This window comes from Hyaena hyaena, unplaced genomic scaffold, assembly GCF_003009895.1.
Source record: "Hyaena hyaena isolate Hyena2069 unplaced genomic scaffold, ASM300989v1 scaffold_46, whole genome shotgun sequence".
NCBI lineage: Eukaryota > Metazoa > Chordata > Mammalia > Carnivora > Hyaenidae > Hyaena > Hyaena hyaena.
Window position 1 is genome coordinate 3895259 of NW_024080678.1, and position 114020 is coordinate 4009278.

The 114020-nt window shown below is 38.9% G+C and overlaps 1 protein-coding gene across 5 annotated transcripts; it reads right to left on the reverse strand.

Annotated features, from left to right (window-relative positions):
- Positions 1-5771: 5771 nt before the first annotated feature.
- On the reverse strand, positions 5772-106305 carry RIC8B (RIC8 guanine nucleotide exchange factor B). 5 transcript variants are annotated; one of them, XR_005528146.1, is made up of 13 exons: positions 106125-106305; positions 97769-97816; positions 68108-68716; positions 57790-57884; positions 46670-46898; positions 45827-45922; positions 40244-40388; positions 29354-29498; positions 21179-21298; positions 17912-17995; positions 13659-13797; positions 12835-13011; positions 6836-6915 (listed from the first exon to the last, which is right to left on the reverse strand). XR_005528146.1 is itself a non-coding variant. In XM_039230452.1 (10 exons), the coding sequence occupies exons 1-10, from the start codon at positions 106206-106208 to the stop codon at positions 6804-6806; spliced, it is 1683 nt and encodes a 560-aa protein (XP_039086383.1). In that variant the 5' UTR covers positions 106209-106305; the 3' UTR covers positions 5772-6803. The 5 variants fall into 5 exon arrangements, 3 of the variants coding, with proteins under 3 accessions (XP_039086383.1, XP_039086384.1, XP_039086385.1); XR_005528147.1 differs by lacking the exon at positions 17912-17995; XM_039230452.1 differs by lacking the exons at positions 12835-13011; positions 13659-13797; positions 17912-17995 and having other exon boundaries at positions 5772-6915.
- Between the last annotated feature and the right edge of the window lie 7715 nt (positions 106306-114020).

The following is a 114020-nucleotide window of genomic DNA, read 5'->3' on the forward strand; positions in this document are numbered from 1 at the left end:
CAATGTGGGGCCTGAACTCAGGACCTTGAGACCAAGACCTGAGCGGAGATAAAGAGATGCTTAACCGACTGAGCCACTCAGAGATAGTGGTTTTTAAAGTTATCAACTTGTACAGAATTTTTCTTTCCTGAATTTGACTTTATTCCCAGTGAGCTTCTCTATCATAAGGTAGAGAAGGAAGGAGAAGGGAATTAGAATTGTTACAGCGGGAAAGAAAGAAATCGTGTTTAGGTGTTTTTTTTCTTCCCCCACTTTGAAGACAAAATAATAGGCTTAAAAGTCACTTAGCGTGAAAAAAGGATTTTATAAATTCCTCTCTCCTCCTCACTGTAACCAGACTCGGATTTCGGTTGTAACTGAGACCCCCATGACACCTCTGTTCTTTCCACAGCGTGGTGATTCACGCCCTCCCTCTTTTACAGCAAAATCCCCCAGTGTTCTTCCACCACTACGCTAGTTTATTTTGAGTTTCTGTTCCTTGTCGCTAAGAGGTCTAAGTCTTTCCAGTTTTGAAAAATTGTTTTAAAGCTTGAATTTTGTGGATCTCCATTCTACACGACAGCTGTTCATTATTAGCACTATCTCAACTGAGAAAATATAGCCAGTACAGGTGGATACAAGGATCTAATGAATTTAGTAATGTTTATGAGTGAACTTTTATTCAGCACATCAACATGTGTATGTACACTATCTGTAACATAGGAGTACCTGCCTGTCTAAGACCTGGTTTACTCAACATCTAGAGGATGCTTGGGGACCATACAAATTTGCAGATTCCTTGAAATTAAATAACTCGCAGCGCCACTCGCCTATTCCCAGACCCAAGGATGCTTTGTTCACCTGTTGGCAGCCACTGCCTTAGCAACCTTCTCCCCTAAGTCCTTCTCATTGGATTTGAAATGAGCTCTTTCTTGCCATACATACACTGGTATTTGTTCCAGCTTTTTTTTTTTTTTAATTAAAAAAATTTTTTTAATGTTTTATTTATTTTTGAGAGAGAGATAGAGACAGCGTGAGCAGGGGAGGGTCAGAGAGAGAGGGCGACACAGAATTGGAAATAGGCTCCAGGCTCTGAGCTGGCAGTCAGCACAGAGCCCGATGCGGGGCCTGAACCCACGAACCGCGAGATCACGACCTAAGCGAAAGTTGGACGCTTAACCGACGAAGCTACCCAGGTGCCCCATTATTCCAGCTTCTAAGTGCCTCCTGACTTCATCGCTCTTCTGCACCTACTGCTACTGCTCCGGTCCAGGCCCTCACAGGCACTGATGTGACCCCGATCTATCCAGTCTCTCTTCCTACTGTCTGTTCCTCTCCAGTCTGCCCTCTATACTGCAGACTTTTCTCACTGTGTCCTTTCCTTGCCTGAGATGCTGCTACGCCTGTGTCCCGTCGTGAGAGCTGGGATACCTTTGTTTTAGTCCCACTTAACTGCTGGTGTTCTGCAAACACGTCCTGTGCCTTTTGCCTATGAGCTTTTGTTTGAGCGAGTTCTTTTGGCTGGAACAGTCTTTCTCCCATACATGGCAAGCTCAGGCTCCACTCAGACGTCATCTGTGAGATCTTGTTAATCACCCCCACAATCCTCCTGGCCGGTGACAGCCCCGCTTCCCCTGGTGTCCTGTAAGCAAGCACTGGGATGCAGGCTTTGGTGACGGACTTCTCAGACAAGGAGGAAAGGAACAGTTAGCTACGTTTGTATATCCAAGTACCTGAGACAGTGCCTGGTACATAGTAGATTCCCACTAGATATTTACCGAACAAATTGATGTAGATTGGTATGGTTATGAGTACAGGTCTCTTGGAGACTAGCTCCTGAATAGGATTCAGTGTATTTTATTGTAGGGGCGCCTGGGTGGCTCAGTCCGTTAAGCGTCCGACTTCGGCTCAGGTCATCGTCTCACGGTTTGTGGGTTCGAGCCCCGCGTTGGGCTCTGTGCTGACAGCTCAGAACCTGGAGCCTGCTTCAGATTCTGTGTCTCCCTCTCTCTCTGACCTTCTTCTGCTCATTCTCTCTCTCTCTCAGAAATAAATAAAAAACATTAAATAAAAAGTTTTTTAAATGTATTTTATTGTAGAGCTATGGAAATGGAATGAGAAAAACATATTAAATTATTTTCCCATTTCTATTTTTTCCATTTAATTCTCTTTTGACACTTTTTCTCCCAAATAATAAGACTTCATTTCATCTTTCTGATTGTAAAAGCAACACATAACCTAGCATTTATATGGACATCAGACAGACTTGAGTTCAAGTTTTGCTACTTAATGACTGTGCGCTTGTTCACAGGTAATCGATCTGTTCACAGGTAATCGATCTCTTTATGCCTTGGTGCTCTCAACTGAGTGGCTATTACAATAGTTTTTTCATAAGATTGTTATGACAGTGAAGTTAGAAAGTGCATGTAAAGTGCTTAGCTCGGTATCTGGCATAGTGATTGCTCAGTACATAAATATACACAGCTGAAATCATGCTCCATGTAGAAAAGATAAAGGTCTGTGAGACCTGGAGTCTTTTGACCCTGATCTTCACTGCACTGTGTTAAAAGACAACATAAATCTGACTCCAGAAGCTTGGCTAATAATCTCTTTCAGTTAGACTTTCTCAGCCATGGTTCGCATGAACCACAGAACTCACAAAATGACCAGCATCTCTTTTCTCCCCTGAGAATGCTATATAACCAGCGCCATTCTAGATGTGTGAGAGAGTTGACTGACTGTGTGCAATGCTTGATTCAGGGCATTGAGGCTTAGTCCTCTCTCCACACCCTTCCCCTTTAAGAAAGGCTGCTCTGGTGCTTCTTGAAGATCTGGTGCAGGGCTCAGCATAGTGCTGCCTATCCTCCCTGGAAACTTCATTTTCTCCAGCCTTCTAAGGACGGCTGAAATCTCTCTCTCTTGCTCCTGTGATTTGTTCCTAGAACACCATTCACTTGTTCCTAATTCACATTGTGCTCAACACATACCCAGTAGTTGACAGGTGTCCCCTTTTCCTGAAAGAACAGCCCGTGTCCCCCATTCTTGTGCCCTCTCTCCTCTGGGACTGCTATGAAGAGTATCGCCAGGAAAATGCCTGTCCCTATCTGGGCTGTACAGCTCTCAACACTGACACTTCCCATGCAGACTTCTAAAAGCCATCTGGATACCTTGCTACTGCTAAATGCCTCTCCTTGACTGAAACCATAGAAGTCTCTGGGCACTTAATCTAAGCAGGTCATGGTTTGTGCCGCTGAGGCGTCTGCGGAGTTGGTGCTGTACGCTGGGGCACATCTGCTCTTGGAGCCATTCCTAGTTCCAGTTGCTCTTCAATGCTGCCTCCTAGGAAGGCACCAGTACCTTTTTCTTGGCGGGGGGGGCGGGGGGGGGTTTGGGAGAGGAGGGAAGGGCCATGACGTCTTCTGTGTTAGCAAGGAAGAATACTATTGGGTAGGCAATTAGCAGTGTCTACCACAGTTCATGGAATGGAATATTATCTAGTCATTACTTTTTGAAGAATATTTATTGACATGGGAAAATGCTCACAATATGTTAAAGAAGAAAATACAAATCTGCAAATACAGTATGAGCCCCATCTTGTAATAAAATAAGTTATATATGCATAGAAAAAAATACAGGACAGATACACACTGAAACATCAACAGGTGATTATCTCGGTGGTGGGATTTGGGTGAATTAACTTTAATTTTCCATATTTTCCAAACTTTAACCAGTGAACATCTATATTACCTTTATAATGGCGGGGGTGGGGTGGGGAGATGTCCATACAGGGGACACCTGACACCTAGTACTGGGAGGCGGCCAGACTGATGCGATGATAAGGGGGCACTCAGGACTTGCACTGCCTCAGGCAGTGTCCCCATTTATAAAGGAGGGAAAAGAACCCGCCTGCCCACCTCCCAGGACAGTGGGTGCAGGGAGGGGCCCTACGCGTCTGTGGTTTGCTACTCTAAAGCCGTGGCTTGAGTGCCTTACTTTAGGACGCAGGCTTCCATACTGTGTCGGAGGTCAGGAGGGCTGTGGGCACTCGGGCCGCAGAGTGCGGGTGGCCAGCGTGTTCCCCCCTCCCCGCTGCAGGCCACCGTGGCGAGCACCTGTCTGGGGAAAGCTAGCAGCCCACGTCTCTGACCCAAAGGATCCCAGGGCCTTGTTTGAAATCCAGTCCTGAGCAAGTTTCCCAGTCCCAGTTCATCTGCAGGTCCCCTCCGTGCTTAGCAAGTTCCTTAAACTGTTCTGGCTGAAATGGTTATTGCTTAAAGTGGCCTGAGAACGCCCCCTGTCCAGCATCCTAGGAGGCAGAGCGAGGGCCCGGGTGGTCAGGGTGGGAAGGGGCAGGAGGTGCTAGAAGTTGGGCTGACCAGCTTGGACTCCTACTTGCTGTGACCCCGGGAAACTGAGGCCTTCCCGAGATGGTCTCCCACATGAGATGTGGTGAGGTTACATAGACGTGGGAAGAGACACGAAAAGCCCAGCCCTTAGTAAGCACTCTGCAGATGTTAGCTCTCTTTCCGTGAGCAAAACGAGGTCCCTCGTCTCCCCCTGCAAGTTCTCTCTTCAAAAACAGAGCTTCGTGCCCGGTGTGGGGAACCTCAGAGGGAACCCAAACTCCTTGAAAGCACAGGAGCACAGCCACTTACACAGGTGCATTCGGACACTCTGCACACGCTGGCAAGATGCTCGTTCAGTAGACATGTCTTCAGGCCAAAGCTGTTTGATGGTGGAAATTATAAAAATACTCTAAAAATGCATTTGTAGAATGAAGTAACAAGAATACTTTTTTTAAAAAACCGTTTCCACATAATCTAGACTTATGAACTGCCAAGTTTCATTTCGTTTACTGTTAAAACATGGGTTACCCACCCCTTCTCTAACCATTGGGATGAAAATCGTGGAGTGTGTTTTATTCTTCCTAGCCTTATTCTGGAGTATTCTGGATTTACTCAGTTTTTAAAAGTAAACTCTGGGTCATCTCTGTGAGAATCTGTCTAGGGGCTGTAGTTTGTACAGATCTTTCCGGGTCAACCAGACTGTCCTTTGGGAAACAGACTGTCCCAGACTGCTGATGCCTGGAGTAGCGTTCTTCCTTCTCTCTGCCTTCCCGCCCAGTTTGCTATTGACCTTCAGTGGCTTTCGGTAGACCTGTCTTCCATCTATTGGCCTCCTTTGCCACTTTTTATGGGCTTGAAAGCCAGATAACTCAACTTGTTATAAGTGTATGCAAACTTCAGGAAATAGGTAAAAAGAGATTCTTGAGGCTCTCTCCTCTGAGTAAACTGCAAGAAACTCTAGTGACCTCTTTTGGCAGCTCAAAGGCCTTTTAAAGTTCCATCCCTGACCTGTTTTGCCAGAGCAGTGACTTCTGGATAAATGACATTTTTCATTAATAGTCCGTGTACTTTACCTAGGGATATTGTGGTGAGATAATGGGTGTGAAAGCACTTGAAAGAAGCACAAACTCTGAACTGTTGTCTACCCCCAGCCAGGTATCTATAAAGAAACACACACAAATGGCTACATTGAATCAACCCCAATGTTTTATTTAATTTAAAGTTTTAAAAGGCAGTGGTTAAGCACATCATCTATTTGTATATATGTATGTGTGTATTTTCTACATACATACATATATAAAAGGAAACCAACCCCTTTAGGCTTTAGCCACTGACTGACTAGGCCCACTGTCTACTGTAGGATTCATTTTCTACTTCCTCCTATGACCAATTCTAGAAGTAAAAATAAACAGCTTTAATCAGTTTAACAGTAACTATTTGTGTTTCTTTTTTTTTTTTTTTAATAAATAAAGTTACCATTAAACTGATCACATAGGGTAGAAAGGCTGAACACACACACAGGCGCGCACACACGGTCCCCAAGTTAAAACCTGTGACATATGAATGGCCTATATGTACAGACGGGTGCCGCTGACTCCCTCTACCCCCGGCAGAGGCCACACCGGAACCCCCCGTACTCGGGGAGTCCCCATCCTCGCCGCTGGATTGGAGGACGTGTGTTCCAGGCACCCGGGGTTAGACCTCAGAATGCACGCTCCCACGCGGTGCTACAGACGGGGGCTCAGTTCTGCGGTTCTAGTGTTAAGGTACATAAGGGAATAAATAGGCATTTGTAGCTGCCTCAGAACTAAACCATCATTTATAACCCTTTATGGGGAGAAATGTATTCTGAAGTTCTAGATAAGCGACATACAAACTTTCAGAATGTACTCAGTTTGCAAGTCTGGGGCTGTGTGCGCGCGTGTCTGTGTGTGCATTTCCACATTTTTATACAAAATTGAAATGAAGAGTGGGGCTAGGTTTATGGAGCAGCTGCTTGGCTGCCACGTAGTCAGTCCCGACCTAAGAAGTCACTTGCCTCAGCCCTTATGTAGCAGCTCGTTCTGCTTCTCACGTGCCTCCCTCCGACTGCTGGAGAGATTCCGGAGGGCGGCTTTCACAAGTGAGAGGAAGGACGCGACTAAATCTTCTAAGAACCTTGGCAAACAGAATGGCCAGATTCAACCAGGGCTGCTTTGCACAACGAAGTCCTTTCAGTCCCATCCTGATGAAATGGAATTCCTCTTTGTCTGTGTTTTTAGCCCCTGCGACTCCATCTAACTGCCGCTCTGTACGAATGCCTCGGTATCGCAAAAACACAGGATCACCTCTTAAATATGCTGGATTCTCAATGAGTAAACCAGTTAATGTGTTTCTAGCCAAAGCAAGGGCATAAATGTTTTAGAGAAAAGACTCCCCTGGAGCTACAGAGAAAAGATGCCGATAAAAGCAATATTGAGAGTTGGGCAGGTGACGCTTTTAGTCTGTGTCAGAGCTGGTCTCTTCGATGACCGAGTACTGGTTGAGTGCTTCCTCCAAAGGCGTTATTGTCCCGTCAGGTTTTAGTCCCATTGGTTTAAGCAACTCCTCTCTGGAAAAAGAGATAAAAGAGAGAAAAAAAAGTATTCACCAGCATCACACACACGCCCCCTCCCCCCGCCCAAATCCACATCCTTTTAAAAAGAAAAGTCTTTAAAAACCAAAGTATTTTTCCTCAAGCTCTCTGTGTGTTTGTAACAGGAAAGATGAAAGGGGCATGGAAAGAAAAAGAGGGAGATAAAAGACTTCATTCACACAGGCCAAACCTACTAAGCCAATTAAAAGTATGAAAAGTCAAGGTCTAAACGGGCTCAGGACAAGGAGCAGGTCTCTTCTGTTTTTAATAATTAACTTTTTTTTTTTTTCCCTTTTGTGGATTCGTTGTTTTAGTGAAGTTGAAGCTGCCAAAATTTCACGGGTCCCAGTGGGCCAGGCCTACAATCAAGTGGCTGATTTGATATGTATGAATTTCATTCAGTGGAATAAATCTGTCAGATTTGATTCTGCCTCTTCAATCTCTAGCAATACATAAGTACTTCTCGATTCAATCCAAGTCAACTGGCCTTCCCCAACTTTCTCCCTTCTCCCTCTCTTTTATTTCCTTCTCTTTCTCTTCGCCTTTTTTTTTTTAAACACCATTGCTTTTGTTTGTGGCAGTTTAATTATGGGATTGACAGCCATTTTAATCTCTTCAAAGCTCCCCAACTGCCTCTTTTCAGCTAATCCAATTATATCTACTCCACGAGTTACAGCCTCATCTAAAGATGATTAATTATTGATTAAGTCAATCAAAAAGCATTAGGAAAGATTTATTTAATCTTTTCATAGGCTCTTATTTATTACATGGAGATTATGGCAAATGTACCTGTTGAGTTGCTAACTCTAGCCCATCTCCCACCCCCAAAATGTCAGCAGTGGACTTTACAAGTAGCCTCGAAGAGGCACATGAGCTGCTTAAAATTTATTTCTCAAGGAAATGGGCATCACCCCCTGAAAACATGTATGTAACCAAGAACCCACATGGCAGCAGCTGTAATGTTGGTGGGATCTGGAGTAAAGGGAAACAGTAAAACCTGCTTTCCTTCTGCCTCCTTGCTGTTGGCCCTTAGACCAGCACAAAGAAGGGCTCTGCCTGGGGAGGGCCAGCTACACGGCAGGGGGAGGTGCTGGAGGTGCAGTGAAGCTCCTGGAGAGGGGGAAGAACAGGCCAGTGGTCCTTGGATAAGCCAACAGGAGCCTGAGCAAGCAGCTCTGGCTGGCACCCGAAGACTATTTGAGAGTCTGAAAGTCCGTCTGAGTAATGGGGACGGCTGCCTGGCTATGTTGAGGCTCCTGAGTTGAAAGGGAGGAAATGTGGTTCCTGGTTCAAGAAACGGGGTCAGAATCATAGAACTTAGAGTCGAAGGGGCCTCAGAGATCATTTAGTCCAACCCCCTTGTTTACTAAATGAGACTGAGTGACTTACCCAAGGTCACACACCTAGAGCCAAGCTGGACCTGGGACCTAGGGCTCCTGTGCAATTTGTGGGGCCCCACATCTGGATGAACTGCTCTAACTGCATCGCAGGAGCACACTGAGTTCAGCTTTTCCAGGTCTGTTTGACACCTACATGCCAGGACTTAGGTCATATACTAGGCAGGGAAAGGAAGACTGGGCACAACTGTCCTTGAGGAGGGGATAAAATGTCTATGAAAAATAAGTTAGGACGTAATGGGGTGAACGCTATCATAGAATCACGAACAAAGACCTGGCAGCTCCTAAGATGAAGCACAGATCACTCTGTCCGGGGAAGGGAGAGGCCAGTACAAATCAGGTACAGGTATCCAGTGCCGGGCAAGGAAGTCACAGGGCATTGGAGGCAAAGGAGACTGTGTACAGGGCTCAGTTTGGTTCCGTCTACTTGTGTGTTTTGTATACCTTTTTGGATTGTGTCAGTTTTTTCTCTGTGTGCTCTCATTGAAGCTACAGAAGGGCCCAGTGTTTTGGAAAGTGGTGAGGTTTGATGGAGTGGCCGGAGGTAAGGCTGCAAGGGCAGTTTGGGGTCTAGTTGTCAAGTGTCTTAAATGCTAAGGTAAGGAGGTCAGGTTTGGTCTATAAGAGATGTCAGCTATATTTTATAGGGCAGTGTCTCTGGCAGCAGTGTGGAAGGTGCACTGGACCAGGGGGAACTTGGTGGCAGAGAGGTCAGTCATTAGGATGTCACTGTACAGTGTATGTGACAGGAGACAGGACGCTGGACTTGGGCTGTGACCCACTGGAAGGGCTGAGGATTGATGAAGGAAAGACTAGGGAGTGGAGTGTCCCTGTGGCTTCCAGCTCAGATGACCAAGAGGATGGGGATACAATTCACCGGAGCAAGAACACCACAGATGAAGTAGATTTGGGGCGGGGGAGATGCTGACCTCTTTCAGGACATGAAGAGCTTGAAGCCCTTGCATGACAACCAGGTAGAAATGTCTAGTGAAAAGCAAGACAAACAATCTGCTTCACGAAAACTCTCTGGCACTAATATACACCACACACACATCTGCATTTTTACAACATAGCTTCCTAGTTCTAACTGATCGTGCTGAAGGATTTTGTGATACTGGACACTATTTACTGACAGCCTGCTGGGAATAAAACACTGAGGGATAAGAAAGTTCAAAGGTCTAAAGGGGCTGGTGGAAGAGGGTACAGTAAGTTGGGGTAGGGAGTGAAGGGTTGGGGTAGGCAGAAGCAGGACCCTGGATGGGCCTAGAGGAATTCTACAGAGATCGCAATGGGACGCTGGGTGGATACGCCCTTGCCCCAAACCACTACCAACGTGACTCCACTTCTGTGACAGCACGATGATGCTGGGCTAGCTACCAGCGTGTCCACACCTAGGAGGAATATTTTCAAATCAAGTTCATCTGTTTCATCCCTACTCCAATTTTATGATGGAAGTAATTAGGAACATTCCAAAAGTCTCATGGCCAAATTATAGGAACTTGTCTATGGGATATATAATATATATATAATTATAGGAACTTGTCAATTCTCACTTATGAACTATTATTCTCAAGCATTTATTTTTTGGGTCCTTTGTATCACCCTCCACTACATGAAGACTCCTCTGAGGGTTCCATGTGATGCTTGGACTTCTAGACACCTCTGTCAGAGAGGCATCAGTGATTAACTGGCCACAGAGTCCTGCATTTGTGCAAATGAATTAAGGCAGCGATGTGATACAGTGTAAAAAAAAAAAAAAAAAAAAAAAAAAAAAAAAATCTGGGGTCTGGAAAGTCTGTTTGAAGGCCTGGCTCTTCCACTTACCAGCTGTGTGATCTTGGGCAAGGCTGAGTCTCAGTATCCCCAACTGTGAAGTGGGGATAATGATAATACTAGTTCTACCTCCTTCCCAGTGATGATGTAAGAAGTAACTGTAATAGAACTAGTAGTGGTAGCAATAACAACAATGGTGTAGATCAAAGAGTCCTGTGAGCTGCAAAGATGTCCTCAATATTAGTTGTTATGATTATGGTACAGTGAAAGGCACATACAAGTTTTGAAGGTGGACAGATCTAGGTTCTAATCCTGAGTCTGCCAGTCACTACCAGTAAGACCTTGAGCTCTCTTCAATTTCCTTATCTGTAGAATTGGGATAGAAATACCTGCCTCACTGAGTTGTCACGAAGGCATATATTTTCACTATACGTAAATACTGTAGTGTAATGGCTTGGAATGTGGTTGGAACTGCAAGTTGATTTTCCTGTCTTTCTGTGCTTATTGGAGGCTTCCCCAAGCTTGTTAGGGCACTCTGGGAATAAGTGGGGGATGAATATGCAGAAGCAAATAAAAGACATGGTCCCTGTCCTCAAGAAGCTTTTAGTCAGTTCAGAAGATAAAACACACACACATTAAACAATATTAAAAGAATTACAGAACAGCAGATCAACAAGCTTGAGATGATTGACAGGCAGAGCCCTGCTTCCCCTAGCTTGACAGTCCGTCAATACACCCTTATTGTAACTGAAATGTGTTTAAAGGAAACTTCTTGTCCTGTTTGGGAGTGAAAGGAGAGAGGATCTCTCACAGACCTATGACCTTTTTTTCCCTGCTGGACCCCAGGCTTACTTCTCAAACTCCCATCTCACCATTTCTGATCTTCTTCTCTATCATACAACTAACACCTCGCAAATACCCAAATGAAATCTTTGATATAGAGACTTACTCCAAATAGGTCTGATGAATGACCTGGTTATATACTAGACTGTTTCATTTAATAAGAGGTTATATCTAGATCAGCAAGATGTAGATGGAGAATGGGAAGCATTAATGAATGCCACAGAAATGTTATTCCACCATCAACTGGGCTATGTACATGTGGGAAGGACACAGGGCGAGATAGGGATGCTGTCACAGGCTCCTTGCAGGAGGTGGACTCAGGGCCAGACTGTGATGGCAGTGATGGACATAGATTCATGAGGATAAAGGCATCCTAGGAGCAGAAGAATTAGTCAAGCAAAGGCACAGAAGCAAGAGTTAGTTGTGTGCAGAGATTGGCAAGCAGGCTGGTTTGGCTGAGGTAAAGGAAAAAGAAAGCTCAACAGATATGGGGTACAAAAGAGGATCTGAATGGAGACTGAAATCCTAGGCTGACAAGTCTGGATGATCGTACAGAGGTATTTTTGTCTTCTCTTTCAAGGGCCCTACATCTAAGAATATTTATTAAAAAAAATAATTCTCATTACAAAGTTTGAAAGCTATGGAATAGTATTGCCCTGACACTTAAAAAGAAAAATGTTCTATGCTTTAATTATTTAATTTTCATATCCCTATGTGTGTAGCACAGTGCCTTGCCAACAGCAGGTCCTCAGTAAGTGTTTATGTACTAAATTTGGTTGCAATTGATATCATCTTGTACTTTCACAGAAAGAAAAGGCATAGTGTTTTATGGGACTCCTAACAAAGGAACTGTGATAAAGAGAAAAGCTAGATCTTTGAGCAGAAGACTCACTCTCATCACCAACATTTACAGAGTTAGGAAGGCATTAGAATTCCACAGGAAGTTCTGCATAATGCTTTCCAGGGATTTCTTGTCTCTGCTAGATGGTGAGCAACTTGAGGGCAGAGTCCATGTCTTATCTGGCTCCGATTTGCAGTATCTAGTATAGGCTGGAGGTACACAGTAAGTGCTAAGTAAACGCTTATTAAAAGGATAGAATGCACGGGTCGTGGCATAAATAGAGAATAGTAGAGAACCATTTGTCAAGAATCCTTCTCATTATCTTAACTATTTTTATTATTTCCCTGCCTCAATGTCATTAGACATTACGACAGTACAGAAGTCAGGCCCTGTTTGTACCATACAGCCTGGAAACCAAACCACGAATTGTTGCAGACTCAGCTTCTATATGGGGGCAGCGAGAGGTCTAGATTCTAGTCTCAGATATTCCTCTAACTTGCTGCGTGTCCTTGGGCAAGTCATTTCCTTCTCTGGGCTTGAGTCTCCCCATCTATAAAATGAAGGGGTTGGACAAGATGATCCCCAAGATTCTATTCTAAGAGTCTCAATATTAGGCTACTAAATAATCTTGATGTATTTAAAAAGCTGCCAGGTTTTTAAGACACTAAAACTCAATACTGGTAAGCCTTTATTTCTAATCAAGATATTCTAAGCCTAAGAGTCAAACACAGCATCCTACCTATAATTGACCTATACCAAGAACAGAAATCCTTCCTGCCAAACCACTGGCAGATGATTAGAGTGATTACAAAAGTAAATCAAAGCAATGGCAAGTGTTAACAAGGGAGGATCTAAATTCAATCATGGCCCTCAATAAACAGGCCGTTTCATGAAGAGTTACTGACCCTAAATATGAAGGTCACATCTAAAAGGGATGGCTAGGGGTCAAATATATGTACATCATGGTTAAATGGAGATACTGTATATTGAAATGTGCATCAGGATTAAGTATTCACATAGCAACAACTCCTTCATACTTACCTTCAATGCTATACACAGGCCTTAACACAAGTTAAGACTGCCCTCGTTATCATCAAAAAGTACAGTGATGTCTACTGGATAAAGAGCCCATTCTAGGCACTGTGACAGTATCATGGCGGGCTTCTCATCTGATCAGGCATCTGGCCAGGGAAGAGATAAGCCTCCAAGAATGTTCAACTGGAACGAAACATCATTTAGAAATTTGATCTTACTAAACGATAAGGAACCATAGTCTATAAGGGCTTGGCCAGGCACAAGGACATAGATAAAGCACGTCCAAGAAAGGAAACCCTACTTTGCCCCAGCCTAACCCTTGAAACTGCTGATGGAAACCAAAAAATACTTTCTTAAAGATTTAGGGGTGGGAGATTATGGGATTTATACCATATTTAAAAATTTCTGGTCAATTTTTTTCCCCCAGATATATTTTAACAGTTTCCTGAGCCACCATTTCCCTGTAAGGATGGTCCTCTGGGATGCCTGGGCTTCCGTAACGTCTCAAAACCTTAGACAAGGTTCCACTTTTTAGGGCTTCTGGTTCCTATTTAAGACTTTCCCCCAGAAATGACAGTGCAAAATTGGGGCTCAGACACTAACATACCCAATCGCACATCACAGAATAGGCCAGATGTATATGTGTATAAAACACCTTACTTGACCTGGAAGCAAGAGAATACTCTTGCCCACAGCACATGTTTTTGTGCAATACAAACAAAGCATTCAATTCAAGTGTACTTGTTGAAAAACAGGACATAATTAAGCAGTTGGTAAAATGCATTCTTGTTTCCCACTTGCAGATCTCCCAAGAGTCCCTTCGAATTTACCTATACGAGTTTCAGCTTCCCGCTTGCCACTTAGCTTGATAACGACTCAAAAATCATTCCCTTGTTTTCAAGGGCTCTTCTTTCTTGTCTGCTCTGTGTACTACAGGGCAGTATTGACACATGGAATTAATGACAGGGTCTGTAATGAAACAACAGTCATGCAAACACCAGTCTGCTCTTTTGATAAAACAGCATGTTAGAGACCTATTCACCTCCCTCTAATTGAGTACTGCATAATAGTTCCGATCCTTTTATGTCATATATTTTGTTCTATGATTAGAAAAGAAGAAAAGGGGGAAACCTGTGAGGCACTGCTTCCTTCAGTCGTCCCTTGATTAATTCTCTGTTTCTAATGAGGGTAGCTGCTATTTGGGCAGGTTCTGTTACGTACTCGTTTTGTTGACTTCTGTACAATGTATAACAAAACCCAAGACAGGATAATTGGGAACCATTTCTTTGGCACAGGGATTCCTGCTCTTAATGTAAGGTTTGCTTGGAAAAAAGAACCCTGACATTTTGAATTAGCCATTTCATATTTAATTACTTTTCACATTTGAAAGATAGGGTGAGAAACTGGTAAAAACATAAAACATTTTTAATGAACACAGAGCTTTTCAAAAGATGCCTGCTAGCCAGGAGCATGTGCTAGCCCGGAGAAAGCAGCTCTGTGATCTCTGCTCTAATCCCAAGTCTGAGAGTGTATCTTATTTCAAGATTTCAGCATCACTGGTACAGTCCAAACTCCACCAAAGTACAACGGACTGCCTAGTAACGTGTTGATATGCTTACGGGTGTTTCTAACCCCTTTTTCTCATAGAAGAATACTATAACCTTGGCCATTGTTTAACATGTTCAGTTACATACTGGGAAAGAGTGTCCTTTGGGCTTGGACCCTGATCTTTCATCTAATGGCTTCCTAGTGCTGACTGGGTATACAGATCTTTCACTAAGCTGCTAAGCCTGGATATTTGGAGGGGTATGGTGGCTTTTCCACAGCAAATTCGAGATCTCCAGGCTGCATCTTTCAAAACAATTCTTGAGATCTTCCTTCAGATCTCACCATTGTGCTTTGGGACTGGGAACAATTAGAAAGGTGAATATGTAGCATAAAAAGTATCATTTCCATGACAAGTGGACATGGCATATGGTCTACTATTTTGGACTACATTCTATTTGTAAAGGTAATTGGGAACTGCTTAAACGGTCCCATTGGGAAGCCTTTAAAAATTAGATTTTCTTAATGTGATTGCATTAAATATAAGAATTTGTTAGAATACCTATAATCATTCTTTTTAAAATAATTAAAAGAACTTCTATTAAGAAAGAGTCCGAGCAATTTCACTGCTTTCCTTCATGTAAAGGTGTGTGTGTGTCTGATACAAACTATTTATTTTAGCACCTCACCTGATCTTTGAGAAGACTTCAACTACGGAATGAAAGAGCAGAAATGCGTGTCTTCCAAATCTCTTCTCAGGTAATTATGCTTACAATCTGTCTTTGTGCTTTGCATTTATTTAAAATTTAGGACATCTTATTTAAAATCAGATGGACACATTTTTGAGAGCTGTTGGTCATTTTTCCAAATAACATAAGGTCTGGAGTCTTAAGGCTGAGAACTGAGTCCTGGCTATGTCGTCAACCAGGTGCCTGATCTGGGGGTCAGTCTCCTAATCACTGGTCCTGTTGGCTCTTCAGACAAACACGACTTGCCCTCGTAATTCACAGGGCTGCTTTAAGGATCAGTGGATGTAGTATATATGCAAACACTTTTTAAACTTTAAAGCACTATGTAAATATTAGTCTTTTATTCTCATTTCTGTTAGAAAAATCACATGCAAAGCTTCTAAAAATTTGTTACCTACCTCACATTAAACAGCATGGTTAAAAAAATATGGAGAAAGAGGTTAGGGACAGTGCTGAAGAATCAAATTCAGTTTTATCCTTAAGTGAAGGCATTCTTATTTCTTGGTAATTTCTCTACAGGATTTTTCTATCCTGTTGTCCAAATTAGCAAAATAAATAAGAGGCCAGCAAGCCAACTGACACTGTTGAATACAGCAGCAGCTATACCAGAAATTCTTACATGCTGTCCCCAATCAGAAAGACTTAAAAGTTGAAGGGGGGTAACTAAGAGCACAATCAGCCAGAAGACATTATTCTTATTTGAGGTTTCTGTAATAGAAGGAAGCCATTTCAGCTAGTGCTTAAACTAAGAGTTCAAAGTAGTCATTCCTACTACAGAGGTTAAAAAACAATGACTACCAACAGGCAATACAAAGGGAGCATGGCAATCTACTCAGAGGCGTCTAGCCAGTGGAAGGCCCTCTATACCCTAACGATACACAATACCAACTTTCTCAAATTAATCCTCCCTTGCCACTTTAAGGGCATATTAATTTAACTGGATCTAAGTTCCCTTAATTGAACTTCCAGGCAACTTTACAGTGTACTTTAGTGATGTTAGAATAGTGCTGCCACATATAAATACAACATAAGCCATATATGGATTCTTAAATATTCTAGTAGCCACACTGAAAAGGATAGGTAAAACTGATTTTAATATATTTTGTTAACCCAGTAGATAAAAACATTACTTCAACATAAAATCTATATTAAACAATTGAGATATTTTATATTTCTTTTTTTATACTGAGTTTTTGAAAGTCTGAGTATTTAACGCTTATAGGATATCCCAATTCAGACTAACCACATTTCAAGTGCTCAGTAGTAAATGGCTAGTGGTTACCATATTGGACAGCACAGATCTAAAAGATCTTCCTATATAAACAATTAAGACCTTTATACTTTTGTACCTAAAATCTCAAGACACTTTAAAAACTGCATCATATTTCTGAAACATACCTGAAAAGCATGTCCTTGACTAACTTATCATAAAGGTGGATGTGAACACAGTTGTTGATATTTTTGTGAGCAGAGTAACTTGTTATTCATAAGGAATAAAGTTAGGTATTACTTTTCATTGATTGCTCATCCAGCTTTAGTAAGTCTAAAAAGAATCCCATATTTGGAACCTACATTTATTAAGAAAGCCATGTCCCCAAAACTACACAATGGCTGGGGAAAAAAATATGGAATAGATAAGAAATGGGAAAATAATTATTTAAATGTAAATTTTAGATCTGGATAGAATATATTAGCAAGAAGGCAATCAATGTACATTGTTAAATGCTGTTAAATATGTTGGGGGTAAGGGTGGAGTAGAAGATTAATCAGTGCCTGGTTCCAATTAAGGAACTAAAGGGGATTAGAAAAGTCAACACAAAACTGAAACTTGAAATATTATTTTCTTTGGCTCATTTAAGCTTCAGCCAAATCATCCTCCTTCTTCTGGGGGAGGCGGCAGTATTACACACGCGCTGTGTGCTGTAGCTAAGGTGGACGCAATTGTATTAGCTACAGTGGACTTGCGTATACACACACAGTCCCCATTCTAATCCCCCACTTAAGTTGCAGGGGCTTATTATCATTGTTTTTTCCAATTCAAAGAAGGAAAGAGCAGGTGGAGAGGAAGGCAAATTTTATTCCCTTTTTCATCTCTGCTCTCACATTATAGAAGGCTTCATTTGACATTTTTAATCTCCTGCCTCAGGCCTTAATGCTTATGTTTGCTGTATATTATGATTATTTTAAAGAAATTATGTGCCCCAATATTCAAATTAGCCATTATGTCTGGCCAAGAAATGGAACTGATAAAGGTAAAGTTTAAAGTCTTAAACTATATAGGGTACTTCATAGAGCCAAAAACTGCCCTGCAGATTTGGGGATCAGCTGTGTTCATTATTTCCTCATCACACACTAGGGAAACCACAGGGTACAAGGCACTGCACTAGCTAGACATGATGGGATTTACAGGGTTCAGATTATTTTCAAACTCTTAAGACCTCCAGGTCCATTGCCAATCCCCTTATCTACATCTGTCACAAATACAATCCTTACACACACACACACACACACACTCACTCACTCACTCACTCACTCACTAGGAATATTACTAAGTCAGCTGGTATTCAACGGGAAGAAAATGTCTGAACACGAATCTGTCCAGTGTCCTTGGAAATGTAGCTGTGATAAAGCTGCTAAGGTGGTGAGCTCCTTGTGGCAGTCACTATGTCCAGCACGGAGGCAAAATGGAAATGTAACTTTAATTTTTGCATTGGTGGTTTTACAGTTTTGGTAGTGGATGACATCTATACCCTACACCAGGCTCAGTAACAGTTCTTGGCATGACCAACCTTAATCATCACTTTGGTAAGTGCTTTGGCACGGGCCACTGTTGCTAACCACCATCCTGGTGCGGGTCCTTCACATCTGCTCTCCTATGGACGGAAAAAAGGAAGTGTCTAGTGTCCATTCCTTGGCCACGTCACCTCCAACCCTATCCTTTACTCACATGCCTTTCACTTCAGGCCCAGGAGAAAATGATTCATTTTTGAGAAGGAAAGTTAATTAGACAAAGCTACAGTACACTCTTAGCACAATGAAGACTTGGTGGGATGCAGAACATCCTCAGAGTGACAGTTGAGGGAACTGACCAGCAGCGCAATGCTGAAGAGGATGATTAGGAAGTATTTGGGCAAACACCGACTCTAACAGACAGACACAGTAGCACAGTGGACAGAGCAAAGGTCTTGAGTTCTGGAAAATGAAGTTCCTAGTCTCACTTTGTTATGAAGCTAGAAAGAGAATGTATATGAAAGTGTTTTGTAAACTGTTAAAGGAAATGGATTATCCTGTCATTAGCCTGGATGTATTCGGGGGTAATTTCTTTGAGCCTCACTTCCCCCCAATTATAAATCAGATAATAGATTTCTGATAATTAATCAAATAATGATAAAACAACCTGGGCCTTTTGGAAGAAAGATGTAGTATGTGAATACCAAAGGTTTATCTTATAAGAGTAAATTTCCCTCTACCTGGAATGAATGGTCATTTCTCCACTCATCTATTAAATACTTTTTAAACCTCAAGAGTCAGCACAAATGCTCTATCTTCTTGTGAAAACAGTTCCTGATTCATCCAAACAGAATGAACTGCTCCTTTTCCTGGGTGTTTACAGTTCAACATAGACCTTATTTTGTCATTATTTCCATCTACCTTGTACTTCAGAACGTTATAGCCATTTCCTTCACTAGAATGTGCGTTTTCCAAAGGCAGAGTCTGTCATGTTCTCTGAATCTCCCTCGTCTTCCTAGCACAGTGCCTTGCACAGAGTAGCTGCTTAATAAATGTTTTCTGAATTGTACTGAACTTAGTCTATTTTGGCTTTATGCCATGTCTTCTACCTCAAAAAAACCAAAACCCAAAAATCAACAGTGAAAAGAGAGCAGAAACTTAAGACAAACATGTAAGACGCATAAAGAATGGCTTCATTCTTTGCATTCCTGCTTTAGAATGCCCACTGCTGATCTCCATACGATTTTGTCACTGATTATTAGTAAGAGCAAATGTTAGGAAGCATATACACAAAGGCAGACAATGTAAAAAACCCACCACACGTCATGCAAAAAGTCTGGTTTAGAACTGTTTTTAAAGTTGCCTTTAACTTCAATTTTAATGGCAAAATCGGTACCATCAAAGCCAACACAAGACATATCTGCTCTGCTTTATACATGCAAAAAGGAGTATCACCTTCAGACTGAGTTGGGTATCTGCTGGGTGATTCTGGGTGAGTACAGATCTTCTTTGAGGCATAGTTTAAATCAAGTGGAAGAAGCTTGGCTATTTCAGACTTGACATAGCTTCAGGCTATTTATTTGTTGGCAGCTTCTAGAATATGTGGATTCCCCTGGTATTAAAAGGAGAAGGACCTAGCACCGTTTTCTGTCCCTCGTATAGGGATCCCTTATGAAATGGTCTTAGCTCTTTCAAATAAGTCAAATACCTGGATTCTACTGGAGCATTTTAGGCAGTCCTTTCCCTGTCTCCCACTCCTAGCTTGGAGTCTACTCATCGAGGGTATACAGGCCAGTTGAACAGTATCTGTGTTATTTTTCAAGAATTCACATCAGCAAAATTTATGAAACTTGTTTATTGCCCTAACACACTGATATGCTCCACATAGGTCCTTATTAACATTTTTCTCCCCAGCTTCTAATAGATGGACTCTGTTAGTTCTCATCCTAACTTATGTACTTAAGCCATGGTTTCATTAGCTACATTCGATCCTTCTGGAAGTAGCCAAGCACAAATTTATGCTTCTGTATTCATTCAAACCTTGTTATTCTGCTTCCTATAGGGTTTGCCTATAAGTGTCTTCTCTTTGATTATAATTCTTTCAGGAAAGGAACATGTCAATTCTATATAAAGGTATGGAGAATGTCATTTGCAAACAAAGGTCATTTGAAGATTATGAGCATAGTTAGTTAGCTGTAGATTCTAACCTCTTCAGGAAAGGATGAAAATTTAAAAGGACTAGCTGGAAGTCACTAAATTCTAGTCCTGTTAGCTTTGCAGATGATGAAGCTATTTCTATAGAACTTCTACCACATCACCAGCATCATCTGCAAAAAGCTCAGACTCTGCAGTGTCTACCCACACTTGTCACACTCCCCAAATCGATCAGCCTCCTGCTATGATTTTAGCCTCTACTTGTTTCTTTGTTACACCATTCCCTATAGTGGTTGGCTTTCTGGCTTTCTCATTCCAACTGTTACTTCTCTTGACTGAGGGATGCTAGCATTTACATAGCTGCTGTGAAAAGGAAAACGGTCAGGAGAAATACACCTTCAAGTGGTAGCTGCCACCAACACACAGAAGCACTCATTCAAGATGGCTTAAAGGAGACAGTGACTCAATGTATGACTAGAAAATAGAGCAATTCAGGCAAGTGTGAAAGGAATATTTCCTAATAACTCCTCCAAGATGACTAGTTGCTGATTAGTACATTTGACTTAATTATTCTCAAAACTGGCTATTTTTGCAAGGGAAGGTGGTGTGAAACAAGAAGGGAAGGGGAGATTGTCTTTAGAACCCCTAATTAATAAAAGCTTTCAGAAAACTCTTAATTTGAGCTATTCCTTTTCACTTTTTCCTGTTGGGTGCATGACATTTTAGAATTCTTGGTTTCAGGAGCGACCCAAAAAGACAGAATTGCCAGCTTGCACATCAAAAATGGGAAAAAAAAAAAAAAAAAAAGCATAATGATTTGGAACAAAAACCAAAACAGACTAAAACAAAAAATACAAGAAGCGGCAAAATCATTGAACCTAACTCACAGCATCTTTTTGAAGACAGGGAGGTTAGTTGGTTAAATACCACAGTGCTCTAGTAGTCCCTACCCTGGCTTTGAGAGTTTAAATGTTTAAGAATGCACATCCAGAAGCGGCACATGTAGAAAAACCATGGTAGCCGAGAGAGATCTGAGCTACTGCTGCCCGGGCCACCCTGTTCCAATTCACATGGATTTCCAGAGTTGCTGTTCCATGGTAACTCTCAGTAAGAGAGACAAAGAAATAGAACATTTTTAGAAACCAAGCAGAAAATGGATGGGAATACAATACCTGGAGAGTTTATCAAGCATGTTGACAAGTTTCATGGCTTCATATTCTTTTTGTTCTTCTGTCATTTCATCTATGGGGTTTGGCATTGGTTCCTCTAAATGACCAGTGATAAGATTAATGCTACAAAAAGAAAAAGAAGTTATGCTGTATGTTTTAGAATTATGCTCTTTCTATACTTTCTGGTCCAAGTTGTAAGTTATAATAAGAAAGAGTATAATAGCCAAAAATTGGCAATCATAGCAATTTTATAGTACGGAACTGCTATAGGAATTTTTAAAAATTTACTTTTTCTACTGATTTGCTTTGGGAAATGGGTCATAGTTTTACTTTTTTTTTTTTTAAAAAAAATAGCTAACTTGCCAACTTTTTTTTTTTTTTTTTTTTTAAAGGCCTGGCTGCTTTTTAAAAAATATGAAATTGGATTGGTGCCGTTAGGATAAATATCCTTGGATGCATAGTTTATTAATTTAAGGGACGATTTCAGAGTAGGAGAATCCATTTTGTGATACAGCATAAAACAAATATATGTCAAAAAAACTGGAAAAATGATGACAGGCTGAAATCTGAAAATGAAAGCATGCTGATTTATAATCTCAGGAAATTAGTCCATTAGTGAGACCACAGAAGGCAATGAATGTTTAAATAATAAAAGATAAAGCAGAAGAACAATTTAAATTAGATTTAGTCTGACCGAATTAAAATGAAGAAGAAATGAATTTGTTCCATAAACTTTGTACAAAGTTCTAATACCAAACAAGCTATCCTCTCGGATGAAAGCTGCACTTTTTTTTTTTTTTGAGATGAAAGAAAATTCTTTCAATGGCTGCTAAATATCTATAACCTAAACATGTTTCTGGAAAAGCAGACAAGAGGTTACAGCATTTTGTTTGAGCCAAGTACAGACAGTTTGCAGGGATATTTCATTTGATCATTAAAAACAAATGGCAAACTGCTAATAAATTGCTTTCTAGGGTCTATAAACACCAATAGTTTCGGTGGCCAGGTCTTCAGGATAAGTAAATGAGTGAACTGGTCAAGTATAAACAATGTGGAGTGTTGGGGACTGGGGTAAACTTGAGAAAAGTGCCTGTCTAACAGTGGCAGGAAGCAGAATCCTATGGGCCAAAACAGACTCGGATCAAGTAGGTCCTCTGGGGGCTAGCTTGCAAGCCCCGTGCTTCAGACTTTTGCTTGGGTAGTTTAACTTCTTTACTGATCAGGGATTTCTCATTTGGAGTAGTAAAAGGGCTAGTCACTAGGTACTACTATCATTACTAAAAGATTTCCTTCTCTTTTTCTACTTTCCTTGGAGGCTACATGATATTCAGATTCTTGTGAAAGGACTCAGTGCTCAGCAGCCTCATAAAACTGATCTAAAACCTGTTTTGTCATTCTTGCATAAGACCTAGCTCTGTAGCCATGATTTAAAAACTGTTTTGGGGGTACTTGAGTGGCTCAGTAGGTTGAGTATCCGACTTCAGCTCAGGTCAAGATATCACCGTTCGTGAGTTCGAGCCTCACGTTGGGCTCTGTACTGACAGCTCAGAGCCTCCTTCGGATTCTGTGTCTCCCTCTCTGCCCCTCTCCCACTCATGCTCTGTCTCTCTACATCTCTCAAAAATGAATAAACATTAAAAAAAAATTTTTAAAAACTTTTCATTCAAAGCAGTGGACCAACCACCAACCTCCCCCTGCCTTTTTTTAAACAAATGAAATCTACACAGAAAGCCCACATATAAAACAGACAAAGTGGAACTGCTCTGGCAAAGAGGGGATGGGTGGCCAAGCAGAGTGTAGGCCTAACGCCCCTGTTTGTCTGTACTTACTTGCTTCCTCTTAAGGTCACCCCTGAGGCACTTTTAGGAACTCTAAGGAAACAGTCTGAAAACTCTAGGCTTGTCAGTGATTCTTAGCTTTGGCTGCACGTTAGAATCACTTGGTAAACTTTAAAGAAAAGGCTTAGGCCTTACCTGAGGCCAACTAAATCTATGTATTTTATTTTCCTGGTGATTCTGATACATAATGAGGTTAAAGAACCACAGGGCTAGAATGCCTACTTAAGACATTCACTGTGTGCTATTCCTTTTTTTTTTCCCCTCTCCCCCAGGTGCTATAATAAAAGAGAAAAAGACCTCCAGTTAGCGGCCATTAATAAAAACATGAGTGAGGCCATCATAGTTACCAAAAGTTGAGAACAAAGGGGACCCGGACAAGGCCTCTAAGAACTACGGCATTTTTAAGATGTGTCCAGATGCATATTGAAAATGTAATTCTACCACCCATCTATTATTTCCCCTGGCATAACAACAGGACCTGTTTTTAGGGTTCCTTTTTTAACCACCTGCTAAATTAGAAAAACAACTAGTCTTATTAATAAATTAGTAAAGGTACTTATTAGAGGCACATACCCACTTCCCAAGCAGACAGAGGAAATCAGGCCTTAGAAAAAAGTACAAGGAAAGGTAGGTGTATTAACTATGTAGAATATGTTCGATTTGTCTCTTGAAAGAAGGCTCCTCTCCTCAAGCTCAATGGAGGGGTGATTTAAGAAATCAGATCCATAGACGGTTTTACAATATAATGACATTAGGACAAGCCATCATGTGCCTCAGGGGAAAAAGTGTCAGGAGGATACACTGGTAAGCTCTGTGGTATCCACACTATAAAGTTAGAATGTGAATTCCTGAATAGGGCACATTTGATTCTTTTCTTGGTTCTTTTAAGGTTTTAGTAGAAGTGATGTCTGCTTTCTATAAGCTGACCTCAAGTCCTTTGCTGCTAAAATGATTTAATGGCTTGCTCTGAAATTAGCTACTGAAGTCACAAAATCTTTGTTCACGGAGTATAAAAGCAGTAGGCAGACATTCACTCTTCTAGTCAGAATTTACCATCCTTTACTCATGTAATACCCTGCTCTCAATATGAAGAGGAATGTACACAGTGCCACAGCAAACACAAGTCGGGGCACTGAACTGTGCTACTGTCTTATGGGAAAAATGCCAGTGTGCTGGGGACACTGTCGCCCCTCCTGCTCCCCGCTTCAAACCAGTCTCCTGTGGTTTCCCTACCCAGAGAGGAAGAGAAAATAGTCACCATAACAACACTGATGTGAGGTTTCATAAAATGGATTGTTTTCAGTTGAACAATCACTTGCCACCTTTATAACCTCAAACAGTATAGTTTAAGACTTAACTTTCTAGGTTTTAGGATCTTAATACTGAAATTCTGAGGTTAGTTTTATCTTGCTCTAAGGCTGAATCTTAAGATGCTTTAAGTACACTAATTGTGACAGATACTGTGTTGGGTAATTTTATGGTATGATTTTGTTCCACCTTGTCTTTGTTCCCCTTCCCCATCTTCCCTGCCCTCCAATTCTATGACTGTATGTCTTTCAGTTAGGTGACAAGAATTATTTAAATATCTCTGTAGAGCATCACTGAGCGTTTCATATTATATAAGGCCATTATGTGAACTGACTGCAGTTATGGACCTGGAGATGAAGGGATTAAGACATAAAAAGGTATGAGCAAATGAATATATACATAAAAGCTGAAATATATTTCAAAACTTTTGCTTGTCGAATCGTTGCTACATTTGGTCAACATCAACAGTACTACGTCACTTAACAAAAAAAAAGAGCCACTTAATTTTCCCTGAGCTATATGAAACTTAACTTCAATCTCTTAAGAAGTGTACATCAAATTTCACTCAAAGTATTAAAGAAGGGGCTATAAAGGCAAATGCCACAGTGGCCAGGCATGTAAGGTGAACGACAAGGATATATTATTAAACCAGAAGAGCTTATGCCTGGTATGATGGGGACCACAGACACCCCACTCCATCAGCCAGATGCCATGTGACAATGCAGCCTTAACGTTATTAAAAATTATTTAAAAATAGTTAGAAATTCAAATTTCCATTTGAAATATCTGGATTCTAAATGTTGGCAAGTAATTATGTAAATCAGAAAATAACACAAAACTAAGCCAATGAATGCAACATCAGGTAAGCCAAGCAGAACCTTCTTGTGGGCTAAATCTAGTCTATGGGTGGACAATTTTGCAACCTCTAGGAAAGGGATCAGAGTTTTTAGGAAAAGGCTTTTCTGAGCTCAGAGCAGGAAAGAAGAGGTTACATGCAAATAAGGCTAGAAATGTCTTTCCAGGAATAACTCCCCAGAGTACCTGCCCCCTCAAAACAATGAAGTCTTCTGTAGAGTCTCAATATATGGCGACAATTACAATGGGACTTGAAGCAACAAAACAAAACCTTGACAAAGAATAAAAGTCTCTTATGCTGAAGAAATTATACAGTTGCTGCCAGTTACTGCTGAGAGAAATATAGTCAAGAAGGAGAGATCCCTGAGTTGTTTAGTACAATGATTTTAAGCTTCTGGATGTGATTATGAACCAGTATTGGGTATTAAGAGTATAAGGAGGTATCCTAGAGTTCTGCCCACTTTGGTCATCCCCTCCTCCTGCCCTCCACCTAGCAGCCCTTTAAAAATACCTCTTTGGACTCCTAGGCTCCTATCTACCCAGCCTGAAGGCCACTGGTTTAAAATGAGCCAAATGCTACCAGGTATACATCTTTCAGTTGATGTTTGGAATGATGTACAAAGCACATTAGTCACTTATACCACCTGTACAGGCACGGGGCCTCTATGCTCAGAGGCACAAAAGAAACAGGTATAAAAGTTAGAATTTAGGAATTTTTCTCTTTGATTCAGGACAAACGTTTATCTGAAAACTTTTAACGAACATGGCTAGACTTATAGTGTGTGTGGCATGTAACTTGATTCTTTAAGTATATTTCTGCTAATTGCAGAAAGCCATTTCCAGTCCATTAAACACACTTATTTTGACACAAAAAAGATTGTTGTGAAATTAACTGTCTCCTATAGCCTGAATGTAAGCTCCACACAATTCTTGGTTTCAGATTCCACTAACGGATTACAGGTTACCTTGGTGCATCAATCAGAATCCACTTACATTTCTGACAGCGAGACTAGGGCCAAGTAGATAAAGGGTAATTCCTCTGCTTCTGCTAAAACTAGGAACTGTTGTGAATAAATGTATCATAAGAAAAGCAGACTGTGATCTTGGGAACACTGATTGGTGAAGGGTCATCAGACTGTAGCAGGGAAAGTAATCCTTTCAGATGCTGACTTATTTATAAGCTTGACTAGATTGTTAGGGAAAAAGTTCTTTGAATTCTGTAGATCACTCCCCAGAGCACGAGTCGTCTTGCTTGTAAAGTACTTTGTTCACCACCACTTCCACAAGGACCACTGAATAAGTATTTTAAATTAACAAACATCCCACTACAGCGTTTCACCTGAAAGAGGGAAGATGTAAGAAAAAAACAGATGCAAATCTATCTGAAGGGGAAAGATGTAATGCTATGTGAGAAACATATACTTATACTTGAAATGATCAATGTTTAAGAAACATAACAAGATTTCACAATGGTGACTATTCTTACCACACTGACACACCACTCCTATAAGTACTATAGGCCAGGTCCAAAGGCTGAAGAAGATTCCAAAGGGGGATGTAAGGTCTAAGTATAGACTCTTCCTTGCCAGAACAATATTCCTGATGAATATGGATGCAAAAATCCTCAACAAGATACTAGCAAATCAAATTCAACAGCATATAAAAAGAATTATCCACCATGATGAAGTGGGATTCATTCCTGGGTTACAGGGCTGGTTCAATATTTGCAAATCAACCAATGTGATACATCACATTAACAAAAGAAAAGAACCATATGATCCTGTCGATAGATGCAGAAAAAGCATTTGACAAAATACAGCATCCTTTCTTAATAAAAACCCTTGAGAAAGTCGGGATAGAAGGAACTTACTCAAACATCATAAAAGCCATTTATGAGAAGCCCACAACTAATATCATCCTCAATGGAGAAAAACTCAGATCTTTCCCCCTGAGATCAGGAACACGACAGGGATGTCCACTCTCACCACTGCTGTTTAACATAGTGCTGGAAGTCCTAGCCTCAGCAATCAGACAACAAAAGGAAATAAAAGGCATCTGAATTGGCAGAGATAAAGTCAAACTTTTACTTTTCGCAGACGACATGATACTCTACATGGAAAACTTGACAGACTCCACCAAAAGTCTGCTAGCACTGATACATGAACTCAGCAAAGTCGCAGGGTACAAAATCAACGTACAGAAATCAGTTGCATTTTTATACACCAATACTGAAGCAACAGAAGGAGAAATCAAGAAACTTATCTCATTCACAATTGCACCAAAAACCATAAAATACCTAGGAATAAACCTAACCAAAGATGTAAAAGATCTTTATGCTGAAAACTATAGAAAACATATGAAGGAAACTGAAGAAGGCACAACGAAATGGAAAAACATTCCATGCCAATGGATTGGAAGAATAAATATTGTTAAAATGTCAATACTACCCAAAGCAATCTACACAATAACAATACCAAACATCATGGTCTTTGATTTAAACAAAAGGTGCTCTCCTGAAATCTACTATCACTTTCACAATCTAACACATTTCTATTTCCTATACTATTAGGAGAGATCCAGTGTTCTTGTATAAGCAATAAGAAATAAGCAATTTCTTATTATAGTAGTGTTCTGGTGCTTGTGAGATATGTGATCATTACTATAATAGAGTCATTTACCAAACAAAATCAACAATGCACACTGAAATATAATGACATCATTCATCCATGAGTATTCAAGAGTTTCTATCTTAGTTGTCCATATAAGTTGGGACACAATGAATGCTTAATGTAATTTCTACCTTCATTTAAAAGTATGAGACTTCTCAAGTGGTATATTTAATGTCTCAAATGGAGAGAGAGAAATATTAAACTGATATGGAAGTATAGTTTACAGAATGGAAAAATCAGAGCTAGCTAGCAAGACTAATTTAGAATGATGACTTCTATGATTAGGGAAAGATTAAAGTATAATTCCTCTGTCTAAGCTTCCATTACTTGATAGAGATGCCAAATTTATAGCATCTAAATGGTAACAGTCTTAAGAATGTATTGGTTAGAGTCACTGCTAGTTTTTCTTCCCCCAAAGCCTTTTTTTCCTAGGACATACTCTACAAGATCCTGCTGCTGAGACTGAAAGCTCTGGAGATACTAGAAGTAATAATGCTATGTACTCAGGCCTGATTTGCCAAGGAATATAGGCCATATTCATCTTCTCTGATTAGAAAATGATCTTTGCTGTTACCTTCTGATAACCTACTACTTTCATGTTAATATCCTTTAAAAAAAAAAAAGCCTAATTTTGCAGATAATGATTTTCTATCCTTTATCAACTACCACATGACCCCCATTACATTCTAGAGACTGTCAGTAGAAAACCTAGTATGTCAGTATCATTGATAGTACCACAAGGGATGGACATACCCTTTTAATGTTCATTAACGGAAACCAGAAAATTGAGCTCAAGTAACTCCTAATAAATGGAACTACGAAATTTACCTGGGACGGCGTTAAGGGGGGGAATGAAAAGGATGGGGAGGAAACAGAAGGAAGTAGAGTTGTTTTGTTTTGGGTTAAGAGAATTAGTGTCTTAGATTTCTAAGCATTGATTCAGGAAAGACTTTATGATAGAGTCTCTGATTTGCCTATTCAGTGCAATATGTCTGTTAAAGATGATTACCTAAGTGTTTGATTAAAATTTACCATAGAGCTAGACTTCTTTTGTTAGTGATGTACCATTTTATTGATTCATAATGGCTTTTTTGCAAGAGGCAAGATCAGAATTTATGAAACCTATGTTTCGATTTCTGAGAAAGACTGAAGCATCAAATAATCAGCTTAAATCCTTTGTCTTGGTTGTACCTCATACAATCTCAACCTATGGAAAGGAGAGCAAAAGGTAGGTATATGATGGTCTAAAACTACCATCTCTCCAAATACTTAGGAGAGGATAATGAACAATGCAGCAGAACATTTCTTGCAATATTATCCCTCTTCAGTCATTTGAAGTCACTCTCTAAGCTACTAGCTATGAAATTGCCTCTAAAAACACTATTAAATGGAAAGCTTCCAAATCCACAAAAGAAAACAAACATTTGGAAAATGAAAGACAAAGGAAGTGAAAGGTAAATAACCAATCAAAGGCACAGACATAGGTGAAAAGAAACTTGATACTATACTTTGGTTTTGCATTTTTGTATTCTTCAGTGTCTGTGTCCTCGTCCTCTGAGTACCAATTATCTCCTCTTCCTCCAGCCAAGAGGCCCCTGGCCGCCAACAGTCCTGCAGCATTCCCATAGCCAGTGTATTTCAGCAGGCTATCCACTGCAAAAACAGAACAGGTTTTTAGACAGGAAACCTTGGGTGCTCACTGTCATTACTGACTACCAGTACAGGGAAATTGGAGATCTATATGGCAGTAAACCTTAAAATTGAGAGGTTTTCAAAGTGTGGTAGTGGTTATACTAAACTACCAATAAATTTTCCTTTTTTCAGGTATCAGAAATTCAAGTGGAGGGGTGCCTGGGTGGCAGTCAGTTAAGCGTCCGACTTCAGGTCAGGTCATGATCTCACAGGTCGTGGGTTTGAGCCCCGCATCGGGCTCTGTGCTGACAGCTAGCTCAGAGCCTGGAGCTTGTCTTTGGATTCTGTCTCCCTCTCTCTCTGACCCTCCCCTGCTCATGCTGTCTCTCTCTCAAAAATAAATAAAAACATAAAAAAAAATTCAAGTGGAGCTGTTTGGAATATACTTTATGGCAGGAATGGAGCCTCTGTGACCATAGGGCCATTGGTAAGAGTGGTGTTTTAATTTTCTGGTCACAAATCTTATTTCTTTATCCAGTTTTGGAGAAATGATTATTAGAAACTGGAGTTACTGATAGCCAGATTGGAATTTTACCAATTCAGTCACTATCTAAAATCTTTCTTACACCCTTTTTGGGAATTGTAGGAAATAATGAAACTTAGGAATATTTGCAAATAGGATAGGTTAGTTTACTACTTAAAAAAAAAAAGTCAGCAATAATATATAAGTACATGAGACCCGCTGAGAAGGTAGGCCCAGGAGTTAGACTGGCTGGATTTTAGTAATGGCTCTACCACTTACTAGCTGGTTGACTTGGGTAAGTTATTTTACAGTTCTGTATCCCACTTTTTCTCATCTCAAGAATTGGAATAATAATATCTAGTCCACTGATTAATACAGGCAAAGTGCTTAGAAAAGTATCTGGCACAAAGTAAATACTCCTGCTTTTTCCCTGAGAATATTAGGTAAAATGAGCATTTTAGGCTTATCTTAACAACAGCAACAGCTCAATGAACCATCTGGTACAGGCCACTATTACCCTGTTATCAGTGCAAGGTGATATCTCTAAGACAAGTGGACATATAAAACTTTTGCAGGGGAACCCTGAACTGTAAGGTTTTGTTTTGGAGGATTCCTAAGAACCCTTAAGGAAGATACAAAGCAATCTTTAGCAGCTTTATTTAAGAGTACTTTCATCAGGTACAGTTTCAAGGTGAGCACCAAAATATTCAATCTAAAGATAAAAATTTTATTTAAGGCTTTCAATAAAATGTCATCCTAAAGACAACTGTAGGAAACAAACCAAACACTATCTTATTCATGTATTAAGCTTTAGTAAAACCTACATCTGAAATACTATTGTAATTCAGACCACTTACCTCAAAAAAGACAAAATAAAGCTGAGAAGATTCAGAGGAGGACAATTAAAATGACTTTGGGACCTGAAAGGGGCAGTGGATAGGCAAAAAGGTGGGTAAGGAAAGGGGACATATATGATCAAGGATGAAATCATTAAAGGCATGGATAGGATGAATAATCCAGCGTAGAGTTGTTCATTAAATTTTCAAATACTTCAACTAGAGGGTACCTTTCCTGACACTGAAAATAGGTAGTCTGGGGACAAATGAAAGTCCTACTTTCAAAGGATATAGCAAACTGGTGAAATTTGTGTAAAAGGAGACATGGATTAATAATATAAGTAGATTAAAGTTTGCACTATTTTCTTTCAGCCATTTTCTACCTTAAAACCTATTGGTAACTGTTGTCTCCTTGGTAATAATTCTCAATGGGTGCTAGATAGAATCATATTTGAATTTAATGAGGGATCACGGAGGTATAATTTGAGAGCTCTTGGAATAAATCTGAATATGCTCCCTTTGCTAACAGTGCCTCTGCAAGACCGGAATGGTTTGGATAAATTAATGAATTCTTAATGAACTTTTAGGGATGTGCATATCCAGTGTATACAAGTATTCTGAATATTCATAGAGGTCAGACATTAGTAACATGGTCAGACACAAAGTCAGTGAGGCGAAGGGTTATAAATCTAAATCCACATGGCACTGATACTCTCATTGTAAGTGTTTTTGATAAGCCTTACTTTTTAACAGATAAAGGTGTTTGGTAGTTCCAGAAAAAATATTCACTGAAATTGTGAAAGTCTAAATCGAGAAATGAATGTACTTAAATAACAATAAAAACATAAAATATAAATAACAACCTACAAAGGCTAAACATTAAAATAGTTTAAGAATGCAGAGTTTATGAAAGGCCAAAATAGGTTAAAAAGTAAACAGAACACTACATAATCTGCAGAAAATCCTCCTGGAAGCTAGTTAATAGTAAAAAATCCCTAGCACTTTTATGAAAATAATGCTTACTGTTCATTCACCGGAACAAACATGTATCAACTCTGTGACAGTTTGGGTTACAAAAGCTATTAAAAGACTTGCTTTGCCTTCAGAACAGATAAAGTTATAGACGATAGTTTCAAAATTGAACTTTTGTTAATAGGATAAACTATTCAAAAAATAAAAGTTGGGGAAGGGACACAACAAATGGACTACAAAATCTTCACAGTGAGAAATTTTTTTTTGTAAAGTTCTGATTGATATTATTTCATAGAGTGTTTTCTAACTACTTTTTAGCTATTTTCAAATAACACCGTACAATATCCTATTCAGTACTGGGAAAGTAGTAAAAAGAAAATAGACTGAACTTGGATGTTAAAGTGAGCTGTGGGGCACCTGCGTGGCTCAGTTGGTTAAGCAACTGGCTCTTGACTTTGGCTCAGGTCATGATCTCACAGTTCATTTCATGAATTCGAGCCCTGCATTTGGCTCTCTGTGGTCAGCACACATCTTATGTCTTCACATCCTATGTCTCCCTCTCTCTCTGCCCCTCCCCTGCTTGCACTCTGGCTCTCAAAAATAAATATTAAAAAAAATAATAAAGTGAGATGCTAAGGCAAAGAAAAGGTTTTCCGAGTGGCCCTTGAATATAAAAAAGAAACATAAAAATATTTATTTTTTAAGGGGTGCCTGGGTGGCTTAGTCAGTTGAGCATCTGACTATTCATTTCAGCTCATGATCTCATGATACATGAATTTGAGTCCTGAGTTGGGCTCTGCGCTGACAGCGTGGAGCCTGCTTGGGATTCTCTCTCTCTCTCTCTCTCTCTCTCTCTCTCTCTCTGCCTCTGCCCCACTCGCACCTTATCTCTCTCTCTCAAAATAAACATTAAAAAATATGGTTTTTTTTTTTTTTATCCTAGTAGTCAACCATGCAGTTAGGTAAAAGTGCTGCAGAAATGAGACAAACCAGGATTCAGTCAGAAAGTTGCAAAAAATATTTCACCTCTATTTTATCAAGATGCTAGAGGTACTATGAACAAAAGAAAGCAACCACAGTAGCACACTGCAGTCAGAATTGTGCTGGTATTACTGCACAACGTGGATTTTACCACACTCTGTCATGAAAACAAAAAAGAGGTTTTCGTCTTTAGCAAGGAGAAAGAATGGCAGAGCCAGATTCTACCCAGAGACCATTCCCCTTTCTGTTATATAGACAAGGCTTAATACTCCTTTTCCTTCCAAATATTGCAACTTTTAGAAATCCTTAACAGATTCCTCTAACTAATCTCCCTGTTTCCAATCTCATGTCCCCTATTCCTTGTTCCATACAACTGCCTCATAGATCTGTGTAAAGCAAAAATAAGTTATCACCTCCCTGTATAAAACCTCTAAGATCTGCTTCATTTTCTGGTTCCTGCCTTCTTTTTCCAAACTTATCTCCTATTATTTCTGCACATCATCGATTCTTCATGTCTTTAATTAGTCTTTTTCCTATATATACCAAGGCTGTTTGCCATTTCTCTGCAAAGACTTTCTCTGACCATCTCCACAGTACCCAATCATTCCCTCTTTAGGCTGCCACAGTACCTGGCATATTCCTCACTCACAGTGTACTTAAATTATTCCTTCATATGAAGAAATCCATAAGAGCATATATTCACTACATTGCACTCAGATAGCAGAAATGTTTGCTCTTTTATTACTATCTTTAAGGTACTTCGTTATAACTGGGGATCCAAAAATAAAGATGACATGATCTCTGACCTAAAGAAGCTCATGGCTAGAATGCAAGTTCAACAAATTAAGTTAGAATATAGCAGATGTCAAAAGTACTAAACATAGATGTAAGTAAAAATGGTACAAGGAAGACAATGATTAACTCTGCCTCCATGATCAGACAAGTCTTCACAGAGATGATACTTAAGCTGATCTTCAAGGATAAATAAAGCTCGCCATGCAAATGACATTCCATGCAAAAGGAACAGCATCTGCCAAGTCATGGAGATAATGACAAGAAATGGTACAGTATAATCAGGCAAGAATAAAAATTTTAGCATGAGTAAGCATAAAGTATAAAGCAGTAGTGAATTTAGAATTAGTAGTAAATTTAGAATTCAGAAGCACAAAAGGCAGGTCATGAAGGCATCTAAGAAAATTTGGATTTTTTTTTTTAAATGTTTTATTTATTTCTAGGAGAGAGAGAGACAGCATGAGCAGGGGAGGGTTAGAGAGAGAGGGAGTGACAGACTCTGAAACAGGCTCCAGGCTCTGAGCTGGCAGTCAGCACAGAGCCCGACGCGGGGCTCGAACCCACGAACCGCGAGATCATGACCTGAGCGAAAGTTGGACTCTTAACCGACTAAGCCACCCAGGTGCCCCAGAAAATTTGGATTTTACCAGGTGAAAGGGAGTCGCGGAAAGTTTTACAAGGTGATAGTGATGAGATTATATTTGTATTTTAGAAGAATCCTTTGTTAGCAATATGGAAGACAGACTGAAGAAAACCTGACCAGTAACTGAGGGATGCCAAACTGGCCGAAGCAGAAGCCAAGGTGGAGGATAAGATCACTCAGGAGACAATGTAAAATGAGAACAGGGGTCAGAAAACACTAGGGAACACTGGCAGTTAAATGTGGGCAAAGACAGTTGTCAAGTATGATGGAAAAGAAAGGTCAGAGATGTATGGTAGCAGAGAGATAGAGTGGTCAATAGTGTCAATTACAATGAGAGATGCAGTAAAATAAATGCTAAAAAATATCCACTGCTTTTGAAAACTAGTTATCTTGTGAGCTTACTAAGAATACTTTTCCGTGGAATCTGGGAGATAGGGAAAGGCAGTGGAAAGCCTAATCTGCAACAAGTTGAAGCCTGAGTGGTAGTTAGGATACTAAGAGGAAAAACAGATTAGTCATTCAAGAGGCTAAGATATAAAGGACAATGATGTTGATATGCGTATAGGTTGAGGAAAACACATAGGGACAGTTAACAACAACAACAAGAAGACAGGGAGAGAAAAGATCAGCAGAAAAGGAAGACTTCAGCTACCAGCTAAACAGACACCTGTTCCTCAGAGACTGAAATAAAAGAGACGAAAGTAAGTTCCCAGTTGTAAGGCTTTGTGTTGAGGGTCTTCAAGCCTTATTTATCTCTGTAATTCAGCCCCTACCACAGTACCTAGCACACACTGGTAATTAATGAATGTGTTAACAGGGGGAGGATTGTATTACAATTTTTTTCTTTAATTAAACAGTGTAAAACCTCTCTTTAGGGACCCTGGAGAAAGTACACAATTGGCAGAGCTGGTAATATAAGTTTAGATTTGGGTCAACAAGTTGGTAGGCACCAGCACAGGTTAACCTATAGGCCACTGTCAGCTGAGGATACAGTTTAGCCTGGCACAGACAGGTACTGAATACCCTTGGATGACTCTTTCTGTGCCAAGTCTGCCATGAAATTTTGCCCACTGTATCTTGTCCCATTTCAATCTTCCTTTTTTTTTTTAATTTTTAAAATGTTTTATTTATTTCTGAGAGAGAACAGCATGAGCAGGGGAGGGTCAGAGAGAGAGAGGGAGATACAGAATCTGAAACAGGCTCCAGGCTCTGAGCCAGCTGTCAGCACAGAGCCCAACACGGGGCTCGAACCCACAAACCGTGAGATCATGACCTGAGCCGAAGTCGGATGCTCAACCGACTGAGCCACCCAGGCGCCCCTCAATCGTCCTTCTTAATTTAGTCTCTGTGTTCCTAAACCAATTTGCGGTCTGCTGTTTCCACTTAGTGGTCTGACTTTTAAGCCTTCATCATGGTACTTTCACCTTCAAACTTGGCTGAACATCCTTAAGTGGAAAGTTCAACACTGATGATTTGAAGTTTATCTCATTTTAATATAATTGCATCCAAATCCAACCCAAACTCCAAAATCTGATGACTTACAAGTTGGATGTGGACTACAAACTTTTTCTTTTGGCTAGATGGTTTTAAATTAAATTAGTTAATAGTATTTAAAAACTGTGACTTTTTAATGTAAAAATCCTGGCTTCTCTTGAAAAATCTAGAAGACTGGGTAACATTGGCCATATGTTTCTTCATGATAACAACCAGTTGGAGTTAAGTAGTAGCAATAACTTCTCTTCAATCTTGCACAATCCTCTTGGTTCCCCTACTCCCAACCCACCATCTTCCCAGCAACGAGCTAAGTGTCAGTTTTCATTGACTTTCTTATGTCCAGTCCACTTTTATTACCTGGCACTTGAAAGCATGTGAGTTTGTAACCCTTGATAAGAAAGTAAGTGATATGAGAACAGAGACCCTGTTTATACTTTGTATTCCCTGGCTCTAGTTTAAAAATCGCAAGTAAATGGTTGAAAGGGTAAATTTTTATTCCAAAAGAATATATTCTAAACTTAAAATCAGATTGGAAGGAAAAGAAGATGAGTATATATAGAATTGGTAAAGGTCAAATGAAAATGATACACTTTTGCTAATATGGGTTGGCTTTGGCTCAAAGTTAGGACTATAAACCTCAAATGTAGGGTCCATGAGGGAACAAAGCTAATACTTTCAAATGAAAAGCAATGAACAAATTCATATATAAATGCATTTTGCTAAGACACTAACTCATTAGTAAGGTGATTATATTTAAATATGTAATGTAATTTATGTAGGCATGTAATTATAGAAGAAATAAGCTTTAATTTTGTTTTCCTCTTTAAAATTTTTTTAGAAGTATAAGAAATTCATGCTCACTGTAGAAAAATTATAAAATACACAGAACTAAAAAGTCACGAGCCATCCTACTACCCAGAGGTAGCAATGGATAAGATGTTAATATGTATTTTGATAAACCTCTTTTGATGGATAGATACATATGTATGATTTAGATTTATGTATATATACATAATTATACTTTAAAAAACAGTTCATTTCCGATCTTGGAAAAATTGATTCAATTCAGCTTACATATGCAAGGCACGATACCAATCATTTAATCCCAAGATACTGTATCAATCTTTTTTCAAAGTCATGAAAGAACTGAATTATTTAAAAGAGCATATGTGATAACAGCTGAAGATAATTACTCTAAGTAAAGAAATGTGGCAGAATGGAAAGAGAGGACTCAAATTTGGGCTTTAGCCCTTAGCAACTATATGACCTTGAATAAATTACAGAAACACTCTCAAGTGCCATGCCAAGTTAATTTATTTATGACACTGAAATAGTGTCCTTGTGAGAATTAAATGAGATTATGGCCTAGAATGTTTGGAACATGATACCCCAATATATAATAGCTGTTTATTATCATTATATTTATTAAATTATGTTGCTAATATACCATCTTAACAGGAACCTAAGTGGCTGAATCAGTCAGAAAAAAGTTTCAGAATCCAGTGGATATAACTCAATAGCAAAATCCCTAAATAATTTTATATAAAAAATGGCAAAGAGGCCTCTGGGTGGCTCAGTCAGGTAAGCATCTGACTCTTGGTTTTGGCTCAGATCACGATTTCATGGTTTGTGGGATCAAGCCCTGTATTGGGCTCCATGCTGTGCTGTTAGCATGGAGCCTACCTGGGATTCTCTTTCTCCTCACTCTGTCTTCTCCCACACTTGGCACCCTGTCTCTCTCTCTCTCTCTCTCAAAATAAACTTTAAAAAGATCCTGCTTTAAAAAATGGGTAAAAACCTGAAAAGATATCATACAAATGGCCAACAGGTCTTTTTGTGAAAAAGTGCTCAACTAATCATTAGGAAAATGCAAATCAAAACCACGAGAGATCACCACACATCTGTTAGGATGGCTTTTATCAAAAAGATGAGATGAAAAAAAAAGAGATCATAAATGTAGGCAAGGACATGGCAATAAGGGAATCCTTGTACACCACTGGAAATATAAACTGGTGCCGTTACTAAGGAAAACAGCATGGAGGTGACTCAAAAAATTAAAAACAGCAGTTTTTATGATCCAACAGTCCCACTTTTGGGTATACATCTAAAGCAAACAAAATTACGATCCCCAAGGGATGTCTACACTCCCCTGTTCACTATAGAATTATTCACAATAGCCAACATATGAAAACAAGCCGTGTCCAATGACAGATGAATGGAGAAAGAAGAGGTGGTATATATATATATATATATATATATGTATGTGTATATATATATATTTATTTCAGCCATGATAAAGAATAAAATTCTGCTACTTGTGACAACAAAGATGAACCTAGAGAACATTATGCTAAATGAATAAGCCAGAGAAAGGCAAATACTATATGATTTCACTTTCATGTGGAATCTTAAAAAAAGAAAAAAAAAAAACTAGAAGCAAAGAGTAGAATGGTGGTTAGGGATAGGGGAGAAGACATTAACTATGGTTAATAGTACTGTATCGTACACTTGAAATTTGCTAAAAGAGTAAGTCTTAAACATTCTCATCTCACACACACACACACACACACACACACACACACACACACAGCAACTATGCAAGGTGGCAGACATATTAATTAACCTGTGTTAATCACTTCACAATGTATATATATACCAAATCATCATGGTGTATAATATACTTTAAATATACATACAATTTCACTTGTCAATTATACCTCAATATAGCTGGGTAAAAAAAAAATTGAATCTAATATTTTGGGAGAAGAGATTGAAGTTTTCTACCTCCAAATTATGTTTCACAAAACTGAGGTACTTTAAAAAAAAGTGGAATATAAAATCTGCTTAGATGGAATTTTTATACTAGTACATTTTTTAATTTAATTAAAAAAAATTTTTTTTGAATTTTTTATTTTAAGTAGGCTCAACACTCAATGTGGGCCTTGAACTCATGATCCTAAGATCAAGAGTTGCATTCTATACCTACTGAGCCAGCCAGGTGTCCCAATATCCTTACATTTATAAAACTAGGAGCTGAAAAAAGAAATAGGTAAAGATACGTAGATAACTTAAAGTTCCTTGTTTGAAGAACTTGTTTTGCAGGGTAAATAACCCATATAATTTTAGGAAATATTTAAAATTATTAGAATCACTTGGGGCACCTGGGTGGCTTACTCAGTTAAGCGTCTGACTTTCGCTTGGGTCATAATCTCGCGGTTCATGGGTTCGAACCCCGCGTTGGGCTCTGTGCTGACTGCCAGCTCAGAGCCTGGAGCCTATTTCAGAGTCTGTGTCTCCCTGTCTCTCTGACCCTCCCCTGCTCACGCTGTCTCTCTCTCTCCTAGAAATAAATAAAAATAAAAAAAATAAATTATTAGAATCACTTTATATATGCTTACAAAATGGTGTTTATTACACTGAAATATAGTTATTTTCAAGTTTCTCCCTACTGGGGTACCTGGCTGGCTCAGTCCGTTGAGTGTCTGACTCTTGATTTTGGCTTAGGTCATGATCCCTGCATCATGAGCCCTACGTTAGGCTATGTGCTAAGCTTGGAGCCTGCTTGGGATTCTCTCCCTCCCTCTACCCCTTCCCCCTGCTCGCTCACTTAAAAACTAAAAAAATAAAAAATGTTTAGGGGTGCCCGGGTGGCTCAGTTGGCTGAGCATCCAACTTTGGCTCAGGTCATGATCACACAGTTTGTGGGTTCAAGCCCTGCGTCGGGCTCTGTGCTGACAGGAGCCTGTTTCAGATTCTGTGTCTCCCTCTCTCTCTGCCCCTCCCCCACTTGTGCTCTGTCTCTCTGTCTCAAAAATAAATAAAACCAAAACAAATTTTTTCAATAAAAATCTTTAAAAATTAAAAAAAATTTCTCTCTATCTCTGTCTTATCTTTATCTCAAGGGTAAGGGGTATATCTTAGGCATTTTTGTACTTTCCATCTTCCATTTTATATTTCCATAATATGTTATATAGCTCACATTGAATAATTATTTATTAAATAGCCTAGTGAAGAAACCAAGACTCCAACAGTTTTAATTCCAAGAGGGATTAAAAAGGGGAACTAACCTAGGCCTTTGCCTGGTTATCAAAACAGTAGCACCCTGGGGCACTTGGCTGGTTTGGTAGAGCATGCAACTCTTGGTCTCTCAGGGTTGTGAGTTCAAGCCCCATGTTTGGGGAGGAGATTACTTAAAAAAAAGTAAAAAACAAAATAGTAGCACCTCAATTACTTAAACAGATTTTTCATAATGGTTCCAGGTCCTCACTCATCAAGATAAAGAAGTCTGGGTTGAGAATACAGAAGGCAAAGTTTAATATGAGTGTATTTGCACATCTTAATATATTCAGAAGCATATAGAAAAACTTTTAAATTATTAATTTTTAATATCTCCTCAGGCCCTCTAAGAGAACAGATAGGACTAAGCTCTGAAAAGAGTGGAATGAGATGACCACTACTAACAGAAAGCTTTCTTAAACTCCCTCGGAAAAATAAAAAGGTAGAGAGCAAACAGAGTTTAACCTACCTCTCTCTTTGCAAAGGACAAAAAGGAATTCAGCAGCAATTTGCTTGACTCCAAGGTCAACATGTGTCATGAGGCGCACCAGCTTATTTCTCACAGTTGAGCCAACTTCAGGACGATTTGTCACATCCCTCAAAGGTGGTAAAACCTAATGGCAGAAATGCAAAACCATCATCAGTCATGGGTACTAGAGTAAGCGAAGATGGCACCATGCAACTGGTCAGTCTTATAATATCTGCAAGCTCAGTTCCTAAGAGTGGAAAAAGCTTTTAAAAAATAAATAGATTTGCTTTCAAATAAAACTAAATAAACAAACAAAAAAACCCCATGTCAAATGACTTCAATTTTGTAATTAAATTTCATTTGAAAAGAAACATCTCTTCACTGTACCACCATGATATACTCAAATTCATTGCTGAGTTTTTATTCATTTTGGCATCTGGATGCCTTTGCCTGCTTCCATCAAAATCTATTTTAAAGGGAGGGTCAATTTATCTTCTCTATCTTCCATGGAGCCTTCCTTAATCCTCTTACTCCTGTTGATTTTTCCCTTCTTATAATTCCTGCAGCATTTTCAGTATTTACTAAAAAAACCTGTACTTATCTTTTCTTGTTGTTTTATAATAAAAATGGCTGCTAATTGTTGATACTTTAAAGGTGCTAGCTCCTTTAACAGAGGACATACATATATTCTCTATACTCGATCTCTACAGTAACGTTGCAAAGGAGGTAGTAACATCACCATCACCCTGTTTTATCAGTTGACCTGCAGACGGCTTGCTTGGTTTGTCTGTTTGTTTGCTCACTCACTCACTCACCCATCCACCCACCCAGCCTCTCCCTCTTCAGGTTCTCCTATCTCACTGGCTGCTTCATCTCAGCCTCTTCTGCCAATTCTCTTTTCTCCTCTTGTTTTCTAAGTGTTGGAATATCCAAGGGTTGTGCTTTTAGGTGACATTCTTCACTATTTTCACTTATCTTTTGGTGATCTCAACCAGTTTTATGGCTTTATAAGGTCTCTGTATAGTGATAACTCCCTAAATTATATTTCTATCTTAACTTCTTTACTGGCTTCCAGACTTTTAATGCTCTCTCAAATTTAGCATGTCCTAAACAGATGCTCCCATCAAAGTTGTTCCTTCTTAGTTTTCCATTTCATTAAATGATAAATCTATTCTTCAAACTGTTTATTTAGTACAAACACCTTGGAAATAGCCTCTTCCCATCCAATCCACCAGCGAATTATATTGTTTCTGCCTCTGAAATATATCCATATAATCCAACCAATTCTCACTATTCCCTGTAGTATTACCAAATCCAAGTTACTGACATGTCTCATCTGAACTAGTTATGACCACAACCTCCTAGTGGTCTCTGCATCAAACCTGGTCGAAGGATTTATTCTCTATAAAGCAGCTAGGGATCCTCTGAAAGTCAGATCATGTAACTTCAATTTCTGGCCTCAAAGTCCTCCGGCTCCCAGGGTTTCTCATCTTACTCCCAGTGAAAACAATGTCCTTATAACTCCTTTAGGTTTCACCTAATCCAGCGTCCTGCTATTTTTCTAACTCCAATTCGACTGTACTCCTGACCTACGCTGCTACAGCTGCATAGACCTCCGTGGAACTTCTTAAAACACACCATGTACTCTCCTGTCCCATGCTCTTTGAATTTGCTGCTCCCTCTGCCCAGAAACACTTTCTCTAGAGACTTGCATGGCTCATTCCCTTACTTTAGGTCTATGTTAAAATATCGCTTACAGGAAGACATTTCCTGACCACCCTATATGACTAACCTTGAGCACTCTTTTTTGTGCATCACCCCACCACCACTTTAATCTTCCTCACTGCACTCATCACCACCTGATACAGTATATTTTTTCTTTACTGTTGGCCTTCTTCCACAAGAGTCAGTGCCATGGGGGCAGGGATTTCTTTCTGTTTTGTTTACTGCTCTCAGTGCATGGCATATTACACGTGTTCCATAAGTATTTGCTGATTGAAGCAAGAATGAATGAATTCAAATATCTTCTTTTTTTAAAGATTTTATTTTAAAATAATCTCTACATCCAACATGGGGCTCGAATATACAAACTTAAGGTCTAGAGTTGCATGTTATACTGACTGAGTCAGCCCGGCACCCCTCAAATATCTTTTTAAAAGTGCCTTCTGTAAGCTAGGCACTATGGTAGGAAATGAGGATAAAAATAAAATGAAACAGGGGCGCCTGGGTGGCTTAGTCGGTTAAGCGTCCACCTTTCGCTTGGGTCATGATCTCATGGTTCGTGGGTTCGAGCCCCACGTCGGGCTCTGTGCTGACTGCCAGCTCGGAGCCTGGAGCCTGCTTCAGTCTGTGACTCCCTCTCTCTCTGACCCTCCCCCGCTCACGCTGTCTCTCTCTCTCTCTCTCTCCTAGAAATAAATAAAACATTAAAAAAAAAAATTAAAAAAAAAAATAAAGTGAAACAATAATTTACTGTGCCGGACCCTTCATGTGTATATTGTTTTATTTAATCCATTCAACTGGCTTTCTTATTTTCTCTCTCTTTCTACACTGAACATCTATCCTGTATCAGGAGGTATTGGAGACACTGGAGATACAGCTGTGAGCACAAATGGAAACGAAATCTCAGAAAATTAATAATCTACCACAGCGTTTACAGAGCCCATATTTAATATTTCTGATCGGGTAGAGCACCATGATTTCTGTGCTCTGTAGGCAAAAGTCACTGCACAATAAATCCTTATTTGATTCGGCCAACCATACTGAGTTTTATATGGTCTCTATATATTGAATGTAGAGAAGAATGAGACATCTAACAAGTGATTTCATGTAGTATGTGCCTACTGTTCCAGAATAAAGAATCTATTAACAAAGGTTATCACTCCAAAATTTTGTTAGCTATGTTTTGGGTTTCTTAAAATCAAATTTTTTAAACATACGTGTGTTGCTTTCATTGTTACAAATCACTCCCAAACTGCCTTTGTACAGACTCATTCTGTTTCCTCCCAAGGACTACCCTCCAACAAATTTTTTATTTTGACAAATCTTGTCCATCTCTTCTTTTAAATCCACATACTCTTCTGTAAACCTCTCCACAGACTAACCCAACCTGGGTCGGTACTTTCTACCATCTGTTCTCTTTCTACCTGCCTCAGTACTTAAGACCAATTTCCTTTCGGTATACTAATCAGGGCATAATAATTAATTAGCTATCATTCCATTTACACTATTACCAAAAACTAACCACCTGTTACTTTACGTTCTGCCTTTCTTAATCATCATAGTTTAGAGTGCATCTTTTTCAGAGGAAAGTTGATTTTTTGTGTGGCTTGTATCTTTAGTTACTTGTCATGTCTCATCTCTTTATACTGTAGTGCCTCTTTAAGGACAAAAAGTAGTTCTCATTATCTTTGTATCCACAGAATATGTGGCTTAAGGCCTTCATATATAGAAGTTGCTTAATGAACTGGTTCTTTTTGGCTATCCTAATCAGAGATAGCAAAATCTAAACAGTTCAAGTGAACCTGGATCTCCTATATGAAAAAAAGCTAAAATATAGAAAACTTAAAATATTTTTCAGTTGTTATTCACCAAGTCCTCCTAGTCACAGTAGAATGTCTTAAAATAATCAAATTGGAAATGACTTTAATTCATTAATTAACTAGTTTATTTGGCTTAAATGATTATTCATGCTTTCAGGGTACTACTCTCCTTCCAACAGACTGTAAGTTCCTCAAAAACAGAGTCTCTACTTTTTAATTTCAGTATCTATTAATGTGTTTCACATATGGTAAGGTGCTTACTGAATCTTTATCATAAACATAAAGGGGGGGAAATGAAGCTGGTTCATTTAACACGGCAAATTCTGTACGGCAAAAAATGAGCAGTGGAGTGAATGGTTGTACCATCCACTGAAATGTGGAAAGAAGGAAAGAAACAGGGTGAGAAACAGGGTTGGAGGGATAGGAAGTCAAGAGCTTAGCTGGCGATGTGTTAAACTTAAGATACCTATTACATATCTAAGGGGAGGAGATGAATAGGCAGCCTTTTATATCAGTCTGGAGCAGAGGAGACAGGTCAGGGCTAGGGACAGAAATTTGGGAGTCATCAGCATGCAGATGACTTTCAAAACCATGACTGCTGAATAGATCACCAAGGGAATGGAAATGGAGACAAAGACAATATTGCCTCGGGGCACTCAAACATTGCAAAAAGGTTCCCTATTGTGTCCTAGAAACCAAGTGAATAAAATATTTCAAGAAGGAGAGAATATTCAGTTACATCAAAATGCATTGGGGAATTAAAGAAAAAAGGTTTGAGAACTATTAGATTTGGCATTACTGGGTTGATGATTTTTGATGAGTGGGGTGGAAAGCCTAATTACAGTGGGTGCAGGAGAGAATTAAAGATGAGTAAAAAGAATAGAGAAGGTGAGTATAGAAAAGTGTTCTGAGGAAAACTGCATTAAGAAGAGCAGAGTAATAGGGAGGAAGCTCGAGAACTGGAATTAAGAGTTTTTGTTTTTAAGATGAAAGATGTGTTTGGATGAAGACAGAAATGACCCAGTACATTAAAAAAAAAAAAAAGATTGACATAAGAAGAGAGGAAATAAATGCAGAAGCAAAGTTCCTGAGAGGGTGAGAAAGAAAGCGATCTGGGACACGAGTGCAGAGCTTGGCCACTAAATAAAGCAGGGCCAATTCACTCATGATAGAAGGGGAGACAAAAGTTATAGTATATGAACAGATGAACAGAAAACGCAGTGGTAGAAAGAATCCTTACCATAAAGTCTACTGTCATCCTATTCCAAACCTTCACCATCAGCTCTCTTTTCAGCTGGACTTGTATCTACTCACATTCCTCTAGTCTATCCTATATATACTAGCCAGAGTATTTTAAAATATAAACAAGGCCCCTTTCATTCATCTCCCTCTCTCAAAATGGTCCAATGCTTGCCTAGCGCACTTAGAAGAGAATCAGAAGTTCTATACAACCTCAGACTATTTGGTTCTTGCTTATCGTTTGTTACTTCATCAACCATTCCCCTTGTCAGTTTGGTCTAGCCGCTTTGCTCTTCCACAAGCACACCAAGGCATCCTCTCACCTACGGAACTCTGAACATGTTCTCTCTACATTCCTCTTCCAGATAGTCTCAGAGATCTTTTTCTTATGTATCCAAGTTTCTGCTCAAATGTTATTTTCTCGGAAAGGCCCTCCTCATTCTCCGAATTCTCCTCTCCCCCTGCTATCTTTCTTCAGAACACATTACTACCTGTCATTATAACATATTCATTTACTTTTTGTTCTCCGTCTGTAAGGTAAACTTCATCTGCCTTTCAGTGCTTAGAACACAGCACAAAGTAGATCTCAACTATTAGTTGAATAAATGAATGAATGATTCAGAAAAATACAAATGATCACTTTTTTCTGCATTAGGAAGATTTCAAAGATTAAAACTAACTTTTCTGACTTTCTGATTTTATGAAAGAAAACCATTATGAAAGAATACAACTCATTAATTCTATTTTAAAAAACTGCATATAAGAACATAACTATGAGATGTAATATGCATTAAACAGTTACCTGATCTTTGAGAAATTTTCTGATGTTTCGATGGGCTCGGGAACATTCTGTTAATAAGCTGAGAACTGGAGTTAGACCTTCTCTATAGCTGCTTCCCTATAAAGAAAACCAGACATACTATGTTAGTTTCTAGCAGTATTACTTTCTTCTATATAACTAAGTATATTAATACTCCTTTTTAGGTGGTGGGGGGACATTTTATGTTACCAAAGTTTTATACACTATTTAAGAAAATATTTTCCTAATAATGTTTTCATTCCATCAGTTATCTTCATGTTTATTCATGCCCATTTTTATCCTTCCTGGATTTTCCTACATTTTATGGGGTCCTCACTGGCTCAACCAATGGACTTAAATAAGGCAAAAGTTTTGATGACCCACCCAAACTACCCTGCTGCCTTTTAATATAGTTACCAGACAAAGCAAGTGACAAACAAGAGAAAATAAGCAGCTCACAACATATGAAAAGTTGATTTTGTTTTTAAAGATAGCTTTTAGGTATTATGTCAAGTATTTATCATCAGGTTTTGTGGGCAGAAAATTTTTACTTCTAGGTCTTAAAAAATACCTACATGGAAAAGTAATTGACTTTTTCTTCACTTTTAGGCACTAGTCACAATTTCTGTGTTGCATCAACAAATATTTTGGCTTTAAACAAATAAATTTGACTTGGTTTTAGCAATTAATCATATATTGTAATAAAATGATTTCCAGAATACAATTATGCAATATGTCAGCTATAAAAGATTAAATTTAAAAATCATGTCCTGTGATATTTATATAAATGGCCCATTTACATTCTTTAGAAACATCTTCCCAAGGCCTCCATTTTATCAGGCTTACCTTGTCTATTCTCTTCTCCATGAAATTGAGTAAAACATGAATGGCTTCCATATTCATACCATTGTATACCATGGTATTGTTTTTCAAAACAGCTTCTTTCTCAGCTGTTTTATCATTGGGCAGTTCATCCAGAGTCGTTGCCTCTGGGGCTGTGTCTTCATGGGTTAATGGACAAATGAGAACATCCAAACAAGAGACCGGAACATTGCTTAAAAGGTTGACTGCATTGCTGGAAAGCAATTTAAAAATACAATATTTTAATTTCATTGAATAGTCCTTTAAGATGCAAACATAATAAGAAGTTCAGAAATGACTTTTAGGAGTCAATTAAAATTTTTCTTTTTCAAAATGAGTCTTTAATATTAGTTGTCATTTACTAAGAGACAGAAAATAAAGAGAACGGGGTTTTAAATACACATATGACAAATTAGAAAGAACAGATGTTAAATGGACACACATAATAACATGATGTCCTGTCACTTTCTGAAATGCTAAAATAGGAATTAGTGAGCTTTAACGCCATCTCTTTAATTTTATTATGACACAATGCTAGCTTTTTTCCCCCCCTTGGGGTTTTAAATCCTTTTGTGGAGCCACTGGTGTTTTATTATTCCTTAGATTACAACATAAAGCATTTGAGAAGCTGGATATAAGCAGCTTATCACAGAGGCAACAACATTAAAAAACCAAATACTGTAGGATTAGTTATGTTCTTTCTAGATGTAAAAAATACAATTTTTAGATCATCTAATTTTTTTAAAAGACATTATCAGTAAATAGGTAATGGTAGTGTTTTGTTTCGTTTTTTTTTTTTTTTTTTTTTTTTTTTTTTTTTTTTTTTTTTTTTTTCACCAGGTCTCTTTAAAAGAGGCCCACATAGGCATTTCAAACCTCCATCTCCTAGGCCTTTACATATTAAGGAACACATGCACCTGGGATGCACACCAGTAGGGGGAACCCAAACCTTGTGTTTTTGGTGCTCCCTGAAAATCTTGGTCGGTTGCTCAGTGTGTAAGAGATTAAAGTGACAAAATAATTAAAAAAATTAGGCATGTGCTCAATTAACAGATTTTCCTTCAAGGATTATTTCACCTTCTTTCATCTAAAAAGGCCAGGCGGTGTTCTCTGCTAACTGGATCTTACAAGCCTGGGCCTCAGCACTTCCTGATAAACAACAATGGAAAGACAGGCATTACATTTCCTAGTGACAGAGAAGCAGATCTAAAAATAACCACATCCTGACTAAAAATAAACTCTTGCAAATGCAATTGAAAAGTCTAACCACTTGGAAACCAAACTCAGGGCTTATTCTATCTGATGCTACCTTAATTTAGACCACAGTAGTTCCTTTTAATTTATATTATGTGACACCCTCAAAAATAAAACAAAGTAAACAACAAAACAGAAATGAAATATAAAATTTTTTCTTTCCTTAGTCTGAAGTGTGGCTCTCATTTCCCCAAGAATGAGTATTTCCTTCCTTTCTTTTTATATTATGGAAAAAATATAAAAAATCGAAGTTTAAAAATTAGATAATGCAGAACAGTGAGTAATGATGTAAAGGGTATTAAAAAAATCTGAACCAAGAACAAAAATAACAAGTCCTACGAATGAATGGTTCATGGTAAAATACAAGTTATTTGGCAGTCCCCACTAAAAATCTGTCACTGCTGCTGTGATTACTACTGCCACTGTTAAATAAAGGCCTTAATTTTGGTTGTTTGTAAATAATCACAATTGGTTGAAATACAATATTTTTCCCACAAACTTTCTTTTATAACGTTTTGCAAACATCTGTAGTTCCTTATCTAGAGTTAAAAATGTTTCCCTTCTGACTTAAGCATTTGGAAACTGTTATTAAATATCATAGATTCACTGGGGATGAAAACAAACAAAAGAACTCTACCACAGAATTACTTTCTTAAAACTGTATATAAGCCATTGTGAAATGTTAGGATTTTTTTCAACACAGAGGGCAATAGGCACAGGAGTCCATTGATAGGATGATTCTCTAAATCCACCATAGAGAACATACTGAAAAGTTTAAGACAGTGCATTTCATTACAAAGGAATGTCTTCCTTTAAATTCATTTAAAATAAGTAGTTTCCAGGAATCCAGTAAATTTAAGAAACCAAATGCTGAGTTTGATTCAACAAATATTTGGAGCTTTTAGGCTTTTCAAGAAAAGTTCCCATTTTCTCACTTCTTATTAAACAACTGGGTTTCCAAACAACTACAAAATTAATTTTCTGGCTCACTGTGTTTGAGCTATTCTTTTTAAGTAAGGAAGGCCAGCTTTTTGAGCTCTGTCACTTCTCTGACAGTTTTATTTGTGGTAGAAGAGTGTATGAAATTCTCCAGCTACCAGGAAGTCAGTGGCTCTGCACGGATCTGCACAATGGTGTTTGCATTCCTACTCCAGGGGGTAGAAATACTGTGTATATTACTCTCTCCTTTTCAGCTTCCTAGAGATCATTAATCACTGGGACATGACATCCTCCCACTCATGCTCCCAGCCCCCTCCTGATACGCAGATTCAAAAGCAATGCCTATTTAGAGCTCCTTAATGTCCTGATTAAAGCCTTGTTAGCTGTAAGAGAGGGAAGGCAATCTAAAATCCAGTCCCTATCAATCACTGGACTACACATAATTTAATACCAAAATGACAATGAGGAGCATGATAACAGTACATGCAGACCTACAGCCATTAACAAATCTTTCCTGGTTCAAATGTATCTTCTTTATATTTGGGGCTCACATATCTTTTCTTCATGGCTAGAGAATTAACTTAAAACTTAAGATCTCCAAATGACTTTCAGATGTAAATTCCTACCTTTACTCTAGCTCAGTTCAGTAATTTTTATTAACTACTTGTGTCAGGCATTGTTTTATGAAGAAAAAGACAAATCCATGCCTTAATGGAGCTTATTTTCCAGCATGGAGAGAACTGTCAGTGAAAAGTAAACAAAACAAATAAGATGACTGAATAGAAGGCATATAGAAGGTGATAAGTGGCCTGGGGGAGGAAACCCAGAAGGGTAAGATAGACAAACCGTGGGTTATAATTCTGAATAAACTGGTTAGGGTACTCCTCACTAAAATGGTGTCATTTAAGGGGCACCTGGGCACAGTAGGTTGAGCGTCCGACTTCCCTCAGGTCATGATCTCATGGGTTGTGGGTTCAAGCCCCGCATCTGGCTCTGTGCTGACAGCTCTGAGCTTGGAGCCTGCTTCAGATTCTATCTCCCTCTCTCTCTGCCCCTCCCCTGCTCACCCTCTGTGTCTCCCTTTCTCTCAAAAATAAACAAACATTAAAAAAAAAAATAAATGTCATTTAAGCAAAGACTTACAGGAAGTTAGGAAGTGAGCCATGTGACTATGTGGGGAAAGAGTATTTCAGAAATTAAGAGCAAAGGCCCCAAGGTAGGTAGAAGCAGCAGCATGACTGAAGAAGGTTTTGTTGAACTACCATATATAGGAAAAGGAATAGGACAGGAGACCAGATAGGTACAGGAGGCCAGATTGGTCTTATAGGCTATTATAACTTAATTTTATTCTGAGTGAAAAAGGAGCCACTATAGGGTTTTGCATGGTGATATACTCTAATTTATCTTAAAAGGGTCACTCTGACTACTGTATTGAGAACAGATGGCAGGACATCAAAAGTGAGAAGAATCAGGATGTTACTATAATAATTCAGGTGACTGAACATGATGATAAAGTCAAGTGGTTACATCTGGATACATTTAAAGGACATTTCTGGACAGGCTATTTGTGAATTGTGAGAATTCAAGGTTCTAGCCTTAGCAAGTGGAAAGCTGTTGTTGCCATAAACTGAAATGGGAAGTGCTGCAGGAGAAGCAGCTTTTTAGGGGAGGATTAAGAGTTTAATTTTGGATATGTTAAGTTTGGGTTATCTATTAGACTTCCAAGTGGAGATGTTAATAGGAAGTTAGCTGTAAGAGTCTGGAGTTCAGGGATGGAGATCTGGATTAGAGACAGAAACTAAGGAGTCATTAGCATGTGGACGATGTTTAAAGATAAAAGATGGGATCAGATCAGTGAGGAAATGAGTGTGGACTGAAAGACTCTGAGGGCTGAACCTGGGGCACTCTATTATCTGAGGCTGAGTTGAAGAAATTACAACTAGTGAGGTAGGAGGAAAACCAAGATCGTTTGGTGTCCTGGTAGAAAGTATATAAGCAAGAATGGAGTGACCACCTTGTCAAATGATGTGAACAAACAAGTAGGATGACAAATGACAAAGGTCCATTGGATTAGCACAACAGAAATCAGTAGTGACCTCAATAATAGCCATTCTGGTCGGGCAGTGAAACTAAAGCATGAGAGGACCAAATTCAAGAGAGAACAGTAGAACCAGAGAGTCAACAGGTGGAAGAGTTTTGCTGTAAAGAGCAAGACAAGACTCGAGTAGCAGCAGGTGAGAAGTGTCAAGAAAACTTTGGATAGGGGCACCTGGGTGGCTTAGTCGGTTAAGCGTCCGACTTTCGCTTAGGTCATGATCTTGCGGTTCGTGGGTTCGAGCCCCGCGTCGGGCTCTGTGCTGACTGCCAGCTCAGAGCCTGGAGCCTGTTTCAGAGTCTGTGATTCCCTCTCTCTCTGACCCTCCCCTGCTCACGCTGTCTCTCTCTCTCTCCTAGAAATAAATAAAACATTAAAAAAAAAAAAAAAAGAAAACTTTGGATAAGATATGGATGGAAAGACCCCTGAATGCTGCTCTCCATGAAGCATATCTTTTTAACCCCCAGGAACCTGGTCATTGTTCAATAAATGTGCCATAGACACATACTCATTTCTGTATTTGAACATGTCTTCTCTTGCCTAGAACGTTCTCATTCTTTAAGACTAGCTCAAACTTTCCTCCATTCTCAACAAATAATTTACTATGCCTTGTGCTAGGTGCTAAGTATGCAGTGTAAAGCAAAGGAAAACACGTCTAAAGGAGGGGTCTTAGTAAGCAATGAAACCAGAAAAGTACATGTATGTGTGCATGGAGTGGGTACGGGTATTATAAAAGACACTGCTATGAGATGTGTGTTATGGCCAGAAAGGTTACTGGTGACCGTAAACCAGAGTTATTCTGGCAAAGGAGAAGGTGCAGAAGCCAGGAAAACACAGGTTTCCCCGATAAGGCTAGAGATCATTAATAAATGCAAAATGACAACAGAAGTTTGCTCTGAAACATAAAGACAGAGGGGAGCCATGAGAGGATTCTAAACAGAGATTTGGTTTTCAAGAAACAACTCTTGCATGCAGTGGACAGGACAGACCAATCTTTGCATTAGGTAAAACTGTCACACAAGACTGAGCAGCCTGAGTTTAGAAGTGGAAGAAGTGGGTGGTCTGACAGATCTGGGGTTGGGTGCTTCAAGACTGGCAGGACATGAAAATGAAGATGTACAGACAGGTTGAAATGAGGAACCAATGCTTTAGAAGAGAGAGAGAAGTAAACCTATGGGGGCTTATAGGTGGAAGAAAAAGGAATCACCAAGAGACCAGAGGTCTGGATGAGGATGGAGAATAGGTGTAGTATGAGTAAAAAAGACTTTCTTCATCATGCTAGACTACAGTGAGCTTGTCCTTTAAATTCAATTATCCAGGGGCGCCTGGGTGGCTTAGTCGGTTAAGCATCCGACTTTTGCTTAGGTCATGATCTCGCGGTTCGTGGGTTCGAGCCCCGCGTCGGGCTCTGGGCTGACTGCCAGCTCAGAGCCTGGAGCCAATTTCAGAGTCTGTATCTCCCTCTCTCTCTGACCCTCCCCTGCTCACGCTGTCTCTCTCTCTCTCCTAGAAATAAAAAATATTAAAAAAAAATAAATTCAATTATCCAAATTATCTATTTGGATAATTAATTCACTGGGATACTACTCAAAAACTATCTTGTGATAGCTCTTCTATTATGGTCTTGAGTTGTTATTGAACTTTTCATAATACTTATGTCTTGTCTCCTCACTTAGACTCTATGTTCCTCCAGAGTATGCACTGTGGAGCCCTTCAAGTTCCTAGCATGGTGCTCAGTGACAGTTCAGAAAATACCAGTTCACCTTCATAAATGTTATTTGCAGTAAGAATCAAGTTAAAGAGCTAGGAGGTTTAATAACAAAAAAATAAAATAAGACCCCCTTTCTGTGCTCTCTCCAAAGTAAACTCTCATTTTCTGCATTCCTACAATAAGCTTGTTCATGTCTGACACAGCACTTAATTACTTTCATGTCTGTTTTGCCTCTAGTTGGTGAGCCCTGGAGCACAGAGATTGTACTGTATTCATCTTTGTTCTCCTTGAGTTCAACATAGTGCCTAACATATAGTAAGTGCTCAGTTAATAAATATAAGCCAAGATGAAATCATCCAATATTCAAACTTCTAAAAACAATTTTTACTGAAGTGTAATTGAAATACAATGTTATAACAGTTTCAGGTGTACAACATAGTGAGTGATTCAACAATTCTGTGTTACTCAGTGCTCATCAGGATAAATGTAGTTAGCACCTGTCACTAAACATTATTACAATATTATTGACTATATTTCCTATGTTGCACTTTTCATCACTGTGACTTATTTATTTTATAACTGAAAGTTTGTAGCTCTTAATCCCCTTCACCTATTTTATCCATTCCCCCATCTTCTCTCCTCTCAATTTTCAAACATTTATTGAAAGTCGGCCATGTGTAAGACATTGCCTGGCTAATGCTCTGGTAGTAATCATTTTGCGGTATATAAGTGTGTTGAAGCAACACCACTGTACATCTTAAACAATGTTACACATCAATTACAGCTCAATAAAGTTGGAAGAAAAGGCATATGCTTAGCATTGTAACAGATATGATTAGGTACATCAATATGTGAGATAAAATAAATTGGTCTAAACAAAGAAACAACAACATGAGGAACCTGGGTGGCTCAGTCAGTTAAGCCTCTGACTTGATTTCAACTCTGGTCATGATCTCATGGTTCATGAGATAGAACCCCACGTCAGGCTCTGTGCTGATAGCATGGAGCCTGCTTGGGATTCTCTTTCTCTGCCCCTTCCCTACTCATGCTCACTCTCTCTCATAATAAATAAATAATCTTTAAATAAATAAAGAAACAACAAAAAAGGCAGGGAGGTAATTAGTACTTTTTAAAAACACACCAGCTCTTGGGTTCAGGGAAAAAAAAAAAAAAGAAGGCATTTGTAGATGCTAGTGTGCTAAGTGAAAGAAATCAGACTGAGAGGCTAAAAGAAATTAAATCCGATCTGGTCCTTCCCTCCATCTCCTCAACTGCCCAGCATTTAGGCCATCCCCATCTCCCCACTTCTAAAATAAAATGAAGCCCCAACCACATCCACATGCAACTGTTTTTGGCTGTTTATGTAGAAAGCTTACTGATTATGGACAAGAGGGCTGAAAATACTCTCAGGAAGATAGCAGAGATTAACAGAATGACGATGTGTTCTCTAACGTAGCAAAAAGATGGCTCAAACCAATTTGCTACTTTAAGTATTCAAAAAGGAAATGAAATAGAATAAGTAGATTTTTTAAAACTATCTCACATGCTGATTAATGGAAAGAAAGGGTAAGGTCAGCTGTCTGTGTTAGCTAACTCATTTCATCTCAATGTCCGTGTCCTCTTCTGGTAGTGGGGAAAAAAGGCTACACTGTCTTACAGAGACAGCACATCAGAAAAAGCTGTTGCCAAGGTATTTTTCTTACTCACTCGGCTCTTGGAGGAGCCTAGTAGGCTCCTGAAATGTATTTATCATAGAGAGAAAAGCTTAGATGACTGGAAAATAGATTTCTCCACATGATCACAGGATACACACAGAAATAGGTTCCTAATCAAAATATCCAATCAAAAACCAACTTTTAAGAAGAGAGTTGGAACTACACATTGGTTCTAAAAGCTGGTGTGCTTATTCTAACAATGTTACACAAGTGGAGTGGCAGCCCTCCCAGCTGCCGAGGGCTTTCTCGGTGCCAGGGACACAGCTCTTCATTCATTTCTTATTGAATCATCACTACAACTCTTTGATGATAGTGCATAATCACATACTATTCAGGTTTACCTATTTCATCATATTTGTCCTTAAATCGAAGTTTGTCAAAAAGAAAAAAAAACTTAGAAAATAACTTAAAAAGTGAAACAAAATATTACCTTGAAAAACATTCTGATTTTTTTGTTTTAACTTTGCCTTAAACACACACATGATTTTTAGGGCCACTACAAATAAGCAGAATTTAGCAGGTATTACAATTCTAGTAAGTTTCCTTAAATAGCTCTTTAAGGTTAAAGCAGTTTTCTCTGTGTTTAAATGGCTTAGCTTAGAGTCATTATTCTCCAATGATACTAATCACTTTAATTCTGATTAAAGGGACACACAGGGCCATTCCAGATAAACTGTCAAATCAGCAACAACCTCAATCTCCTAGGAAAGCCTCTGAGAAATACTCCAATATCCTGTCTGTGGCTCTAGGGATATATATCCCTTCTTATTTACAGTATAGCTAATAGATATTTATCAGAGCAACTTTTAAGATAAAAGCAAATTTAAAGAAAAATATCTTTAAACTTTATTTAAGAATAAAAGCAAATAATATCATTAGGAAAAATAAAGAAGTCTAACTACTTTTTTAAAAATCTGATTTTGAAAAAAAATTTTTTTTACATTTATTTATTATTGCAAGACAGAGAGAGCTAGAGCACAAATGGGGGAGGGACAGAAAGAGAGGGAGACACAGAATCCAAAGCAGGCTCCAGGCTCTGAGCTAGCTGTCAGCACAGAGTCCAACGTGGGGCCCAAACCCACGAATCATGAGATCACGACCTGAGCTGAAGTTGGACGCTCAACCGACTGAGCCACCCCCAAAATTTGATTTTTAAAACCTCTCTTCTTGCTCTCTTTTGACAAATACTGGGTACTGTGTTAAAATATTAAATTTATCAGGGGCAGTTGGGTGGCTCAGTCAGTTAAATGTCCAGTTCTTGATTTTTGGCTTGGGTCATGATCACACAGTCATGGGATGGAGCCCTGAGTTGGGCTCTGCGTTTGACAGCATGGAGCTGCTTGGGATTCTCTCTTTTCTCCTCTTTCTCTACCCCCACCCCACTTATGCATGTGTGTTCTCTCTCTAAAAACAAGCAAATAAACATTAAAAAAATATATTACAGTTATCATAGAAATCCTTAGCAATGTTTTTGTTAACTAGTGTAACAATTCCCCAAATACTTTCTCCTCACATTCTTTTCTCTTTAAGTTTATTTATTTCGAGAGAGAGCCAGGGAGGAAGGGAGGAAGGGGCAGAGAGAGAGAGGGAGAGAGAGAATCCTAAGCAGGCTCCTTGCTGTCACTAAAGAGCCCCACATGGGGCTCATTCTCATGAAATGTGAGATCATGACCTGAGCCGAAATCAAGAGTCAGTCACTTAATCGACTGAGCCACCCAGGCACCCTTCTCTTCACATTCCTGTATGAATACCATTTAACTTATGATAGCTGAGTTAAAAAAAAAAAAAAAAAAGGCAATTTACTCTTGGGCTTTCTATAAAACCATTTTTTAGGTTTTAGTATCTGATTTGTAGTGTCTCTTGATTATGAAAAAAATTATAGTAAGTCAAAATGCCTAGTAAAATCTTTTTAGTAGTTATGACTTATTGCACTTAATCTGATTATTTTTAAAGGTACCATCTCAAAAAAGTTAAAGGAACTTTTGATCTCTAGCTGAAGATAAAAAATCACAGTTTTTAATTGTGAAGAAAATAATCTTTTGATGTTTGCAGGTAGAGTACATAAAAATAACCTACCAACAAACTCAGTGCAATATCAAATAATAAATTGTTGATCATAACTAAAGTAATAAGAATTTGATTGAAAAATAACAATTAAGGTTATGTTTCATTTTTACACTCTGGTTGTATTTCTATGAAGTTTAACTTGAGCCATATTTTGGAAAAGAGAATATTGTAAATCTCAAAAGCTATGAAGAAGAACCCAATTTTGTTTTTTTTTTGTAAAAGGAGAGTTAAGGCCAAAGTTATTTGTTTGCAGATTTGAATTTGAGTTGTTTAAAATGCCATTTATATTCTTAAAGAATAAGGCACCATAAGCAGTCTTATGTTAAAATCAGAAGTGTTGTTACTACAAATCTGATCTAGAATAGAAAGTAAGAGAAAGAGAAAAATGTATTAACTCAGTTCTCAGAGAATGATACATTTTAACAGCTGTCCAACAGGCAAGACACAAAACTTGAACTATTTTTTACATAACACTTGAGACTGTGACCCAATTCTTGTAATAGGTTTTTAAAATTTAATTAATACACATTGCTTAAGATATACCTTTTGGTAAATACTCTTACAATGAAATTAGTGGGAACATTAGTTTGAGTGTAGTAATTAAAAGCAGGGTTCAAATTCAAGCTCTTTCATTTAATAGGACTGTATGATCTCAGATAATTGCTTTATCTTTCTATGCCCCAATTTCATCACCTATTAAAAGGGAAAAATAGTAATACCTACTTCATAAGGCCAGTGGGCTGATTAAAAGAAGTTACTCTTGATAAAGCACTTAGCATAATGTCACATGTAATATTCAATAACTATTTAAAAAAATTTTTTTTAAGTGTCTTGTTTATTTTTTGAGAGACAGAGAGAGAAATAGAGTGCAAACCGGGGAGGGGCAGAGAGAAAGAGAGACACAGAACCTGAAGCAGGCTCTAAGCTCCAAGCTGTCAGCACAGAGCCCAGTGCGGAGCTTGAACTCACAAACCATGAGATCATGACTTGAGCCCAAGTCAAACGCTTAACCAACTGAGCCATTCAGGTGCCCCATTATTCAGTAACTATTGAACTGTGCTATTATTACTATTGTTTTGGGGCTTATTGTTGAATGCAACAAATGCCAAACTTTCTTCTTTTGTTGAGACTCAATTTAACAGAGTCAAAGAGGACAGAATGAAAATTTGTCATCAGGGCACAGTAGTGATTTCTGACTTACCAGTTACTTGATTTACTGTAATATTTTCACTTTCCTGTGCTCATAACAACTAAAATTAGATGCATAAAAACATCAAGAATTGATGATGTCCTTCACTGAGATATCAACACAGAAGTTACCTACCTGTGCAGCTCCTCTGTTTTGTCTTCAGTTGGACCTACAATTAGTAAACAATGGCGAAGGACAGCTGCCATGACACGGAACTGATGAGAATCACTCTACAACAAATAAAAAAGACAGGAGGAAAAATTGGGGATTGAACGCCTTAGTGAAGGAGTCTGGTATATTTCTACATCCCTGGGAGTCATCTTATGGACTATTTGTCCCCCTCAAAAGTCATTCTTATACCATAAATAATAGAAGTCCGGATACTGTAGCCAAAATTCTCAATACTAAATGGATAGTTACTGTCTCCTATGAAAAGCCACTTCCAGAAATGGCTGAAAACCAGAAGATGCTGATCCAACCACTCCCTTTATGGCATATCAGGCAAAGAGAGACATGATCAACACCCAGGCACTTCCTACTCTATTTTACCTTAAGACTCAATTCACCTGAGGATCTTTTCCATTTTCAGAAAGCCTGGATTCTTTTGATAGTATACTGTTCCAGTTTACTAATGTTTATGAAAGTTCAAACAGGTGTAATGCTATCAGGTATTTTAACAGTGGGTTGTACATCCTTAATGCCTCATTTCTTATTTTAAAAGCAATAAATTAAAATCTAGAATTTATCAACCTTATTTTAATGAGTGTTCTTTATCTCCTGTTTCCCCCAAATCTTGCTAGTTCCCCCAGAATTACCAGCAAGCAATGAAAAACAAGTGCTCTGAGTTTAATCTCTTATTTTTCCAATGCTTACTCATTGTTATTAAAAACACAGAGTCAGAGAGAAAGGCAGACAGAAGAAGGCAAGCAGTAGGAAATACGCTAAAGTTTGATTAATCACTCAGTTTACTTCCTCTTCTTTTAGTGAGGTTTTGGGCCACTATAATTTCTTTAATCATCTGCATCAAGGTCATATCTCTCTTCTTCCAGATTTTTAGTAATTAAGAAGACATGTAAAATAAGTGATAATTATAATAGAGATCTTGCATGTGCTATACTTCAGGAAGTCTCCAATTACTTCAAAACTATTTAAGAATTTAAAAACTTTATAAAATATTGTTCAAATCTAAAAACTTTATTTTTATATATAATCTCAAGTCTATATAAAGTGAAATATACTCACATATTATATATATTTATATATATAAAGCCCTCTGAGAAGATGTCTCCTATAAAATCTAACAAACAATAGAGCACAATTTCATTACTCATAATGCAGATGACAGTATTTTAAGCATAACACCATCATACGTTCATTTGGAAGAGATGAAGGCCTCAGTGGCATAATGGAAAAAGCACTGCACTTGGAGTCTGGAGTCTAGGCTGTGACCTTAGACAAGTCATACAGCTTCTTTGAGCCAAAGTTTCCCCCCACACATCTCCACAAATATGAGACTGTTAGGGTTATAAAAGGATTAAAGAAGATGATATACATGGAAGTGCTTAGTACTGGGAAAGAAACATTTGAAGGTAAGGGGAAAGGATGAGGGAAGAAGGAAACAAAAGGTAAGAATGATAGAGCTGAAATGAGTGATAATAATCATGTGTTGGGGAAGGAACAGAGAAAAGGGGAGGGGGTCAGTGGAATACCAGAGACACTACGACTGGCAGGGTTGAAATGAACGCTGTTCCATTCTCCGTCTATTTTCAAATGCCTGAATCAAAATTCTCTAATACGTAAATAGACTTTTGCTTACCCCAAATTACATGAAGCACAAGAAACACATGTGAAATTCTTCCATTTCTTAATTCTTAATAAGATCATATTTTCCTGGGTTTTGAAAATTAATTAGGAATGTATTTCCTTAAACAAGATTTTCCTTTATTATAGATATCAATCATTTCTTCTCATGCTGCTGTTGACAAGCCTCTTGCAAAACTATCCATTGTAGTCTTTCTATTTGCAACTGTAAACCAAAATCCTACTTCTTCCATCCCATTTCCTCCTCTCCCAATTTTTCTAACACCCATTCCCAAGTTGTACCTATGTATACAATGGCCTCTTTTACTATAAATCCACTAATTCTCTTTATTTCTCTACTCAAAACAACCGTCAAATCCCTGGATTGTTGCCTCCAATCTCAGCATCACTGATTCCTTTTCATATTCCAGGTCTCAGCTAAAATATTTCATCATTCCTTGACCACCTTATCTAAGTAGGTTTCTCTTTTCATTATTTTCTATCACTGTATCTTGCTATGATTCCTTTCATAAACTCATAATTTGTAATGCCACATTTCTTTATACACTTGCAGTATCCACTGTTTTCTCCAGTAATCTATTACTGGAGAATCTATTACAAGTTGAGATTACAAGTTGAGAGTGCATGTGTTTAATAGGTGTTCAAGAATTTTTAATATAAGTGATAAGTAAAACAAACAAAAAAGTCCCAGTCATAAGTGGGCAGCCAGATAAATTTTCACAAAATGAGCACATCCATATAACCAGCGTAAAAATGATCCAATACTAAGATTAAGATCTCTGGAATTCCCCTCATGGCTTCTTTGAATGACAATCTCCTGATCCTCAAGGGCAATTCGAATGTCTAACATTGCAGGTTAGTGATTTTTTGTTTTCGCTGAATTTTACTTGAACAAAATCATAAAATATAGACCCTTTGTGTCTGGCTGTGAAATGCATCCGGGGTGTCATGTGCTTTTAGGTGTAGTGTGCTCATTTTCATCACTCGAGAGCAGTGCTATTCGAGATGCAGTCTGTGGATCACTGCTGGTCCGCACCCTGTTTGCCACTGATCTGCAGTGCCCTGAGTGTGGAAGGTGTGAGCATTTAGAAACTTTTCCAGTTTGACATTGTGTGTAATATTACACTTTACAAGAATTTCATTCTGACAGCAAGGGCAAAAAATGTGATCCTTCACCACAGTTTGGTTAAGAAAGCACTGCTAAATACAATGAATATATTACAATTTACCTATCCATCCTATTCTTGAAGGACACTGGATTGTTTCCCGTTTGGGGCTATATTAAAGAGTATTGCTGTGAATGTACTTTCTTACATTCATTTGCTGTATCACAGGTCATATACATATGTCAAACTTTAGAATATACTGCCAAGGGGTGCCTGGGTGGCTCAGTCGGTTAAGCGACTGACTTCGGCTCAGGTCATGATCTCACGGTTCGTGGGTTCGAGCCCTGCATCGGGCTCTGTGCTGATAGCTAGCTCAGAGCCTGGAGCCTTCTTTGGATTCTGTATCTCCCTCTCTCTCTGACCCTCCCCTACTTACGCTGTCTCTCTCTCTCTCTCAGAAATAAACATTAAAAAATTAAAAGAAAAAGAATATACTGCCAAATAGTGTTTCAAAGTGTTTATACCAATTTATACTCCCACTAGTTGCTCTACAGTTTTGTCAACAGTTGGTATTGTCTGTCTTTTAAAATTTAGTCATTCTTGTGGGTGTGCAGTGGTCTCATGGTTTTATTATGCATTTTCCTGATGACTAAGGAATTTTCATAAAACTACTGGTCATTTGGAAAGCACTTTTGTGAAGTGCCTGTTTTAGCCTTTTGCCCATTTTCCTACTGGGTTGACTGACTTTATCTGTACGGATTTGTAGGACTTTTTAATGTATTTGGGATAGAGTCCTCTATTTGTAGACGTGTTGCAAATATTTCTCCCATTTGGTGGCCTGCTTTTTTTACTTTCTTCTCTTGATGAGCTCATTTTAATGAAGACCAGTTGTCAACATTTGCTTTAAGATTTGGTTTTTATTTTGTCCTATTTTAAAAATCTTTGCTACTTAAGAAATGTTTCACTTGTTTACGATAAAGTCACGAAGATAATCTATTTTCTTCTAAAAGCTTTATTATTTTACTTTTTTAATATTAAGGTCTTTATCCATCTCAAATTAATGTTTTGTGTATGGTATAAGGTAGGGATTTAAATTTGTTTTTCTCTCATACAATTGATCCAGTGCAACTTATTAAAAAGCCCACCTTTTCCCCAGTGCACTCTACTGTTACCTGTATCATAAATCAGTTGACTATATATGTGCAGGTTTATTTTGAGACTCTTTATTCTATTCCATTAGTCGATGTCTCAATAAATATTTGTTAAATGAGTGTTATCATTAAGAAATCTTATTTAACAAAGGTTAGAACGGATACTACACTATTAGTCTGCTATGTGATTTTTCCATAAGTAATTTAAACTCTCTGATCTTTCATGTCCCCATTTGTTAAATGTAGTTAATGCAGGAAAAATTAAATATAAATGTTCTTTATAAAACATTATACAAATACAATTTATATAACTTGTAATTTACTTGCTTCATCTTAGTTTTGATATCTTTAAGACATCAATATTCTCTCCTCTGAAATCATATTATCTCTAGAGGTTGAGAAGAAAAAAGTCACCAAGGACGAAAGGAGGAGGAAGAGAGAGAGCAAACCAGCTTGTTATGATAGTGGAAATCAAAATGAGATAACACTCACTTAAAAGGTAGATAAAAACTCAGGAAATTCTTTGGGATCTCTTTATACAGGCTTCACTTCTTAATTACAGATTCTACTACAGTCCTGTTGCTTTTTTTCTTGTGTGCAAACTGTGGAAGATCTCACTTTTATTTGGTAAAGGTGTCCATTTCCTCACATGTTTTCATTCAAAGCGTCAACTAAGGTAAACAATGCCTGAGAAAGTCTGAAGGGAGAATATTGCTCACCAATGAGTCCTGATCTGGTACTGTTACTCCAGGATAGTTCTAATTTCTTCAAGAAGGCTTAGGAAACCTGTCCTGTGAAAATTTAATTTCAATTCTATAAAAAGTGAAACACACACACACACACACACACACACATTCACACATACAAATGCATGCACACTTACCTAGAGATACAGCTGTATCTCAGGTAGCATTTTACCCTATATTTCACCCTACTCCTTTTGCCTACCTCTACCTTGGTTATTTGTCCTATGAAACTGTGTATGTTCAAAAATCTGTATCTCCTTACAGATAAAGATTATGTATTTTACCTCTGCCTCTTTTGCATCTAACATAGCGCTGGGCATAAGGTAATCAATGCTTATTTGAATTAATTTACAAGGGTGAGATATACATGTTATAAAATAGTGTTGTAACTCTTAAAAGGTTAGAAATTGCTGCGCTAAACAATGTTATTAAATGTTTTAGGCTTCTAGAGAATTTTCTAATAGCTTTGAAGATTTAAAAGGTACCATAAATTTTTCCTTCCTCCCTGCCTCCTTTGGGTTTTTTCTCCTATGTATTTCTGTGTGTCACATTTTATTTTTCATTAAACAAATATTTGCTGAAAGTCTACTCTGTACTGGGTATGCTGCTAGAAGAAAGACTATGTCAGTGACGTCAGACATAACCCCAAAGATCTAGAAAATATGGCATTTGAAGCATCTCTGCATTACTGAGATGATTCTTTCCTATTTTTAAACATATAGAAAACATAGAGAAGAACAGTAAGTACAAACAGTCATAGATCCATCTGTGTTTATGTGTCTGATTTACCTATTAGACTTTTAGTTCTTTGAGGGCAGTGATAATTACTTCATCTTGCATCTTGTATACCCAACATAGAATTTGGCACATATTGGGCACTCAATGTTTGCTGAAAAAATGATTCAGAAAAAAAAAAACAACATGACACAGCTTGAAGCTTTTTAAATTAATATCATGTCCTTTTCCCACATCTCCACTAAAGTCTTTAAAATAATCATGGAACTAACCTCTTCTGTTACAGTGTGACATTCCCAATTAACTTCTATGGACATTCACTGTTTTACCTCTAATACTCTAATACCTCCTTTGACTACACAGATACTTGTACTACTTCCCCGCTTGCACCTGGTTGTCTGTCTCTAACATGTCCTTAGGACCATAAGTTGGTCCTTATGTTTTCTCATTACATTGCACTGATAACCTGGAAAGCGCTGCAGAAGGGAATGTGTGCTAAGTAAGAGATCTCTAGAATAACATGCTTTCCTCCATCAACAAAGAGATTTAGCAAAAGTGTTCAAGCAGGAGGAAGACAAGACCATTTCATTAACTTTTCTAGAACTGACGACTTCAGGTCCTACTAAAGGAGTCTTCTGACCTCTTAAACATACTATCTTTAGGAAAGGGAGAGAATGAGAAAGGGAGGGAAGGAGGAAGGAAGTGAGGGAGACAGATGGACACCGTGTGGAATAAGGCCAGCTACTGGATAGAAAGGAATCTCCAAATTAATCTGCTGATGGTATCAGCAGGCAGGCAGGAATTCAACAAATGAGCCTAAAATGAACAAATGGCACTAATCTGCTAAGCCTCAAGAAAAACCTAGTCATTAATTTTCTGTTTTTAATGAATCGTGAATGAACAGTGATAGAAATACCTACTAAAACAGTTAAAACCAAAATGAAACATCTGTATTTTCTCTAACAGTTGAGCTGTGGTAACAGACAAAGATCTTTAAAGGTGAAATGCCCAGGGTTTGGAAAGGTATAAACTAGCACTAGTCTTCTGAAGGTCAATTTGACAAAACATATCAACAACCCTTAGAGTTTAAAAAAAAAACAACCTTTTGCCCCAACAATTTCAGGAATTTATCTACAAAATTTTACAATAAGAAAATTCAGTGTTACTATTTAAAATAGTACACAACTGCAAACAATCTAAATGCCTATACAGAGGGAATTTGTCAAAGGTTAATAAATCCTTATGAATGAATACTCAAACATAAATATACCTATTGAATATAAAATTACTTATGAAGAGTATTCCTTCGTAACGATTTATCAACCTTTGACAAGCAGGAAAATAAAATGGTACGTTATTTTTTGGTTGCAAAACTCTTTTTATTTCTTTTTCTTTTTAATGTTTTTTTTTTGTTTTTGTTTTTTAATTTATTTCTACGAGAGAGAGAGAGAGAGAGAGAGAGAGAGAGAGAGACAGCGTGAGCAGGGGAGGGTCAGAGAGAGAGAGGGAGTCACAGACTGAAACAGGCTCCAGGCTCTGAGCTGGCAGTCAGCACAGAGCCCGACGCGGGGCTTGAACCCACGAACCGTGAGATCATGACCTAAGCGAAAGTCGGACGCTTAGCCGACTAAGCCACCCAGGCGCCCCAAAACTCTTTTTATTTCTAAACGATATCTAGTTATAACCTAAATTTATTTAAAAATTGTTTTTAATATATAATTTTTTCATTTTACTTACTTTAGAGAGAAAGAGAGAGCACGAGTGAGGAAGAGGGGCAGAGGGAGGGGGAGAGGAGGGAAAGAGAGAGGGAGAAAGATAGAAAAAAAAGAGAATCCCAAGCAGACTCCATACTGAGTGTAGGGCTCGATCCCATAACCCTTAGATCATGACCTGAGTGCTCAAACAACTGTGCCACCCATACGCCCTGCAACCTAAATTTAAACAGAAAAAACAACAGCGACAGTCAAAGATGTTCTTTTGAAATCAAGGGTGAGGAACCTGGAACAACTGTCCACTCATCACCAGAGGCTACTCCTAGGAACTTTATGGCTTCAAGAAACATTCTGAAAACTACTACTCTTCAAGAACATTTACTGAGGAAAAAAAGATCAAGATTTAAAATAACTGCATTTTTGCAAAAAGAAATTATACATGTTTATATTTATATATTCTACAATGAAGAATGGTTAGAAAGATATACATCAAAACGCAAACAGTGATTATCTTTGGTAGGTTAATAGGTGATTTGTACTTTCTTATTGCTCACATGCAATTTCCCTTTAGATCTTCTACAATGAGCATGCATTTTGATTATAAGGAAAATAATATTAGTTATTTTTAACGTTATATTTTAAAATTGGATTCTTCCGTACAGTAAGTGTTCAATATCCCTTTATTTCAGTTGGTATTTAACATACTAACAATTCTTTAGGTGCTTGCTCAATTGGAGAAAGATGCCATTCATCTGATAATCAAGAAATTATTAAAATCCAAGTAGATGGGGGCACCTGGGTTGCTCAGTTGGTTAAGTGTACAACTCTTGATCTTGGCTCAGGTCATGATCTCAGAGTTCATGAGATCAAGCCTCGTGTTGGGCTCTGTGCTAACAGAGCAGCGTCTTGGAATTCTCTCTCCCTCTCTCTGCCCCTCCCCTATATGCTCTCTCTCAAAATAAATAAATAGACTTTAAAAAAATCTAAGTAAATGGGCTCTTAATGGCAAGTTTCTCTGCAACCTTATTATAGATTTTCTTTATGCTAAGTTGTAGGTACCTCCCTAAAAGGTACTCTATGCTCTCATTTTGGGGAAACACCCATACCTCCTATATTCAAACAGCTCTATCATTCTCAGTCTTCCTATCTCAGGAGATACCTTCATGGTCTTCTCTGACTGTGCTAAGGATTCTCAATCATAAGTGCGCTGTTTCTCTCCTATATATATTTGTTTACTTATTTATTACCTGTCTCACGAACAAAACTGAAGGCAGAGACTATATCTATTATTTAGCAACATATTACACAATGCCAGCATAATACCTTGTAATTGGCCATAAATATTTATTGACTGACGGAATGATTGACTAAATGTTTGCTAAAATTTGAATTTGGAGACTCACAGAGATTCAACTGGTTTAAAAATAACCTTTCCCGCACTCCTGCCTAAATGGGTTGGCAAGACCCTACTTTCACTACTGTTTAAATTTCTGATAACTTCAGTAACAGCCCAGAGTAACAGTAACTGGGCACATTTTATAATGGCTTTATCTACTGAACCACAACACACAAGAAGCCCTACATCTACTGAGAAGCCTGCCTCAGGGGTACTGATCCTTTTTCATGTATCTTTTGGAGAATAAACTTTCTATACCACAGCATGAGTATTTGCTGCTTCAACATCTTCTAAGGCTTCTTCCAGCCCCACTATGACTTCTAACTGAAGCACACTAATGAGGGCTCACCTCAATTTACTGATATATATTACATGTCATTCCAGACATATACTGATGTGCAGCCATCGACTTATACACACTTTTGTCAGGAATCTGAACAATGTGAACTACTATTTTGGGTACAATTTAAATAACAGAGGCTCCCAACAATGGCAAACCAATAGTCTCAGAAGAACTCTTGCAACTAAATGGAGAACTTAAAAACACCAAAACAGTGTAAGAAAAATAACCATAGAAGGTACCAAATAAGCATAGAGACACAATATTTTAAATACTTCCAAATATTTGGTTTCAAAGCATAAATGGAGCATGTGGGCCTTCCACATCTTCTCCTGCCAAGTCTCAGGAAAAACTGACCGTACTACAGTCATCTAAAACAGCTGTTAAGGCTGATCTTCAAATATTTGGTTTCAAAATATAGACCCATTTGCACTTTAAAACTCAGATGCCTGCATACTCCGGCTCTAGCACTACACTGAGATAATCTTCTCAAAGTAGGATTCTAGCAAAAAGAGATCTTTATTCATGGTGAGAACTGTTTCAAATGGACACAGCAAAATGCCCTAGGTTCTGAAGTCAATTGTCAGAAAAGATAATGTGCTCTGGCACCAAAATACTGCATTTCTTTCTTTCTTTCTTTTTAAGGAAGGGGCTCAATTTCACTTGTTATTTAAGGTTAAAGAGAGAGGGTAAATGTGAAATGTTAAGATTCTAGCAGCAAGGAAAAAAGTTTGTCTACTTCACTTAAAATTGTTGCCTTCCTTAAACTAACCTTGTTTAGCATATTGTTCTGGTGGGCACTTAGATGTAAACTATCAAATCTGGCTCACTTTGGGGCTGCTGTAAGGTCCAAGCCACAGAGAAGGATCTTAGTCTAGAAAAAACCTTTCTCACACATTAGTGTAATTATATTTGTTTTCTAGGACTGTGTACAGGCCTGGATATCTAGTTGTAGTCCTATATTTCTGATAGTTATCTAACACTATAACACTCTAGGAGACTAGGATGATAGGTGGTAGGGCATCTTTTACTCTACTAAGCAGACATCAATTCTGATTGGTCAGTTTCAACTGGCCTGATTTATCTTATCTTTTCTTGAAGATGGCAGTCATTTTAAATGCCTATAAACTGTAAAACCACATTGTTTTATTTCCCTTCAACTCTTTATCACTTAAATCTTATTCCTCAAAGAGGCACTTAAAAAAAAAAAGACATGTGATAGTATAGCTCAGAATAGGAACTATATTTGGCATCTTACAAAATAATAATCCATATTAACTATATTGGAATTAATTTTTTTTTAAGTCTATAAAAAAATAATAGTCCATCTTCATCCTATTTTTCCAGCAAGTTACACAAATGGAAAGTAGAACCTAGCAGGCAGCTCTAGTGATGCCCCTGGCCAATTAAATAACAGGCAGAAAAGAATATTCTTCTCAACCTTACCTCTTTATGTGCCTTCCAACTGTCTACTGTCACATTGAAGAGAGCTTTGAGGGCCTCGATGGCACAGTCTGTCTCCTGAGGTGAGAGAGGAGGTCCGTTACGGTCTATGGCCGATTCATACTCATCGGTCCACTTGATGCTAAAGGCACTTTCCAAGATCTGGGTTAGCAGCGCTAGTCCCTGGAGCTCATAGCGCAATTGTGACCTGATGTCGGTGTGCAAAAGTGACAGGAGGAAGAGCAAGCGCAAGTCGAAGCATTTAATGTCACTGATAAACTTTCGGTCCTTGCACTTTCTCAGGAGGTTACAGAGCTTTGCAGCAAGGTTAAGTTCCAGGCTGAGCTGCTGTGCCATCTGACTGTTGAACACTATGTTACACAGACATTTTAACGACTCCACAATAACTGGGAACTCGGACACCTTCTCCAAAGAATCATCCGACTCATTTAGCTTGGCTAGTCGCAGCAGTATCTGCATATTTTCCTTGGTTGTTACAGGAACTAAAACCTTTTTGTCTCTGGAGAGAATGCGGAGAACTTCCAGGCAGGACACTTGACATGTTGTTGGGATGTCCTTTACAAGGACTTTAAATATGCCTTCACAGAGTTTCTGAAAAACAAGAATGAGTATGTAAAAGTCATTATTTGGCTTAAATGATTTAAAACAGAATACTTCTCTACCAACGTATGTAATAACAGTCAGGTTCTGGCTAGAAAAGATTTTTACTTTTTTTAAGTCACAAAATGTTGGAGTGAAAGAGACCTTATATTTGCTGCACTTCCTTTACTTTGCAGATAGGGAAGTTAAAGGCTAGAGAGACTGAATTAGTTGTATAGGGCCAGAGTGAATCCATCAGTTCTTACATAGCTTTGTTCTCGACAGATTTTTAACATCAGACTACATAAAATACCAGGATAGAGGGCAATTAGTCTGAATCATAGCTGATGGGCCCAAAGTATACACTATCTATCTTGCATTTTTTGAAAGTTAATTATTCCTGTCTTTGCTAAATTTAAGAACCAATGTTCATTCTTCAAAATTCAATCTAGCTTTCTTCTCCATAAACTGCAGGTCTGGGTCTCTCAAGGTCATGTCTTATATATGGACCAAGTAGGTATAACTATTTTATTGCTGACCATTTCTGTACCTGTTTCATTTTATAAAAACAACAGCACCAACTCGGACTGACGTGAGATTTTACCAAGTTTGTATTAACCTACCATCAGACTTTAACTCTTTAAAAAGAGGCTATCCATGGGTCAAGCATTATGATCTTGGCAGGAAACCCAAGCTGTGTGTACCTTCTCAGGTACATCCTGGTTGTACAGCTATGGAAATGTCAACTTTAAATGTACAGCTGAGCCCTGAACACCATAGGTTTGAACTGCACAGGTCCACTTATAGATGGATTTTTTTTCAGTAAATACAGTGTAGTATTATAAATGTATTTTCTCTTCTTTATGATTTTAACACTTTTCTCTAGTTTACTTTATTGTAAAAGTACAAATCCAATAACATACAACATACAAAATTGTGTTAATTGACTCTCAAGTTATTTGTAAGGCTTCTGGTCAATAGTAAGCTATTAGTAAGTTAAATTTCTGGGGATTCACTAATTATACAAGAGTTAAATAATTTTTTTTCCTTTTTTTAAATAAATTTTTTAACATTTATTTATTTTTGAGACACAGAGAGTGAGCAGGGGAGGAGCAGAGAGAGAGGGAGACACGGAATATGAAGCAGGCTCTAGGTTCTGAGCTGTCAGCACAGAGTCTGACACAGAGCTCACACCCACAAGCCATGAGATCATGGCTGAAATCGGACGCTTAACTGACTTAGCCACCCAGGTGCCCCATATACACATAAGGTTTTTAATTGTGCAGAGGGCTGGTGCCTCTAATCCCCCACATTGTTCAAGGGTCAACTGTACTATTTTCTCTAGGTGAAGGTAGGAAGGAAATTAACTTGATAAGCTGAAAAAAATTTGATAACAATGTCAACTCTAACCCTGCCATCCCTGATGACTAGAAGGGACTTTCATTTAATGTCTTACTATCATCATTAAAGCACTTAGAAAAAAATTTTTAAGTTTATTTATTTTGAGAGAGTGAGCAAGCAGGGGAGCAGCAGAGAGAGCAGGAGAGAGAGAATCCCAAGCAGTCTCTGTGCTGTCAGCGCAGAGTCTGATGTGGGGCTCAATTTCACTAACCGTGAGATCATGCCCTGAGCTGAAACCAAGAGTCAGACGCTTAACCAACAGACTGAGACACCCAGGAGCCCCAAAGCATTTTTTTAAATGAACCAAAGTTTGGGCAGTGGGGATAAGTATAATGTGCTCATTATAAAAATACAAAAAAACAGGTAATTTTTCTCTGATTTCTGATCTTTCATATCCGAGACACAAAAACAAAGCAAACAACAAAACCAAACCAAACCATATTCTACATACTGCTTCCTATGTGGCAAATTTCTGGGGATGGAGTCAGATAACCTTTGCACCCACGTAACTTTACCCAAGAGAGAACTCATCTACATTTCTGCTTAAGAAAAAAACACATAATAAATAAGGTATTATAAATTATGTGTGAATTTGGAGTTCTACGTATCTAGTAAAATATTCACTCTTACCTCCTAACTTTCTTTTTTTTTTTTATATATATATTTTTTTTATTTATTTCTAGGAGAGAGAGAGACAGCGTGAGCAGGGGAGGGTCAGAGAGAGAGGGAGTCACAGACTGAAACAGGCTCCAGGCTCTGAGCTGGCAGTCAGCACAGAGCCCGACGCGGGGCTCGAACCCACGAACTGCGAGATCATGACCTAAGCGAAAGTCGGACGCTTAACCGACTAAGCCACCCAGGCGCCCCTACCTCCTAACTTTCTAAAGCAAAAATAACAACAGCAACAATAAAACCCCCTAAAATCTATAGACAATATGGCTCCTTTCTTGCTCTACCTTCAGACTCAAGCAAGAAAAAGAACAGAGTATGAATACAAATTTTAGGAATAGACAAGGCTATAGACCAAAGGGACTAAAACACTGGGATATAAAAAGGCTACATGAAAGAAATTAGAAAGCCTTCAAAATTTATATTTAAAAACTACTTCTGGGGCACCTGGGTGGCTCAGTCAGTTAAGCATCTGACATCAGCTCAGCTCATGATCTCACGGTTTGTGAGTCTGAGCTCTGCGTCAGGCTCTCTGCAGTCAGCAGAGCCTACTTTGAATCCTCTGTCACCTTCTCTCCTTACCCCTCTCCTGCTCATGCTCTCTCTTTCAAAAATAAACAAACACTAAAAAACAAACAAACAAAACTACTTCATCTACAGGTTTCCTGGAGATCAAGTGGCAACCAAAGACAAGAGTTCTAATTTTAAAGCAGTTTTCGGTCAGACTTGTTCTTAAATATTCCATTTCTCATTATAGACGTGCCTCACGTACTGACTGTTAAGTAGCTTTTTATTGTAATCATAATATATCTTGAAAATTAAACCACTTTTTGGATAATAACACTTTCCTCTCTGCCTTTTTTTTGTCCTACAACTCAAAAAATAAAATCAAAGACATACCCAAAATTGTATGTATCACATACAACAAAAGTGATAATTAATAGACATACCTATTGTGTACTCAATATAATAATTTACATTCAGAGAATATTATAAAGACCAAATTAATAAATCACATACATTTTGATGAATCAGAAAAATTTTGCTTTGGGGGATGCCTGGATGGCTCAGTTGGTTAAGCATCCAACTTTGGCTCAGGTCATGAGTTCGAGCCCCACGTTGGGGCCTGCTTCAGATTCTGTGTCTCCCTCTCTCTCTGCCCTTCCCTGCTCATGCTCTGTCTCTCTTCTCAAAATAAATAAATATTTAAAAAAAGAAAAGAAGAAGAAAAATGTTGTTCTGCATTTGTACACCAAGCTAGAGAACTGAAGAAGGAGCAGTCTTTACACCTTTTCCATCTGTTGAGTGCATGTACTCCTTTCGTCTTTCAAAGATGCTCTTGTATTTCACCTTTATTCTGCCCAAAAAGTATTTTTCTATGCTGTGACTTTTTTTTTTCAGTTGATTTCATGCTTCCTCTCTTCATGTTCTGCTCTCTTCAAATACTTTCCATAGCCCCTTGATGCCCACAGAACACATCTTGGAATGAGCCCAGTGCTCCTTTTCCTACTGCTCTCCCTGTCACACACACTCCCTCCCCACCCCACCCCACCCCCGCCTTTTTTCTCAAGTGCTCCAAAATCACTCCCAGTCCCTTGACCATACCTGTCCTGAGCTCCTTCCCTGCTGTTTCTTCTATGACATGGAAGGACATGCTACCATGCTCACCAGTCAGAAGTCCCCTCTTTTCTCAGCTTTAGTCTGAAGACTGAGGGGTCTATATGCTTCCATAGTCACTCCTTCTTTTGCTATTTGTGCTTCCAACAAGAACTTAGTTTTTGCTTTTGTATAGAGTAAGTTGTTGGAGCATCTCACTCCTTCTCTAGGCTCCTAGAGAAGAGAGGTTATGTTTCATCTGTATCCCTGTGGCTGGCTCAGATGTGCTATACCTATTTTTAAGTGCAAGATAACCACAAATTTCTAACCTTAAACCTACTACCACCTGACTCTCCAGCATCTTCCAAAGAATGACTCCTTTGTATTCCCCTTCCACCAGCCACCACTATCAAGTCTTCTCTTCCTCTTTTTGCAAGTATAATAAACTGTCATTACATTAGAGGTTAGGTATAGACTATTTTTATTTACTTTCAAAATATTTATTTAGATAAACTTGTTTTTATTGTTCAACTGATACATATTTTAATCTCAAATTATTTTGATATCTCAGATAATTACAAAACACATTTTTCTATCAAAATTAATGGAAATATTTTCCAATTTAACAATTTACACTTAGAGTTTGGGTTCTCTGTAATGAACTAAAGTCATAAAGCAAAGCTGAGGTATGCTTACAAAGTATAATTACCAAAAATCAAAGAGTCTGAGAAAGAGCCCTTTTAAAATGCTCACTAGCTTAGCAAGGCATGGCTATTTCTATAAAGTTAGACTATAGGACGCAGGAGGAGATACTCAAAAGAAAGATCCCAATGGTTCCCCAGTGTTAGTATTAGCATCACCAAAAATTTTTAGTAGTTTGTTCCTGAATTGCAATCCTGGAGCCTACTACAGCAGTGGTTGTCAAACTTCATAATGAATCATAGTCAGCTAAAGGGGTTGTTAAAACACATATTTCACCCCAGAACTTCTGATTCAGTTGATCTTGAGTGAAGTTCCAAAATTGGGACTTTTAACAAGTTCCTAGTTGCTGCTGCCAATTCAGAAGCTACACTCTGTGAACCACTGAACTATGGTTAACAATGGACTGACACAACTTGGATGTTAGAGGAGTGGGTTAAATGAGAGCAATGGACCAGATAAACATAGAAAAGTAGGCTGAGTTGAAAGCCATTAGTACAAATACCTTAACTTCTCCTTGACTGTCCTCAAGATGAATAGGGTGTCAACTGTCTGGTCACATTACCTTTCTTATCTTAAATATTAAAAACTACTCCAGGTGTGAAATATATTACTTGTTGAAGGTCAATGGTCCTGGACTTGAAACTTGTTCAACTTACCATGGATTCTAGAACCACAGCAGTGTTGTGATGAAGGCAAAGGTTCTGGATTTAAATTCCTTGTATGCAAACCTTGGCTCTTCTACCATCTTCTAATGGTGTGACTGTGGCAACTTACTTGGCCTCTCTGGGCCTCTTTTACTGTAAGAGTTAAATTATATCGCACACGTATAGCCCTTAGAATAGTGCCTGGAATGTGCTAAGTGTTCACTATAGGTTTTATATATTATTATAAAATAAAATCTCAGAGTCCTCAGTTTAGCATTTAGGATCTCCAACCTACTTTTTCAGGCTTCTCTTTGATACTGTGCTCCTATCAACCCCTCCTCTTTAGCTAGATTTCTTTCCAAATTATCTCATCCTGAGCTCTTTTGCTTTCTTACTGCCTCCCTTCTGCATGCATTAGTTCTTCTTCCTCTTTGACTATTCAAGTTTTAACCATTCTCTAAAGCTAACCTCAGAATTCACTTTTAAGAAAAATGTTTGAGTCAGTGAGAGAGAGAGAGAGGGAGAGAGACAGAGACAGAGCACACAAGCAGGGAGAGGGGCAGACAGAGGGAGAGAGAATCTGGAGCAGGCTCCACGCTGTCAGCACAGAGCCCACGCGGGGGCTTAATCTCATGAACTGAAAGGTCAAATCATGACCTAAGCTGAAATAAAGAATTCACACTTACTGACTGAGCCACCAGGCACCCCTAAAATTCACTTTTGATATAAAATTTTTCCTAACTACTCCAGCCCCCAACATTCTTCCTCTCTAAGGAATATCCAAACAACAACTTGCAGTAATCATTGATGCTCAGTACACTCTTCCCGTTACTACTAAAAGCTCTGTGATGGCAGAAAGGGCACTTTTTTTTTTTTCAGGACAGAAGAAAATATAAACTGTAGTGGCTTCTGAATTAGAAAGAGCTGGGTATATTACTAGCCTTTGCTACTGTGTAATTCAGACATGCTATTTAACTTCTTTAAGCCTCACTTTCCCATATGTAAAATGGGAACCGTATCATCTATATCTCATAGGGCTATTGTGAAATAGACTCTGGGACATAATAAGGACTCTATAAATGGTGATTATTATTATTCATATTCTTCATAAATCCTCATAACCCTCAGTAGAGCAGCTAGCACACAAGTTAGCACCCAAAACATAAATTGACTAGATTAAGTTCTTCAAATCTAAAGGATTAGTAGAAGCCTATTGATGTTGTCTGGACATTTCTCCTTTCTAAGAAGGAAAGAGAAGTAGTAAAGGCTATTCTTGTGATTGGACTAGTAAGATGGTTTTCCCCATTGGTAAAAAAGTCTTTTTATATGAGCAGTAGAACTTAGATGTCTTCATATAAAGTTCTTTTTTCTGAAGAGGTTAAATTACTTAAATATATATGTTCTTTAAAATATAGAATGCGCTGGGGTGCCTGGGTGGCTCAGGTGGTTAAGTGTCCGACTTTGGCTCAGGTCATGATCTCATGGTTTGTGCGCTCAAGCCCCGTATCAGGCTCTGTGCTGACAGTTCACAGCCTGGAGCCTGCTTTGGATTCTGTGTCTTCCTCTCTCTCTCCCCCTCCCCTGCTCATTCTCTGTCTCTTAAAAAGAAATAAATGTTAAAAAAAACAGAAAAAAAAATGTAAAATATAAAATTCACCAAACTATTAAAGAAAATAGGGAAACATTCGTGTGTGTGTGTGTGTGTGTGTGTGTGTGTGTGTCTGTATGTGTACCATGTGATCATGAGCTGAGCTGAAATTAAGAGTTGGATATTTAACTGACTGAGCCATCCAGGCACCCCTAACTGGTATATTTTATATGCAGGAGACAGAAGTATTTATTCCTAGTCAATCTACTTGATTATCAGTAACATATGCATATTACTTTAACACAGAATTACAATCATCACATGTATTTTGTGTCTTGACTTATTTTTAATTATCAGCATTTTTCCACATTGCTACAGAATCCTTATCAAAATAATTTTAAATCAATGTAGTTATGTTAAATGACTTCTGTTCTCAGTAAGCCTCTAGCATGAAATATAGCAGAATCCAGAACGAGCAGTGGACTTATTAGCATCAGAAGGGGTGGTTTCATAATTTTAATAATTATAGTGATGTTTGCCTATGTGCTGTACAGTGTACAAAAAATTTCTCACATATGTTTTTCAATGTAAGAAATGTTCACTAAACACTTAACTATTGCCTAAGGACACTTAACTAAGAAGCAGAAGGCCAGGACTTAATCCAGATCATCTGACTCCAATGTGATTTCCACTTCAAGTCAATGATTGTACCACAGGGCTCTCTCAGGTATTAACTACGATCTTGAGTATGTCACTTTATTAGGCCTATTTCTTCACCTATACTATGCATTAAGATCTCTAAGGCAACCTTCTTCCAGTTCCAGGACGGTAAGCTTTTCACTCTGAATCTGTAAAACTAAGATCAGCTTTGGCTTTTGCTATGAAGCAAGAAGAACATGCTATAAAGCGTATGTGAGCATTCAAATGATCTATCATCATTTATATACTTTTTTATTTTATTTTTTTTATTTTTTTTTAATATATTAGATGTATGATTTGGTTTTTTTTTTTTTTTTAAATATATTAGATGTATGATTTGGTTTTTTTTTTTTTAATTTTTTTTTTTTAATGTTTTTTATTTATTTCTAGGAGAGAGAGAGAGAGAGAGCGTGAGCAGGGGAGGGTCAGAGAGAGAGGGAGTGACAGACTGAAACAGGCTCCAGGCTCCGAGCTGGCAGTCAGCACAGAGCCCGACGCGGGGCTCGAACCCACGAACCGCGAGATCATGACCTAAGCGAAAGTCGGAGGCTTAACCGACTAAGCCACCCAGGCGCCCCCATTTATATACTTTTTTAAAAGGTGATTTCTAAAAGTATTAAAAAATAAAAGTCAAGTTTTATACATAAAAAAAGAGTCTTTGCTTAAAATACAGACATAATAGGAGGCACCTGGGTGGCTCAGTGGGTAAAGTGTATGACTTCAGCTCAGGTCATGATCTTGCGGTTTGTGAGTTGAAGCCCCACACTGGGCTCTGCGCTGACAGCTCAGAGCCCACTTTGAATTGTCTCCTTCTCTTTCTGCCCCTCTCCCGCTCACAGTCTGTCTCTTTCTCTCAAAAATAAGTAAACATTTTTAAAAAATTAAAAAAACAGATATAATAATTTCCTATACTCTGGCAACCTGACAGAAAAGTGCTACTCAAACAGGTCTACAGACTGGTGCCAGTTCACAAACTGTTACTGGACTGCACTGAAATAGGTACACAAACTGAAATAGGTATAAAAAAATTGGGTTTCCATTTAGAAACATTTACAGTAATCCAACTTTGCTGTGACTATCAAAGGATGTGATTATCTCTTTTAATGTTTCATTTTTATTGTATTTTATGGAAGCACTGGTCTACTGCAAATTAGGGACAAATTAACAAAACAAACAAAAACCCTGGCCCTTCACCATAAGTAATTTAAGGAGCACTGTTCTAGAGAATGCATCTTATCCTGTATAAGTTTTCTTCAACTATATAACCAGAGCAGTAAAACTAACTCAGATCCCACATTCATGAGGGACTAAGTCTCATAAATATCCTCATCTAAGATTTAGTTTAATTGCTGAGCACCGTATTGAAAAACTATTATCAGTATCCACCAAAATCCATTCTCCCCTCCTGATACAGTAACAGAAATGTGGCAAGACCCATGATTGCCTACCTGTGCCACATTCCTCAGCTGCTCTGAGGCCACATGACCACATGACTGAGCTCTTGCCATTGGAATGTACGTGGACACGTTACAAGCCATTTCTGTGTTTGGCTCTCTAAGACAGTGGGCATGCTTTCTCCGCTTTCTTGTCCTATTCTGTAGCCCAGAACGTAGCAGCCCGGTATATGCTAGGACAATGCTCAGATAGTAAAGCATGACTTGACAACTCAGAAGGAAACAGGGCAACTGAATAAATTTACAAAGCAGTTACTCACCTACCTAACCAGAACTGATCACCTCAGAACTGTTACTTGAAAAGATAATAAAACACCAATGTTCCTCAAATCACTTCTATCTTGGGGTCTCTTTGTTGCCACAGGTTAGCTTTAAATTTAAATAAAATGCACCTTTGAAATACAATGTCTCATCAATATCTCATACAGAACTTCTTATACCATCATTCCATAAGTAACAGAAGTTACATTTCACCTCAATGACGAAGCAACTACTCTCTATATCTAATACAAAAAGTTAGTCCAACTTAGCCTAGTTGTGCTATGGCTGGTTTATCTATTCATTTGTTTATCTATTCATTCATTCATTTATTCCTCAAGAATACAGCAAGTGTCTATTTCAGATATCCAAGGCAATGTCCTTGGTACTGGGTAGACAATAGCAACTTCTAAGGAAATTAAAATTGAATGGGGGAGAATTACAAAGAAATACAAGCCATTGATTAGTGTGATAAGTGCTCTGATAGGTCTAAGCCAGAATTTTTCAGCCTCAGCACTACTGACCTTTTGGACTCCATAATTTTCTCAGGGTATTTATAAGAAATTTAACAGCATCATTGGCCCTCACCCACTAGATACCAGTAACACCTCCCTCACTACCACTATCCAATCACAGCAATCAAAAGTGTCTCCAGAAACTCCCAAATGTCTCTTTGGGAATAAAATCACTTCCCAGTGAGAATCACTGGTTTAAGTGTAAACTACGGTAATACAAATCTCAGGCACCTAATCCAATCTTACGGGAGGGATGTAGACCAATTCAGGGAAAGATTTCTTAAGGGAAAGATCTGAAATGTACACATTCAATTTCCATTCAATCATTTAACAAATACTTGAATGCCTACTATATTCAAGGCGCTGTGTAATGTGAGAAGTGTACGGTGGTGAGCAAAACAAGCATTATTCTGTTATGTGTTATGGGGATGACAGTCTAATGGGGAAGATAAAAAATTAAAATAAGAGAAATGAACAGGATGGTATGACTGAAAATAATTGGAAAAAGGATCCATTTTAAAGTGAAATTTAAGTCAAGTTCTGATGGTGAGAAGGTGCTAAATGTGCAAAGAAAGAGCATCGCAGGCAGAGCCTGGTGTGTTTAAGGTCCTGAAAGCCAGGGTGGGGGAATGTTACTGGCAGAGTACTCTGCTATGTAACTGGAGAGAAACCTGGCACCAGATCATGTGGGGGTTTACAGGCCACAATAATGAGATTACACTTTAAATGCTATGACAAGTCACTAAAGGAGTTTAAGCAAAGGAGAAATATAACCCAATTAAAACTTTTTTGAAAATCACACTGACTGGGGTGCCTGGGTGGCTCAGTCAGTTAAGTGTCAGCCTTTGGCTCAGGTCATAATCTCATCATTTGAGGGTTCAAGTTCCACATCAGGTCTCTCTGCTGTCAGTGCTGAGCCTGCTTTGGATCCTCTGTCCCTCTCTCTCTGCCCCTCCCAGGCTCATTCTCACTTTCAAAAATAAATGAACATTTAAAAAAAAAACAAAAAACACCACACTGGCTGCTGTGTGGAAAATGGATTGGAGGGGAATAAATACAGCTTCAACTAGAATGGAAGCAGCAGAGAAGGAGAGACGTGGATGGATTTGATATGTATTTTTGAGAAACAGGTTTTGGGGAAAATTATGTATAGAGATACATTAAGTTTGCAATGCCTACAGAGATGTCAAATAGAAAGTTGAATATGTGGCTGAAGCCCTAAGCAGCCATCAGGGCTACATCTTCTCTATGAGTAAAGGTACTTGGACCTATAGGAATAGATTACCTACAGTAAAATATATAGAAAATAGAAGGAAGATGAGAGAGCATGAAAAATGCCAACACTTAGAGGCTGGGAGGAGGAGAACTTGATAAAAGAGACTAAGAGTTACAGCTGGAAGCAAGAGGAAATTTAGGAGTGTGGTGCTCTGGAAGACAAGACAGGAAAGAAAATATTTTATAGAGGGAGTAGTCAACTGTTTCCATTGCTGATGAAAGATCAAGTAGTGTAAGGATTTGGCAATGCTATATCACCAGTGATCCTGATAAAAGCAGTTTCTGCATAGTACCCAGAAGGAAATGGGGAATCTATTGCAAAGTATTAAGCAGGAGGAGGACATCAGACTGTGCTTTGAAATTATCATTCTGATGGTAATATGAAGAATGCTCAAGAAAGGGGCCAGAACCGGAAAAAGTTAATGAGGTAAGAAATGACGGTGATGACGTGAACTAAGCAGAGAAGTAGAAAGTAAGAGATTGTAAGAGGCATCTGGCTGGCTCAGCTGGTAGAACATGTGACTCTTGATCTTGGGGTCATGAGTTTTAAGCCCCACCTTGGGCATAGGGCCTACTTAAAAAAAAAAAAAAAGCTAAGTAATTTTAAGGAAGTAGAATTGATTGGATGAGTGGTAGAGTAGTTGTCAGGGTAGAGAAGAAAGAGGAGACAAGGAACACGTCAGATTTCTAACTTGGACAACTTGGATGATGGGGGTCTTAATCATTCAGGAGATAGGGAGCCCATATCCTAAAGCTGGTAGCAAAAAAGAGAATGATATTGCTTGGTAGACATTTCTCCTTAATTGTCCCACAGTGGAAACTTCAAATAAAATATATCTAAAGTCATTAACGAGGAAGGGGTCAGATCCTCCCCCAACATACATCAACCTTCCCAAAACTCATTCTCAACTTATTATCACAGTATATTTGATCTGGGCTGAGAAACCTACTCTCTGCTACCTGTGTGAACATATGTGCCTTTTGTCGTGTTATTTCCTGTATTTAGAATGTCTTCTTAAACCCTGACCTTCTGAAATAATTTGTATCTTCAAGGCAAATGTCATCTCTGTAATCTTAGAAGATTCTACCTCTACCACTTTTATAGCACTTAACACCTCTGACCTTGAATTATATTTATGGAGGCTTATTTCTCTCATCAGCGTTCGGGGGGGCAGGATTTGTCTGATATATTTCTTTTTCTTCCACAGCTACAAAGATGCTGTCAAATATGCTAAATATGTACTTATAAACATATATACAAAGTGCAGCATCTTCAAAGCACTATGTGCTAAATACAGAGTTTTATGTCCAAATAGGCCATTAAAGTTCTGGGCTTAATTCCTAGGTGCCACTTATTTATTTGTGTGATTTTTAATAAATTGGTCAACTTTTTACATTTCCTCATCTGTAACATGGTATTACGATACCTATTCATAGGGTTGTTGGGGGAATTAAATGAGACAGTGTGCATGAACTGCTCTCAGATAAAATAAATACCCACTAAATGTTATTTAACATAACTACAATGCATGTGCCATGCCATATATAGTATTACCATACACTTTAGTAAGAGGCTACATGCTATAATAAAGAATAGGACTCAGTGTTCATTTTGCTGTATTTTTTTTTTTACCTGTATGATCTGGGCAAGTTACTTGGTTTTGCTGAGCTTTAGTTTCATTATGTTTAAAATGGGGATAATATGCATTATGGTGTTGTTTTAGTAAATAAGATGTTGGTACATAGTAAGAGCTAAAATTGTACACTTCCAAGAACAAGACCTTTAATTAAAGATCTCAGCCAACAGCAGTATCTTGAAGGAGGCTTGTTTTTATGATTGAAATAATATGTCTATATGTAGGTTTGACATTTAGTTTTCTCTCCAACATCAACATTTATCAAAAGGATGTAAAGAGCTGAGATTTTAAAAAGTCTTTACTATTATTTGGGAAATTCAAGTAAAGATTTATATATTAATTTAGAATAAAAACGGGCCAATGATTGAATAACTAAATCAAAATGAAATAACAGTGAACAGAGAAAGTGAACATTGCCAAAGACATGCACTAGTGTCTGTTTTATTTATAAGAAACAGGAAAATTCAATAACTTTCCAGTTCAAGCTGGAAAGAGGGGCAGGGTACACACATAGCACAGGCACCGAGTTCAACTTGGCAGTAACCCTATGATAACTACAGGCCAGAAAACAGCTGAAGAGCCAAACAAAATGAGTGTAATTTACAGAATCAGAATATTAAGAGTTAGAAGGGGCTATAGTGACTATTTAATAATAACAATCACTGGCAGTTGCAAAAGGTGCTATAAAAAAGTAGATATTGGGGAGAATAAGTCTGAGAAATTTATAAAGCTTATTAAAGTATTAAAGATTCTCAGATATACAATGGAAAAGAAACCTGTTTAATTTTTTAAAACTGCTATTTCCTTTATTTGACCACAGAATCCTTTTAAAAAATAATACCTGATAATATACTCAAGACTCGGGAATATTTCTTTTATTTTACAGATATGAAAACGGACTCCCAGGAAGGCTAAATTATTTGCCTAAGGTAGCACAGAAAGCTAGAATGCAAAAGGAGACTCAGATTCTTACCTGTCAGTCCTTTCTCTTTTCATTCTACTGGCATTTGGTGATGTGTAAGAAATAAAGCAAAAATGGTTGTTCCAACATTGAAAGCAATTCTGGGTTAAGCTAGGCCTGTGAAAAGAATTATTGAGGTCTGCTTTTGTTTTCCCTCCTTAAATAAACAGACGTAAGTCCTTAAACATGGTTCTATTTACTATCACTTTTTTTTTTTTATTATTTAATGGTTCTGTTCTTCTATTTTCGTGGAAGTAAATACCTATTCTTAGAGTCTACTACTTTCTCTCTAATAAGAATGGACTCCTGCCCACCCCACTTTTTGTCCATTATGTCCACAACATTAGCCCCATGCTTGATTTATGCCCTTGCTCCAACCAGTGCTCCTATAGTGATGGGATAGGACCCTGCTCTTAAAATAGACTATGCACATTCATCTGGGAGATGTGGCACAGTGCCAGGGATACTTAAAGTCACAGGACAATCCTAGTACATCCTCTTTAACCACTGGTTTACTAAAAGATTTAGTGGGGGCAGGGTGGGGAAGAATTTCTACATGAAAATAAATACATTAAAACTCATAATACAAAAAGTCACATGAATTTTAAGATTAAAAAATAGGATATAAAAGGAATATTGTAGCTAAGGCACGATCCATTGAATGATACCTCCGTGGTCTCTCAAGGTTGTGCCTACTCTCTCCTCTGATGGATGTCACTGGATATATATTCCACAGGGATCTAATTTTAGTTCATAACTGGAGTTGAAGGTCAGCCACCTAAATGTGATAGTTCTAAACTTTTGCCCTCTGTGTACAGCACATGTGAGAGAGAGAGAGAGAGACAGAGACAGAGACAGAGCGTGTGTGTGCGCATGTGCACATAAGACAGAGAAAAAGAGAGAGAGGTATTAAATTCTAAAATAAGCTTATTATAATTAACAGAACAATGTTGTCAGTTCTACAAGACAGATCTGTTAAAAATGTGTATTTTAAAGAAATATTATACAATCACTGACTCACTGCCAGAATTCTTAACTGGGTTTTTTAGTAAAGGTTAGAGAAAGGATTCTGGAGGTCAAATTTAGAATTTCTGTATAAAAAGATAAGGATTAAATTTTCTAAATGAATACTCATGCAGCTGGGTCCATATGGTATTTAGCTTACTATTATTGGTATACACTTTTGTGTTTCTTTTTCCTGCTTATAGTATGGGAAGTGATAGTAGTTCTCACTTTTTACGTAATGGATACTGTCCCTGTGAATAAGGTTTATCTCATTTCCTAAATTTCACCTCTAGTTTACCTTAATGCACATGTACATTTTTTAGTAAGACAATCTTTCTGGCTCTGTTCTATACCATGGTAATCCTGCCAAAAAGATTGACAAGAAAGTGCAGAGGAACAATAATTATGTAAGTTTGGCTCAAGTTTGTTTGCTAATTAGCAATCCTGAGAAAGACATGTTGCATCATCAAGAGTTCATTAAGGGATAGGAAAGACCGCTTAGGTGCAAATGAAAACTCACAAAATCAGCTGCCCATCCTTTCTCAACTAAGGGCAGAAATGGGCATGTCAAAACTTTTTATTTCTCTTCAAATACAGTACCAGCCAACTCTGCTAAGCCCTTCTCATCACTATCTATGTAAAACATAGTTTAGTATTTTAATATATCAGCAAATACAGAAGTATCATCATTTGTTGCTTATCATAATTTACCAAATAAGGGCTCATTAACTCACTTAATCTTTAGAGAATTCTTAGCACAAGAGATTGTTTGATTATGCAGTATACTGAAAGGCTGGAAGATGGACACTAGTAAAACATAAACCTGATATCTTAGTGGTCTAATACAGATCATGATCCTACAGATCTCTACAGCTCCTTTGCCTTTTGCCTAAAAGTTTATCCAAGTCTTTCCTTGGATAAGTCTTTCCTATATAGTCTCTTAAGGATTTCCTTGCCTTATCTCCAATGCCATCTACCCATAGCACTCAACTATTCACTCTATACTAGTTACTCTACCTCTGAATCTCTGGTTCTCTCCCAGGTGACAGAAGACAGGGGCTCTGACGGTAAACTGATGTTACAGACTGAATGTTTGTGTCCCCATTAAATTCAGATGTTGAAGCCCTAACCACCAATATGTTGGTGTTTGGAGATGGGCCTTTGGGGAGGTAATTAGGGTTAGATGAGGTCATTAGGGAAGGGTGCTGGTCCAATGGGATTAGTGCTTTTGTAAGAAGAGACACTAGAGAGCTAGCTCACTCACACTTTCCCTCCACCCCTCTCTGCACAAAGAGGTCATGTGAGCACACAGTGAGATGACAGCCACTTACAAGCCAAGAGAAAAGGCCTCAGGATGAAATCTGCTGGCATCCTGAACTTGGACTTCTTAGCCTCTAAAACTGAGAAACAAATTTTGTTGTTTAAGCCATCAGTATATGGCATTCTGTTAACAGCAGCCAAAGCAGAATACTACAGCTGAGAACAGGGACAAAGAGGGAGGTAAAGTTGTCCCAATGAGACAATGTGAGATTTTAGGGATCCTCAAAGGCACAAGAAGATACTAGCGATACAACAAGAAAAGTACAGAACAGACTATTTGGATATTCTCTAGTCCCTAGCTCTATTAGTTTCTGAACTTGGATCTAGAGCAATTTTCTTAAATCTATCTGAAGCTAACTTTTCTTCATGTGTAAGATAGAAATATACATGTATCACAGAGTTATTGTAATTATTTAATATAGAGAGCATCTGAGAAAACATATTGTAAGATGCAAGGCACTTTACATGTTATTGAGAGCTATACAACTGAAGTGAAGAAAGCACTTGGCTTTAAGCACTAGTTTTGCCCCTTGTGGCTATGTGATCTTGGGTAAATTTCTTGAAATTATTTGTGTCTCATTTCCTCATCTCTAAAAATAGGAATAATATCTAGGGCTTATAAATATTAAATGAGATTATATATTTAAAAATCTTCAGTTTGGAGTAGAGTAGAGGCTAATGGATCTTACATCATAAAGATGGCCAGATGGACAAACAGATCAAGAAACATTAACAGGTGTACTCTACATAAGCACAATATGGCTAGGAAACTTTTATTTGTATTTGTCTTTTAATGGCAAAACCACTTGAAAAAGGAAAATGCTGATGTTATGAAAATAACATTGCACTTATGTATTAATTTTATCAATTCTATGATGTTCACTTGAAATCTATAGTACCCATTACTGAGCACTTGTGTGCTCAGCCCCCATATAGGCACACAACTCAAAATGTTCCCAACTTAAAATTCAAGTACATGCAAATTTTTCAAGAGAAATAAATTCTAAGTGAGAAGTCTATTTTGGGTTGGGGAGTTAAAAAGCACATGACTCAAGTTATTTATAATATTAGGAAGACTGAACATATGTAAAATGAATAAGGAATGTAAATGTATTTCAATGTACAGCAATTTAAAGTGTATACTAAAAGACTAAAGGAATAAACTATAGAGAATTCAGCCAGAGAAAGCTTTTTGATAAATATGAGTGTTAGGCAGTAAGTGGGGAGAGGGGGGAATGACAGAGATGGGAGTGGCAGAAAGAAGGTAGGAAAACAAGCCAAACAGTGGACAAAGGTAGAGACAGAGAGGGATATGGGTGAGGTTGGAGGATCAATCAAAACTGACTTAAGAGTTCATACGAGTAAAAGCTTTCTAATTAAAGCTATCTGACAACAGAGTGGCTGCTGTGAGCTTCTCATTACTGCAAATATTTCAGAGTGTGATGTCCCTTGGTGCAAGATACCTTAGAAGGAATCACTGTACTGGAAGATATTTGGTGTCCTTTACTACACTGTGAGTTCTCTGTGAATTCCCTGCAAATATGATCCCTGAAGGCAGAAAAAGAGACAGAGGGCCTGGGCTGAATCCTAGCTCTTTCATTCATTAATTGTGACCTTGGGTAAGTCAACTTCTCAGTTTTTCATCTATAAATGGGGAAAATGGGAACACTAGAGATGTCTGTACAGTCAGTAACTCTTCATGTCCCTAAGAGTTTTTAACTGTCAAAGATATACATACATGTTCTCTCCTTTCCTTAGTACATGATCAAACTTTGTAAGGAAGAAAAGAGATAAATGGTGAGAAAAATAAAAAAATAATCAGAGGAATCTAAAAAAATTCTGCAACATGCCTCGCTACTATGGTCAAGTACGGCACTGCTTATGGACAGCCGACACTACGTATCCTCACTGGCTATCCCACGTAGTCACACTGCAAAGCATGCTCTTCTGTTTACTGTCAACACTGATAATTAGCTCAATGTCAAAGTTTTGTTTATACTCTGCATCAAGTCTCAAATTTTAGATGCCTAAAATCATAAAATGAATAGAATCAATTTATAAATTGTACAACAGGTTGATTCAATTATTAATGAGTGACAGTATGGTGTAGCACAGGGTCTGTGGAGCCAGATGGCATGGGCTTGAATCACAACCTCAGAGTTCACTGGTTTACGCAAGTCATTATCTGTATGTCTTAGTTTCCTCATATGTAAAGCAAAAAACAGTACCTAATTTATAGTCTTGCTGTGAGGGTTAAATGTGTTAATATTTATACACTGCTTGGAATGATGATGGTATGTTACCTATTGTATTTAATAACAAGCTTTACTAGGATATAATTCACATATCATAAAATTCACCCTGTTAAAAGCATATACTCATTGGTTTTTAGTATATTCACACTTACATGACCACTGTCATCACTGTCTAATTTCAGAACATTCTCAATACCCCCAAAAGAAATCCAGTACTCATCAGTAGTAACTCTCCATTCCCCTCTCCCACTAGCCTCTAGGCAACAACCAATCTACTCTCTGATTCTATGGGTCTGCTTATTTTAGACATTTCATATAAATGGAATCATATATTCTGTGGCCTTTGTGTCTGGCTTCTTTCACTTTGCGTAACGGATTCAAGGTTTATCCGTGTTGTAGCACTTATCAATTACTTTATTCCTTATTTTTCAGCAGAATAGTATTTCATTGTATGGTTAACATGTTTTATTTATTCATTTACAAATCAATAGATATTTGGGTTATTTCTACCTTTAAGCTATTATGAATAATGCTACTGTAAACATTCACATATAAGTTTTTGTGTAGGCATATATCTTCATTTCTTTTGGGTAGATATGTAGGAGTACAATTGTTGAGTTTAACCTTTTGAGGGCCTGCTAGATTGTTTTCCAAAATGGCTGCACAATTTTACATTCCCACCAATAAGGTATGAGGATTGTGCTTTCTCCACATCCTTGCCAACACTTGTTATTATCTGATTTTTTATTCTAGCCATACCAGTGAGTGTGAACTTTAATCTCACTGTGGCTTTAATTTGCATTTCCCTAATGATTAATGGTGCCGGGTAATCATTTCATATGTTTACTGGCAATTGCATATCTTTGGGGAAGTATCTATTTAGATCCTTTGCCCATTTTGAATGGGTTGTCTCTTTATTATTGAGTTCTTTATATAGTGTCTAGATACAAGACTTTTACTGGAAATATGATTTGAAAATATTATCTCCCATCCTGTAGTTTGTCTTTTCACTTTCTTTTCTTTTCTTTTTCTTTTTTAACATTTATATATTTATTTTGAGAGAGAAAGAAAGTGCAAGCAGGGGAGGGGCAGAGAGAGAGGGAGGCAGAGAATCCCAAGCAGGCTCCATGCCCAGTGCGAGCCCGACATAGAGCTCGATCTCACAATTATGAGATCATGACCTGAGCAGAAATCAAGAGTTGGACACTTAACCAGCTAGCCACCCAGGCACCTCAAATGAGTTAACTTTTGTATACAGTGTGAGGCAAAGTTTTAACTGCATTCTTTTATATGGGACTAACTAGCTGTCACAGCATCATTTGTTAAATGACTGTTCTTTCCCCCATTGAATGGTCTTGGCACCCTTGTCAAAAATTGGTTGACCAGAGACACAATGGTTTATTTCTGGGCTCTCGATACTATTTCATTGATCTACATCTATATACATATATTCATATTTAATCTAGCCTCATGCCAGTATCACACTGTCTTGAATACTGTTGCTTGGTAGTACATTTTGAAATCAGGAATTGTGAGCCAGGTTTGTTCATGCTTATTCTGGCTATTCTGAATCCCTTTCAATTCATTACGAATCTTAGAATTGGCCTGTCAATTTCTACAAAGAAACTACCTGGGATTCTAAAAGGTAATGCATTAAATCTGTAGATCAATATGGGAAATACTGCCATTTTAGCAAAAGTCAGTTTTCCAATCCATGGGCATGAGATGTCTTCTCATTTATTTAGATTTTATTTAACTTCTTTGAACAACCCTTTGTAGTTTTCCAAATAACTGAGTTATTTCCTGAGTCAGAGTTTCCTTAGTTGTTGCTCTAGGGCTTAGTTAACATATACATCTTATCAGAATCAGCTCCAGATTAATATTAACTTAATTCCAGTGAGATATAGAAACATTATTTCTATATGATGCTATTCCTTTCCCTTTTGTGGCATTACTGTTATATATATTTATGAACGTTGCAAATCCAACAGTACATTACGATAACTATTACTTTATATAATTTTGTCTTTTAAACATCCTGGGGAGAAAGGAAAATAAGCATATACTTACAGCTTTTGTTATATTAGCATTAATACTTATCATTTCTGATTCTCTTGATTTGTTCTTGAGGATCTGAATTACTATCTAGAATCACTTCCTTAGTCTAATACAGCTTTGCTCTCATCCACCTTTGTGCTGTTTTCACAAATGTGTTACATTTCTGTATGTTACTGGCTCAACAATACATTATATACATATTGTTTATATAAATGCTTTTAAAATCAGTTAAGAAAGGAGAAATATATACACTTATACTGTCTTTTACAATTACATAATTATCTTTACCAGTGCTTTTTGTTTCTTCCTGTAAACTCAAATTGCAGTTTGGGATCATCTGTTTTCCCTCTAAAGAACTTTTGGTATTCTTGTAAGGTGGGTCTGGAACAAATTCTTTCAGTTTTTCATTTATCTGGAAATGTCTTTATTTCCCTTGCATTATTAAAAGAAAGCTCTGTTGGTAACAGAATTCTTGGCCAAGGTTTCTAATTTGAACTATTTGAATGTGTTATCCCACTGCTTCTGGCTTACGGGTTTTTGAGAAGTGAGCTATATGTTTTGTAGAGGTTCCCCTGTAAATGAGGAGTCCTTTTTCTCTTGTTGCTTTCAAGATTTTCTCCTTGTCTTTGGCTTTTAGTATTTTTACTATGATGTACCTGTTTATGGATGTCTTTTGACTTTATCGTGCTCAGAATTATTAAGCTTCCTGTATGTGTAGGTTGTTTTCCAAAAAATTTGGGAAGTTTTCAGCCATCATTTCTTTCAATATTTTTTCTTTGTTCTCTCTCTGCTCTCCTTCTGGTACTTCCTTCCATCATGTATCTGTTGTTACATTAATGTCCCATATTTCTCTGAATCTTTCTTTACTTTTCCTTATTATCTTTTCTCTTTACCTGTTCTTTTGTTCTTTACCTGTATACACTCTATTGATCTAATTTCCAAGTTTGTTTATTCTTTCTTCCGACAGCTTCACCCAAATGTTGAGCTTCGTTAGTGAATTTTTATGGCAGTTATTGTACTTTATTGTACCTTTCAACTCAAATTTCCATTTGGTTCTTCTTTTTCCTTTAACAATTTCCTTTTAACAATTTCTATCTTTGTACTGATATTCTTCATTTGATGTGACATTGTCATCAACCCTTGCATTATTTTTAAATCATGGCCTCCTTTAGTTCTCTGAATATAAGTATAATGGCTACCTTTAAGTCTTTATCTATTAAACCCAACATCTGGTCATTCTCAGTTTCTGTCACCTGCTTTTTCCCCAGTGTGTAGGTCATTCTTTCCTGTTTCTTCACATGCCTCAGATTTTTCTGGGAAACTGGATATTTTATATAATATATAGTAGCAACACTGGTTACTGCCCATACCCTCCAAGACCTGCTATTGTTATTTGCTTATTTGCTCAGTGGCTGGATGAATTATTTTAGTTAAGTATATTCTTCCCATTCTTCTCTACAGATGTTGCTCTTCTAGGGGCTCACCCTTGGTTATGCCACAGTCATCCTAAAATGACAGTGGCTTTGGCTGTCCTCTCTTTGACCTTCTCTTTTCCTGACCACACCCAGCTGTTAAGTTCCACTAACTACCAGCCAATTGATCTACTGTCTTCAACAATGTCCTGGGCATAAATTGTTCCACAAACTGAGCCAATCTATTAGGGCTCCTTTGAAGGGATAGTCTCTGAGGTCAGCATTTAAGATTTGTTCTAACCACAGGAGGGTTCCTCCCTGCTGTCTCTTTCTCCTTTTCTCTCTAGCAAACTAGCCCATCTTCTGGTTAGCCAGAAGATGAATCAATCAAGCCAGTCCAATGAATCAATCTATCAATCTCCCTCCAGCTCCTTCTTTCTCTGCAACCTGCACCCTCAGGCATGAACTTCACACTCTACTGCAAATGATGTTGGTTCCTTTGGGGAGAGATTCAGAGATCTCTATTATAAGATCTGTTTGTTCCTCTGGGCAAAATTTTGGAGACCTGGTTCTGATGCTTGGGCAAAGACAATGTCATGCTTTTCTCTGGGTGACACCTCCTTGGGAGCTTGATTTGAGGGTATAGGGGAACAGCAGCCCCAGATAGCCTCAGCTTGCCTCTCCCAGAGTAGAATCTACATCCCACAAGCCAAGGGAAAGAGCAAATGGGGGTCCTTTATTTTCAGTGGTGCCATATCCATGGTATAGCCTCTGTCCCCTGAGTGTGGGCTGGGTGAAAGGAGGGGGGACCCTACCTCTCAGCCGCCCTCACCTAGAATTTAGTCTCAGCAACAGGTAGCCGGGGTAGGATGAGAAATGCTGATCTTACATCCCTGCTGGGAAGACAGCATTCCACCTGAGAAAGGAGGAAAGATGGAGCTCTATGTTCTTGAATGCAACAGTTTAGAGAACAGTTTCCATCTTGCTCAGCTAATAGGAGGGAGGGAAGGAGCAGGTCTCAGTTCAAATACCACAGACTTTCACTTACTAAGTTGTAGTAGATTTTCTTGACCAAATATTTCTTCATTGATTGTATGCTCTGTGGACTAGTTCCAAGGACTTTAAATGGTTGTTTTTTTAAAAAAATAATCTTCGGGGTGCCTGGGTGGCTCAGTCGGTTAAATGTCCAACTTCAGCTCAGGTCATGATCTCATGGTTTGTGGGTTTGAGCCCTGCATCGGGTTCTGTACTGGGAGCTCAGAGCATGGAGCCTGCTTCAGATTCTGTGTCTCCCTATCTCTCTGCCACATCCCGCCCCCCCCCCCGCCCCCGCCCCCAGCTCATGCTTTGTCTGTCTCAAAAATAAATAAAAACTATTAAAAAATAATTTTCACCCATTTTAGTGGGAAGGGGTCTGTAGAACTCTTCCCATGGTCATGGCTGGAAGTGGAACTTCTTGATGAGCTGTTGTTTTCTTTCTTTTTTTTATGAGAAAGTGAATCTGAAACTCTTAAGTACAAATTGGAGATACTATCATTATTCTGAGAAAGAAATCCTAAAAAATGATCCAAAGGTCATGTATGAGCTGCCACATCTATGGCTCGCTAAGTCAGAAGAGCTGTTTTGTTCTTTCTCCCTACATTTAGTCTCTCAAAGCCTTGGCAAACATCTAAAATTAAAAAAAAAAAAAAGGAGTCTGAAAAGAAGTTTAAATTATTTTGAACCACTATGAGGCATTCACCCTGGTCTGTGATACAATTCAGCCCTTCTGGTCACGTTTTATGTCAGATCCCAGCTGCAGAGGAACTTTGAAAAGTTTTAGGATGCTTCTGGTTGTGTGTGTGAGAGAGTGTTTTAAAGAAATCAACATGTTGAAAATGATTATTTTTAAAGTTACTGTCTTCTAAATAAGAACTGTGCTTGCATTATGTATCAAAGCATTCCCTAAGGTGAGAAATCAAATTTACAAGGCATACAAAGCTCATTCTGTTTTAGTGAAAATTGAGGAGTTTAACAATTTCAAGTAACTAAAATAAGTGTAAAGAGCTTTCAAAACAAGCATCCATGCCTTGAGCCATTCCTAAGCATGGATTCACAGTATAGAACTGCTGGTCCTATCCTGGTACATTTTCTTTAGGGGACTCTAATATGGAAATTTACCCATTCATTTTCTAGAATCTACAATGGCAATCTTCAGTATGCATCTGTAGCTGAGAAAGCGCCAAGCCACATACCATAGGCAAGTAGCCAATTTAGCAACCAAGGTCTAACACAGGACTTGGCACACAGGAATTACTGAAAAAATATTTGTGGACTACAGAGATCTCTACTAATATGCCAAGTACATCCAAGTCTGGGGTGGGTGAAGTAAAAAGAAGAAAATTTCAAATGATGGAATAAACTTTCGTGTTCATAAAAATTTATTTCATACCATAAACTGGCTCCACAAGTAATATTATTTCCAAATCAGTAACATTTTTTATGTTCCCCACCAAAGGAATATATAAGATAATCAAGAATGCTCAATTTTATAGAAAATAAATGAATTAAAAAAAAAGTATTGGTATTTACTTATGCCACTAATCACATTACTATAGAAGAACATATATATAATTATCACGTTTTTTTAAAATGTTTATTTTTGAGAGAGAGAGACACAGTGTGAGCGGGGAAGGGGCAGAGAGAGAGGGAGACACAGAATCTGAAACAGGCTCCAGGCTCTGAGCTGTCAGCACAGAGCCTGATGCAGGGCTTAAACCCACAGACTGCAATATCATGACCTGAGCCAAAGTCAGACACTTAACCAACTGAGCCACCCAGGCACTCCTGTAATTATCATCTTCTTAAACCATTATAACTTATAATAGAAAAGTTTAAAATACAGAACAGGGAAAGAAAAATGTCATCTATAATAATAATATTCAGATAACTACCATTTAGCAATTTTTTTTTTTTTTTTTTTAGTGCTTATTTATTTTTGAGAGACAGAGCATGAGCAGGGGAGGGGCAGAGAGAGGAGACACAGAATCTGAAGCAGGCTCCAGGTTCTGAGCTGTTAGCATAGAGCCTGACATGGGTTTCGAACCCAGGAACCATGAGATCGTGACCTGAGCCGAGGTTGGACGCTTAACCAACTGAGCCACCCAGGCGCCCCTAGCAAACTTCTTTACAGTCATTTTTCTTTGAACAGTTTTTATTACTTTTACATGACTGTGATCATCCTGTATGAATACTTTTATATCCATTTTTTCCATGTAAATATTACATTAAGATTCTGCTGTATAAGAGAACTTCAAATTCAAAGTCAAACAATATTGTATACATAATGGGAATTCTAGCCTCCACTCAATCTCCAAGTTCCCTCCATTTATTTAACAGGTGCTTACTATAGGTGTCTATTTTATGCCACATGCAGTGTTGGGGGCTGAAAATATAAACAAAACTAAGCCAGAGTTCTTATTCTCAAAGAGTTCTCAACTCAGCAATTATTCTCTGCCATTACAGAAAATGGGCTTATCCATGTGAATTTAAAGATAATGAGATAAATGCTTGAAATTTGGCTATTTTTAACTTCACTCCTTTAAGGAAAATCACTATATACACAAAGAATTATCTCAGACAACAACTGAGGTTTTCCACATTTGATATAGCTGTATTCTTATCTTATAGGTAAAAGAGCTGCAAGTCTTTTACTCATTTTATGACATGTATTTTTCAACATTTATTGCAATTAGCACTATTGGTCTTGAGATCAGCTGTTTTAGAAGCCAATATAAGAGTTTTCACATTAAAAAAATTTTTTTTAAAAAAGGGGGGCGCCTGGGTGGCTCAGTCAGTTGGGTATCCGACTTCGGCTCAGGTCATGATCTTACGGCTAGTGGGTTCGAGCCCCACGTCGGGCTCTGTGCTGACAGCCAGCTCAGAGCCTGGAGCCTGTTTTGGATTCTGTGTCTCCCTCTTTCTCTGACCCTCCCCTCCTCACGCTCTCTCTCTCTCAGAAATAAATAAAACATTTAAAAAAAATTTAAAAAAAGAGTTTTCATTTCCTCTGATGTAAATTTCAGATTATTCATCATACTTCCCCCCATCCTACCTATTTACATGATTGATATATTTGTTTATGTGCAGATAAACAACCACAGCCTAGAGGCAGAGAATGTAATGCAAATACTTCAATAAGCACAGGTGCCTATATCCAAATATACAATGATCCACATGCACCTGGAACTATTTGCATTATATGTAAAATCTAACAGCTGTGTCTGACTTTACTTCTCTGGAAAAACTTAAGCACTCCTTTTTGCTAATTTTCTTTGCTATTTTCCAATTTAAGTCTAGTTATCTCATGCAATGAAGAGAGAAAACAAGCTACTGAGTCATAATTTCAAACCTTCTTAAATATACAGTCAGAAAATCTATTCTCTATTTGAGGACCCACCACTTACTAGTCACGTGAGGGTTAGCAAGTTGTCATTAATGTGAACCTCAGTTTCTTATCCATAAAATAGGAATGGTGATATTCACACCATACTTATAGCACTAGTGCAAAGCAAATCTTTGTAAAAATGCAAAACACTACATAAGTGTTAGCAATTAGGGCTAAGAATCATTAATATATAACCATTTCCAAAAGAGTTCAGTATAATCAAGTTTTTTTTTTTTTTTAGAGGCTCTGTCTGTTCCCTTACATATACTTCTAAGTTGTCATAAAAGTTTTCAGAAGAAAGGCACTGCATTTTTCAGAAAGACAGCACCTGTAGTTTACTGAAAGGGGTGCTGCTATTACCATGGAGCTGCTAGCATAAGGCTCCAGAGACATGTTGAGGAAAGAGGAAAAGAGACTAGGGCAGCAAAACAAATTGGACAGTAACTTGAGTTCCTCTTATTTTCAGACTAGGTTTAATGTGGAGACATGCCTACTAGTCTATGTCTCTACCCTGAAAACCTAAAAAGCTGTTAGGATGTGAATCCTTTAGAGCATTTCAAGTTTTTAGGACCTTAAACATGAAAGAGTCACTAATGATTTAACCCTTGGAGACTAAAGTTATTTTGTTTGCCTATGCTTTGCCATTAATAAGATAGCTAGCTAGGTCCCTAATTGCATTTGTTTATATCAGACCTCCAAGGAAGCAGAAATGTATACACTACCACTGCAAATAACAGGAGTACAGGAGTTACTGCCTCCAAAGACCTAGCATGCAGTAAAAGATAAAACTTTGAAATGGTAGGTTTTGCTAGTATGTTACAGAAAATACACATGCTTTATTAACAACTGTGTGGGAAATTATTCTCCCTCAACTCAAACTTATATGGAGTGAGGGGAAACCCTGTCTAAAAGTTTATTTATTTATTTTGAGAGAGTGTCCCCAACCCTGACACACATGCACAGGAATGGGAGGGGCTGAGAAATAGGGANGAGAGAGAGAGAGAGAGAGAGAGAGAGAGAGAGAGAGAGAATGAATCCCAAGCAGGTTCCACACTATCAGCACACAGCCTGACTTGAGGCTCAATCTCACAAACCCTGAGATCATGACCTGAGCTGAAATCAAGAGTTGGATGCTTAATGACTGAGTGACCCAGGTGCCCCTTAATGTACTTATTTAGACCAGTAAAAGTACTATCAAAGATTCTAGTGTCAGAGCCCCGAGGCACAATGAATCAATAGATATAGAGTATGGATTCTTCCAAATAAAAACAGTAGCTGCCTCCCTCACCTAAATACCTATCATGAGTGCGTCAAAAAGTACGTTGACATTTTGCTCCTTTCCCCCCACCCCACTTAAGTCTCTCTCCCATTAGCACATACCTGTCTATCTCTCTCCTTCTCCCTCTCCTTCTCCCTCTTTCCTACCTCATAGTATTCCATTATGTAGATGCACTCTAGTTTCTTCAAATACTCCCAAATTGCTGGAGACTTGTTTGCTTCTAATCATTTGCTAGAGTGCTTTGATGAAGCTTTGTTTACTTGGGTTCATCCTATCCACAAAATAGATTTCTAAAAGTGACATTGCTTGGTCAAAGGGCAAAATGCATCTGTTATTTTGGTAGATAGTGCCAGTTTGTGTTCCACAGGGATTATGGCCATTTTGTACTCCCACCAAATGTGAGTACCCATTTTCTGAAGATCATTTATTAAAATACACATGGTTGGATTCCACCTCCCATATTCTGATTTAGGAGATTAAGGGGTCAGGCCTGAGGAGACCTATCTTGAAAACACTCTCCAAAGAGCATATAACTAGTTGAGAATCCTTTCTACAATGTACTCTAGTCTTGTTTGCATTGTTCAAATCCAAAAGAAACTGTTTAAACTCGAAAGTTTATAACCCATGTCACTCATTCAATACTTTTTGAGTACCTATTATGTGCTGGGCACTCTAGATGACAAGGATACAAAGTTACATAATAATATCTATCATTAGTGTTTGCAGGGTCTAACAATGAGAAACCTCAATATATAACTGTATATTGGCAATGTATAAGTATAGTGTTAGAAATATACATAAAATTTTATGGGAATACTGAAGAGAGCTACCTAACCCTGAAAGAATGCTAGAGGAAGCTTCCTGAAGGAGGTGCTCCTAGAGCTCAGTAGAAATTAACCAGGTAAAAAGAAGAGTTACAATGGACAATGGACTGAAAGGGCATAGAACTAGAAAAAGAACAGTCAGGAAACTGGTACAGAACTCAGATGAAGGCTTGAATTAGGGCAGAGATTAAGGAGAGAATGGACTAAAGGAATCTTAAGAGATAAAATGAGCAAAATGTAGACATTAGATAGAGGTGGAGGTAAAATAAAGGGATGGTTTCAAGGCATTATCAAACCACTTCTGGCAAAATACTGGATTTAAGCTATTTTTTCAGCAGCAGTGACAGGTTTACACTGGTTCAGTTGTGCCCTCTCACTTGGTCTTGACATTTGTAAGGCCAGGGATAGATGTATGGGTCTGAGCAAAATGCTCAGGGGAGCTGGTAGCCTTCTCCTTTAGTATCATGCCCTAATCAGCTAAGTAAAGCAACCACAGGCAACCCCAACAGGCACACATGACATTACATGGCCATGTCTCAGATGTACCCTTTCTTATAAGAAAGTCTACTGTAAGTCTCTTGACTCCCATTTTTCTCTATGCCTGTGAAGTCAGTGACCAAGACACTTGCTGACAACATACGTAACTGCCAGTACAAGGAGCAACATGTAGCTGAGGGGCAGCAGCATCAACAGCTGCTTTCCCAAAACTTAAGCCAAAGCCAAGTTTCACAACATCAACAACACATTTTGGGCAGCCTACAGGTCTATCACCAAATAAATTCAAGCTCTGAAGGTGAGAAGATATGGGGAGAGTCCCCTTTGAACTGTTCCCATTCCCCTGATTTATGCAAGCATAATGGTCCTGTGGAGACAGAACAGGAGAAAGTTGTGTGTAATCCATACTAACCCTGATACTTGTCTTCTTCTCAGAGTTCCTAAAAACAAACCGAAAGGAAACCAAAAACTAAACAATCATCAGATAAAAACAAGTTCACTGTTTAGAAAGTCCATGAATGAAACACACACATACCACACAAACACACACATACAAACAATATATACACACAGAGTAACATTAAGGCTTACCTTTCTTTTATCTTCATCTGTTGATTCAAATTTGAAAGTAGCCCTATGCTGAGGGGGGAAAAAAGGGAAACAATGTTATTTTAAATACATAGAGTTTTAATTGTGGCTATGTTTAAAAGGTGTCTTCTAAAAATGTTGCCTTTCCATATTGTATTTCAACACTCCTAGTAACGGAAGAGAGATAGGCATGTAAGCAAATCATTATAAAGCAGTGTGAAAGACTACAGCAGAAAAATAGACAAAAGAACACAGAGTACCAAGCCAGTAACTCTACCCAGGGAAATCTGGAATGCTTTGCATAGAGTATAGAGCATCTGAACTGGACCTTGGGGGATGAATAGGAGTTTGCCAGGAGGTAAATGGAAAGCATTCTAGAGACAGAAACAAAGGCTCAGATGTGTGAAATGGTATGATATTATTTGTGAAATAAACAGCTCTGCCAGAGTGAAATATAGGACACATGTGAGGGGACGGGGAAGTGGAGAAAGAGGAGAATGGAATAGTAAATTGGATAGAAACTTGGAAGGGTCTACGAATGTTTCCCAGTTTGTACTTTCTTGTTCATATGCAGTAAGAAATGATCAGGGAATTGTAGACAGGGAAGAGATCTGATAGACTGATATCTCAGAAAAGTAATTCTGTAAGAATTAAGGTTTAAATTAAGGCTCTACTACTAACTAGCTGAGCAAGTAACAAAATCTCTGTCAATGGATTTCTTATGTGAATAGAGGGGGTAGCTAGTTCTCTAAGCTGCTATTAGGGTTAAAACAGCGAATACATATATATACCATTTCAATGCCTGGCACATAGTAAACACTCGGTAAATATTAGGATTATAATGATTATGATGCCAATTATATTGAGAAAAAAAATAACTGGAAGTGAAGTGAGTGTCATGACTCTCCTGAAATGATTGGCAACACTGTATTTTCCACTCTGTAGCTGAAACAGAGGATGGAGTAGGTTGACTTGTCCACAATCACAGAAACAGTGATAGGACCCAAAACTGAGCACAAAATTTCTCATTCTTTTCTCAAATTTTATTCAGGAGAACGTAGTGCTCTTATGGATCCTGTGTTTTCCTTTTAAAAAATCTCCACTGAACATCTTTGCCTTTTTTTTTTTTTTTTTCTCATTGGCCACACGGGCATTTATTGGCAACTCATCAAGAGTTGAGTACACAAAGTATTAAAGATATCATCATTATAGATGGTTCTGTGTTGTCAGCTTTGTAGAAGAATCAAGTTTTGAAATTAAATGAGATGGAGAAATGCTGACAGAGAAGTGGTTCTGAATATAAGAAATGGTCAGAAGGAAGACTTTGAGGTAAAAAAGAAGGGTTGTTTGAAGAAACTGAAGAGAGGCTGCTTCACGTATGGTTTGTGAAATAATTAAAATAGATGATGTTAGGTGGCTAGAAGGACTGGATTTAAAAATTTATACCTAAACTGGCAGATAAGTGACAGGCGACCAAGGAAGACTGGGATAGGTATGAACAGTACAGCATTCTGGAAGAATATTTTGGGCTGTTCAGGCCAGATCAAAGGAGAGCAAGACTGAGGACATAAAGCCTTCTAAGAAATGGGCATCAACAATCCAGGTGCAAATTGCTGGCAGCAGTATAAATTGACATAAACTTTAAATGGGAAAGTAATTTGGCAACACATACAAGAAACATGAAGATGTTCACATCCTTTCACCCAGAACTTCTACTCCCAGGAATTTATCTTAATGAAATCTTCCAGAAGGAGAGAAAAGTCATATATGTAAGCATATTCACTGCAGTGTTATCTAATATTATGGAAGAAAGACAGACAATCTGGATATCTAACAACAGGACGCTGATGAGTTAAACTGCTATGCATCCACCTGATAAAATATTATATTGCAACAAAAAAAGATGACTAAAAATCTCTGTTAACAACATGGAAAATTACTTATAATGGCATCACTGGAAAAATATAAATGCCAAGCTAGATGTCTACAATGACAGTACCTACATTAAGTATATGGATGCATTAAAGGCTTGAGTGTTAAAATACAAAAATAAAAGCAACTGGGGACACCTGAGTGGCTCAGTTGGTTAAGCATCTGACTCTGAATTTCGGCTCAGGTCATGACCTCATGGTTAGTGAGATCAGGCCCTACATTGGGCTCCTCACTGACAGCATGAAGCCTGCTTCAGATTCTCTCCCCCTCTCTCTCTGTCCCTCCCCTGCTCGTGCACATGCATGCATGCTCTCTCTCTCAAAATAAATAAACCTTAAAAAAAAATAAAAGCAACTATACAGTGGAATTTCTAGTGATTTCTTTGACAAAACTCATTGTTGCTACAATATTTTTATAATTAAGGGAAAATTTTAAAATAAAAGATGAATGAATAAGGAAAGAAAGAAAGAGAAGGAAAGAAAGAGAGAAAGAGAGAGAGAGAAAGAAAGAAAGAAAGAAAGAAAGAAAGAAAGAAAGAAAGAAAACAAGTTGTAAATCTGGAGGCTATAACTAAGGAATTTATAGACCTGAGGTTTAAGTAAAAACTAACTTTAGATGAAAGATAAAGAAACAACAAACATCAGGCTAAAGTTGTAAACTGAAGTTTAGTAAAAGTCCAATACAAATGAAAATATATTGCACTTAAACCCCAAAAAAGTCATGAGTTTTTTGCCATTATATGTGAAATATTAATTCCATAAATTATCTGGAATAAATGAACCTAGCTGCCAATATGGTAGTTCTCCTAAACTTTTTCTGGCATCTACGATAAAGGAACAGAGAAATAAATCATCTTTTGGAAAGCCCTTCATTAAGTTATAAAAATATCTTTTAAACAGTTTCTACATAGAATTAATCTTTCAAGGTGATAATTTACAATAGTATCAAGGACTAAATTTTCTGTTGCTTGTAAATGCAAGGCTGATCCTCTCATAAAACCACAACATTACAAAAAAAAAAAAAAAAAAAAAAAGAAAGAAAAGAAAAGAAAGAAAAGCCTTCAAAGCCCTGACTAGCATGAGGGCTTAATTTAATTAGAAAATATACTGGCATGTGAGGCAATACAAATTGAATTTTGAATGTGCCAATCTATTCAGAAGCTCAGCCCTCTAAGATTGTTTGGATCCAAAGATGTTGGCTTCTCTAAGGCTGGTTTCTTTCATACAACTTAAGTCATACCTAACCTATTCAGTACTTCTAACCCTTACTCTCTCCCCCTTCTGAGGCTGAAAGGGAAGGGAGGGGGAACTAGCATTTCTGGCTATAAATACCTTTATAGAACTGCTAGCCAACAGTCAACCACCTCACCTTCTTTATGTGCTTAATTTCCAGATGAACAGGAGCAACAAGTCAGATATAAACCAAAAAGTAACACCATTGTTCATTTTAGAGACCAAGTGAACTAGGAACAGCTTAGTGACACACCAGACTCACAAGGACTCCTCCCCATAGGTTTTTATATCCTATGAGTAGGCTCTAAAATGCTCAGGCTCAGGAGGCAGACAGCAATGGTTTTGAGTCCAGTCCAGCTGCTTACTAAAAGTGTGACCTTGGTCAAGTTATTCAACTTTACTACCTGTCAGAGTTTCCTTATCTTTTATGTATGGCACCTTGCACATAGCAGGTGTTCAGTAAGTGGCCACTATTTGTTATTATAGCATGGCCTATGAGGTGGCATCTGGCCAAATACCTATTAGAGAACTAGGAGTTATTTCATATTTCAAAAGATACACTCAAACAGTACTGATACAAGGGAATTAGCCTAACTAGAGTGGCGTGTGTGTATGTGCTGTGCTGTATTTCACAAATAGAGGTTTACTCCTAGAACTAAACAGCAGTAACTGAGGTTATATAATTTCTATCTGGAAACAAGAACAAGGTATAACAAAAGAACAGCTCACTAAACATGCTCCTGTGCAAAAATGTGTGGAATGAGCTCAAAGAGTCAGAACTCAGCCTCGAAGTGGAAAGCAAAAAGTCCTCTTACGTGGTCCAGTACATTTACATACCCTATTCAAATGTGTAGCCTATATTTCTAGAACTGTCTCAATATTAGGTCCTGATCAATCAGGTTCTTCTAGCACATAAATGAAGACCTCATTGCTATCAGTGTCATCTTCCTCTCTTAGAGGACTCCTCTTGAAGACCTACCTGACTGTATCTGAAATAATCTTCCCTTCGATTTGGTCATAAATTTGCCACATTTCCGAAATGGAGTCCTGTTGGAGCTTGCTATAGGGTAATCATATGCCCAGGTGGCCTCTATGGCTGCTAAGCCATCTCTCTGGCTCTCATTATAGTTGATGACCCTAGGCCTCAGTTTCTTCATCTATTAACTGAAAGGAATATATCCAAATACCTTTGAGAGTCCTGCTAGTCTAAATAGCCTGTGATTCAAGGAACTAAGATACTACTGTACACCTCGGAGCCCTTGATTACTGTTTATTGTAATAATCATAATGATGGTAACCAATCTCTCCATGAAATATTTATCAGAGCAAGCCCTGAAGGAGGAGGAGGAGTTTGGACAGCCTAGACTAGAACAATACATATCTCCCATAATTAACAGCTAATTCTATAATTAGAATGGAGGTGATTAGGACCCAACAGTAACCAAAGAAAGTAACATTCTGGTCCTGAAAACCTTTTGCTCTTCTGTGCTCAAAAACACACAACAGAGAGGGTAAAGGCAACATGAGCCCTAGATATGGAATCTAAAGACTAGGTCCGCCACTTCTAGTTATGTGCCCTTGAGCTCATAGTCACTTTGTCTTTCTGAACCTCAGTTTCCTATTTCCCTTGCAAAAGAGAATACTTCTATCTCCCTCATAAGTTTTAATGTAAGAGGATTAGATGTGGTGACATGTGAAAGTGCTTAGGATAGACAATACATAGTACACAGAAAGCACTCAATAAAGGTTAACAGGTGAATTGAGACAAATAGAAAAGATCAACCACTCTTCATACTTGTTTTCGAATACTTTCCTATGCTGGGTCAACTTGTATTATGCCCTTGAGAAACAGACAAGTTTAATTGTTTCTGGGATAGGTACATCTTCCCTCTTCCCAGGATAACAAGGGTCATTGAATGAAGCAAGAAGGCTTGAAAATTACAGTGTCTGTAACACAGAAATTAGATGTTGTTACCTGCAGCCAGATAGGCAACTGTGGCTCTAAACACGGTACCTGGTATTGCGCTGCCCATTAGAAAATGTAAGGGTCAAGGAAAACAAGAAGTAATGGAATATACTCCCCAATTATTTTTACCAGGCTAAATCAACTCAGTGCTACATGTTTAATTCCTGCCTTTTTTGTTCTAAACTAACAGTTATGGGTTCTTCTTCAGTGCCAGGCACTGTTTCAAGGGCTTTAGACATATAACTCATTTAATCCTAACAAACCTATGATGTAGGTACTATTATTGTCCCTGTTTGACAGGTGAGGAAATTGAGGCACAGCAAAGTTAAGTTAACTTGTCCTAGGCCACATGGATGGTTAAGTTGAAGATCAGAGCCAGGGTGTGGCTCCAGAGCCTGTGCTACAGCCACAAGACCACTTGAGTACCTGGATCATTAGACCTATAACTCTGAGTAAACACTTCCTACGTGCCCTGTGCTCAGTGTTCAGCATTAAACTTAATTAAAGCTACATAATAAGTTAGGTAATATTATCCCTATTTTACAGATAAGGAAGCCATGACCCAGGCTTTAAATAACTTATCCATTGTCATGAAGCCAATAACAGGCAGATTTGAACCAAGATTTATCTGACTCTAAATTCTACCTTCTTTCTACTATCTTGAGGGAACAGCCCATTAAACATGCTCCTCTGCAAAAATCTGTGGAATGAACTCAGAGTCAGAACTCAACCTCAAAATGGAAAGCAAAAAGTCCTCTTACATGGTCCAAGACACTGACATATCCTACTCAAATGTGTATGCTATATTTCTAGAACTGTCTCAAGTTCTAGCTTTATTAGAGAAATAAGGTATAATAAAGAACCTCCTCCCCCAAATAATGACCCAATCACTTTCTCTGTACCTCATTCATTTCTGTTCTTGGTTAGACTCCTCAGTGCCCCACAATCACCCCTCATTCGAAACATTTCTCAAATCCATTTTTCCAGATAAAGAAAATGAAGTGCACAGTGCTCAGCTACTTTTTCAGGGTCTCAGACTTCATATCCCATAGAGCTAGGCAATTTAATTCCACCTCCCCATTCTTAGTGCCAGACCACTGCAATCAGACCTTCCCTTCCTATTCATCTGCCTCCAAGGTCTCTCTTGCCTTGAGGGGCAAAGCCTCACTGCCAGCATGAACCTCAGCTATTTTCTCTGTACACTAGCCCTACTATAATCAATGTTAAACATGAGAGCTCTTTTCTGAAGGAGCGGACCGATCCGGTTTGCATCAAGTCAGAGCATTCTGAGGCTTGGCCCAAAAAGAACTTCAGGAATAGCATCTTAAATAATATACATTGGGCATTACAACTTTAAAAACATTCCCATGTGAAACGGGAGCTGGAGATGTCCAGGACTTAAGCTCTGATAGCACTTGGCCAGGAGTGGTTATGTGGAAACCAACCCGGAGGGAGATCAAGGAGAGGAAGAGATAGAGTCAAGGAAGCAAATCTGGAGTTCTAACCAGTTTAGTCACAAAGGGGAGGAAGAATATTGAAGAAGGTGGTAAGATCTGTTAGAGGTTTTTCCTCCTCCTGTCCCTAAAGAAGAAAGTTCCTATTTATTGCTGGATATCTGGCATATAGTAATTGCAAAATAAATACTACTTGATTCAACACTGTTTCTTACTTTTGAACATTAGTTTGTAGCTTGCCTCACATATTTTTTTGAAAGAAGGTGCAAATCAAATTAAATGAATATAATCTCCACAATATGTACACCCGTGTATCAAATGAATTTCTCCTAAATTAGGCGGATATGCAACAATAAAGCATATTAGAAAGTGAAGGAGCTAAAATATGAACAGAATTGAATCCACCCATACACCCTCCCAAAGAAAGTAGCACAGTACTGTAGAAAGAGCAACTGGAAAGCCAGGATTCAAACCCCAGCCCCCTCTCTCAGTGGCAACATGATCCTAAATGTCATCTGTGACATGGGGAATACCACCACTTTCCTCACGGGGTTGTTGGGACAATTAAATGGGGATGGAGGTGTCTTGTTTTTGGATCTTCTCTACGCAGGGCAGAAACTGCCCACTGGCAGGTCCATCGTGCACAGGGTAATACAGCGCAGTGGTGGGCACACAGCACACACAGCAGGGGAGACTATTGAGTACAAGCAAGTCAAAGGAAGGACGATGCTGTATCCGGGGTGAGACTGGGTGTTGAGGCTGTTTTCACAGACAGGAGCAGTCAGACATCCCTATAAAGTAGTCTTCTAAATGGAAGAATAAAGGTGTGGTATGCTATCTTTTGAAGGGAGCAGGTAAGAAAAAGCAATGGCGAGCTAACGGTTCCTGGAGAAACATTCAGAGAGGTGGCTGGGATTTATAACAAGATGCCTTTTTACTGCAGAGTTGTAAAGTGGAAAGAACAGTGAATGGTTTGAAGACCTAGGTTGGAATCCCAGCTCACAAGTATGACCTTGGGCAAGTTACTTAACTGATACAGAATCTCAGTTGCAAAAGGAAGATAAAACCTCATAGGACTGTTGTCAAAATTAAATGAGATAATGGACGGGAAAGCTGTTAATGCGCTACAAATAATCAGGTATTACGAGGAGTCAGAATCTCCCCTCTCCCTCCACGTACAGCATAGTATGTCCATGACCTTGGCGTGATTTCAGTTCTTAGCCCCTCGGTTTTCTCATCTATAAAATGGGGAAGATGACACCATCTACCCTACAAACACTCTGAGAATCAAGTTAAACCATACAGGAGACCTCAAGCTTTGAAAACTGTAGAGTGCTATAGGTATATAAAGAACTGCCATCGTGGCTGATGGGTTTTACGCGTATCAAGAGCCGTGTTTAAGCACGGAAACTCGGATTTTCATGCTATACAGGTGAGGAAGCCTCGCGTGCATTTATGCATCCAAGAGTGGGGCACAGGGCACAGACGCACATCTACGGATTGTGGGGGTGTGACTTGCACGCTTGGGAGGAGGACCGTAGGACAGTCTGCTGGGCCGGAATCAGAGGAGTGGGCGCCAGAGTGGGGGCAGGGGGATGCAGGATGCACGCACGGGAAAGGCTGGGGGCACAAACACGCATGCCCAAGCCGGAAACGCTTTCTGGGGAGAGCAGCGCGCATCCCCGGAATGAGGGGGGTTGGGAGGGATGCGATGTGCAAGCCCCGAGGGCGGCCCGGCGGTGCTCTACCGCACGCCCGGGGCCAGGGCGCTTTACCTTATCGCTGTAATCCCTCAGGACCCGCTCGATAGCCCCCGCCTCGCCGGCCCGGACGATGTAGAGGGCGCGCTCCTCATCCATGGCCGCAGGTGCGGGGGAGCCGCGGCCGCTCTGCGCGCCCAAGCCGCTGCCTCCAGGTAAACGCCTCGCGCCCCCGCTCGCTCGCTCGTTCCCAGCTTCCTTCCTTCCCTCCTTCCCTCCCTCCCTCCTGCCTCCAACCCGCCAGCCTCCGCCCGGGCAGGGCCGACGTCACCGCCCCTCAACTTTCACCCCGCGACGTCACCGGTCCCCCAGCAACCGGCGCCTCGCGGCCGCTCCCGACCAGGCCCGGGACTCGATGGAGGCCTGACGAGCGGCCTGAGGCGGCGTCAGGCCCGGGGCCTCGCTTACTCTCCTGCCTCACCCTCCCTCGCAGAAGAGTTCAGCCTTTTAAGTGGGCTTTCGCAGACTGAACTGCTCTTCTCTCCTGACCCTCCTCTATGAATCATTCTCCTCAGCTGACAAGAGCCCCCCGGCTCTTCCCCGCCCCTCCGAGAGCCCGCAGCTACACAGACTACAATTCCCTGCGCTCATTGGGGTCATTCCACTCTTCCATCTAATTTACTGGAGTGCCGAATGGCATGCCGGGATTAGTAGTCATCCCCCGGGAAAAGACTTCCCGCCAAAGGCATGCTGGGAGCTGTGGTCCGGCCAAGGCCGGAAACGGGAGTCCCGCGGCAGCCAGAGGCCGGCGGCTGCCGGCCAAGAGACCGTTAGGGGGAGGGTGTAAGCGTCTGCTCTGCCTCTATTCTGTTCCTATCAGAGCTGGTTGTCCTGCTCCAGCCTTGGCTGGTCGGACAGGTTGACAGTCGCGGAAACTGGCACCCCTTGGTGGGAACTGTCAAACACCGGTTTAATTCCCTCTTTTTCTTGTTAGGCGGCTTCGGTCTCTTTGAAATGTTTTCCTTCCTCCCCCTTGTTTGCGGTAATGTTATGTATTCAGCTACAGTAATGTGGGAAATTGCAGGCAGTTATCCGGAAAAGGGATTTTTGCTTTTTTTTGTTTTTGTTTTTGTTTTTGTTTGCCTAATAGTTGCTGCCACGTATCGCGTGCCGCGGGGGCTCCCGATTCGGCGTTAGGTCGTTGCCATATAGCGTCTGATTCTCACGACGCGGAGATTTTTCTGGAACCAAAGGAACCAACATAGGTTAAGTAATACTGGCCTATGTCACAAAACTGGTAAATGGGGAATTAGACTAGATTGGAATCCAGGTCTTTCTCCAAAGGTGGCTACTCTCCAACCAGCAGCCCCGTAATGCTGATATACTAGTAATGGTAGTGGTGATGGGGATAGTGAAGATGGAAGAGGTCCACGTTTGCTGAGTGTTTACTACGTGCAAGCATTCTGTTACGTACTTTATCTGTGTCGTCTCCAGTCGCACAACGTCAGTGAATGAGTATTTGAGAACCTGTGCTGTGTCTGGCACTGTTCGGTACAGCTCAGTACTGTTCAGTGTAGAGACAGTGGGCCTCAAAGTCCTTGCTCTTAACAGAGTTTCCATTCTAGTGCTTAACTCTATGGGGCTGGTACTATTCTCATTTTTAAGATCAGGAAACAGTCTCGGAGGGGTTAATAGATTAATTTACCAAGATTGAACAATCTGGAAACTGCACTTGAACTCAAGAGTCTATGCTGCTTTTTTTGCTTTCCCAAGCTATTAGAGAGTGGGTGAATTTTCCAAATAACTTCCAGTTCCAGTCCAAGCAGCCTGTATCAGAAATCATCTTTGATGCCTCTTCTGCCCATGTCTACTGTGCTGAAGGGGAACTGGAGAGGATAACAATTTTTCATCTGATAGTTATTGTGTTCTTCCATCTGTCAGATGCTGTGTTAGCTCTGGGAGAGAAAAAGAAATATGGAATCTAAGCTCATGGAGCTTTGGGGTCTTCTGCGGATTATGCTTTTCATGCAGCAGACATTCATTGAGCATATTTGTTGAGCCAGGCACTGGGGAAGGTGCTGTGTCCAGAAAGATTTTAATCTATCTCTTGAAAAAGTACACTTAGTCTACATTTCTTAGGTAATAGTAATATCTTGCAATTGTTTTTAACAGTTTATAAAACATTTATTTTTTAGAGAGGGCATGAGTGGAGGAGAGGGGCATAAGAAAAGAGAAGGAGAGAGAATCCAAACAGACTCAATGCTCAGTGCAGAGCCCGACACAGGGCTCAATCCCATGACCCTGGGGTCATGACCTGAGCCAAAATCAAGAGTTGGCTCTGAACCAACTGAGCCACTTAGGCACCTCACATTTTTCTTCATTTTAATATACACTATCTCAGTGGATCATTGAGGAAGGTACTATTTTCCCATTTATAAATAAGAAAACGGGCTCAGATGAGTTAAGTAATGAGAGCTAGGTCTCTACTGAGAACTGTAAAGTAACAGTATTTGGGTACCTACTCTGTGTCCAGTAGTGTATTACATGCCTTTTGGGTAACCATATATTTATTTTTGGAGCAAGGGCATCAGGACAGGATACTAACAAGCATAAGGTATCTGAGTAGAGATGTTTCTTTTAACAAGGGTTTTACACATGTGTTCGAAATGTCTGTTTACCAGAAATAGGCTTCTGTTTTTAGGCTCCAACCCTGTCCTTCTAAAAAGAGATTTTAAAAATGTGAAACCACATCAATTAACAGCTTGGGAAACTGCACTTTAGTAGTTTTAATTAAGAACTAATATTCTGATTTTATAAATCAAAAGGATCTTTGACTCTAATTCAAGTCATCCTTTGACCACTGACGAGACTCTGGTCCCAGAAAAATTAAGTGACTTGTCCAAAGTCAATAGTTCAAAGCAGACTCTGGGACTAGAGCCTAGACTAGCTAAACCCTGGGTCACTACATCACTTTACCTCCCTGAATATTTAGTTACGGGGTACTTTCAGTGAGAGTCTCCAGCCCAGCGCTAAGCCCAGTTCCTGTTGATTGTTGGGTGGCATGGTACCAAGGAATTAGGATTTAGAGCCTGGGTAATGATAGTAACACATACTTACTCACAAGTCATTGCTCTGAAAAATAACAGAATAATAATTCTATATAGATATATACACAGTGCTTTACTATTCTCAAGACATCCGTACATAGATCATCTGATTTAATCCTTATAATAGCTGAAAAATGCAAGGTCAATAGGACAGGCACTATCTTCCTTTTTATAGAGAAAAGGGAAGTTCAGGGTGTTGATTAGCTTACTCATAAGCAGTAAGTCTGCTAATAAGTGGTTTAGTTAAGGGCCAGAAGTGCTCTGGACTCTGATAGCATAAAATGTTATGGATTAGGGCCAATGAAAAAGCCTGCAAATATACACTAGTCATTTGTTTTGGACTTTGATATATCCCACTGTGGCATTTCTTCTGCCATGAAAAAGGGCTAGATGGAATGTGCCAAATTGGTCTTTAAGTAGTACCCGGTGCTAACAGCTTTTAGAATCCAAATCTTACATGCACACACAGATATTATTTGTTGCACATTTTCTTTAGGAGAAAGAAATTTAAAAACTGAACAGTTTGGTCTACTTGCTACAGCTCCAGAACTGGAGTTCAGAGAATTCCACTAATTCAGGATATGACCGGTCACTCAACAATCACCTCACCACTGTATCAGGCTACTCAATCTCTCTTAAGCCACAGAGCCTTCAGCTGTAAAATAAAGGGGTTGATCCAGATATTTATTATCTTAGTTCTTTCTCAGTTCTAAACTTTTGTGATTCTATGAACAACAACAAAACCATTATTTGATCATGCTCATTCTTTAGAACAATCTATTCATAAGAGTGAGGTTGTATGAATCAATATGTGCAAATCAAATACCAGTATGGCATATGCAAATCATTGCATACCTGCAAAGATTCTGATTCACTTTATCTGTGGAGAGGCCTGGGTAGTGGTAATTTTAAAAGCTTCTAAGTTGATTTGAGTGAGCAGCCAGGGTTGAGAACCACTGGACTAATATTTTGATACAGTATCAACCACTGAGCTATTTTTTTTTAAGTTTATTTTGAGAGAGAGAATGCTAGCAGGGGAGGGGCAGAGAGAGAGGGAGAGAGAATCCCAAGCAGCCTCTGTGCCCTCGGAGCTCGATCCCATGAACTACAAGATCATGACCTGAGCTGGGGTGCCTGGGTGGCTCAGTTGGTTAAGCATCTGACTTCGGCCCAGGTCATGATCTCACGTTGGTGGGTTCGAGCCCCGTGTCAGGCTCTGGGCTGACAGCTCAGAGCCTGGAGGCTGTTTCAGATTCTGTGTCTCCCTCTCTCTCTGCTCCTCACTCACTCGTGCTCTGTCTCTCTCTGTCTCAAAAATAAATAAACTATAAAAAAAAAAAAATTAAAACCATGACCTGAGCTGAAATCAGGAGTCAGACACTTAACCTACTGAGCCACCCAGGTGCCCCTGAACTACTTTTTTGATAGACTATCAGATTCATATGCTTGTGAGTCATTAATCTTTGAGAATTCAGAATAACCTAACAGAAGAAAGTGATTTTAATTTCATTTGCTACCAGTTATGAGATCTCCCTTTTGTAGCTAAGTTAATTAACATGATTTGTTTAACAACTATTTGGTGCTTTTTGGAGCACAGCATTGTCTTAGACACCTTAAAAAAAAAAAAAAGTAAATAGAAACAATTGATCCTGCCCTTTGGGGATATAAGAAACAGCCAGGCAATAAGTGAATCTTTTCTAATAGGAAGAAAGGATTGAACATAAGTACTGTGCACATCACAGCAAGATAAACCTTGGTGGGAAGACAAGGAAGCAGAGAAGCCTTCTTGGGGAAGGTGAATTATAAAGAAAGAATGGTGGAGGGAGCTTGGAGGGCCAGCAGATAGGGAAGAATGCCATGAAAGAAGTTCAGGAGACCACAATGAGACACTTATTGAGAAATATTGACTTGGTTGAACTTGAAAGCCAGCAATGGGGATTTCTTAAGAGGTCAGTTGGTCAGTGGGATAAGTAAAAGTTAAATCTGAAGGACATTTCCTAATCAATGATGACTCCATAGATAGCCAGTCCAACTTCAGTGTATGGCATGTTACATTCCTGAAAACATTCTCTTACCACGCCATATGCCATCAAGTTAAATAGCACTGGGAGGCAGGAGAGGGTCTGTTGCCAGCCAGTGCCAGATCCTTGTGCACATTATTTTAATTTCTCAGGGTCTCATTTGTAAAATTAGAGTTGGACTGGATGACTTCAAAGTTCTTTTTTAACTCCTAAAAATCTAGGATTACTTGATCCAGTCTTTCAGCACCTTTGTTAGGATCCTCAGCCATATTCCCAGTTATTTTAATTGCTAAAATTGAACCCATGCTGGTAGCCCTTGGCAAAAGTACCTATTTAATATTGACTGTCCACAGTGGGACTCTCAAATTAAGCACACAAAATGGGCTCTGCCCTTTAGGAGTTTTTATTTATCCAAGAGCTGGAATGTGGGTCAGACCTGTTTGCATCTCGCTGGCTTGGAATCCCATCCAAACACCTCTTGGGAAAACCCAGCACTCTGGGTGGCAGAGCTGTAATGTGGCAAAAGACCCAAGACTGGTCATTGGAAAACCTGGATTTGAGTCCCGACTCTCTGTGTGCCTCTCAGAAGCCCATCATTTGTCAAATTCCTTACAACCCTCTGGAAACCAGTTTTTTTGTATCTAATAGGAAAACTTGAAAGCCAAAAGACTAGTTTGAATTTCAACTCTGTCCCTGGGTGTTCAGGGATGAGTCACTCCCCTTTGAACATCGATTTTTTTCAACTTGTAATGAGCTTTATAATACTTACTTTGGAGGATGTTGTAAGGGTTAAAAGAGATGGCTGTCCAAGTGGCCAGCACAGCAGACCTGGTGTGGAGTAGCCACTCAAATGTTAGCTGAACTGGAATGAAAAATGCAGCCTCCCTCATAATGATGTGAAGATTTGGGGATAAAGGTCATGTTATTCCTATTGATGCACAAACACATGAGTTTTGTTGTTGCTGATGTTTAATAACAGAAAAGTAATTCCAGCACACTGCTTTGGTTTTTAAACCCTGAAGCTCATGTCTTTAAGACGGATACACTTTAACATAAGACAGTTTGGGGATACTGTCTTACGTGTACATGTGCAAATAAGGACACTAAAATGCCCAACACACACACACACACACACACACACCAGTGTCTTTGCATTTAAGTATTTGAGAGTCACATGTCAGAAGAAATATATTCTCACAGCCCTTCTTCCCACCACTTCCTTTTTAACTCAATGCAGTAAAGCATTAATTTACTTACCAACATTTGATTAAACTCTTAAGGTCCAACCCTGGGAGGAGGCAGAAGTGGACAAAGGATTATTGTCATTCATCATCAACACATTTTAGTCTTCCCCTCCAGTTGCCTATGAAGGATTAGCATTTCCCTGAAAGGAGGTGGACAGAATAAATTGCATCTACCGCCAAAGAACTGCCAGCTCCTTTCAGCTGGGGGCACATACCGGGAGCTTTTCCCATATTAGTCAGCTTTATCTCAACTTTTGGGCAGTGCCTACATCTGAATTTCATGGGTTTCAGGGTCAGTCAGAACAGAATTGTAGGGTTGTGGAGGTCAGAGGCCACCGCTGTCAAAGGGTAGTGACCTAAACAGCAAGAGGTAGCCAGTCCCCCCTCACCTCGCCTCCCCCCTTCAAATGACTTCATTCTGGTGAATACTTGGCTCATTGCGCCTCCCCTGCAGAGTCTTTTTTCAACCTGGTAATAAAAATCCTCCTGTGACCTGGTATTTTTTTTTTTTTTTACATTATTACTGATTTTCTTTTGTTCCTGTTTCTGTATGGAATGACCAAATCTTGGTGCTTGATAATGTATTGGTTTGTATGTACCCTGGGAAATGACAAGAGGGAAAGCTAGTCAGCTGTTAACTTACAGAGAGTGGAATGCCACTTCGAGTGTGGGGGAAGATCTGGTGCCCAGCCTAGAAACTGCCTTCATGTAGCGCACACAACAATTTCCCAGAACTTCTGAAACTCTTTTCAACCCCAGTGGGTTCTATTACCATGGTCAAGGTTGATTTAAAATCTGCAACGGCCAAAGGCGCTTAGAAGAGAGGCGTGGGGGTGGGGTGGAGTGGAGACAAAAGGAGGAAGGAGGCAGTGTGTTGTTGTGGGAAGAACACAGACTCGGAGCAGGGCGGTTCTGTCCTCAAATCCCAGCCCCTCCACTTACTGTGTGTGACCTGGGGCAAGGCTCTGCACCTCCGTTTCTTCACCTGTAAACAGAAATGGCTGTACCACTGACATTGCAAGGAGTTGTGAGGAATGGAGAGGAGGCATCTGCTATGCCTGGCACAGAGCAGACCCCAAGAAATGGGAACCTCCGTGAACGAAGGCAGAGCCATGTCAGAAATGTGCCGCCCGGCGTGCTGCGGCCTCCTCATTTTGACGGTCACCCTGCCTTGACTACATGTCAGTTCCTGCAGCTGATGGTGTCTGAGAGGCGGAGCGCAGGCCGGGACATTTTGGATACCAGCCCTGGTGGGGTCACAGTTTGGCACTTCCCGGAGAATTCACTCCTTCTCAACTCCTCTCCACAGCTCTTCCCTCCTCTCAGGAGACTATTATAAATACCAAGTGGCAGCACTGCAGCTGTTGCTGAGGCTGATTCCCTCACCCCTGCTGTCACGGTCAGACCTCATTATTTTTCATCATAGTTCTCACACAACTGGTTTTAGCTCTTGAGGCATGTATGGTGGCAAAAAGTAGAATACAACTGGGGAGTCCTATTTCTCCCGCCCACCTCCTCTCTGCACCCACACTCCTTTCCTAGCAACAGCTCCTTTCTCAACTCTTGGGGCCCACGTCTTCCGTCTCACCTACACCAGCA

Coding starts and splice junctions, on each gene's coding strand:
- RIC8B (XM_039230452.1), bottom strand. CDS start 106,208: ATGGATGAGGAGCGCGCCCTCTACATCGTCCGGGCCGGCGAGGCGGGG. Junction 57,885..68,107: donor GTTGGAAGGCACATAAAGAG/GTAAGGTTGAGA, acceptor TATTTGTTGTAG/AGTGATTCTCATCAGTTCCG. Junction 45,923..46,669: donor TGGAGAAGAGAATAGACAAG/GTAAGCCTGATA, acceptor TTTTCTTTATAG/GGAAGCAGCTATAGAGAAGG.